Here is a 144,179-nt window from a genome sequence, read left to right on the forward strand (position 1 = left end):
ATGCAGAGTATGTTTCTAATTACTCACATTTTCTAGCCGGGGGCGAGCGCGAGGAAACAGGAAGAGCGTGCTGCACCAGGCTGGGGCCGCGCAGGAACGATGCAGCCGTTCTGGCTGGTCTGGCTCATGGCGATTTCTGGAGTGTTCCACCAGCGAGGTTCGGACCAGGACCGGCGGAAACGACGAGCACTGGCCATACCGGCCATGACGATGCCGTAGTGGTTCCGCAGCGAGACTCGGGCTGTGATAGCCCGGAACAGCTTGCCTACGCAGCGCTGGCGTGAGAGGACGATCCGCAGGCCTGGACGCGGACAGCGACTGCAAGCTCTGAATGACGGTTGACAACCCTGGTCGGCTGGCCGCAGTGCCGGCTCTCGAAGACGGACAACTGAAGTATAGCAAACCGATTTGCTCTCTTCTCGTTGTGTTGTGTCACTCCCTGGGAGACGAGCGAAGCACATGCCGATCGGACCACGATTATTTTAGAGCGACCGCACAAGCGGTGCAGAAAACTGAAACTGGTGTCCATACGACAACTCTAGATTATGCTTTCCGGCTGGCTATGCTGTATAACAAAAACTTTCTAGCTGACAGCCGCCCGGAAATTTTTCTTCTGTAAAGCTATACATTCAGGCTGCAATTGTTCACTGAAGATCACGCTACAAGTGTCTCAGCAGATCGAATAATGCGAAATCCTCGAATCGCAATGCAGCAGGCACAAAAAGAAACAAAGAAATATCATTACCTTTTCTCGTGACTTGCTCCCATGACCATTTTTTCTTCATCCTTTACGAGCTGGTGGGCCAAATCGCCCGGAGTACGCAGACGCCGCCGACGATTCCCATCACTTCTGGCAACGCGAAAGTTTTCCTTTCGTTCTTAATTTTTTAACCCTATAAGGCACAGTATAGATACATACACACACACACACACACGTATATATATATATATAAATATATATATATATATGTAATAGTTTTTTGGTAACCAAAGCAATACTCAGGCGAAATGTTTAACGCATCTTAGGAAGTACATTTTCTGGTTTCGGTTTCGCGGTCTAGAGTATTCGAAGCGAGGGGTTTTCAGACACGTCGCTCTGACGGCTCCGATGTGCATGGCGGCGCCCAGGACGCGTATCGTCCACGCCGTGCTACGCACTTGGACCTGCTGTTACAAAGGTGAGCAGTACTTTTCCCTGAAATATCTTAATTTTGCATTTTTAGAAGTTCTGTAGTCCGTAGCGCACACCTATTTTACCCTGAAACGTATAAAAGTCGGGGGAAAAAGTACATACTCGATATGTGTATTGTGTAAGTGAGGAGTCGCATAGTAGCTCTGGGATTTCAGTGGTGTTCTCTTCGGTGCTTAGATTTGGCAGTGTTTCGGTAGCTTTAAACCGATAAATGTTTAGCCAGGTAACTAGATTGGGCGATAGTTTAGGGGCGGGCGTTCAGTCTGAATTTTACATACCGATGCACGAGGAATCAGCTGTAATTGTCGGAAGAAAGCTTCCTGTTCGGCGTGGTTCAGTTCATTCCTGTGTTGACCCGTTTACTGATAGAATTTGACCCGGTGCTCTTTTCTTTTAGGTTTCGTATTCTACTGCTGCCCGATGAAAATTTCATCAGAATATTTCTATCAGACACAAAGTCGCGATCGTCCCTGTGTGCTTTTGATTCCGGAAAGTGGTACAGTGTCCGATGCGGGATCTAGTGATAGTGAAGTGAGTGACGGTGACGAGAAAAACATGCCAACGAAGCGCCTAACAACAGAACTTCCAAGCGATAACGAAACTGAGGGCGGAACGCCCGCCTTCCTAGTTCTAACAGCGTCGAGAAAGAAACAAAAGCCATTGCAACAAGCTTTCGAGTGGGGAAAGAAAGACCGGTGTTTTGTGAAGCCTGCGGAACCCGTGTTTACAGCCTCTGATGATTTCAAAAGCCCACTGAAATATTTTCAAGTTTTTATTTACGAAGAGCTACTGACGATGATTGTTGACGAGACAAGCCTCTATTGTCTGCGTCAGGTTGGAGCGTATGGTTAAACTGTTCTTACACTGTGTCAGCATGCTTGCGCAAAGTACGTATTAATCAAACTGAATCGCAGCATCGCCCCTTGAATTAAGGACCCCATAAAATCAAATCTGGTGTTTGAGCTTCATACATATTATTTAATTTGACAATAAAACATGTTTTCATTGAACTTTAGATGTATATCCGTAATGTATGCACACAAGAGGCACCCTGGTGTGCATGTCAGGCCAGATTAGTGTGACGTGATGTGCACAGTAAACTGGTCTGGTGTGGCGTAGCGTGCACATCATGCCATTCTAGTGTTCTGTGGTGTGCACATCGGACCAGCCTATTGTGTTTTAATGTGCACATCAGACCACACAAGGATTGTGTGATGGTCACACCAAACCAGCTTAGCGTGTTCTGGCTGGCACACTAGAACACGTCAGGCTGGATTGATGTATGCACCAGAACACACCAGGCCAGTCTGACGCTTACAACAGAAAACACTAGGACACACCAAATCGGTATTGTGTTTTTTTTCAATAGGGGTAGGAGAAGCATATGTGCATAACACTCATTATTCACAAGAAACTTTGTCAACATCCAAAATGACCCATGGAGAAAATTATGCGAGGAATTTTTTCTGCCACGTTGGCCGAGTCACCTCTCGTGGCCAATATTTCATTGCAACTTTAATTGTAGTGAGCAACTATAGGGTATATTACAAACAAAGTGGAATTTGTTTTTGTACGAAACTACAACACACAAAACGGCACTCTAATACACTATGCTGAGGTACCTCTGAACAAATTCCGGGGTTTCGTGGTGCCTCCTTCAGATACCTGATGTTGAACATGGAATATGTGCCCCAAGGAGTGAGCAAACTGTGACTTTCAATTAGTCTCAAGCACCAGCGGCATGTCGACAGAGAGTGCAATGTGTAGAAGGCGATCTAGAAGTGTGCAGCCAAGATGAAAAAGCAATATATAAAGATATCGAAATAAGATCACATCAAAAAGGCTTCCTTGTAGTGAAACAATCTACAATCTAGGCACAGTAATGAGTCAACCAACGTAGAGCCGCGATTCTCTTTGCGTTGATTGAGGTTAAACATGGCCAACGAAAAAATAAAGAAACGTGTTCTTTTACACTATTTTCTCTGCGCAGCCGATAGCAGGGCAGTTGGGCGGCGTCAAAAAACGTTTAATCAGTCGCTAGCGTTTCTCAACTTCATTCGGCGTCAGTCGGCGCCACACATCAGTGGTCGGCACTCATGGTCTAACCGGGAGGAAAAGAGTACGAGCTCAGGGCCGAGCGTCGGTCGCGACTGTCCTAAAGAGTAGCTCCGGTAACACCTCGGCGACTCGTCAGCTTCAAACAACGCCTCTTCGAACGAGCCCGCGAATCCAATGCATCGAACGGTCGCTGCAGAAAGCACGCCGGAAAGAAGGGGGCTGCATGCTGAATATCCGAAAGAGACGCGGCGCTCCTTTCTACGTCTTTTTTCTATGTCTATTTCCCACATGAGATAACAAGATAGCAAAGCTAGACCAGTGTGGACATCGGATGACGTTACATCGGAGTACACGCAGTCGAAATGATGCCTGCCAAATAGCACAGGTAGAGGCTTTCAACAAGGGACATGTGCGTTCGAATAAGCTGTAATTTCAAAACTTCATGTCTCCTTTACGTTACTCGATGTTTATTTCGATCCGTGTATTCAAAAGCACTCAATGCTGCAAGTAATAAAGTCGTGCATTCGTACAGTTGGGAGCAAAAGTTTGCGGGGCAAGGGAGCGCGTGCCGAAATGCATCGCCACCCCGCCGCATTAGAAAGCCGCGCTTTGCGCATGCGCGCCCTCTGTGCTGGTAGTGATGTCTCTTTCCCTCGTTTCTGTCCGACTTCCTCCTGATAACCGGAGTCGGCACCAGGGGTGCAAGTAGCCGTGTCGCTGGCTGTCGTGCCTCGCGTCCGCTTCAAATGCCTCTGACGCCGCTCTGGGTAACGGAGCGCTTGGTTGGTTTCCCCCCTTTCCCCTCCCCCCGCAGCGCGGGTCACTCGTCAGATAACATTTCGTGTCGTGCTTGGCTGCGGGGTGAGCAACTTTTTTTTTTCTAATTTCTTGCTATCCACGTTTTTCAGGGGCGAGTCATGAGATGTGCACTCAATGCACCCCTCTTTCCGATGTTCGACGGCAATGATCCCAGCTTGTCTATAGACCCTTTCCGAAATTCAGTCTGGCCACTTTGATCACTATCATCATCTGTGGAACGGCATCTGTGCCATACCAATGGCGGCCTTCTAGTGACTGATAAAGGAAGACGTTGAAGATGCTCCTAAGCGGATATTGCGAGGCCTGTACATTCGGGGGGTCAGCACGACGCGACGTGGGAATGGAATACAGGAGCTAGCTACGTAAGCGTTTATTTCTAATAACTCAGATTCATCTAATCTGTGGGCGGCTCGCAATCGGCTTTAAAGCACTTTGGTGTATAGAACTTTCTCGAGGCATCCGAGTGGGTTGAAGCTTTGTTTTGAATCCAGGTTCTTGGTCACCATCGAACTGAAAGTGATCGAGAAAGAACTCACACTGGACAATTCCTCGCGTGCCGTTGAATTGCGAAAGTGACGGTGCCGATACAAGTTCATTTCCGCCATTGATATGGCAAGACCTAAACTGCTTTACAAACCACCAGATGGCACTGAATTTCGGAAAGGGTCTATTGGCTGGTGATATGCAATAAAGCCTATATTAACCAACTCATCTTAGTAGTGCTCTGTATTCGGCAAAAATACGGTCTAGAATTCCGCTGAGCGAAAAAAGGTTCATCGCTAGGCTCTGCGCAGAAGGGGTGTCGCACCTTGAAATCTGTCACCGTGCTGGTAGATCCAAAACAGCAGTCAGCCGCATTATTAAGGCTTTTCAGGACACAGAGGGCAGGAATTATGATGCCGATCGTTCTGTCCGGCCAAGGAAGACCGACGAAGAAGAACGGCTAATTGTAGCCGCGGCAGTAGCCAACCCTTCCTTGAGCGCACGAGAAGTTCGGGACGAACTACAGCTGACTATCTTTCGGTACATGATAAGGCGTCGCCTCAAGGAAGCGGGATTGCACAACTCCGTGGCTGAACAGCCTCCGCCTACGCTGCCTATCTAACCGATAGGCAGCGTAGGCGGAGACTTGAATTTGCCCTAACTTTAGAACAGTGGACTGTGGACGATTGTTCTCAAGTCATCTTTACCGAGGAGTCCATGTTCTCCACCCTGTGGGACCAGCAGCGACGTGTTTGGCGGTCCCTTCTATGCAGGTATGGATGAGTAATCACATTGTTCAGTGAAAAAAATTCTTAAAGGGTTAATCCGTCTGCGTTATGAGCTACACAAACTATCTTTACTCCTCTCAACTGCAATGATGCAGGTCGCAATTCCACACAGTTATTGTGGCACGCTTTAATGTTGCCGCCCCGATTCTCCACGAGTTCGGCAGGTTTATATTCTCCACCATAAAACATCTTATATTATAAAAGTTGGAACTCAAAATTTTTACATAATAAGAAGCGATACGTAACGATTAAAATAAAAATAACTTTTGTGGTAATAGGAAACCCTAACTCGCCACAAGTTGCGGGCTTGCATTTTTACTCCGCTTTCGCAACACTTTTTGTATAGATATCTGACGGAGTTCACACAAAGGGTGCTATCGAGTGGCCGCCGTGCTGTGTGCGTCTGGGGTGCCACCAGCAAGAACGATCTTGGACCCCCTGTGCGGATTGATGGGCGTTTCAACGCCTCTGCTTATTGCGACATGATCGAAGAGACTCTGCTGCCCTACGCCCTGAACGGGCCATTTACGGATGGCGTCTACCTGTTGGAGCACGACGGTAGCCCCATACACACGGCGCGCAAGGTGGACGAACTCATGGAAGCTCGCCGCGTGCGTCAGCTGCAGTGGCACCAAACGGGGCAGATATGAACCCCTTAGAAAATATATGGGGGCTTATGAAAAAACAACTTTCATCACCAAATCTTTGCAGCGCCACGGCAGACGCGTTACGGCAAGGGATCAACCAAGAGTGCCAAACGCTCCAGGCCCATCCCGAGACAGTGGCTGTGCTGTACAAATCTATGGCACAATGGTTAGCACAAGTGATTGCCGTCGACGGTAATTTCAGTTTACACTGATGATTCCGCACTAATGCCAACCCGTTTGGCATACGTAAATGATTTTTCTTCATAATTTTTATTCATTTTAGGCGGACAGAGGACTCGCAATTTATTTTCTTTGTCGTCTACTTGTGTCGTGTTCCTGCTTATTAATCATCTTCGCACAGCTCGGTACTGCATCATTCACAATGAGCTAACCTGAGAAGATGAAGCCTCTAGAAATAGACGCCCTGTTGATAATGGTCTATAATAAAACACAAAGGAGAGCGAAGCTGGCAGGAAGATCACGAAGGGGGAGCTTCTGGTAAACGTCAAAACGGCGTGCCCACGTATCACTAATAGGCCTAGCTTCTTCAGAGGCCCTGAAGGAGCTATGTCTCCTACTGAAAGGTCGGCACGCCGTTCTGACGTTAACCTGAAGCTCCCCCTTCACACTGGTCTCCAACGCATTCCCTACAAATTGCATGGTACGCCCGTGAATATCGTGGACAGCAAAACGTTTGCACTGGTATTTCGATCTATCGATCAAACCGTCATATGCAGAGTGTTGTTTTATGAGGAATGCAGCGGACGCTAACTCCAGTTCCAGCCTTCCAGGCGCACGACGCCGCGTCCAAAACGTCGCAACGTCTTCGCTTTGCGCCATTTGTTGTATTTTTCCTTTTTTTAAATTGTTGCAGCTCACGGCGCAGGTGTTCGTTAGCATAACCGTGGCTGGCGAAACTCCGCTATGCCGTATACGTGGAAATTAGAGTTAGCTTAAAAAAGAATGCAATTCTGCGTGACGTATCAACTGTTGCTCTGTTCGCAGAAAAGCCCGACGCGAAACTATCTGAAAAGCAACCCACGCGGCGACGGCGGCGGCGGCGGTGGGAAGCATGCACGCGGGTTTTGTCACAAAGCGCGGCGGCTGAGGCGGCTGAAGCACACGCGCAACATGGCAGCCAGCTAACCGCTACCTTGCGCGCCTGGGGCCGACTCCTCTTATCAGGGGTGCTTCGGAAAGAAACGAACGAAAGAGACATGATTGTGGCACGAAAGGCGCGCGTGCGCAAAGCGCGGGTGCTTTACAAAGCGGCGCGCCGTCGCACTACAGTGTACTAGAATACTTGGGTAGTGTTGGGACCGGAGCGGCTCGGCAACGGGAACGCGTCAAGGCGCGTGTATTGACAGTTCGTGGCGGCGCTGTAGTCGAGTTATCCGGAACAAATCGCGCAGCCCGCCTTTTTTTTTCACTTTGAGCGGTGCACATGTCGGTAACACGATTTTATACACTCCGTTTCACCTTATGTTGTACCGCAGCGAAGCCTAAAAGCGCGAGCTCATAGCGTTGGCAGCTGCCCTTGGTGCACGAGAGCTTGTGCCTCCGGGATGTGCCCTTGAGCAAGAAGCTCGCGCTTGTAGCCTTTCCTGCAGTACAACTCAGGGTGAAACAGAGTATAGTTCCGTGTGTTTTTGACTCCGAGCGGTGCGCGTGTCGGGACCACGATTTCATAGTTCCGTGTGTTCGATCGTGATATGTTTTGAATCTTGTGTTTTGATTTTGCCGATGGGGAACGCGTAAAGCGTGTTCCACATTCAGCGCTTTCGGCCCTAGAGCGGCGCGATTTCTGCCGTCGCGGCGCTCAGGCCAGCACCAGCGGTTGAGCGGCACGAGCACCGCGACGGCAGAAATCGCGCCGCTCTAGGGCCAAAATCTCTGCATGTGAAACACGCTTAAAGCTTAGTTCACATGCAGCGGTTTTGGCCCTAGAGCGGCGCGATTTCTGCCGTCGCGGCGCTCTGTCCAGCACTAGCGGTTAAGCGATTTTGGCCCTAAAGTGGCGCGATTTCTGCCGTCGCGACGCTCGTGCCACTCAATTGCTAGTGCTGGCCAGAGCGCCGCGACGGCAGAAATCGCGCCGCTCTAGGGCCAAAACCGCTGCATGTGAACTAGGCTTTAAAGCGGGTTTCACATGCAGCGATTTTGGCCCTAAATCGGCGCGATTTCTGCCGTCGCGGCGCTCGTGCCGCAGAATTGCTGGTGCTGGCCAGAGCGCCGCGACGGCAGAAATCGCGCCGCTCTAGGGCCAAAACCGCTGCATGTGAACTAGGCTTAAGGGTAGTGCCGAAATGCCGTCGGCGAAACAGCGACCGAACTCTTGCTCTGCACCTGGTTGCAAAACAGGCCTCATCCGAGTGAAAGAAGTGAAAACGGTGTCCCTTTTCGGCGTTCCAAAGGACAAAGCCAAAAGAGATCTTCGGGAGAAGAATCTGCAGCGATCGGACTAGTGTCTTGAAGAAACAAGCGCTGTCTGCGAGCTTCACTTCGAGCCCCGCTTCACCCTTCGAGACTACGTCCACATCATCGGCGGAAAGGAACTGAGGATCCCTCGTGGACACCCAGCGCTTACGCCAGACGCGGAATTGACTCTGCTGCCAAGTGTACCCCAGGACCTGAGTGATGAGCAGCTGTCGGTTAAATGTGTTGTTATGAGCGTGTGGGTTTCAGAGTGTTCACCCTCAAGAGGATAATGCGCTGCATATTGTAACCATGTATGCGCTGCACATTGTAACCATTATTTCAATGCCGGGCTGTAAACTATTACAACTTTTTGCTGGCCTGATCCACGTGTGCTCATGTTTTCTGCTCAAAATAGTGTGAAGTAGTTGCTTGTTTTCTCTGAATCTTATAAAGCATTACTTATTCAGCCCGCGTTGTCTCAGTTTTTGGACTTAAATTTATTGTTAAAACGGGTGATAAAAATTGTCACGGCTTATAAGCCACTTCTTACATGTGAACGAAGGATGGTCCTCGGATGGTCGTGGCACCCATGAAGATATAAAAAATTCTCAGCCCTTCGCGACCTTCAATTGGGTGGTTCGTCGCTTAAATGAACACAAGAATTGGTCACAAGTGAAGCCAGCTGATTAAGATCAAGAAGAAGAACACGGGCAGAAAAGAAGACAGAGAAGTTAAGCTGGGGTATTAAAAACATACTAAAACAATGTCGGATATCAGTATGTGCCGTTTCGTTCCATTATAAAATAAGACAGGAAAAAAAACTGCTTCCGAGTTTCAGATATCTCTTTCAAATATCTCATGTTCGGCCCTTGCGACCAAGGAAATGGGCATTTCATTTAAAATGCTCACCATCCGACAAACCGAAAGCCGCAGCTAATTCACGCTGAAACAACTTGCAATCTGCTACTTTAAAGTCGCAATTATTTTTATATAAAGGAAGGGTAATGTAGCTTGTACCGTCCCATACATTGAAGCATAATGTTGCTAACGATCGTGCCGCAGCGTAATGGATGCCACGGTACGACCGCTGGCAGGTCGTAGCTGTATCAGAACTCCTATGTGCACTCCACCAAAGCGGCACCAAAGATTCTTATTTTCCCGCGTGCAGGCGCGCATGCGCACACCTTTTGGATAACGCGCCGGTGTCGACACCTGTCGCGATCAATACCACGCCCTTCAGGCGATCCCCTCCGGTCCCCAACACTACCCAAGTGTTCTAGTACACTGTACTCGCACGGTGCGGCGATGCATTTCGGCACGCGCTCCCGTGTCCCGCAAAATTTTGCTCCCGACTGTACCTTTCGAAGCGATTGTAAAAGCGTATGAGTTGGTTTCGCTTGAAGCCCACGAGCAAAAAGCGCGACGAATTGTAATCCGTCGGTCGTGACAGATCGCGCGACCGACGCCCGCCCGCTGCGCAGTGCGCATGCTCGGCGGCTCGGCCAGGCTTGGCGGCTCTCTTGGCCGCTCTGCTACTGTAGCTCGGCAGCTCGGCTACAGCTCAGGCTCGCTCCCTCCGAACTGCCTCCGGAGCGCGAGCTGGCGCGCGCGCGGGTTGACGATGAGAACTTATCCTCTCATAAAACGAGACTTTAACCTATCGTTTGATAGCTCGAATGCGCGTATTTTTAACGTCGTTTTTTTTATACAGTGTGTGAATATCGCGAAACAGGTGCGAAAATTGATGGGTGAAATGTGCTCGCATGTTCCCGTGGATTTTGTGTACGACGTAGAATCACCCATAAAGGTGGGTCAATATCGATAAATGTGCGCATAAGAAGCAACTATATGCAAGTGACCCGTCAAACATATTCAGCCTCATTATTTCATAGTGCGAACCGACATTGTCACGTATCACGTTCGATTTGGGTTCCAACACGGATAGTTTCTTGTTGTATTGCTATGTTGTGTCGCAACACCGAATTGCATTGCGGTACGTTGGGTTTATCGTTTGGCGATCAACTTTTGTTGCATTGCAATAACTACAATAAACATTTGTTGAAAAACGATCACTCCAATATGCACGTCGTTATTCAGCTTTCTCATTGAAAGGTAGGTCGCGGGTATTCCAGCTAGTTATTCTAAATGATTTGGTCTTTGTCTAGCATTTTAAGCGCGCGAGGCTGTGTGTGTACCGTGTGCCGTACCAACAGCCGTACGTACTTGCGCTTTCGAACAATGATGATGTGTTTGCTAGGCTGAACGTTTGTGTTCTGTGTATATCCCCGTCCAATATCGTTCTCTCTCGTATTGCCATATGTTAACTCCTGCGGTTTTACGATATCATTTCCGCGATATGGTATGCGTTGGCATACGGATATCCGCATGTTGCTTCACGAAAGCTGAATGTCGTGTTACGTTTCCTTTTAGTCCGCGGTATTTGCCGACGTAATTCATGTTGGTAGCTTGGTATCCGTTCTGAGACATTTGCACGTCATATCATGTTCTATTCTCCTTTGGGCCTGGGATCAACGACCGATATTTATATTCCGTATGGCCCTACAGTATGTCCATGCCGGTCACCGATATGCACGCGATGTCGTATTCTATTCCAATAACCGCTCATTATATCGGGATTCTGTGTTCCGATATCGTGTTGTATACCAATAACCGCAAGTTCTATCGGCATATTCTGCTCCAATATTCTGTTTTATTCTAATAACCGCATAATATATAGGGATACTGTGCTCCAATATGAGGTCAGATTGTGGGAATTGGGTGAATTGGATAACAATAGGTTTGTATTGGCTTCCATCATGTTCATTGGAATACAATATTCCAATAATCCGAGCTCATATTGTCCTTTATCAATAGGGAGGCTATAACTGGAAAAATATTTTTTTTTCAGTATTCGAGACCGGTTTTTAAAGGCTGAATAATTAACTAACAACTAGAATAATCTTGATATCGAGACATCAAAATATCTTTCAAAAACATATCTTTAATTTGAAATTTGCTTTATAATTTCAAGATACATAGAAAGAAAGGTATAAACCATCCTATCGGCACCAAAATGTCAAGGACGGTGGGGTTGCACCTTGAGCTTCGCATTCACGCTCGAAGGTCACGGGAGGCCGAAGTACTATCCAAGGTAGGAAGCTCGCATCGGAACTGGGATGACGAAAATACCTCCTTGCAGTTTTCATTCCGTTGGTTACTATTTGGAGTCCGAGAGAGGAGGAAAGGGGAAGAAGAGGCGAGGTAAAGGGGAGGGGGGGGGGGGGGGGGTCACAGTGTTCTACGAAGCTCTGACCCCACTGCTTTTCCTGGGTCAGCAGCAGACGACGTATCGGGCGTGACTTCCCTGTTCATTCAAATGCGTCTGGTATTTCCTATACTTCGTTTGGTAATTTCAATACGGAGCGCAAGTTCGTCTGCTTCTTGCACAGGGGTTGCGATGATGTGAACGCGCCGAGCTCTTCCCGAATGATTGAAAAAAAAAATTGTGGTTCGACCTCAAGGCATCTGGCATCTAGGCGTACCCACTATCCTTTCAATCGAAGCCAATCAGAGATCGGCGTCGTTCTAACGTCACCGCAACTCCTGCGCCAGGAGCAGACGACTTGCTGTCCGCATACTTCATTTCACTTTAAAGGGATGCTAGACCGAAAATCTAATTTCAGAAAACAATGCAGAATCGATTGGCGGGACGCTACAAATCCCAATACGTCACTCATAAAGCGGTATCTCCAGCGGATCGTCGTATTTTTTTAAAAAAAGAACGCGCTCGCACAAGGCCGAAAAGACGCGTGATCTTGCGATTCTCATTTCCTCCTCTTTTCAATTTGACTCCTCGAAGGCGGGGGGAGGAAGGGGGGGAGCGAGGCCGTTTCTCCTCCTCCTCAACGCTTGTGTGATAAAATAACGTCAACATTCTCCCTCATTCGCTCCTCTATTTTCCAGCAATACTGCCATGCGCTCGAGATATGGCTCTATGAGTGACCTTTCGTGGTTTATGGCGCCCTGTTGAACAGTTCTGCAGGCTTATTTTGTAAAATATAAATTTTGGTTGAGCATCCCTTTAAGTCAACACGCAACCGACAATATGACCCCATGAAACCGATGAAACTGCGTGAGAAGTGCACCATCGTGGTTATTTCATGTTGGCGTACGTCTTCTACCATCGCTAAACGAAACATTATTTAAAAGTACCCATGTGACTTGCACTTCTGATGCTGCTTGGTTGGTCCAAAAACGTCGTAGCGTCGGCTGCGTCTAGACCTAAGCTGAAAAAATATATAGCCGAAATAGACGGCGTATCCTTCAAATAATTTCTTCGGCCCTTTCTCGCACACTGAGCCCGGATGGGCAACAACCTGGTGAATTTCCGACAGCCGGCTGAACATCGATTGCGTTGCGTAGAAGACAACGCCTGCGTTCGGCCTACACCTAGAAATGGCTGTCTTACCTGTACTACCGCTCCGAAAAGCCACCGACTCGTTAGTAGCGACGGTACAGTCTTATTGGAAAGGTAGAGGAAATCTCAAAAGGATACATTGTTTTTGTTGAATAACTACCGTTTGCGTTTTAACCAACCAGGAAATAGCGTCGATACGCCGCCTGCTCCGGACAAAGGAGCGGCAAGGAGGGGGGAAGGGGGGGGGGGGGGTAGCTTTGTCGCACAATATACCACTTCCTCCCACCGTGCCTCTTCTCCTCTTCTCCTTCACTTTCACTCCGCAAACATTCCGACAGCGTGAAAGAATTAGAAACCGCAGGGGGACACCTATGGGACGCCGGCCTTCTTTTTTTAAGCGGTTGCCCGGTCACTACGGAAGAGAAACGGCAAGCACTGCCCAAATTTCGCAATCATAGCGGCCTAACTTGGCCCTGATAAGCTTTCAATCTAAGGCGCTAGTTAGTGCCAAGATTTTTGTTTTAGCGTCGTAATGAGTTTTCTCTTGTTTTCCAGATACTTGGCAAAATGCCAGATATGATCAAAGAATCGCATGTATACACGGAGCAACCCGTATTGAAGTCTAAATCTTAAACCTGTTACGGATTTTTTTCAAACTTATCCAGGTGAAAACCGAAGAACAAGAATCGCGCCAGCCGGTTTTGCTCGGCAGACACTGCCGTACGGTGTCGAGGGTACTTTCGTATTTCTGCGCATACGCTACTCCGCTGGAGTCCTGGGCGTGCAGAGCACGATACAGCATGATTCGCCTCAAGTGCGGGCGGTTGCCTCCCGTGAACTAAATTGGTGGTGGTGTCACGGATGTGCCGAACGCGTGATGAGATCCGTCTAGTGCATAATTGTTTCCTCAATGTTGTGGGTCATGGAGTTTTAAAACGCAGCTCTTAGGCGCCCGTTTCCGGCTTGAGCGGCGTCGCCGTCGACGTAACCGGGGCGACGTTGCGGTATGGTGACATTTCGGCACCGTGCCGAAACGACCAAGCGGGGTCACGTGACGTCAGGGGGGTCGTGTGACCCCTCTGAGGGGGTCCTAGGGGGGTCATGAGTTCTCAGGGGGTCCACGTGACCCCCGAGAGGTCACCAGGGTCACGCGACGTCACGAGGGTCATGTGACTTCGAGGTTACGCCTACGGCGACGGCGTCACCGACGCCGGTCGGAGGGAGGGGTAGCAGGAATGATGGAGGTGAAGAGGAGAGAGGAGAATTATACCCTCACCTCAGTTCTCTTCCCTCCTTCTCCTCAAGAGCTGCGCTCTGATTCGGCATTACAGGGAGTTATAAACGGCTTTCAATTTAGAGCGCAGCCCTTAGGCGCCCGTTTCCGGCTTCAGCGGCGTCGCCGTCGCCGTTGCCGTCGCCGTCGGCGTAACCGCGCGGTGCCCATTATGGGTAAATTAAATTTTCCCGAAGGAACCCAAGGTCTTCCCGAAGGACCTCAGGTTCCTTCGGGAGGACCTCGGAGGACCTCGGGTTCCTTCGGCAGAACCTCCGCAGGACCTCGGGTACCTTCGGTGACCTCGCCCTATTGGAAAGACCAGTTCAGACTGGTACCAGTTTCAAACTTAGTTATTGCTCCAGTTTGAACAGTTTCATAATGGTTGAACTGGTCACACTGGTTCACTGGTCATGGCGGTTGAACTGGACACACTGGTTGACTGGTCATGATGGTTGAACTGCTCATGGTGGTTGAACTGCTCACCAAATACCAGTTTGACCAGTCCAAAAACCAGTCTGACCAGTTAGATTTTCAAACTGGTCTTTCCAATAGGGCTTGGGGAGAGGGGTCACGTGACCCCCCTGAGGTCACGTGGCCCCCCGAGGTCACATGAACCCCCACCCCCGAGGCGCATGACCCTCAGTACCCTTCCCTCCTCCTCCTCAAGAGCTGCGCTCTAATTCGGCGTCACAGGGATTGGCTTTCATTTTCTTTATCTGGGGTTTTCTCTATGTTTCTGTCCTTCTTATCCGTGCGGAAGAGAAGCCCCTCCATTTTTTCTGTCATGCTTTGTAAGGGGGCGCGCAGGCGTAGAGTACCGTGAGGGGTAGGGTAGCATTTGCTCGGGCTGCACTAGAGCTACTAAAGGAGCTGCGCTGTGAGTATCGGCACTCCCTTCTTCGACATTGTTGTGGGCTCCGGCATTTTGGTACTTGCGCAGAGCAGACGCAACTGCCAATCGTCATGCTTCAAAAGTTCGACTTTCTCAGCATTATATTGGATGTTAGGAAGCTCATTTAATATTGCTTTGCTTTGTGGCTAACTTTTTTAAACTTTTTGTGGACGACGGAAAAGAGTTTACGGTGATTTCAGATAAAGCTTCAGATAAATGACAATAATGATTTTAAGCCACAATATGGCCGAGTGTTGTTACCCCGAAGCGTAGGTTATTTAGTGGCACTAGTCTACGCCATTCCCGCCACAGAAACAACCACCTGCACAGTGCTTCCGAGGGCCTCCACACACGACACTCGTTTCCTGCGAACTACATCGGCTGTGATTTTGCTGTGCAGCGTGGAGGCATTTTCGCGATACTCGATATTTTTTTCGCGCGTCTGGCAACTTTACATATTATACTTTGCGGGACACCGGCGGTGGCATCAGGATCGCCTAACTTGTTCTGGCCTGCGCATGTTATCGGCTTGATGAACATTTCGGTACCGTATTCTCAAAAGAGCCTAACATTTTTATCGCTATCGTCCCTATACAAATGGTTTTGATTCCACGCTCATTGTGGCATTTACCCTTTCACTGACATGGTCTTTTAGCAGGACGTAGTTTGTTGTCGTTTGTAGCTAATGTGCCTGATCTATATTGAAAAAACAACGCGAAAAACACACGGACAAGAAGAGAACACACAGGAAGAGGCTATGACTATCAGCTATCTATACTGAAAACTTACATGAAATTTGACGCGAGGACTTCTTCTCCTTTTCCCTCTTCCACCAGTTATTCGTCATTTAGCGCGCTCCATTATAAATCACATGAAATTAAAACACATCACCACATTAATGCACACCAGCACAGGTATGTCATCGCGTCTTCGAACTCCTTTCTTTGATCTTCAATCTCGATCTTCAATTCAATGGTCAACCCACGTCCACGAAAACTATCTCACTGTCCACTAGGTTAACGGATGGTTGGCTGACTTACCCGGGTTTTCGTTTTGCTGTATGGTAAGCTTCTACTAACTCCATCCCTTGATTTTAGACTATTTTATTATTTAGGACTCGCTAATTAAAATGCCGCGATTGGCACCGGTGATGATAAGCAACACACTTTTGATTGCCATACTTCTTGGCACGTTTGAAATTATGTCACAAACAACATATGTTAGAGCTTGAAAAGTATGTGGTAAAATATTTTAATTGTAATATTTTTATTAATAAGAATTGCGGAAATGTATGCTCTCTTTTAATGCCACGATCACAAAAATACGCAATTTTAACATAATAACCTTCAAGAAAGGTAGCTTTTTTCTTCTAGGGTAGGAACAACTTTGATATTATTATCAAGATAAGCATACAGTCAAACATTGAATGTAATATAACGTTATATGTGCCATGGATTGTTTAAAAAAAATACAAACACTTCGGCTGTCTGACTTGGATTCCGTCCTTGGGTTTTTGCAGTGAGAATAGCGTTTCTTAATTTATATGTTTTGTGAAAATATTCTCCAATCCTTACCAGTTTCGATATTCGTAAAATTCGAAATAATTTTGCTATTCTTGTGCTGTTAATAAAATTAAATCAATTAATGATCTAGATACCCCAAAGCTTATTCAAAGGCACGAGGTTCATTATTTCACATCACAAACGTCTCGGCGAAAAACGGCAGAATGGACACACACAAATCAGCACAGATTTTTTTAAACAAATTCATTATTCTATGTTACCTCTGAGGTAACATAGATTATAGTTTAAGGTAACATAGATTGTTCTTCAGTGTCCCTTTAAAAACCATGTACTTAAAGGGGCACTGCACTCTGCAAAATATTTTGAATTGCCTAGATTGGATACGTATGTCACAAACTAAAATCTCCGCGAACAACTTTTGAGCTGAGTAATTACGTTCTGAGATACATCTTGAGTTACGAAAGAGTCCGAAATTAGCATCTAAACCGAGAAGTGAATTCCAAAGAAGAGGTTAGTTCTGGCTTCGATCCAGAATTAAAACATGTCTCATGTCGTAAATATTTCTCTAAACATCGTTATTGCTTTCAGTATAAAGACGTGAGCTAGGCTCACAAGAACCTGGCTTCCTTGTATAAACAGGAATGATTGGTGTTCCTCAGTGAATTCAGCACGATGCCTGTAACGGGATTATAATCTAAATATCCGCGTCTTGCCACTGCTAGCTTTGCGCCTGCTTCGCGAGTGGTAACTTTAATGCGTCCCCGAGTTTCCCAGGAGTCTCAGGTTGTTCTAAAATTGACTGATACAGTGGTTTTTGATTACGCTCAGTAAGTTTTTAATTGGAGGCATAGGTGTATTTTAACTTATTAAGAAGAATTAACGAATTTTTATTTATTAGCCGACTTATCACAAATAATAACCACCCACGTACTGTCCCCCTGGTTGTATAACTCACTTGCACAAACCGCATAGGTAGAGGCTTCAAGGCCTATTTTATACAAATCTTTAAATATAAAAAAATAACTGCCTGTATATATATATATATTAAAGCGCAGCTCTTAGGAGCTCGTCCCTGTGCTTTGCGGCGTTGGGGTTGCCGTCGCCGTCGGCGTAAACGGAGTAGGAGAGGAGGAGGAGAAGGAGGAGGGACTCCTCCGTACCCTGGCCTCCTCCTGGTCCGTACCCTCCCATTTTCCCCCTTACATAAATAATGTTGTAATAAATAAATCATTTAAATATATCTATATATTTATGTAAATATAACCTACAAATAATATATATATATTTATATATATACATATAAATATTTCTGCCACTAAGTATAGAGCACGGTATATCGCAAGATCAAAATACCTCAAGAACTGCGCTTTAATTTCGTGATTACTTAGATTTGTAAACGTGTCCCTTTTTTAAGTTATGAATTGACACGTTTTAGTTTTTGACTATACAGGTATGAATAAGCGCCATATCTCAAGAACCATTATGTTCATTCAGGACCTGAGCATAATTACCTTATCTCCTTTTACGGTTCCACGTAAATACTTATGAGACAAACGAAAAAAAAAACGCCAAAATACTAATGGCTTGGTGCCTAAAAGTCCTGGAAAGAGTATGTGAGGAGTAACGTAACTACGTTACACGCTACTCGAAATAAATAACGTCAGTAGGTTACCCGTTGGTGCATGAAAGAGTGGCGAGTATGTTACTATGTCAACCGGTAACGCCGTGACTTGTAACGCGTCACCGCCAACCCTGTGTCCTATACACTCCGTGCGGGAACTATGGGGGGCGCTTTGAAAAACGCGCGTAGCGCCGCTAACGGAGGAGCTGGCGTTCGACAGTGAGGCGCGTTCGGCAGCCTGCGGCGCCTTTTCGCATGCCAAGCTGTGGCGGCGGAAGCGCGCACGGACGGAACTTTTGCTTTTTGAGACGATACGTTGAGGGTGACATTGCATGAGTGTCGGAGCAGACCTAAGAAGGGCATTTAGCTGTTCTCCACTTCTTATATATTGAGTTTGAGTCGTTATTAGGGATACTTTCTCTAGTTGCGGCCAAACAAGGAGTTGGAGCAATTTTCTGAAAAGCAAGACGGCCGCCACCATAATTGCTCTGAGTGGGAAATTTATTTCGCTCGTCGATGTAAACGTAGGACTGCTGGAACGATGATATTTCGAGGCGAGTGAGATGTTAACCAAGTTTGTGCACGAAGTGTGCCAAGTTTCAATAAGACAACAGGTGTGAAAGTTAAGCGCCGTTCACACTCTTACGACCGAGTAAGGCTGAGAGAGACCAGACCCGTTTTTAAGCCTCTTGCGATCTCTTAGGACCTCAGATGTCCCAAAAGGCTTAAAAACCGGTCTGGTCTCTCTCTGTCTTACTGGGTGGCAAGAGTGTGAACGGCACTTTATGTTTCTAACGAATAAAGAAATAAAGCTGTACGGGATATCCAATAGCGGGACCCCAAAAAGTTGTGTTGTAACCGGGCTGTGCGAAGTGCAGATTTGGGCGCACAAGTGCTTGGACTTGACAGTAAAATGACACAGCACTTATAATACCAAAAATAGGAGGCATAGGAAAACCAGGTGGAAATTCGGTTCGGGCGGCGTAACTCAATGGGAGCCGGTTTTGACCATGAAATGGCTGTCAAGAGAATACCACTCGTCATGCGAGGTGGAGACTTTATGGGTAGGAAAGGACTAGTGGAGTGTACTTAGAATGGAAACAACTTTACGCAAGGTGGTTCCAAAGCCGAGAAAACAAAGTTGTCGGTCAACACATGGTTCGGCCGTCAAAGGCTTTTGCAGTCAGCTGTTGTGTAGTAACCTGTTGTGCGAGGTGCTGATATTCGGCACAACGGTACTTTGACATGACCGTAACTTGACACAACACTTTTTATACCAACAAGAGGTGGCACAACGAAACCAGGTGGAAATTTAGTTTGGGCGGCGTAATTAAATGGGAACCGGTTTTTAGCGTCAAAGGCTGTCAAGAGAATACCACTCATCGCGGGAGGTGCACACTTTACAGGTAGAAAGGGACCAGTGGACGGTACTCCAGATCGAACAACTTTGCGATAGGTGGCTGTAAAGCCAAGTATAAAAATTGTCTACAAGACTCGGGGTATCAGCGTTTCCACATCCGAAAGGACGCTGATTAAAAAAGAAAGCACCCCACATAAACTTCCATACCCAAACGTCCATTGTCCTGTAATTCCAAGTTTCATTGTAGTTTTCCTTAGATTCATATTTGCAATTTTTTTTACCGTCCGAATCGTTCTTCATGAAGTACAGGCTGTTTGCCACACTGGTCCGGAAATATCATAGACACGTACGATGGGGACGAAACGTCTTTGGAGGGCATTCCTCCAACGAAATTGGCACTGCATACCCGCGAGTGTGGGATGACATTTCAGTTCATCCCATCGGCGCTAACACATGGTACAAAAAAAAAGAAAAAAAACGCAGAGCGCAAAGCGGCAGTGCAGAATGTGTCAGCCGTGTCGACACAGTGGCATGATCGGGAGACCAAGTTTCTCGCGTCGTACGGCACGGGTTCATCGTTGTCGCTGTTCCACAAAACATCGGCGACGTGAAAAACTGTGAAACTTTGGCCCCGCGATATACGACGCATAACTATTGAAGTAGCGGCAGCACTTCATGCTGTGAACCCAGCGCAACCGCACCGCTCCGACTTGAATGCATAGTTGCATACTAACGTACGCTGCGTGGGTCCGGTTTCATTTTCTCTGGCGTTCTCACTGCGTACCTTCGGTAACGGCCGCGCGGCGGCGCGCCAGTCGCGTCGCACGGAGTGTATACTCGCACACACTATCGGGTATCTCAAATAGCGGCCAGGCTTTTTGAATCTAACGCGAAATTAGGTTTCTTAACCTATCGCCCTACGATTGCGTGGAGGGTTGCCCACAGGTCGTGCCTTTTTTCTGTAAAAATTGCGAAGAGTGAACTTACCCGGGGAAAAAGTACAAAACATAAAAGGACAGGACTTAACTCCTATCGAAACCCAGCAAAGCCACCGGTTTTCAATCTATAAGGCGCCGTATTATCTCAAGTCCGGTGACTTCGCTGCGTTTCCATAGGGGTTAAACCTCTTTTTTTTTTTACTTTTTCCTCAAATAAGAACGCTATTTGCAAATTTTATAGAAAGAATGCACGACCTGTGGGCAACGCTCCACTCCATTGTAGGGCGATAGGTTAAGAAACCGAATTTCGCGGTCCATTTAAAGAGCCTGGCCGCTATTTGAGACATCCGGTGATTCAAGAAACCGCGATAAAATTAAAAAAAAAGGAAATACCGTATTAACGGACTATAGTATTTAATCGGTGCAAAGTCCGTACGGGCGAAATTGGGGTCAAAATTATTGTATTTGCCTATATAGTCCGTACCAGGCGCATAATCCGCACCCGGTGCTTAGTCTGCACCTGGTGCTTAGTCGACGCGAAAATCTGCGAATAGACGGCATACCATTAAAAATGCCTGCTTTCCTGCCCCACAAAAATGCCTATAATATAAAAAAATCATAATTAGCATACTCTTTAATTCACAAAATCCGTCTCGTCTCGTCCTAATCAACGATATTGAAAAACAAAAATCCTCTTTAGTCGGGGCGCGTAGATAGCCCGCACAGCCTACAATTTCTACTTTTAAACATGCCTAGTCCGCCGACTATAGCCCAGAAAACAGTGTTGTACGCAACGGCGTTACAAGGAACGACGTTCCTGGAACGCGTTCCTTTTAGGAGCAAGGATGGAACGCCGCCGTTCCATTTTTCGTCGGTGGAACTGGAACGGGAACTCGTCACATTTTTGCTGGAATGAAAAAAGGAACGGTGTTGCCTTTTTTTTTTATTCGTACAGGGGGGTATTTTTTTTTTTATTTTACTCCGAAGAGAGAAATTCTGAAAAGTATGAAAACAATATAATTACTGAGACCAGGGTCTCTTTAACTTTTTTGTTACTTATCTTGGGGTTTATATTGTTGGGTTTTCGCTTGGTAACAGTTCGGCGCAGGAGAGCTAGTGGACACTGACTCTTTTTTTCAGGGCTCAAGACTGCGGTACAAAAAGCAAAAGTTTTAGTCTAGGAAAAGTTGCAAAAAGGGGGACGTCTTAAACTCAGCTACTTTCTTTGCTTATACATATGCTCATTCACCTAGTAACCTAAGGCCGACTACAGCCATCACTGAACTTCCACTAAGAAACCTACAGTTACGACAAAAGAAATTGTTACCAGACATAGAACGCACTCTTGTAACCCGAACATTGGTCACTTAAATGATACACAAAAACTAGCCTTTATTCCCTCGCCCCTTGTTCCGCCCCTTCTAACTGAAACAACGAATTTAAGCTTTAAAAATAAAGACCTGTAGGTTCCAAGAAAGGCCTTCCAAAATCCTTACCTTCTTCTTCACTTGCTCGTCTTGTGGAAAACATCATCGAGAAGCAACTGTTGTTAAGTTCGAACAAGGGACTTCGTTAGATTGAAACGTGTGAGGCTGTTGTAAAACAACCATGCAATGTGGGGAAACAGTACATTTGGCTCGTCTGATTCGCCCCCCACAAACATGAATATGGTTAAAAGGTAAGATTTTTCAAGGGGAATATATCAACAAATGAAACCTTGTTTCCACTTGTTTTCTTCTCCTGGGGCACACACTTGGAGAAGGAGTTTGCGAAAAATCCGACGGCGTGATTGGCCGACGCCGCACTTGCCCTTGGCGGCGGCCAATCAGAGTCGCCTGATTTCTCGACCACTTTTTCGCCAAGTGACCAGATTAGGTCCCCCGGTGTCCTTCCATCGCGGCAATCATATTCCTATGTTGCCATTTAATGGGATAAAAAAACACTTTGACTTAATTAAATATGACAATCAGCAAAATAAACATGTAACGTATATGCAACGATACTTTCCATTTTTCCAGCTGTTACAGAAACGAGTTACGTTTCCACAGTTGGAACTTGTAACGGTAACGCGTTCCAAAAAAACAGAAGGAACGAGGAACGAGGTTTCGTTCCTTTTTTTGAGGAACGTGTACAGCACTGCCCGGAAAACACGGTACCAAAAAAGCTTGGCAGGGACACTTGATGTTAGATTACTAACTAAGGCCAAGATATACGTGGTATATATGCAAGCTGTAGTGACCAAAAGACATGTCTAAGTCGCCAACACGAAGTACGGCGCTAGTACATTTCCTTTACAAAAATACACACAAACAAAACTTCTAGTCTAAATCACTCGTTCTTGTTGCTTTATTTCCGTTTACCACTTCTTTTTTTTCTGCCTTTTCTTGGTTTTTTTTGTTGTTTTTTACGAATTTGCGTTTACTGCTTTGGCCTTTAACTACCACGGAGAAAGAAATAAGAAGTGACAGAGGTCCTTCGTTGCGCAATCAACCTCTTAGCGAGATCTGTCCATGCACTCTCCGAGATCCGTGAAGGCTTGCTCGAGGGCGTCCTTGAACTTGGAAATGTTCTTCTCGGGAAATGATTTGCCGCAACTCAGGCCGAAAGTGAAAGAATCTGGTCGGATGTTGTACGTGACCATGTAGACATCAGGAAGTGGAGGATCGTCCAAAGTAGTGCCGTCGCATTGAAGATTCACCTTGGTGAAAAGTGGAGAAAGCAGACAGGCTGGTCGAGTCACGCGTTTTCAAAACCTGGCCAGATAGAGATCTACAAAACCAATTCCCGAATGCATATTTGGAGAAGCTTGTGAAGTAAGTTAACGGGCGAGCTGCGTCACTTTGGCGCGTTTTCCTGTACCTCGCACCGCCTGAATTTACGGAGCGAGAAAGGGCACGAGGTTAAGGTAAACGTACCTCAATTATTTACGCGCCAGCCTTTACCAAGCTCCCAGGTTTGGTTACCGGATATGCGTAAGCAAATCCGTGAGTCGAATAAAGCCTTGCGCGTGAAGTACTGAGGCGCGTTTACCTAAGCTTTGGCCCCTCCCCGTTTTTTTTTTTTTTTTTTTTTTGTAAACCATGCAATGTCACGTCCATGATGGCGCGACGGAGTACGAAAATTGGCTTGTTGACTTACTGCACAAGGCTTAGAGCGCAGCTCTTGGGGCATCCGCTCCCGCATGTACTGTCGTCAGCGTAACCGTGCCGATGTCAATTTCCCCACCAAATTTGTCGGGAAAAAGTGCGTCACGTATCCTCAACACTAATTAAGACTCCGGGTTAAATTTACCGGGAAAACTATGTCACCTAATTTTGTGTGAAGCAAACTCTAGAGAAATTCAGTTTCTCCGGAACATTTACCGGAAGAATTGGAGCGACATGACCTCAACACCAATTAAGTGTCCCCGTGAAATAAAGCGGTAAGAGGCGTCGCCGTCGGTGTAACCGCGGCCCCAATCAGGGCCTCTCGCCGCCCTCAAACAGGGCCCCCACTATACTATACTCTCTTTCTCTATACCCTTTCTTTCTTTTTTCGAATACGCTTCCCAGATTTGCAGCACACCGCTCACGGTGCGGTGCGGGTGGCAAATGCTAGGGAGTGCAGATCATTCGTCGTCTTGGCCTATTCAGGGTCGCATCTGGCGACTTCGGAGGATGTTCAAGCTGAACGGTCCCTTTTTGTTCATGGGCGTTGTCGTAGAATGGCAAGAACCAAACGCGACGCCGCAGGAGGAGTCTTTTATAATACCTTTGTAACATGAGGGCGTTTTCCCCGCGTCTCATCCGCGTCGCCTTTTTCCTGCGTCGTGGCGCGTCGCCTAAAGGGGTATCCAAACAGGACACTACAAAACGCACGACTCCGACAAATCGTGAAAATTGAAGCGGACGCTCCTATAGAAGCGTTCGCTTCAATTTTCACGATTTGTCGGAGCCGTGCGTTTTGTAGTGTCCTGTTTGGACACCCCTTAAGGTGACCGGCAACAAACCGACGCGCGTGAGGCACCGATGTCTGTGTCGTCAATATCTCGGTGCGTCGTCGCCGGAAGTGGCTTCCCAGGAAGATACCTATAAGCTCCTTGCACTGACGTCACATCGCATACTTTTGAACACCAAGTAAAAGGAGGAAAGGGAAGCTGCTTTTGTAAGAATTTTGAGTGACAGGTTAATATTCTATAATCTTCTGGGAGGAGAATAGCGATGCCTATGTAAATCCGGGAGGCACAGAGGAGGAAACTGATAAGAGGGGAGCTCCCTCTTCCCCTCTTCTCTGGTGGTCATCAGAAATGACGTCATCTGCAAGCCACGTATACGTGCCCTGCACATGATGTCATTTCCGATGCCCTCCAGAGAAAAGGGGAAGAAAGATGTTTCTTGTTTCCCTTTTTTGATGCTTCCCCTTTTTTCAGCTTCCTTCTTTGCGCCTCCCGGATAAGCACAGGCGTCGCTACTCCCCCCCCCCCCCCAGAACATTATAGAAGATTAACCTCTCACTCAAAATTCTTACAAAAACAACTTCCCTCTACTTCTTTTACATGGTGTTGAAAAGTATGCAATGTGACGTCAGTGCAAGGAGCCTATTAGAATCGCACGTGACGCCCAGGCGCGCCCTCTCCCACATCCGAATCAGTCATCTCGCAGAAGATGCAGCAAGGTACAAAAGCCTTACAGCAGCTGTGCATGGGCGCCGCCATAATCGACCTTCACTTTTTGTTTACCAGTATTTTTTTTTTACTTCACTCTTTCATTATTGCAGCAGGATATATTAATGTCATTTAAGATTGTAGTATGTTCCCCTCACCAGCATTTACCTTTCTGGAGGCTCGTCAGCGCCCACTTCAGTGGCTCCGCATGTCGATAAGACAAAAGAAGTTCAGCAATGGCTGCTGTAATCTGGCGCTTGCGTAAACATCTATACAATTGTTTCAGTATAAATAGTTCATTTTCCTGAGCGTGAAATCAAAACACGAAATATTTAACCTCTAAATATCGTTCTTTGTTCGGAACTGATATCCTGTAACTAGGTGATGTTCGATTGTTGCTCGATGTTTTAGGGCTACTCGACCAGGCGATACTGCGCGGCCCTAGACCGACGTGGGCGCCGATTAAGTGCGTGAAAAACGCTCGCATAAAGTAGGATCAGCCTATTCGTAAAGAACTTCTCGTAAATTTTATTTCTTGTATTATGGTGGGCATATCACATTAATTACACAAACACTTCTGCAGACGTGTTCGAAGCCTGCACATCTGTGAAGAAAACATGCTTCGGACAAACTTGAGGAATGTCAGCGGATGATGTCGTCATCATGTGAGCATTGAACAACGTGCATATTCTTTGGTGGAACATCATAGTGGCTGTGGCTCACGATGAACGCGATTTTATAGCTCGGAATGTTCTTTCCCAAAGACCCCTTAATCCCCGTTCCTAGCGGGGTTAGGTATTTCCCTAATGTAATTACCTGGGATCATTGACGTTACGTGACTTGGCGTAACGTGGCTTATAGGCCAATTCAGATTTCCGGCTAAATTTAGTGGAAAAAATTACATCCTATGACATAAGTATAAATTTAGTTATTTCGCGAAAGTTAATGGCTAAACAACCCGCTAATAGCTTTTAAACAAATCTAAAGGATCGCTTCTTGCGTACTGCATTCTTTGCCTTTTAAGGGTCCTCTCTGTTAACGTGTGTCAAGACTTAAAATAGCTGATGCACGCGTCGCGCGTCGCGGTATTGTTCACAGTCCTACTGACAAGTCGGGATATTTGTTTAAGTGTGCCAAACTGGCTAATTAAAACAATTTGTTTATCAAACATTTTACTATGTTAATTTGTGTGCAAACACCCTAATACAGAAGTTAGAGAGCTAGTTGAGAACGACCACATCATGCCGTTCTATAACGGTTATTCACAAGGGGTGAAATTCCTCCTTTTGCTCTCCGCGATGGGCATTACGCGATAGTTCAACATCAAGATTTTGCGCCGAGCTCAAGTAGACATCCCAGGCGGGTGGGGGAGCATTTTGCTCGAAGCTGCACAAACGCATTCCGCCTTGGCGTGCGACCTCTTTGCAATTGGCGGTGGTTTGCTCGCGTGTAGAGCAACTTTAGAGATTTTGCGCAGTGAGATGCCGGCGGTGTCATCGGGGTCGCCAAACTTGTGGTGGCTTCCGCTGCTGCGCTCGAAAGAATACTCGATATTGATCAATGCCTTCCTCAAGTCGCTCGCCGTACAACTGTTTTTTTTTTATTCTACGTCCTTTGAGTTTCCTTTACCGATTGAAGAAACATCTTTCTTTTAGCAGGAAGCAGTTCATCGTTTCCTGCCTGTTGGAGCCCTGCTGCCATAATCGCCTATGGCCGATTCATATACACCTCCACTTCTTTATTTTCGACAGCGACCATCGTTAGTGCAAAAGCGATTTTTATAAGGCATTTCTCGTTTCCAATTAACACATACGAATCATACAAGATATGTAAGAGCATCTGGAAATTACATAAGAACTATATAAGAAACTGATAAGAAAATTCTCACAAGTTCCTTACATGGTTCTTATATGTTCTATATATTATATAGTTCTTCTATAGTTCTTATAGGTTTCTTATGTTTTATTATATATCTTTTATGATTCATATGTGTTTATTGGACATAGATATTTATAATACAAATGAGATTTTTTAATTGGGGCCGAGCCCTGTTTTCGAGAGTGCGACCCCCAAATGCGTCTGATAACACTGATATTCCTCTGGGCTCCTGCCGATCGTGTAAATGACGTAGTCGAAGATTGAGTCCCGCTGGCTTTGCGGATCACTTTGCGGATCACGGATCACGGGTGCCTCGCCGAAAGCACACTATAAAAAAACGACGTGAAAAATACGTGCACCTGCGCCATCAAACGATACGCTGCAGCCTCGTTTTTTAGATGAGTCTCCATTGTCATCCCCCGCGCAGGTTAGCTCGCCAGCTGCGCAGAGAGCGTGCGCCGTAGCCGCGCATGTGCAGTACATTTGAATTTTTGTTTTTACCTTTGTCGAGTTGCCAGCAGTTTAAGGCGGAAATAACAAGAAGCAGCGACCGAAAGAAAGAAATTGAAAACTGCTCTCGCCGAGAGCCTATTATGGGGCGCTAGGAAGCCACAGGGTATAATTAAAACGCTTCTAAAGGTGAAGTATTGAATAAATATTGAAATATTAAAATATTGAAACATAAAAGCTAAATTTAATAAATAATGGCTAAAATATACACTTGGAGGATTTAAACCAGAAGAAAACTTTCCGTAAATTTGAAATTTTCACTTCCGACCACTCGACCAGCACCCCGATCTTATTTCAAGGTTTTTTATAGATGTATGTGGATCTCTTTCTCAGCTGTCGGCTGCGAGAAAGATTGCCTTATTTTCATTTACTTGACTATTTCCACCAAATATGACAAGGGACCTAAAATAGAACCTTATTTGACGGCCGATACACACTGCTTGCATCGCGGCGAACTAGCCTGGCTTGATGGGCTTACATTATGTTTCGTTACCTGTAGAGAATTCTGTTGTCGCTCACCAAAAGAAAAATAACTATGACTGAGTCTGACTTTTCCTGGTGTGCAGGTATCCTTGGCAGTAAACTCTGCTAAATGAGGATAAATATATAAAATTTTCTTTTAGCGTGATGCATTGTTTTTACCAAGATGAGCCCCGCTATTTGACTCAGGTGAAACAGAAAATAAGCCACCCCTCTGGGTTTACTTTCATTTCTCACAAACCCTATTTCCTGCTTTTTGTGGTCTTATACCTGGCTTTTGTGTGCCTATCCGGACAAAGCATGTGTTAGACTAAGACTGGGTTCTTTCGGATATGTACATGTATTCTTCGCAGCAAATGGCTGCCACTCAGGAACATGAGTTTGTTCTCAGGCACCAAGAGCAAGTATTTTCAAGGTGAAATATTTCCCGTCTAAATAAGTTTTGTGTCCCATTCCTCTTGGATGCCATTTCCTATGTGTAGTAGTCTTGCATAAGTCTTGCTGTCTCTCTTCGGCAAAAGAACACACGAGTTCGTCTAAGAACGGGTTCTTTTTGATACATGCAGCTCTTGGTGGCGAGCACCAGCCAATCAAGGCCAAAAAATTGACCCTTGCCACTCACGGCAAGTATTTTCAAGGTGAGTGATTGATGCCTATCTGGGTTGTGTGTTTCATTACTCGCAGACACTCTATTTCCTTTCTGTATAGTGGTCCTGCGTCAGGATTTTGTGTCTCTGTCCGGCCAGACCATCTGTATTAGACTAAGACTGTTCTTTTTTATCTGCAGGTAATCTTGGCAGCAGGTGGCTGCCAGTCAGTACCACGAGTTTGTTCTCGGCCACCAAGAGCAAGTATTTTCAACGCGAGATATTGTACGCCTATATGGGTTTTGAGTTCCATTCTTCTTGGATGCCACTTCCCAATGGGTAGGGGTCTTGCATTAGTATTTGGGTGCATCTCTCATGCAAAAACGCCCGAGTTCAACTAATACCTAATTCACACGGCAGTATAATGGTATCTTTGGCAAAGGTACTTGTAGTAAAGCGAGCAGCAGATCGTAATCACACGGCGCATAAAAGTCCCTTTCGCTAAGGGAGGTCGTGTGTTAACGCAGCTCGCCAAGCTCCCTTTACAGATACAGGGGGTACTCTCAGATCAAGAAACCCAAAATAAAAATCGAAAATATATAAATATGTCTTGTTTAATGTATTATAACGAATTGACTAAATATAAGTAGTAAATTATGAAATGATTGTTAACACAAATTTAATGAAATAATACATTAACGAGGAACGCATACTCCAGCTTGCAGGTAGCAGCGGCGGCACGTGGAATACAATGAATGCTACGAATGCCAACGCGATGAACCACTTGCGAGCTTTTCTTCGAGGTTGTAGACGAGTCGAGAGATTCTCCCACCGAGAACTTTTATCCTCATCGTTGTCCATTCCTTTCGATGGCGTGACTGGCGTAACCATGAGACTCCGACGTGGTTCGTTTCCGCCGGGCACTAGTTAGCTACTTCAGTGAGAACTCTCCGGGAAAATGGAGCTGCTAAACAGAAAAAGGGCGCCCACCTAGCAATCGAAACTCGTAAACGAAGATGATTTGGGGCTAGTGTGGCCAAACGGGTCGGACGTTTTAAAGCACGACTCATTAGGTGCGCCCTTAGACTTAGCGAAAAATAAAATAAAACGACGCAAAAGCAATCGTGAATAATATTTACATTTTAAATGTGATATTTCACACACAATAATCAAAAGCTGCGCCTCAAACCGATTACGAAGAATAATTGTTTATCACATGCTCATTTCGCGGTTTAGCATTAATGCAATCGACATCAATTCAAAGTACTCCGTTTATTTATCGTGTGATTCAGAACGGCGTTTACTACCGGTACGTTCAGCTAAAGGATCTAACCTAAAGGTACCTTTATGGTGCCGTGCGCATTGGGTATAAGACTGGGTTCTTTCAGATACATTAAGGTCGTCGCAGCAAGCACCAGCCAATCCAGGGCAGAAGTCTTTTCTTTGCTGTTCATGGCAAGTGTTTTAAGGTGAGTTATTGATGCCTATCTGGCTTGTGTGTTTGATTCCTCACAGAAAGTGTATTTCCTCTTTTTATAGTGGTCTTCTGTCAGGCTTTTGGGTGTCTGTACGGCAAAGCATCGGTGTTAGACTGAGACTGAGTTAATCGTAACACCTTAAGGGTGAAATCAGACTAAGTGCGGGTTTCTGATATGCGCAGGTACCTACAACAGAAGGCTGCCGCTGAACAATAGGTAGTTTGCTTTTCCAGCCAAAGTGTTGTTCCTTGAACAAGGTGAGCTAGTCTCTAGGTGAACCCTGCGTGCTCCTCATTTACGAATGAACGACATTAAGTCACAAACTTATTTGAAATATCTGATAAAAGTAGTGACTATTTTCTAAATACGTCGTTAGGCCGCAACACAGTGATATTCATTATATCCGAAGTACAGTTGCTAGTTAACAGTCGCGCACATGCGCAGCTTAATTTACAAATGGCGACTGTGCTCGAGGAATGTACGCTAGAAGAACATCATGCTGTTGTGCGTTTTTTTTTTTTGGTGGTCAAAAGGACTTCTTGCAAAATATGTCTACAAGAAAATGTCTCCTGTTTACAGTGAGAAGTCTTTATCGCGTAAAGTGGTGCACAAACCGGTTGAGAAATTCTCCCAAGGGCGGTCGGTGTTGTTGACGAGAAGCAAACTGGTCGTTCTGTTAAGGTTGTGACAGAAGCAACAGTGCAACGGGTAGAAGAAGTGATTTGAGTCGACAGGAGAGTAACAATAGACAATCTAGCAACTGTAATTGGCTGTTTTCATGGTTTAGCCCACACCATAATGTGTGACCGTCTTTTAACTTCCAGAAAGTGGGCTCACGGTGGGTGTCCAAACAGCTGACAGAGGAATATAGAAAGAATCAAATGGGTCTGCCCATGCAACATCTTTTTTTTGGTATGCCAAAAAAATGCATGAATGTTACTTGGAATGAATCCTGTGTCCATTACTACCAACCCGAAACTAAGCATGCTTCAATGCAATACCCTCAGCTGGAAGGTTATACTTAGTATTGGGATCCTAACAGAAAGTTGCTGCACATCTTCTGAAACGAGCTGAAACTGAATGCTGGGCCATACCGTGAAGTTCTGTTAAAGCGTCGGGCAATCAATTGCAAAAAAAAAACAAAAAAAAAAACGTGCAGGTCTATTTACTGCAGGATTCTTGCGCTATCCCCACAAGGCCAGGCCTCATGCAACCCTATTAACCCGGGAGACAATTGATAAATTTGGGTGTCAACTTCTTGAAGCCCTGACTTGGCCCCAAACGACTATAACTTGTTTGGTACGCTAACACCTCTCCTTGGCGGCAAAAGCTTCGCGACAGATGATGCAGAATGTGAGGTACGCACGTGACTTCTAAGCAGCCCAAAAAATTTAGTGCGAGAGGTTTTTGTGGCACTGGTAAAGAGATGGGATAAGCCTGTCAATGTCGGGGGAATATATGCCGAGAAATAAAGGAAGATTTTTAATCGGAAATCCATACCATTTTTTTCTAAATAGCCTTTTGTGACTTACTGGCTTCCCCTCGCATATTGTGTGTATGTGCGGACTTTGGTTGCACTTTTGAGTACTCTTAAAAGAACCCGTGGTTATGCATACATCTTTCTCCTCCCTGTGTAGGCAACATCTCTATTGTCCCATGGTGGCGAAAAACGAGCTGCAGACGTATTTTAATATATAATAAAGTGGCGAGATAAATTAACCCTTGTTTTTCTCACCCTCTAAGCTTGTTTAAGGAAAAAGCTGCAAAGCCAGAGATTAATTTGAAGATATGTTAATAAACAAATAATTAATCACAGTACTTTACAACTTCTACGCAAAGCAATAAGTCATGAAATGTAATCTATGTATTCAGAGGATTCGCTAGGCTCGTGCGAAGACTTCTGTGTTAAGAGTTTTTTTTTATTTTCATATATGTTGTGAGGATGCACCACTTATAGATGTTAATGTGTTCCAGCCAAGGTCCTGTGGCGCTCTGGAAAACTGCCAGAACAATCATCTCCATAAGCCACCGAGAGCTGTTCCCGGCAGTGAATTCCATGGGAGAATCTGTAAGTGACTGCTGTATTGCTGTATGCTATCTCACTCATTCTAAAGCCCCTGTGCTTGGTATCTGCATATTTCAACCCAGAAGTGTAAGCTGCCTAAAAGCGCACGAAACAATTTGTCAACAGTCAATTGTTGCGCTGTACTTAACATGATCAGTTTTATGTCTTGCATGAAGATTGTTCTATGACTGATGTGTGCAGAGCTCTGTTCAGTGCTTTATACCCCGTGCTTCGAGCCAGATTTTTCTCCGATATATCAAGGATGCTGATGTTACATTACTGGCTACAGTTGCACAGAAGCATTAGTAACTAAAAATTGTTGAGCAGCAAAGTACCAGTTACTTTCAGACTGTCTCGACAAAAACAAAGAATTTGTTATGTTTATCGTGTTTTCAGAAATCCCACTCGAAAGAAATGCTTCGGCATTGTGTCTGGCAGGGTACGGACCAAAAATGTTATTTGCCTGTCAAAGAAGCTTTGGAACTTGTGAATCTTAGCTATTTTTCAGTTCTGGAGATGTGAAATGTGTTAGAGTACCTAGTATGTTTGAAGGCACATAAAGTCCCTAACTCATTTTGCATATCTGCTGCTTGTGAAGCAGAATACTTTCCTGGGTTCAACAGTTGCAAGAGTTCTTCCGCGGCAAATAATATTTCTTGGTTACAGTGCTCTCCCGAAGAGAATATGAGTGACTATTTCTTTGATCATGATAGAATGGCCCGTTCCCTTTGAAAATAGGCTTTCGTTTTCTTCACGAAAGCCGATATTTCCAGGAAGCTCGTTACTCAAGTGTGACGTTGTTTTCACGAGTGTGCTCGTTAATTGAAAAAAACGTAAAGCGTTAAATTGATGCCTTTTTTTACGTATTTTCAGAAAACTACGGAACGTTATTTTAAGGGAAAGTTCGGGTTAATAAAGCTGCCAAGTAATTCATCGTTTTTTTTTTTTTCACGAAAGATGTTTACAATGAATTTCTTGCGTAAATACCCCTAGTAGGTAGCCTTTGCGTGTCTCATTTCTTTAAGCTTTCAGAAAGCTTAAAAATCTTGTTAAATATTAAAAAAAATCATTTCACGTTACTACCTGCAAGCGAACTGCAATTACAAAGCCTTCATGAACATGGACCTTTTTTTTAATGTTGCGCCGTTATTTTTAATTGTTTAAACCAAGAAACAATTATACACACAAAAAAAAACTATTCTTATGGAAACAATTAAACCGCATGTTTTACAACACTTTCTACAACTTTTATAGTGGAGAGTTTGTGCGCACATATTATTTTTGAATAAGGTACCTAATTGGTTTGCGTTAATAAGCGAATTCGGCAAATCGCAAAAAAAAGAGCTTCACTTGCTCAATAGGACTGTGAACAATATCTCGTTAATTTGACACGTACCAGATATTTGGTTTTAAGTCTTGGCACAGGTTAGCTGAAACCCTCTCGAGAACTTTGTAACAAATAATGGCTACTACCAACCTTTCTTATTATTTATGACATAGGTAAGATACGAAAAGGCGACAAAAACGCATTTTGCAACAATCATAGCATACCTGGCTGGCTATCACATGAGGGCGCCAGAAAACCCGGTTTTTAAAGAAAGGATGAATCGGGATACCGTCTTCGAGGCCAATGCTGATCAAGCTATACATCATCCGAGTCACGGCGAGGCCTTCCGCTGCCTGTGCAGAAGACACAACCGAAAACAGTTAGTTAGGCCTTTCAAGTAAGGCAAGCAAACGTGGTGTAGAGAATATACTCTTTTGGCGGTATTTAAAAATTTTCATTGACGAGAAATGTTACCTTCCTCTTAGTACGTGTCTCTAGCATGCGCCCTTTTTTTTCGGAGTGGTAGAAAGCCAGTATGTCAACCAAACGCAACCTGCCCAAGTACACCACGAATGTGAGCATGTACTGTGCATATTCAGAACCGCCCGTCTTGGGAAGTGATTTGACACGTTTTAAATTTATCACTTCAACCATGTAAAAAAACAAATCGTGCACCTTCGGGAAGAGGATACACCGGAACAACAACATTAAAGGCGTTTTACACAATTAGGCTGAGAGTTCTTATAAAGTACTGACAACAATTGTTTTGCCAACGCGTGAGACACCTGAAACATGCGAGTGCTTTACAGAGAAGATTCGAGTCGCACATAGCGCTGTGGCTCCTTCGAGAACGGCTCAATAAAAAAAAACGCGCCGAAGGAGTGAGGAATACAAACGAAATAAACAATTGGAGCTGTTTCCAGCTCATGGACAAAAAAGGAAGCACTTAAACTGTCTCAATTCGCCGAGACAAAGTAAGCAGGACTAATCATGACCTCCTGTATACCCACAAATCCTGACAGTTGGACGACGGAGCCATCAAGTCCCTGGTCGCAGATTTAGCGCGCCAGTATCTGATAGCACAGAGCATAAAGGGGTCATTTCTCGGAGAACCTGGATATCAGCGCACAGCTTTTGCAGCGGCGAGGACCGGAAACACACTTCCGCGTCCTTGTGTGTCGCCGCTGCGTCTCGCGGCAGCGGCAAGACGCTGCGTTTTGGCACCTCGCCGCAGCGGGGCGCCAGTCACGTGGCTCTCCTCTCATTCGTTGTCTGCTGCTCCACCTTTTTCATTTCGGCAGCCAATTCTCGTGGCGATCTTCCAGGCTTTATCAGTATATAGGAGGATATGGACTAATCTATGCCCTGTTCACTTTTAAGCTCAGACAGCACCTCTGCAGCTGAAGCTACAAGCGCGAACTAGCCCACTCTCCTGGATTTGATACATGCGTTTCCAGTGCGAGTGCTCGTGCTGCGCAAAAACGCCTCAACACAGTGACCTCAAGCTTTTGGTTATCTGACATTGGTTCCGGTCTTAGCTTACGGGTGAACGGAGTATAGGTCTTTTCACATAACGTCAACCCGCCATTTTGTTTATTAGATGTCAGCGTGATGAAAGTTATACGCTTTTGTGAGCTAACAATTTGAGAGTGTGATGTAAATATTGGGAGTGCTTGAATCTGCACGCGCCAGACTGCTCATAACAACAAAATGGTGGACGAAATTACGCCAGTGAAGACACCCTATCGCACTTGCTTTCTTTCTCTGGTTATCTGTCGCTCTCTTAGGCAGTAATCCGCTGTGACAACCCACCCCCAAAACTCCCCTCTGTCTTTCCATTATCTCGTTGTTACTCACCATTCCTCGCTGTAGCTCTCTATGCGCAATAGACCAATCGCACAAGCAAGTCTCGTTACGCAACAAGTGACCACTTGTATCGTGAGAACGGTAGTCTTTCTGCACGCGCGACTACCTTGCTGCGGGTCCGCACGAGCGGAGCACGAGAGGGCAAGGGCCTCTGTTCACTAACGTTGTTCACTGTTCATATTCGTCTGCTTCCTGTGAACTTCTATTCGAGCGGCGTCACGAATCCGTGGAACGCTTAGTGAGATTGGTCTATTCATGGTGTAATACGTAAAGGGTACATGAACGAAAACAGAGAGAGAACTGTACAAGGCGCAACGTGACTTTCAACTGAATGTATCTTTTTATGAAATACTTTTAAAAACATATAAACGGCAGACTTGGCAAAACTCAAAGATATGATCTCAGTGTACTCCCCTCCTCCTCATACACCAGCGGCATTGGTTTTTCGGATATTAGAAATTTTTATGGGACAAGGTCAAAAAGGGTGCGCTTACAGAAGAGTTGTCGTGGTGGGCCTCATTCAGGAAGGCTTCGTAGATATCTCTTCCTGATTATGTACCATCAAAACCACCCTTGTGTAACCGCGCTCTCTTTGTCCTTGTCTGATTATCAATTCTAATATCTGAAAAACCAATGACGCTGGTATTTCAGGGGGGGAGGGGGATGAGCTATGTGGAGCCAAGTTCGTCTGCTTCTTGCACATATGGTTGTGGTGGCGTCAAAAAGCCGAGCTATGATTGGCTCGATTGGAAGGATAGGACTTTGAAGATGGGGGTCCTGCCGGGCACTGTTTGTACATTAAAAGGCCTCAAGGTAGGCTAGCATTGAGATATATCCACTATCCTTCCAATCAGAGCCAATCAGAACGTGCCGTTGTGGCGTCCATGCAACCGGTGGACAAAAAGCGGACGAAGTTGCTTTCCGCATTCATCCCTTTCAAAATACGGCTCTCTGTTGGCAGCAGTGGAATCCCTGCACAATGTCGGAGGTTGCATACGCGTGTAAGCAACGCCCCTCAGCAGTCCCGCAGCCGAGTTAATCTATTTGCATTTACTCAAGCCCACCCCTTGCTTAGAGGAGAAATCAGCATGTACTTGATTAAATTCCCGCCTCATTAACCTGACCTCTCCGTTTGTACGACATTGACTTTAGGGTGAAAGACGGAACAAACAACCATTTGAATGAGTATCTGCGAAAGAATTGGAAATCAGCGTATTTTGTTCAGTTATGGTCTACAGCGCAAACAAACAATTCGCACTAAAACACGAACACAAGTGAAAATAAATCAGTCACGGAGCGCTGGCTATCAACTCAGTGTTGTATTTTGACATCTACGCAGATTGAACATCTACCACACCTCGGTATTTTCTTTTTGTTGCTAGGTAAAACGATTATTTCCTGGATAAGGTTATGAAAGGATGGGTAACATATGTTTTCGGCTAGCTTCACAATGTTCTCAGGCTCAATAATTTCTCGCGTGAGCTGTTTAAGTTCCTGTTCATAACAGTGCAGTTTTTGTTTTCAGTCTGCTGTGCATTCGTAGTCCCGGCAACAGACGCTTAGATTCCAAAGATTTGGAGTATGAACGTTTTTTTTTATCGTTTAGGTGGTCAGCTACACATCTTCCCGTTCTTTTGTAATCGGACTTGTTTTTTTTTTTTGTTTTTTTGTTTTGGGGGGGGGGGGGGAGTATTTCTCAAGAAATGTAACGAAATACATTTCACCCTGATTGCATCGCGATATAAAGAAGTATTCCAAATGCATTTCGGTACAGGAATACAGATACTGGTCGAAACAATGTATCGCGATACAGCAATACAGATACGAAATGGATTTCTGAAATGCTATTTTGATACATTTGTATCACGATACTGCCCAACCCTGTGTGAGATGTTATTAATTTGAAGTATAACCGCTGCAATTGTCAATCTGTTTTTTGACTTGCCTGCTGTATACTCACCCTTCTTGATTCTAAGATGGTTTTCAGCTACAGAGGTTAAAATGTGCGTGAACACCTCACGCACATTTTAACCTCTGTAGCTGAAAACCACCTTATTTTTCCCCTACATATTTGTCTCGAATCTCACGTTTGACGCATGCGGGCAGGACTTTTAGATCGAGTTTTTGAAGCATAGGTTTTTATGCCCCTTCTTAGCAACTATGAATGTGCCGATTGAATTGAAGGATTGACTTTTTTTCTTGCATTATATGTCCAGAAAACAGTCAGGGGTCGAGGAATCTTTCCGATCCACTGCCTGGAAGCTTGTGAATTATCTCTAACTGGTATAAACATATTTTAAAACTGATGAGAACGTCAGACACAATGCTTAGGAGGTCCCTTGCCCTGATGTCTACGAGTATTTTATTGAATCAATGTAGCGGTACGGCTGTACGGTTTCACCACTTTTTAACTGTGTAGGTACTCTCATGAATAGCGAGATATATGTCACAAAGAACTGTTGCAATGCATGATCCAATGCATACTCTCTTTTTTGCAGGTAGATGTTATCATCCCACGTAGCTAAAGTAGATTTTCTATAAAGAGTAAGCAATTGAAAAAAATGACTTCAGTGGTCCTGAAGCAATTTAGGAGGCGATAGCACCAAAAGAATAAATGCAGTATTCGATACATGCTGAAGGATGTTCTTGAGGCAATGCAGAGTATAAATTTTCAACGTAAATTGAAGTCTTGAAAGTGGTCGTCACAACGCCTTTTTAAGAGATGTATTGCCCCGTTTGAGTATTTGTAGCAAGAAGGGATCATGCATTGTGAGACCTGTAGTCTTTTTGTGAAACTAACGGTATGTATTTTTGCCAGGTATACTTTTTCCAATAGGATCCCTCCTAGGCGACAGCCAAATTTGCGTTCCTTTGCGCTGAAAAATATTTATAAACTAAAATTCTTGCTTTTCTCAATGTAGGGGCAAAGATTCTTTAAGTGCAGCGCTTGCTTTAACCTTCTGTCATCGCGTTTCGTTTTTGCTAATAAAATGTCGGTGTGGACTTGATTAACAGAGTCAATAGCTGTTGGAGCTTTTGTTCTCAACACATCTTTGGTTATGACAACCAAACCTCTAATTCTTGTCGGAAAGCATTAGATATAAGGGTTTTCTTTCAAGTAACTATTCACCATTAGAATAGGCAGGGATGTTTGAAGGTGCATATAAAAAAAATATGTCTACGCCTTCAGATGTGCATCTATCACACTCTGATTGGGAGGCTTGTCTCAACACTTGCCTTAGAAGAACCAGTATTTCTGATGCCGACTGTCTATCGTAAGGCAAGTGTCGAGACGAGCTTTCAAATCGGAATGGGACAGATGCACATCTGAAAGTTTAGTCATCCTACCTACATATAAATCTCCAGAACGTCCTCTGCCCATTAAAAAGGTGGATACTTACTTGACGAAAACGAAACCGTATATCTAGTACCGGCACACAAAGAATGAGGTTTGGTGGTCAAACTCAAAGATTTGTTCCGAACAAAATTGTAAGACCTATTGGCACGTTTTTACCAGTCAGAACGATATTTCATGAGCCGAGGTAAAACGTGATGCAAGGAGATTATGCCAAGTACGCGACTTAGAGAATATTTTCTCCTACATTCTGAAAGGCAAGAAGCTTAGTTTAGAAATATTTTCAGCTCTAAGACACACAATGTTAGCTATCGCTTAAGATTGATCGTACGGGAAAAGATTACCTGGCAAAATTCCGTGGTATTATTTTTACACAAAAAATGAACTACATACCATTCCGTAGTTTAATTCTGAAAAAAAAACTCAAACGAAGACATGCGTTTTTCTTTCAAAAAGCACTGTAACGAACAGGTTCAAACCTTCACAGTTTACATCGAGGACATACAATGCATTGCCTCAGGTACGGCTCTTAGTATGTGTCCAAGATGTATTGATCGTTTTGGTGCTGCCGCCTTCCGAAATGGCTCAGGAATTTCAAGCTATTTTTGGTATTGCCTGGCGCATTTATAAAATGTGCCTGCGCTACGTGGGCTGATGGTAGATACCTTCAAAAAAGAGAGTATTGGGTCATGCATGGCACCAAATCTTAGTGACATATATCTCGCACGTCCAGACAGAATTCAACACAAGTGTCTAGAGAGTTCAGAAGTAGTGAAACTGTACCGCTACGTTGATAACTTTTAATACTCTTCGCCATCAACGAAACCTGCTTAACAACCATTCTGTCTAACGTTCTCACCCTTTTTAAAAGTTGTTTAGATCAGTTGGAACTAACTCACGAGCTTCCAGAGAGAGGATCTGAAAAATCCTCTCTCTGGCATTAGGCTGTTCGTCCAGTCCAGTCGCAAACTGCTCCGATTATATCACCCTGCATAGGGATGTAACACAAATGAACACTTGGTGCGATAATGGCTTATGTCTCTTAACTACGAGAGGTGCAAACTTGCACCATTCACGCGAAAAAAAATCTAGTTTTTCTTACGCATACTCACTTGATGGCGTTTCAATTGGCTCTACTCCCTCATACAAGTACCTTGGATTCAACATATCGACATCATCACTGCTAATGCTTCATTAACTCTCAGCTACTTAAAGCGGAATCTAAAATCAGGACCTTCTCACCTAAAGCAACTAGCGCACACTACATTCGTCCGCTCAAAGCTCGAGTATGCCTCATCCATCTGGCATCCGTCACAAGCTTACCTCGCCGACAGTCTGGAAGGAGTTTAAAATTGTGCAGCCCAATTCGTTTCATCACCATACTCCCGCGACACCAGTGTGACGCAGCTTAAACTTAATCTCGAGCTTCCACTGCTCTCTGACCGCAGAATAATTTCTCGATTATGTCTCTAACATAAATTTTACCACACCAGTACCAACATATCTGACTCCATGATATCACCTCCTGATTGCATCTCGTCACGCCTGAATCCGAGCCGTTGCATCAAAAGCCCAGCAGGCCAAACGCTCGCCTTTAATATGTCGTTTCTTCCTCATGCTACGTCTATCTGGAACTCCCATCTTGAAAAAATCATCCGTATTACTGACCCATCCCCTTTTCGCCAATCAGAGACTCCACATATCCAAGAAAGTTTAACAAGAGGTAAATGCATTACTGGGACTACTAATTTTACTGATTTTTTATTTTTTATTTTTGTGTCTATATGTTTTTTACTACCCCCCCCCCTGCTTTCTCCCTTATGTAACGCCCCACGTGCTCTTAAGGCGAAATAAATGAAATAAAATAGAATTCCTAGAACAACGGCTTGTGTTGGCCCACCATATTTATTGGTTATTTAAGCTAAAATGACGGACGCCACCTTTTCATTTCAATTCGACTAACTGAAATTCAACAAAGCGAGGTATAGTAAACATTTACTTAAAAACTCTATTAACAGGTCCTTCCCGCATTCAGTCAAAGTAAGCTTTGAGGCACAAATATCTAGCCAACTAAGTGGGATACCGAACCCAACTATCGATCTCTGTGACTGAAAACCTGCTTAACAAAATCAAGAAAAGGTACAACAGGAAATTCAAGAAACAGAATTGAAAGCCCAGCAGTCATGCATTACGTTCATAACACGCTCACAAAATCTCAAGAATATAGGAATCCGTGTAAACTTTGATGTAGTGTTTTCAGCCTCCAACAAACTCTTTAGCTGATGCAAAAAAAAATCTATTCTACCCAAATTTATAATGCAGGCCGCACTAAAAAGCATTCCACTCCTGACTTCCCGCGCACAGGAGGGTGTGTTTATAATCCCATCCTACGTGGCAAACAATACATAGAGCAAACTCAAAAAATCTCTAAATGAGTGCTCAAGAGCCAACAAAAGCATGAAAGAAGCAAATTCCGGACGGTTAGGCATATAAACCAGGGACTGCGGATACTCGGAGGATTTTAAATAAAAACTGATATGATATAAGTCCAAACTTTTAGCAGCTCACGCGAGAAATTACTGACGCTGAGAACATTGTGAATCTAGACGAAACGTGTGTTAGCAAGCTCTCTATAAGTTTCTCCGAGGAAAAGTTGTTTTCCTTAGTAGCAGAGAGAAAATATAGAAATGTGGTAGATGTGAAAGGAGTGTAAAAGAATTCTACATAAAACACTCACTCGATACTCAGCGCTGAATGAGTGGGGTCTTTTTGCTGGTGTGCACGCACCAGTGTGAAATATTTCTTGTGAGCTGGTAATCATAATTACGAACAGCCAACTCACCCAATCCTCGGATTTAAGAAAAGCTAGTTTACGTTGGTAGTCCGTTAAGATAAAATTACGAGCCTCAGACTCCTTCACAGGTTGACAAAAAGCCAACTAGAGGTTATGTTCGAACATAAATAAATGATTTCATTGAAACATTTGGAAACCCAAGGTGCCATTTATTAATATCGTAAAAAAAAGCAACAGAGCAGTGTCGGGGGTAACTGTTTTCGATGGCTCCAGTTTTAAAACTGCCATAAGAATGACACTATTTTACTATTTAATTAACAGTTTATTATTTGCACTCTTAGAATTCGTTGCTGCTTTTGTTTTTGCTTGATATATGTCACCAACTCCCCTGTACAATCTCCACGCGCCTCTGAGGCTATGTGGAGAAAGAAAAATAAACTTTTTTAAAACAGCAGAAGAGATCGCTAAGGGGCACCTCACCATTTATATTAATGGAGTTAGCACACAAACAACAAACAAAAAAAAGACACGCGGAAGACACTTAAGACTGCTTACGTGTAGGAATGCAAAAGTATTTCTACATGCAGTGCTCTCCTACAAGCACTGCGTCACGTCTCCCTTTTTCGCACGTTGGTGACATCACGCTCCCCCTCTGCGCAGGCGCAGCGCCCCCGCCGGCTCCATTGTTTCCGTGACGAGGCATCTGCGTTGCTGTGCTTTTCTTTGTGTTTTATGTCTCAGGCGCGTCCGACTAGACCTTGAGCGCCCCCGCCGGCTTCGGTGGCGAAGCATCGGCGTTGCTGTGCTTTTCCTTGTGTTTTGTTTCTGAGGCGCGTCCGCTTTGACCTTGAGTGAGTGGCGCGTGTCTATGACGTATTTTTAGAGCCATCTCTGGAGCAAAACACCGATACCGCCTTTCGCGTAACGGGACATCTAAGGCTTTCGTTTTTAAATTTTTGAGAAAAAGCACATCCTTCCGAAATTTTCAAAAAAGATGCCCGGTAACATATGGTTACAACACCCTTCTGCTTTAGCCGGCGCAAAGCACCGGCGGAGCATCGGGTGTTGTAATCGCAGTTATAGAAACGATCTGTTAAAACTCTCTATTAGCTTCATTCAAAAAGAACGCCCGCTATACTTGCACCATACCTTAAGCAAAAAGGTGGATGCATGGTTTGACACAAGTTAGCCATTGCAAAACTCTATGAACACCGCGGATGAGATGTTGTGTTACATAAAATGATTTTTAAAGGGTCCATGGCACTAAAGTTACGTAGTTTTCGCCACTGAGAGTTGTTTATCCGCTTAAACAACAGCGCTTACAAACTTACAAAAACGGCGTCTTGTTTGCATCTTTCCACGGCTTTCCTCAAGCTCTGCTCTTTTTCTTCCCTGCTTGACAAGGGGCTGTCGAAGATCTTGCAGAAGGAGAGGCTCTCTTCCGTGGAGGCGTGAAACGAATCAACTCTGCCGTGGAGGAATTGGCGAGTTGAAGCCGCTCCTAACACCATGACTGGGCTGCCAATACACCTGGTTACAAATAGACCGACTTACACTTTCTTTATGAACACGAATTCCAAACAAGCAGTTAAGTGAGGAGTGAATCAACAGAATTTATAAAGTTCAGATAAAAAGAACAGTGGTTAGATCTTTTATACCGTTATATGTGTAATCACTTTAAAGAAACACCTGCGTCATCGTTTCCGTATTCCGTCTGGCATTACCAAGTACCCCGTCTGTTGTGCGACAGAATGTAAATTAGTAGACGTTTTCGTTCAAAATAAATTAGTCTTTTTTTTTCGGTATTCTGCAAGCGATAATGGATGTAATATGTATACAAAAAAAAATACAGAAATTATCCGGTGATGTAAAGAGTTCCCCTCTTTACATCACCGGATAATTTCTGTATTTTTTTTTTGTATACATATTACATCCACTATCGCTTGCAGAATACCGAAAAAAAAGACTAATTTATTTTGAACGAAAACGTCTACTAATTTACATTCTGTCGCGGCAGTCTCGAAATATAAAAATAATATTAGCAGAAGGTAAAGTACCGTGCTCAAAGGAACGAGATGCACCAGTGGAGCTTGTGAGTAAAAGTGAGAGAAGTGTTGAAAACAAAGAAAGCCTGGAACACGGAGAGTGTGGCTTCGCGAATACACAGTTACACCTGAGATCCCGGGAGTACCTTAGATTCGCGGAGTAGCGAGGACATGCACTCGCCTGGTCTACTTCGTTGTCGTTGAGCACTGTACATTGTGATATTCATGAGCACCCAGGAACACTAGATAAGTTGATAGAGTTGAGACCAGAAGTCTAACTTCCGTTTAATGAGTTGAGGGCAGAATATAGAATGTGTCATGGGGAGTTTAAATCCGAAAGGCATTTAAGCTAGTCAGAATCAAACACTTTGCTAATACTACGCGACACATTACAGCTTAGAGGGGCCGTGCAACGAGATTTGGTGTTAATGTTGGCACATCGTTAGTTTCGCCCCATGTCGCAGTACAAGAAACGTCTTACAATTTGCGAGCGAGAACAAAATTGGTTTTTGTGTATGGCTCGTCAAAATTTTAGGCGCTGGAGATAATCAGCCATCTGACTTTAGTCCTCTCATCCACAGGCGCAGGAACTCCGCACTTACGAAGAATGTTTGTATATTGTTTTGTTCGCGTCCATAATTCTTCTTGCCTTATTGAATGTCCGTATGTGGGGCCCACCAGGAATTCTTACATGTTATTAAATACTATTCAAAAAACCTTTTAAGGGTCGTAGATATTCGTCAAAGTTTTCTAAAAGGCCCGACGTGTCGTTCAATATGTTCTAAATGGTGTAAGGGACCCGTCATAGTGTTTTGAGATGCCTGTGGGGTCTGTCCCAGACTTTTCCGTGAAAGCACGGCACCCATCAATATCATTTTATGGGTATGCGGTTGAGATCAGGATGTATGCGTCGGAGAGCAGTGTAGTATTTTTTTTTAATTATTTCGGTTGCCAATTTTGTGAAAGTGCTTCACTTTCGGTATGTTCGAAATTAACTTTGGGATGACGGTGGCGCCTACGAAACTGTTACCGACGAGGGTAGTCGCACAGTCGTGTTGATATAATTCATAGTGACACTAATTGGCGCAGGACAAAACACAAGTCTCTCTGCGTTGGGCGTTCGATCAGCTCGTTGTCATCACGCTCGACGTAACGGCGTGCGTGACACAAACACACAACCAAAAGAAGCACTCGCTCAGCGCCAACTTACAACACTTGGTTTGCAAGTTCATATGCAATGCATATGTCGGTTTCGTTTTGTTGTTGTCTGTTTTGCTATTTTTAGGCGGGTAAGCCGTATCATAACCTCAACTTCGCCTCAGAACATATCACCCCACACAGCAAACAGCGCGAAGGACGATTACAATGAGCGCCGCTAATTCGCACGCGAACACTGGCAGGTGGCGCAAGTCATCTCCCAGTATCTAGCGCAGAGACCATGCGTACTCTACACACCCCAATGGCAGCTCATAGAGTCATTACAATGAACGCTAGAGGCTTAGCTGGCGCTAGTGTCTACGGGACTTCCGGTAGCAAATCGAAGCCGACAACAAGTAGTCTACTTTCCCAGTCTTCCTGTGTATTCTTATGGGAAAGCATACATGATGGTTTTCTCTTCGCCATTGCATAATACAAATCCGCGTAGTTTCTTTAAAGGTAACGGCACCGTGTAGCTTTGTTCACATCATAAAGTGTAATTTATTGAGTTGATGTGTTTTTATAGATGTTTAAGTTAATAAAAATTGAGGCCCAGGTCTATGTTGTACAGCGCGATATGTCAATACAAGCTAAGAATACAATAAAAAAATGAAAGCCGTTTACAACTCCCTGTAATGCCGAATTAAGAGCGCAGCTCTTGAGGAGGAGGAGGGAAGGTTCACGTGTTCGCGGGGGAAGGGGGGGGGGGTCAGGTGACCTGGGAAGGGGGGGGGGGGCTTCGTGACCTGAGGTCACGTCACCTTGGTGGGGTCACATGACCCCCTCCCCAAGGTCACGTGGGGGTCACGGGACGTTGGGGGAGTCACGTGTCCACGGGGGTCACGTGAACCATCAGAGAAATTTTTCTGCTTGATGTAGCGGGGAATTTTTTCCGCTGAATTTAGCGGGGAAATTTTTTCCGCTAGATTTAGCGGGAAATTTTTTCGCTAGATTTAGCGGGGAAATATTTCCGAAAATTTAGCGGGGAAAATTTCCCGCTAAATTTAGCGGGGAAATATTTGCGCTAGATTTAGCGGGGAAATCTTTCCGCGAGATTTAGCGGGAAATATTTTTCCGCTAGATTTAGCGGGATAATTTTTTCGCTAGATTTAGCGGGGAAATGTTTCCGTTAGATTTAGCGGGCAAATTTTTCCGGTAGATTTAGCGGGAAAATTTTTCCGCTAGATTTAGCGGGGAAATTTACCTACGATGCACCGCGCGGTTACGCCGACTGCGACGCCGACGCCGCTCAAACCGGGAACGGGCGCCTAAGAGCTGCGCTCTAAAAAATGAAAGCCGTTTACAACTCCCTGTAACGCCGAATTGGAGCGCAGCTCCTGAAGAGGAGGAGGGAAGTGTACTGAGGGTCACGGGTTCTCGGGGGGGTCACGTGACCTCGAGGAGGGGGGCACGTGACATGGGGGCGTGGTCACGTGACCCCCCAACTCCCCCCGAGGTCACGTGACCTTGGGGAGGGGGTCACGTGGCTTGGAGACAAGTGAATTCAAAGGGGGTCACGTGACTCCCAGGTCACATGACCCCCCAGATAAATTTCCTGCTATATTTAGCGGGGAAATTTTTCTGCTAGATTTGGCGGCAAAATTTTTCCGCTAGATTTCGCGGGTAAATTTTCCTTCTAGATTTAACGGGTAAATTTTTCCACTAGATTTAGCGGGGAAATTTTTCCGCTAGATATAGCGGGGAAATTTTTCCGCTAGATTTAGCGGGGAAGTTTTCCCACTAGATTAAGCGGAACAATTTCTCTGCTAAAATTAGCGGGGAAATTTTCCCGCTAGATTTAGCGGGTAAATTTTTCCGTTTGATTTAGCGGGGAAATTTTTCCGCTAGATTTAGCGGGGAATTTCCCCATACTGCACCGCGCGGTTACGCCGACGGCGACGCCCCTCAAGCCGGAAACGGGCGCCTAAGAGCTGCGCTCTAAAAAGTAAAAGCCTTTACAACTCCCTGTAAAGCCGAGTTAGAGCGCGGCTCTTGAGGAGGAGGAGGAGGAAAGGGTACTGTGGGTCACGTACGTGCTCTCGGGGGCGGGGGGAGGGCTCACGTGACCTCGGGGGAGGGGAGGGGGGCATCACTTGACTCCCCAGGTCACGTGATCTTAAGAGAAATTGTTCCGCTAGATTTAGCGGCGAAATTTTTCCTCTAAATCTAGCGGGGAAATACTTCCACTAGATTTAGCGGGAACATGTTTCCGCTAGATTTAGTGCGGAAATTATTTCGCTAGATTTAGAGGGGAAATTTTCCGCCAGATTTAGAGGGGAACTTTTTCCGCTAGATTTAGTGGGAAAATATTTTTTGTCAAATTTAGCGGGGAAGTTTTTTCGCTAGATCTAGCGGGAAACTTTTTCCGCTAGATTTAGCGGGGAAATTTTTTTTGCTAGATTTAGCGAGGAAATTTGTCCGCTAGATTTAGCGGGGAAATATTTCCTCTAGATTTAGCGGGTAAATTTTTCCATTAGATTTAGCTGGAAATTTTTCCGCTAGATTAAGTGGGTAAATTTTACCGCTAAATTTAGCGAAGAATTTTTCCACGCGGTTACACCGACGGCGACGACGACGTTGACGCCGACGGCGACGCCGCTCAATCCGGAAACGGGCGCCTAAGAGCTGCGCTCTAGAAATAAAAGATGTTTACAATTGTCTGTAGCGCCGAATGGGAGCGCAGCTCTTGAGGAGGAGAAGTTGAGGGTATGCGCCTCCTCCTTCCCCACTAAATTTAGCGGGAATGTTGCCAATGTTAGATGCGTGCACGTCACGTGACGTCACATGTGACGTTTACGTCACGTGTTTCGCATAATGACATCATACGTGGTTTCACGAGGGTAACGTTTTGACGTTACCATCGTGACCGTCACGGGAGTTACCCTCACGAGGGTAACCCTCACTGGGATTACCAACCCTCACGAGAGTTACCCTTACGAGGGTAACCGTCGTAAGACTCACGGGGGTAACCCTCACGAGGGTTACCGTTACAGGGGTAACCCTCACGGGGTTACCCTCACGAGGGTAACCTCTGTGAGGGTAGCCCCCGTGAGAATTACGCTGGTGAGGGTTCGCTCATAGGGGTTACCCTCGTGGGGGTATCCCTCTTGGGGGTTACCCCAGTGAGGGTAACCCTTACGGGGGCTTCACGTGACGTCATGAGGGCTACCCTCACGAGGGTAACCGTCCTGACGTCACGCGTGACGTTGCACGTCCTATAATGCAACGCTAGGCAGTTGTGTTGCATACGAGAAACGTTCTAGCGTCACAAACGTTTAGCGTTACACTTAATTTCCAGACACCAGACGTCTACGTTCACGCAGCCCTGCATCAGACAGTTTAACGCGTACAATGTGTCAACATGATAGTTGTTCCAACGATGAAGCGATCCAGCCGCTGAGCGGGCTGATAATCCTGGCGATTTTCAAACGCCTTCTATTCTTGTGAGCTCCTCCCACACAATGTGCACAGGTGGTCGAACTCCTCCTACCCTACCTCACTGCTCCTCGCCTACCCCTCTGGTCACATGACCTGCCGTTATCCAATCAGCGTCGAGAACCACACTCCTCCCTCCCCACCAGTCAACCAATCAGTGTCGAGCCTCCCGGCCACGTTTTATCTGGGCCTCACAAAATGCCGAACACCTTGACAAAGAGCGTTTCACGTTAATAGCACCTCAAATCACGGGAATTCCTGCTTCCGGTGCTCACACCATTCGGTCGCACGATCATCGGCTCCTGTATATTTAGGCAGAAAAGAATGCTACAATGCTGTATACCGTGCCACCTTTTGCACTTCTGTAAACTGTGGGGGGTAGATGCCCAGTCAGGCAGAAATGCCTTTCGAGACTACCTCCCTACCGGGCTTGGCCTGTGAAAATCCCAATAAACTTTCACTTTCACTTTCACTTTCACACTGGAGCATCGACAACGGCCCTTGCCGGCCGTAGCTTTTTTGTCTTCTACAAATGAAGAGTCAAAATTCTTGCTAAGACGGTGGAATTGACCACAGACTTTTTAATGCGACTGGTGTAGCAGTTAACTGGAACAAATGCTGCGGTTTCTGGCACAGCTTCTAGGCGAGGACGCCTTCGACTTTTAAGGGCGTAAGCTGAACCTTTGTGCTAGCCAGCTACCTCGGCACGCCACTAAGCTCGTTCCGTAACAGCTGGGTGTACTGGTCGGATATTGCTGCCGACCTGGGTCGGCGTGCTTCGAGACGCAAGCACAGCGATCTGTCTATCTTCACCCGAGCAACAGTGTGTCATGTTTTTCTAAGGGCAAAGCTGTGGAATGTGTTACAAATACTTCACTGCGATTGCATGAGTACTCACAAATTTCCCCGCTTATTTGCAACCTCTATTTTGCGTTCCGGCTGGGAGCCTATGCGCCGAGATAGTCTGTTTCGTCATGCTTCCCAAAATGGGCTTGGGCTCTCGAACCTGTTTGTTAGGCAAATTGTATCATGTATTATGCTCTTGCGCGATCAGAAGCATACGCTTATACGCTCTTTTATTCAAAGAGTTCCGGCGCTTTATATCCCATTGTTCTTGGTTACCTCATAATGTCATGGCGAAATGAAGGTTGTAGGTTTTCTGAAAGAGATCGTGGACTGTGTGAGTTTTCTAAAAACACGATTTTCGCGCGAGTACCTTTTAGGTGTTAATAAGAAAGCACTCACGTGGGACCTTCTTTACTGTCTCTCCCCGCCCTCCCGACCCTCCCCCTCTATATAAACGTGTACAAGAAGGTTAATGTTGAAAACCTACTTGTGCGCGTAAAGATGTGCGTGGTCGCCGCTGCAAAAGTTTATCTTTTTCAAATTACACAGCGACACCCTCCGCGTCAAAGTAAGGTTCAAAGAAAAGGGCATATTCGCACCATGAAGCAAAAAGCCAGAGAACGCGCAGCATGTGTTAATTTCGGCTGAGATGTGATATTTTTCTCGAACATTCTCCAGCGTACATTAAAAAATGAACGTTTTATATCAACGCCCACATACGATACGATTTTGAATGTGGAGTCAATTGAGGTCTCCAACGAGATGTTTATGTTGACTGGGTTACTAAACAAAACGCGGATCTCTTTTCGTCCTCCCGATTAAGATGCAAAAATAAATGCATGTGCATTTTCGTATACCTATGGAACAAGCTCAGAGTGTGTATTAAGCGGATGAAAATGTACTCGAATGGTGTAGTATTTTCGAAGCTCTCCTCCAAGTTCGAGGATTTCAGTTCTTGGACCCAAAATATCTGGTGGGCGTTTTATCGAGTAACTGAAAGCTCTCCAAAGTGCGTAACCTTGATTAACTTCTACTTCAATAAAGAAAAGAAAAAAAAAAAGAAGCGATGTGTCGTGACGTACTGGGTAGACATGCGCTTAATAACCTAGAAGGTCTTGGTTCAACTTCTGCCTAGTGCAAATGCGTTTTTGTGCGATTGCAGGTTTCGAGTCTCTCCGCCACGATTCTATCTATGCTTCACTTTTATCTGGACTTCAAGGAATGTGGACATCTAGCCAAAAACGTATAGGAGGGCACTTAAAACTGCTTGCGAAAGCATTCCTACACGTAGCGCATTCCTCCCCCCCCCCCCCCCCCCCCCCCCCCCAGGCAGAGCGCCCATCTTCATTTTCCACACGGCGCACCGGAGATGAAATCACGCTCCCCCGCTGCGCAACCGCAGCGCCCCCTTCGGCTCCAGTGACGAACCATCTGCGCTGCTGTGCTTTTGTTTCTGTTTTATTTCTGAGGCGCGTCCACTTTGACTTGAGCGGCGCGTGCTTGATGACATATTCATGTGACCTAAAGTCTCTTGAGGGTGCTTTTTACAAGTAACGACAATTATTATGAATGACAAATCACACTTCGCTGGAGCAAACTGGCATTTGTTCCAGAGAAGTGCGACTCTAAAACCTGCACCGTCACGCAGTAGGTGCTTCAAAGGATGTCGCTACTTGTAGGAAGCTCTTATCTAGTATCTTTGATGTGGCCATCTTTCGTGCACAACAGCGCCGCCTTTTCTCGTAATTGGAGATATAAGGTATTCGCGTTAATAATGTTTTGCGGTAAATCCGCGCGAAACATAGAGAGAAACACGCGGCGCATCGGTTGGCCCAGCACGAAACGGCGTCGGCTCTTTTTGTGACGTCGCAGCCAACATCATTTTTTCTTCGTCTCAGCTTAAGTCCAAACATAGCCGATGGTACCAGCTAATAGAACCATCAAGGAGCATCAAAAGTGCAAGTTAATACGCCTTTTCTGTCTACCACTGGTTCAGCGATGATAGAACGCGTACAGAAACAGGACGAACACCATGACGGTACGCTGTTGACGCTGTTTGATTTACCCTATCAGCTCGGACTGTCGTCTGCGTCTGAAATAAAGCACCCTGATAGAGGTGTTTGATAAAAGTACCGTCCACCATTGCTGTGTATACGCGCAAACCAACGTGCCAGGAGCAGGTGCTCCACCGCCATTTGCTTCCAAGGGCCGTTCATTTCAGCGCTCCTCCATCATTTACCTCCAAGGACCACTCGAGGCACAGACCTAATGCACTGGCGTATTTGACGCTGCTTGCAAGACAAACGCAAACACATAGGCGGGTGTTTAGGCTGGAATTCAAGGGATTGTCCTGTAAAGTGTTTTCCTTCAGAAAATAATTCAATTCAAATATGTCATTGCTTTGGGGAATATCGTCCGCACATTATCCACAATTTTTATTCTCCTCCGCGCAAGTAATTAAAATTTTAACAGAACACGACTGCTCAGATTGCGCTCGCAAAACACGCAATTTTTACTTTGGCAGCAGCGAAAAGCTCTGAGTTAACATCATCCACAGAAATTCATGACAACTCTTGACTTCTGTCTCGGCTAAATACATTTGTTCTTAAAAAGGCAAAAGTTGCTCTATTGATGGAAGCTCAAATCTTCGGCGATAATCTTTGTACGCATCATCGGCCTTGTTAACCAATCCGGAAATATATTAACGCCTCCGCCTCTGACGTTACCGTGTCTCATGTGACATCACGACACAAAGAGCCATGCATTCCTGCGAGATTTGGCGTGAATGCTCGTACTGATGTTCATAATTCATTTAACAAATATAGGGGCGTATTTTAATCAAATGAATATCGTATCTAACGATATTCACGATCTTTCAACATGATCAGCGCAAAAACGTAGTAAGTTTGGTATATCACCGGACAATCCATTAAGCTGAAACGAAATATACAGACAAGGGCGAAACTTTTGGAGGCGTGACGTCACCAACGTCACAAGAAGTAGGCAATTGTGAATGTTGGACATCTCTTGTGGCTTCCCATTTTTTCACGCTTTTGGGAGAGTGGTGATGTAGTGACATATGCAAGATGCTTCAACAGTGAGTAAACTACCATTTTAACTTCACTCATTTGTTTAATTTTGTGTTTTTAGCATTCAAAATCATAACATATAATTTAATTAAAATTTCGAAAGGTCCAAGGTTCAGTAACAGAGCGAACGGAACTGCCACGTATTGATCGAAGGTTGTGGCATCGGGCGGTAGCATTTCAACCGAATGCGCTGAAACGCATTCTGTCGTAAACAGTCACAAATGGCATAAAAACAGTTAGTGTGCTCACGGTTATATTCAAAAGCAAGTGTGTCAACCAGAATTTATAGGTAAGCTGCCGAATTAAGGGTATCTCTTGATTCTAAATGTGAAGCGGTTATTTCGGGATTTTTTTTTTATTCGATCTATTGTTCTGCAGTGTCAATTTTTATGTCGAGGAGAAGATCGGTGCTTATCGAGGATTATGTTGAAGAAATTGGAACTGGAGCATAAGATTTCTCAATTCTTAGAGAACATGCCCATGTTCCAAATACGATAAGAGAAGGGACGTAGCGATAAGAGAAGGAAACAAGATAACGGGTATGATTCCGAAGAAACCAGATACTTGATGTGTTTCAGGAAACATATAACCCCGAATGGAACCTGCACCTGAATCGCAGAATTCCAAGCTTAACTGAAAGAAATGACTACCCACTGTTTTATTTTGTGTTAAGGTGGAACACATCCCACACCGAGACTGTTTCTTTTTTTTTTAATTACACCCCTAAACATATTTCCTTATCGTATCGGTACCGGGACATGTAGAGGTGAGAGAACCTTACGCTTCCGTTCTTCAACACAGTTACCGATAAACATACCTAATTACCTTGATACAAAAAACAGAAAAGTTGTTTAAAAAACTAGGTTATAAAAACACACCAAATACGAAAAAGATGAACGCCGTCAATGCGTAACCCTCATTTCCATCAAAACGCGTTACGCGTGCAAGGAATCGTCTTCTTACCTGAAGGCCGCCAGTTGAACTGCCATCTGCGTGTAGCCGTCTGGACTCATGTTGCACGACTGAATGAACTTTTTTCCATAGTTTGAAAATTGATAGAAGAGCCTTTCAGTACCGCCGGCATATCTGTGGTGTTAATTGTCAATATTATGGATTACAGCATTCTAATCGGTAATCGCAGTTCGTTACACTTTTTTTTCTCTCTTCCTTTTAAAGTAGCATTTTTCGCGAAGTGATGCTGAAGAATCTCTGACAAATTTCAAAGATAAAATCAGGGCGAGGGAACAAAAGAAATATAAAATTTTAATTTCAACATATATTTACAGAAATCAAACTTGACCCTTCTGGACCTAGCCATAGAGGTGGCTTGCACGTCACGTCAGACCGTCCTTTTTTCTGATGACCGCATGCGCATTTGTTAATGCAGCGGAAGCTCGCGCCCTTTCCCTCTTATATCCGGCCAAGTGACGTCAGTGCAAGCTATGTATACCTACGACCTACTTGCAGACTCCTGTATGCTCGCAATAAATATAACAGGTTAAATTAAATCTGTTCAGTGAACTTCGGCGGCTGGAAAATCAAATTTTGGCAAGTAATACTGCCGTCTTATTGTGTATAATTATACCAAGGGTGGCCAGTGTTTTGTGCGTTGTAAAAAAAAAAAACGAAATAAATTAGTGCCTGCAATCAGACAACTCAATCTCTCTCAAAATATGCATTTGGGTAGCGCATTTTACCTTCTGAAATTTCAAGACCTAGTTCTCTTTCTGTAAGAAATCTCATTAGAACACTTCCGTAGTCAAATCTGGACGTGATCTAAGACCATAAATTAGCCATGTATGTAACTTACGGCGGCATATCCTGAAAGGCGCACCTAGCAGTCAACAAAGTGCGTCGAATGTTCGCTTCGCCTACGAAGAAATAGTGCAAAAAAATTCACCAATTTGACTGTCAAGTTTGTTAGTCTTATTCTGTCTTTTAGAAAACCAGAAAAACTCCGTGAAAAAGTTCCAACGGTAAAATCCACAATCCAGCTGCAAATTTGGTGAAGGTTAAAACTTTCTATGCGCAGCCGCCGATGTTTTCAGTTCATTTTACAATGTAAAAAAACACTGTCGCCACTGTTTACATGCGTTGGGTGATCTTCAGCATCTTTGAGATATAAAAATTCGTGATAATGCCCCTAGTGTGTTGAGGTGTGCGAGTGTAATGGCCAACTTCGTTGTTGCAATAACGCAGTTAAAATGCTTAAAAGGAAAACATCTTTTTAAAATAATCTCTGTTTACGCCTGACACTCCTAGTGAGTGTTCCTGCAGGATCTATCGCAGGCCAAAAAGTGAACCGTCCATCAATACCTTGATGTCTAATATCTGATTTTAGGTTGGTCTTACAGATGGTATACTGACCTTGCATGTGACGATTTTGCTTTCTCTATGTCGTGCAGCGTATCGGGTCCAAGAACAAATTTCAGTTTTTGTGGAGCTGCTTCCGCGTCGTCCTTAGACGCTTCAAAGCTCCCGGCCTTCTGGCTGCAATATTCATCATTTATGTTAACGACACACTTTAAGTACACGTTCAGATAAAGACAATGAAATGCCGAGCACTTCAAGCACCAGTGCCAACCAACGTATATATATATATATATATGTATATATATATATATATATATAGAGAGAGAGAGAGAGAGATAGAGATAAAGTAAGGTAAATATAAAAACAATGAACCGGGAAAAGTAAATAAGTGAAAGATGCGTACTGTCGGAGTTACTAATTCGAAGTTTATTACGACGTTTCGAGCGGGGACCGCTCTTCATCATATATATATATATATATATATATATATATATATATATATATATATATATATATATATATATATATATATATATATATATATATATACTGTCACGAATGACAAGTGGCGAGGCGATAATACCTAAATGTTTATTGGGGTGAACTTGTGCCCAAAAATAAAAAGGGGAACAGAATACAGCAGAGCGTCGCAGACGTCGAAGTCGGCGTGACAGCAGAGTCGAACGCTGGGGCGAAACTGACTCTGCTCACCTTGTGGATTCCCTTACGTACCCTCGTGGGCTTCTGGATTCTTCGCCGTAGAACTTTCGGCGCGTAGGACATTCGGAACTCGACCAGACGAGAATGTTCTCAAACCTACTAGAAGGCCAAGTTGAAAGAATAAATAAAATGAGTCTTCTAACTGGAACCGAACCTACACCTTCAGCGCGACAGTCAAGCGCGTTAACCACTCGGCCACGCACGCGCTTGCTCACCAACGCGTGTGGCATTACCCCCCCCCCCCCACACCCCCTTTAAAAGCGCATCGTCTGGGTGCGACGTGCCGGAAAAAAAAGGCAAACCAAAAAATAATGGCAAACTACGTAGACTTGTTCAAGATAATCCTATCGAGCGCATTACAAAACACAACTCATAGTCCTATCGATCGTAGTACGGCTTGAGGCGCACGACGTGAAAGACTGCCGGTCGTAGAGGGCGGCGTGATGAAGTCCGTGTTCCGTCGGGCATCACCTCGTAGTTCAGATCCCCGAATCAGCGGAGCACTTTGTAGGGTCCAAAGAAGCGCTTCAGGAGTTTTTCGCTGAGAACCCGGCGGCGAATCGGTGTCCAGACCCACACCCTGTCTCCGGGCTGGAAGTGGACGTCCCGACAACGAAGGTTGTAGAGGCCCGCATCGACGCGTTGCTGGTCTTGAATCAGGAGTTGGGCGAGCTGACGGCCTTCTTCGGCCCGTTGAGCAACCACCTGGGCGTCGTCGCTCCCATTGTCAGATGACTAATGGGGCAGCATGGCGTCTAGCATGGTCGTTACCATCCAGTCATGTACCAGCTGGAAAGGGTTGAATTCAGTGGTCCCTTGAACCGCCGTATTGTAGGCGAACGTGACGTAGGGCAACACCTCGTCCCACGTCTTGTGCTCTACGTCGACGTACATAGAGATAATGTCGGCGATTGTCTTGTTGAGTCGCTCCGTCAGCCCGTTGGTCTGCAGGTGGTACGCAGTGGTACTACGATGGCTGGTGTGACTGAGCCGGAGGATTTCTTGGGTCATCTGTGCCATGAACGATGATGCGCGATCTGTAATCAGAACTTCGGGAGCGCCGTGCCAGAGGACGATGGACTCGATCAAAAACTTGCCGACTTACACAGCACTCCCCGAAAAAAGGGCTTTCGTTTCTGCGTGCCGAGTGATATAATCTGTGGCGACAATTATCCAGCAGCGGTTTCCCAACTTTGACGGCAGAAAAGGGCCAAGCAAATCCATTCCAATCTGCTGGAACGGTGCGCTCTTGGAAGCAATCGGCTGCAGGGGACCTGCCGTCTTAGTCGGCGGTTTCTTACGTGGCTGGCACTCGTGGCACGATCGGGTGTAGAGGTGGACGGCTTTGGGGAGCTTTGGCCAGTAATACTTTTCTCGAATGCGGGCCAGTGTTCGGTTGTAATCGCGGTGTACAAACGTCGGGTCGTCGTTACATGCTTGAAAGATCTTCTCCCGAAGGTCGATCGCGGTTACCAGCAAACACGGTGTGTTGTTATCCCCGAAGTTCTCTTTGTAGAGTACACCTTGTCGAATGGCGAAGGTCGGCAGTACTCGTGAGAAGACACGTGGCATGGTACTTCCGCCCCCTTCCAGGTGCTCGATTAATGCGCGCAGCTCAGGATCGTCCCGTTGACGTCGGGGCATGTCGTCGGTGTTCACTGCTCCTACGAAGCACTCGTCGTCATTGTCGTCGCTGCAGCCGGAAGGGGTTTCGGCGGGGGCTCTGGACAGGCAGTTAGCGTCGCTGTGCTTGCAGCCTGACTTGTAGACCAAAGTCATGTTGAACTCTTGTAGTCGGAGACTGCATCGAGCGAGGCGTTCTGACGAGTTCTTGTGGTTCGCAAGCCAGGAAAGGGAGTGGTGGTCCGCAACTACGCGGAACAGGCTCCCGTGGTACGTTCGAAACTTTGCGGTTGCCTAAACGACCGCAAGGCATTCTTTCTCAGTCGTGGAGTAATTTTTCTCCTCCTTGGACAGAGTCCTATTTGTGTAGACGATGACTCGCTCGATGCTTTCTTGTTCTTGGACCAGTACTGCACCCAGTCCCGCGTTACTTCCATCCGTGTGAATCTCGGTTTCCGTATCTTGATCGAAATGTCCAAGCACAGGAGTAGTCTGGAGTTGTCGTGTCAGCTCGTCGAATGCCTGCTGCAACTCCTTGGCCCATTCGAACTTCTCGGCGTCCTTCGTGAGTTGTGTGAGAGGTGCGGAAATTTTAGCGAAATCCCTAACGAAGCGTCGATAGTAGGCGCAAAGTCCAAGGTATCTTCGCACGGTCTTCTTGTCTGTCGGCGCTGGAAATGCCGCGACGGAGCGAGCCTTCTTGGGGTCTGGGCGGACGCCTTTGGCGTCCGCCAAGAACCACGTGGCCTAAGAACTTCAGTTCGTCCTAGGGGAACCGGCACTTTGACGGCTTGAGTGTGAGTTTGGCGGTCTGAATGGCTTGGAGAACAGCTAGGAGTCGTCGCAAGTGTTAGTCGAAGTCACTTGAAAACACTACGACGTCGTCAAGGCAGACGAGAGAGCCCTGCCACTTCAACCCTGGCAGCACCGTGTCCATGACACGCTGGAAAGTTACCGGCGCCCTGCATAGGCCGAAAGTCATCACCTTGAACTCGTACAGGCCAGGCGTGACGAAAGCTGTCTTCTCTCGGTCCCGTTCATCGACTTCGATCTACCAGTAGCCGCTCTTCAGGTTCATCGTTGAAAAGATTCGAGAGTGGCGCAGCCCGTCTAGCGCGTCATCGATTCGGGGGAGTGAATAGACGTCTTTCTTCGTTACCGCGTTCAGCTGCCGGTAGTCCATGCAGAATCTAAATAGTTCCGTCCTTCTTCTTACCCAGCACGACTTGAGAGGCCCATGGACGGCTTGAAGGCTGGATTATGTCGTCGTTCAGCATTTCTTCCACTTGCTGTTGGATGACCTCCCGTTCTTTTATGGAGACTCGGTACGAAGATCGGTGCACAGGGACTGCATCGTACTCGGTGACAATGCGGCGCTTCGCAATGATCGATTGGCGCACCTTTGACGAGGTCGCGAAGCAGTCGCTGTATTCGGCGAGGAGGTCACTCAGCTGCCGTAGTTTCGGGCCTGGAACCTTGGGGTCAATGTCAAGCTGCGCATGCGGCGTAATGTCTTGCTGAGGTGGAGATGATTCTTCAGCAATCGCGGCGATTTCGGCGGAGTTCCGAAGTTCCTCGACGTGGCCACAGCGGCACCTTTTGTGAGGTATTCCGTCTCTTGTCGGACGTTTGTCACGCGGACCATAGTGCAACCATCGTGAAGAACAGTCACTCCTCTTGCGACGCTTATTCTTCTTCCTAGGAGCAATTGAAGGTTGCCTTCCAGAACAACTTCGCCGCAGGTAGCTGCATCAGCCACGACGGGTACGACAACACTTGATAGCGGCGGAATGTTCACGTGGTCACCAGCGAGTCGGACGATGGCTGACGCTGTTTGGGGTTTCTCTGAAGGTGGAACAGGCGTCCGCATTTTCAATCTGTTTTTACCAAGGCCGATCAAGGCGGCGTATTCGCACAAAAAAGTCCATGCCGAGATTGACATCCCTGGCACAGTCTTGTAGAATGACGAACTTCACAGGGCGCGTCTCGCCGTGGATCCTGCCGCGAGCGGTGCATCTCCCCACTGGTGTGATGAGATGCCCTCCGGGGGTTCGTATTTGAGGTCCATCCCACGACGCTGTCACTTTTCGCAGGCGGCGAGAGAGCCTCCCACTCAAGGCTGAGTAGTCTGCCCCGGTGTTCACGAGTGCCGATGCGTCGAGGACACCAATAATAACGTTTAGGCTGTTAGAAACCGTTGCAGGGGCGTCGGTGCGATGCGGGGCGTCGGGAGAGTGAGAGCGCTCTGGCGTTCTCGGAGGCTGTTTGCTTCCGTCTTTTTCAGCAACGTCGCATCCAGGCGTTGCCGCACTTAGTTTTCCCGGCGACGCTGGGGAGATAGGCTCTCTCGGCGGGGTCATTGCACTGGGGACGCTGCACCTCGTGGCGATGGGGAGCGGGCTTCACGGCGGAGAGACGACACTGGAAAGGCGAGCGTCGGAATTACTCCTGGATGTCGCGAGGGCGTTCGTCGTACCTTGGGCGCGAGTCGCTCGGGTGGCACCCACGCAGCACCAGTTGTCTGTAGGGGCATCGACGGTAAATGTGGCCGGATTCACCGCAGTGAGAGCACAACGGGCGTCGATCGGCCGTCCTCCACAAGTCGGTCTTTCGTGGCGCTGCTTGTTCTGGTTGGTCGTGCGCCCGATCTTCCAGGCGTTGGGAAAGCGGCGGCGCTGGAGGTTCACGTCGGGGTGGTGCCGTGACCTGGAGGTGAGCTTGCGGCGGTCGTCGGGCCATGGTGGCGTAGGTCAGTGTCGGTTCTTCGGGTGCTGCCACGGTGACAGGGGCATCTGGTAGAGACGAACGTTGAACCTCGTTTCGGACGACCTCGGCAGTAGAGATTGAGGCCGGGTGTTAAGCAGTCGGCAGAAGCTTCTTAAGATCCGTTCAGACGATGACGCGGATGATGTCGCGAAGGCCGGGGACGCTAGGGCTGATGTCGTAGCCCGATGCAGAAGCAGCAGCGACGCTCGAGTGCCGATGGTAGTGGCTGGCTCTTGCGAGGAGGGCACGTTCCATGTTCGTGGCCTCCGTGACGACGTCTTCGACAGTGGAGGGTGGGTTCCGAAGAAGACCACCGAAGATGTCATCCTTGACACCTCGCATTAAGATCCGCAGCTTCTTTCTGTCGGTGGCTTCAGGGTCAGGGCGAGCGACCAGGCCCAAAACATCCCCGACAAAACTGGTAATAGTCTCGTTTGATCCCTGTGTCCTCATTCGAAAAAGGTCCTTAACCTTCTCCCGTCGATATTAGTAGGCGAATTTTCGCCTCAGCGCATCCTTGAAGGTGATCAACGAGATCAAGGAAGACTCGCGATTCTCGAACCAGTGCCTGGCCGTCCCTTCGAGCGCAAAGTAAAGACTCTGCTGGCGCTGTTCTTCCGTCCATCGGTGTTGCTGGGCCACTCACTCGTACTGCTGTAGACAGTCCTCAATGTCTTTATAAGGCTCACCGTGGAAGGGCGCGGGCGTACGGGCAGCGCGGGTGGACAACTGCGGGTGGAGTGGTCATCATCGCGGGTTTTTTTCTTGATGTCTACGGCAGGGGTCCGAGTTCCGAGGGCAGGCCTTGGTTACGGCGACTTGACCGGGCCTTGGTCTGGTCTTCTGCGAAGGGTACCCTCCCGGGGCTGAGCACGTCACTTGGCCGGCGTGTTTTCGAAGGGTTACGGTCTACAGGCATAGAATGCAAATACCCCGCACCCCACCAAAATGTCGCGGATGACAAGTGATGAGGCGATAATAACTAAATTTCTAATGGGGCGAACTTGTGCCCAAAAATTAAAAAAAAATTAAACAGAATACAGCCGAGCGTCGCTGGTGTTGAAGTCGGCGTGACAGCAGAGTCGAACGCTGAGGCGAAACTGACTCCGCTCGCCTTGCGGAATCCCTTATGCACCCTCGTGGGTTCCTGGATCGCTCGGCGTAGAACTTTCGGTGTGTAGAACATTCGGAACTCGACCAGACGAGAATGTTCTCGAACTTATTAGAAGGCCAAGTTGAAAGAATAAATAAAATGGCACTCCGCTAAATGAAATCGAACCTACACCTTCCGCGCGACAGCCAAGCGCAGTAATCACTCAGCCACGCACGCGCTTGCTCGCCAACGCGCGTGACAATATATATATATATATATAGACGATTGCAAGCTGGGCGACTGGCCGCCGCCATGTCTCTGCTCGAGCAGGCACGCCCGTGCGATTACGAGCTTGCGAAAGCTACGTTCACCCGCGCGTTGCACGTGCTTGCACGCATGGAGCACCACTTGTGGCGCCATGCTTGCAATTGTCTATATATGACCTAAATCGGGCCTTATATCAGCAACGGTTGTCGTCTCCCAATTAAAGCGAATTAGAAACTAAAGAGTACACAGAGAGCTGGTCAGAAATTGAGTCCGCCGAAACCAGTGGCCGGGATGGTCTAATCGGTTAAGGCGTCGCCCCGGACAGGCGAATGTTGCGGGCTCCATCAACGCTCCTCGCCCAATTTTTCGCCAACACTCTTTCCCTTTCCCTAACTTCAATGCAATAAATTCAATAATCACCTTCTCCTCTCTTCATCCACAGTATATATATATATATACATATATATATATATATATATATATATATATATATATATATATATATATATATATATATATATATATATATATATATATATATATATATATATATATATATACAGGGTGTTTTTTTTATTCTTACACATTTGTTTAAAAAAAACAGTGAAAGCTACACTAATGCGGTTTGTGCAGGTTGGTTATACGGCCAGGCGGGCAGTAGGTGGGTGGCTAGTCTTTGCGATAAGTCGGCTAATTAATTAAAATTTGTTAATTAACTTTTTAATTACTCAATATAAACATATGGTTTCAATTAGAAACTTGCTGAGCACCATCGAAAACCCCTAAATCAACTATTTTTAGCAGGATATAACGCCGGGGCAGCGTTTTACGGCGTTCTGTAAAAACGCTTCATTTGGACGCGTTTCTAAATTTCGGTTTCTCATCGGAGCGCATCTACGCGCCCGCGATCCTGCTCCCCGGTGGTCGCGGCGCGAAGCCACCTCCTCGCCTCCCACGTAGAACGGAGGGAAGTAGGGCGCACGTGTGTTGCGCGTCTCAGCCACTGGGGAGCAGGACCGCGGGCGCAAAGATGCGCTTCGATAAGAAACCGAAATCTAAAAACGCGTCCAAATCGAGCGTTTTTACAGAACGCCGTAAAATGCTGCCCCGGCGTTATATCCTTCCAAGAATAGTTGATTTAGTGGTTTTCGATGATGCTCTACAAATTTCTAATTGGAACCATACGTCTATTTTCAATAATTAAAACGTTAATTAACGAATTTAATTAATTAGCCAACTTATCGCAAAGATTAGCCACTCACATAATGTCCGCCTGGCCGTATAACCCACCTGCACAAACCGCATTAGTGTAGCTTTCTCGGCATTTTTAAAGAATTGTGTGAGTATAAAAAAAACACCCTGTATATATATATAAAATAAATAATTTATTAGTTAGTTCATTAATTATTTAGTTAATTGTTCACAAAATATGTAGATGTTTTCATCTCAAATTATGAAGGCAAAAAGGGTCGAATTTTTAATTTCTCTACAAAAGATATATGTTATAGGGTTGCCTCTGAAAACGCAGTAGCCACAAGGCCCAAGTTCGTCGGATTTTTGGTTCTCGACTGGCGAATTTTAAAAGGCCGCGGCGGGATGCAGTGTTTTTCACATCCGTCATGGGTCGGATGTTTCGCTCGATCTCCCGCCGTGAATTTTCAGTCCACATTATATTAACGTCTTGGAGCGCTCTGTGAGGACAGGTAAAAAGCTCTAATACTATAAAATAATTTTAGGCGTTTTGCTTTTTTTTTTCTTTAAAAATGTCAAAACTCCCCACGGTTAATTGTTCCCAAAATTTGACAATTAAATACTGGCAATCTACTAGGAGGGTATCTATACTTTTTATGTCTATGGAGAGCCCGAAACACGTTCTTTGTATTGCCGTGAGTGCAGCTGGCCAAGAAGGCAGCGCGCTCGTGGTCTGGGATTCCACTTCCGGACGCGATAGCGAGCGGACGTGATATGAATCGCTCTCCGTCATCGGGGGCGGCCGAGCCCGGCCGGGGTGATAATGGTGTTACGCTTTTGCCAAAGGACTATAGGCTTCAACTGCCTCCGCTGCCGACCGGGGAGACGGCGAAACTCAGTGTTGTACTTCACGCTGACCTTGAAGGACGCCCCTACCGGATTGAGGATTTTAGGCAGCCGTTACACCAGGTAGGCATTCTGTCGGACGTGGCAGGCCTGGGAGCCTACCAGAGGAGTCACGTCTGGCTGCTCAAGTTGCGCACGCCGGAGGCAAAGGCGAAACTGCTGGAGGCCGGAAGTCTGCAGGTAAAGAACAAGCTGTGCCACGTCGTCGACCCCAGCCGAAGGGAGCTGCGTATAAAGCTCCACTGGGTGACCTTTGACGTCCCGGTGGACTCGGTGCGACGGGCCTTCGAGCCGTACGGGTCTGTCAAGGATATCACTCGAGAGACCTGGAAGGTTGAAGGCTTTGTGGACGTCGAGTCTACAACGCTGGCCGTGCGGATGACGTTGAACGAAGGCATACCGTTGGACAGCCTCCCACACCAGCTTCGGATTGGCGGAGGCACGGTCCTGGCCGTTGTCCCCGGACGCGCACCGATATGCCTGCGCTGCCGGCGCACTGGCCATATACGTCGAGACTGCAGAGCACCTCGGTGCTCGCAGTGCCGGGCCTTCGGGCATGAAACCAGGGACTGCGTCAAGACGTACGCCCGTGTCACCGGCAGCAACACCGACACGGTAGCATCCGAGCTGGTGATGGACGAGGACGAGGCTGAGATGGCAGCCGCACCGTCGACTTCACTGGCTCAGCAACCACGCAACGAGGCGGCAGCGGCCAGCTCAATACCAGGACCTGTGGCACCGGAGCTTCCGCACGGGGCACCGAGAGAAGAGGTGGACACCGAGGCGAGCCAAGACGTTGTGCCCGATCAAGCCACGGAGACTTCTAGCACCCCGGCGGGACCCGCGCAACGAGAAGACACCGTAGTTTCTAAGGACGACGATAAGAACAACGATATGGACGTAGTGACGGGGAGCGCGAAACGGGCGCTGGAGGACCCACCTTCAGGCCGGGGGGAGACTCAGCTGAGGCGCCTAGAACGCGAGTGGTGTGGCAAGGTAGGACGTTTCAAGACCCAGTCTGTGCCTTTAACGCGTAACAAGGAACAGAAGCAGTAAGTCTTTTCGGCACGCCACTGACTGACCTTGTAAGTTCTATGTTCTCCAACGGGCTTCCACCTAAAGCTTATGCTTGAAAGACCCCTATGTGTGGGCACTATAAATGTGCGGGGCCTATGTTCCAGACGCAGGCAATGTCAGCTGAGCCGCCTGTTTGCCGATAAAAACCTCGACATTGTCGCAGTACAAGAATCAAAGATAGAAAGTGCAGACCGGACGGAAAGCATGGTGCGGATTTTCGGGTCTCAGTACAATGTGTGCGTTAGCCACGCAGTTGGGATGTCCGGAGGATGTTTGGTGTTCCTTAAAAAGTGTATTGGAAAGGTTGAACAAGTTATCAGTTGTGAGTCGGGTAGGATGGTACTTTGTGATTTTTCTTATTGTAGTTTCACCTTTCGCGCTGTGTGTATTTATGCTCCTAACCGGGCTGAAGAAAGACGGTTTTTTTTTAAAAGTATTACGAAGTATATTCAAACAGATCGCCTAGTCATTTTGTTGGGGGATTTTAACTGCGTTTGCGCCCCAGAGGACAGATCGAATGGAGCACGATATAGAGACGTCAGTTCTGAATACTTGTGCGATATGATACAGCGGTGTGAACTGGAAGACGCCGCTCACTTTTCATCAAGTGCAAGGAGCCTACAGTTTACACACTTCCTAGGAGCAAGCCACGCGCGTTTAGACAGGGCCTACGTTTCCCCCGAACTTATCACGATAAGCAAAAATTACGCAGTGGATCACGTGTCTTTTAGCGATCACTGCCTCGTTTCTTTTATGTTGTCCTCTTCCCCGGACGCTAACAAGAAATTCAGTTGGGAATTGTGGAAATTTAATACTAAGTTATTAGAGGACGATATCTTCGTAGGTAATGTTCGGGAAAATCTCTGCTTTTTGACTCCCGCAGAGGATGGTATCGGCGCAAAATGGGAATGTTTTAAACAAGAGATAAAAATGAGTGCCATCGAAAGATCTAGTTTTTTAAAACACGAGGAAACGGAATACATAAGACAGCTAAGCTGCCTGCTACAAGAGTTAACGCGCCAAGAATGTCGTTCACCAGGTCTTTTTTCAGAAGACATAATCAAGTTGAAAAAACAACTCGAGGCTCTTGATACCGAACGCTATAAGGGAGCCATGGTGCGATCGCGTTTGAAACGGTTATCGCTTGGCGAGATACCAACGAAACGAGCTTTGGGAATGGAAAAGAAGTACGCGCGAGGAAATGAAATAACCGAAATCTTGTATCAAGGAGTTCTGTCTAGTGATAGAACAACCGTGGAACGCGCGTTTGTCGAATATTATCAGGAGCTTTTCAGTTATCGCACGCCGAAGTTGACGGAGTTTGAAAGGCTTTATCTGCCGTTAATGACGAGGCTAGACGAAGACCTTAAAGAAAGACTAGAACAGCCAATAGTTTTGGGCGAAGTTGAAAAAGCGATAGACCATTTGCAGCCCGGAAAATCGCCTGGACCGGATGGTCTGGGAGCGGAATTTTATAAATCCTTCAAAGACCAAATTGCACCTTTATTGCTTTGTGTGTTTAGTGAAGCGTACCGTCTTAAAGCTTTGCCTCCGTCCTTTCTGTGTACCCATACGATTTTAATTCCCAAGTGTGAAGATCACGTGAAACTCCGCCAAGTAGGGTCCTTTCGTCCTATAACACTGACCAACGTTGATTACAAAATTTTAATGAAGGTGTTGTCGGAACGACTACAAAGCGTTATAAGTATTATAGTCGGTCCGTATCAAACATGTGGTATCAAGGGGAGAAGTATAGTCACGAATGTACATGTTGCGCGTTCCATCTTAGAATGTTGTGATGCGATGGACCGAAGGGTCGCAGTGGTACAGATAGACCTCGAGAAAGCTTTTGATCGGGTGTCCCACGATATTATTTTTTCTATTTTGAAGCATGTGAATTTAGGATCAGTTTTGTGTGATGGCGTGCGCATGGCATACCGTAACTGCGCCACCAGTTTAGTTATCAACAAGAGTGTTAGCGAACGGATTCGCCTTTTTTCATCAGTGCGGCAAGGTTGCCCACTTTCGCCGTTGCTTTTTTGTATCTTCTTGGAGCCTTTTTGGTTAAGTGTTATACGCGATAGTTATGTGAAAGGGTTTTGTTTGCAAGCTAGCGAAGTTCGTCTGCTGTCATACGCGGATGGCGTAGCTATTTTTTGTACCCACAAGGAAAGTGTGAAAAGAGCCATTGATCTAACTAGGGTGTTTTGTGAACACACGTGTAGTTCAGTGAACTGGCACAAGTGTACCGGTTTTTGGCACGGCGACTGGCCGTCAACGCCAATGGTGTTTGAACGCATTGTCTGGTCTGCCACGCCCGTGCGTTGTCTTGGCGTGCCTTTGGAACACTACCGAAACAATGACGAGTACTGGCGCGAAGAAACAGAAGCCATGCGCTCAAAGGCGACCAAGTGGGGGGGAAACTGTTTGTCTATGTTTGCTCGGGCCACAGTATGCAATGTTTTTTTTATGGCTAAGCTGTGGTACGTGCTACAGGTGCTGCACTGTTCACGGAATAACATTCAACGTATGCACCGAGTGTTTGCGGTTTTTATATGAAATTCGGTTTGGGAGCGAACTAGTCGAACGAACATTTTCCGCCGAGTCAAAACGGGGGGCCTTGGTCTTTCTCATTTATTCATCAGGCAGCTCGTGAACAGGTTTATTTTCCTTAGGGACCAAAGGGACCCATTTTTACGCACCGTGATTCAAGTGAGGTTACGAGACGTGATGTCTGAGTTTATTGTGGCGTCAAGTGGCTACAGCGGCCTGATTCGAGGGTATTTAAAGGAAGTCATCGACGCATATAGGTTTTTAAGAGCGCGGTTTTCGCTAGAATATTTGTCAGGAGTGCCCCGTAAACGGTTGTCGAGAGATCTGACCGACTCGCTGTTTCTCGTCCCCTTGTACCGATCCTTGTACAGTGCCGCACCAGGACAAGACGTTTTAAAAAGAGTCAAGAGAATGATTGTCCCCGCATGTGCAAAAACGTTTTTCTTTAAACTGCACAGTGAAACGCTCCCTGTCAAAACCTGGTTAGTGTCCAAGGGCATACCAGTAGCATGGTCTGAAAACTGTTTGCTGTGTAAAAAACCCGAGACCTTAGAACATGTATTCCTAGATTGCTGGGATGCGGTCTTTTTTGGGACATCCTTCAAAGAACTTTAAAAAAAAGATCTCCCGTTAACGCCGTATGGCATACGATACTTGTTTGTGGAAGGTGGAGACACTGTTCCCTATGACATGTTTATGCTCATTGCACTGTATAGTCTGTGGCAATGTCGTATGGCGGTACGGCACGCGGATGTTAATGTGCGTCCTGTTCATAGGTATTTCGTTGAAAGCATGTGTTACCTGAAAGAAATTTATAAGGTGGAGCAGCCACTTCCTGACTGGTTGCCACTGGTTGAAAAGCTTGCGACCCTCAAAGATCTCTGACGATTTGTACTCTGTGTTACTTTCCTCATCAGCCAAATTGGCTCATGTTTAAACTTTTTATTGAAGAAGTAAACCTGTAAAAAAAAACAGGCAATAAAGAAAAAAAAAGCGCTCGTGGTCTAACGGTTATCGCGCTTGCTTTCCCGCAGAAGGCCAGGATTCGATTCCTGGCCGCGGCTACACATTTTTGTTGACACTGTAATGTGATGTTCTGGTGAATTAGAGAACCGTCTGGCTGATTCGAGGTTAGAATGTTCTACGCGCCGTACATTCTACGCCGGACGATCCAGAAACCCACGAGGGTACATAAGGGATTCCGCAAGGCGAGCGGAGTCAGTTTCGCCCCAGCGTTCGACTCTGCTCCTACGCCGACTTCGACGCCCGCGACGCTCTGTTATTATCTTTTGTACCCTTTTATTTTTGGCACAAGTTCGCCACATTAACCGTTTATTTATTGCTGTTTATTTCTTGTTTATTGGTCACCACCCGTGACAATATATAGTATAAAATCACTCAGTTGTATAAAATTCCCTTTGCGGTACGTTTACGTTAATGTTATGCGAAAGCCAAAAAAAAAAAAATTAAATCGATTTTAAAAAAAGAAACGAAATATAATCTTATTTTTTATTCTTTCTTAAAATGTAGATGTGATAGTTGTCTACTCGAAAAGCAAGTCGAGAAAGTGTGCATTTTGTTTGTATGTTCTATATTTAAGTCTCAATCTCGGAAAAAGACGTCTTTCTTTTTGCGAGACCTGGGACCCGTGCGTTTCTATGAATTGTGAAATCGTTTCCTTGAATTTTTGTCTATGTTTTGTAATCAATTATAAACGCATTCGGAGGTATTGAAGAGTTATTTATGTTTTGATAAGAGCGGGGAACCACGAGAAACATATCTAATCAAATCAGCAGGGTGAGTAGACCTTCAATATCGAAGAGGCACAGACGTTGTATTGTTTCGATTTATAAAACTTTCCCTGTAAACTAGCATCACTGGCTATTAGCTGCCATATTACTGAGACATAGAAAGTCACCACATTATCGATATATTTTATACAATGCTTTCCAAAACCAAACGCTGGGGTTTGTTCATTGCGCATCACACCGATCACCAGGTAATGGCATTTCACTTCCGTAATACATAAAAGTGAAGACACAGAAACGGTCCCAAACACACGGAGAGATGCTCACGAAGAGGGGTAGGGAATAACAATAAATAAATAAGGATAGTATTACAGAACTCCTATCTTAACGAAAATTGCGTTAAAAAAATAAACAATAAAGGTTCGAGCGGTGGCAAGGCGATATGTCCACACCTGGTGGAGTCAGACAAAGAGGTCGACGACACGTAAAGGTAAAAGAAAAAATCTAAAATTTAATAAAAACGGGAAAAGTCAGCCGCACACGGCAAGAACAAAAACCAACTCCTCCGGGCATTCCCTAAACGGGACACAACCAAACGCGTGCGAACACCCTCTCTATAGCACCGTCAGGCCTCTACGCCATGACGAAATATACCCAACAACTAAACATTGCTAAAAAGCAGTTAGTAAGGAAGTAATAAAGAAATACAAAAAAACGCTCAGCAAAACCGCACTCGAGAAACAAAGTTCAGCGGGGCGAAGAAATACGCACGAAATAAAACGAATGTCTTAACTGACCGACACCGAGTCCTGTCCCACGACACTGAAGCCTGGCAGGATGGCGGCTTCCAGATGATGGACGAATCTATTCTTCACTCTGTTCCGCACAGCCACGACGGCTCCTCGGAACAGTGATTGTGTGGACCAAAGTGAAGAATAGATTCGAGCAGCGATGAGCGAGAAGGTAACCGAGACGTAACATGCTTCGAGATCCATATCGGAAGAGGAGCTTTCGAGCTAGTTAGTGCAGTTAGTCAAACTTTCTCTTTCCCCTTCCCCTTTTGAGAAGAACACGTCAGCGGGCGCTAGCTTTTCATCTCGGGAGAAGACCACTCTTCGCAAACGCAAAGGAGGCTGACTTCGACCCGACTAGTCTCCGTGCAGAATAAACACAAGAATATTTACCAGCACGCTCGTTTTTAATGTTAGTCTCCGGGCTTTGCTGTTTCTAAAAGAGGAAACTTTTTGGTGCTATCGGATCTCCGCGGAGAGAGATAGAGCATGGCCGTTTCAAGGATCGGGCGCTCGAAGCTTGGGCAAATGCGAGGTATCGTTTCACGCGTGCACGGATGGCTGGCTTCAAAACTTCCCCACATCCCTCACGAAACCGCTCCATCTTCGTGTGTGCATCTCCGGGATTTTTGTCATACGTCGCCGGTTTTGGCGCGCACACGGCGTTCTTCTGGCCATCAAAACTGGTGTTGACCGTCGATATCGCAAGGCCGTGGTGTCCTCATCCTCCCAGGCAACAGTTCCTTTGCTTTCGACTGACTGAGAGGTGCACTGGGAGGTGCACGTCCCGAGTGACTTGGGAAACCTAGCAAGGTTGGCAGAGATTGCCGGTCATTTCCTGCTTGCGACCCGCCAACATTTGTCGGCAAACAGACGTCGGGTATGTGTGCGAGGGTCAGTACACGAGACCTCTCTTGCCGAGGCGACGCAAGCGGGCACGACCGGTCGACCGCTCTCTTCGGATTCGCATATTTCAACAAACCTAAAATGTTACTCTGGGCCAAAACTCCTCATGTTTTCAAATGACAGCATTTCGTGTGTTGAAATAAAAATTGGTAGCGTAACTTGTGGTGTTGCAAGCGAGAGATGCTCGGACTTTTTACGTCGCGGTGGAGGAACGCTATTCTGAAACTTCCTATTGTAGCATGCGCTAATGCAAGTGCTAAATTTAGCGCCAGCTTGCGCTAAAATTGCGTACGTTGTATTAAAACTGCCTAATACGAGGGGTGATCAGAAAGTTTCGCAACTCGAATATAACCAAAAGTATGACAGTGATGTCTCTATAATCGTTGGTTAGCTAATCTCTCTAGCCAAACATGCTCGTAGTATCAAGACTTCCGGTTCCGCTTCGGGTCTGCACCAGTCACTTAAACATGGCTTCCTTCCCCGATTTCAAGCTTGAGTACGGGAGTTTGATAAAGCTTTTGGGCAAAGAAGGAAGTTCCACCAAGAAAAGTCATATTAGAATATTGAATGTGTATGGCGATAAATACCCTCCATATGCTAAGTAACTTGGTGGTTAAACGAGTTTAAATGCGGTCTAGTGGGCATGGAAGACGACCCAAGGTCAGGGCGGTCTAGCACTTCAACCGATTTGGATCATTTAGCCCGAGCTGAGAGCCTCATCAAGAAGAATCACCGAATAAAGGGGTCCGAGATTGCTACAGAATTAAACATTTAGTATGGCAGCGCTTTCACAATCATCCATGACGTTTTTTCTATGTCGAAGGTCTCAGCACGATGGGTGCCACGAAACCTCTCTAGACAGGATCGACAACATCGCTTCCATTCGTCAAAGGAGCTTTTGAACATCTATGAAAGCCACCCAGAATATTTTATCGCCCGTCTTGTGACTGGGGATGAGACTTGGCTTTACCAGTGGGACCCCGAAACAAAACAGCAGTCTATGCATTGGAGGCATTCAATGACCCCCCTCCCACCCCGCTCTCCCCCCCCCCCCCCCCGCCCCTTCGAAAAAATTCTAAGACGCAACGCTCACGGAAGAAAGTGATGGCGACCGCAGGGCAAAATAGTGGAAGCCGTTTACAACTCTCTGTAACGCCAAATGAGAGCGCAGCTCTTGAGGAGGAGAAGGGATGGGTACTGGGGGGGGGGTCTCGTGGCGATGACAATGCCGATGATATCACTGACGATGACGATGCGGATACCGATGACGTCATTAGTGACGTCACTGATGACGTCACCAGTGATGATGACGATGACGATGCGGATGCCGGTTACGGCATCAGTGACGTCACTGAAGACGTCATCAGTGATGATGACGATGACGATGCGGATGCAGGTAACGTCGTCAGCGACGTCACATGACGTCACTGATGACGTCTTCAGTGATGATGACGATGACGATGTGGATGTCGGTGACGTCATCAGTGATGATGACGACGACGATGCGGATGCCGGTGACGTCCAGCGACGATGACGTCATCGGGGTCACTTGACCTTGGGGGTCACGTGACCCCCGAGGTCACGTGACCTCGGGGAGGGGGTCACGTGACCTCAAGGGAGTCACGTGACCCCCCCCCCCCCCGAGGTGACGTGACCCCGGGGGGGGGGGCTCGCGCGGTGCATTATGGGACATTTCCCATAATGCATCGCGCGGTTACGCTGACGCCGACGGCGACGCCGCTCAAGCCGGAAAAGGGCGCCTAAGAGCTGCGCTCTAAAACAGTCGAATAGTATTCCAACGTTCTCCGAAAACTGCATGAGGCCATAGCGGGAAAACGACGAGGATTAGTGACAAGAGGCGTCCCCCTCCTGCATGAGAACGCCCCCGTTCACCAGTCTCGCGTTGCCCAGGGTGTCATACGAGATTGTACTTTCGAAGAGCTTGACCACTCACCCTACAGTCCTGATCTGGCCCCTAGTAACTTCTTTTCATTTCAGAATTAAAAAAAAATCTAAAAGAAAGGAGGTTCGATGAGTTGATTGCAGCGCGCTGCCACAGAGCAGTGGCTTGACGAAAACAATGGAAGCGTTTTTTTGTGTGTTTGAGGGTATCAAAAGCCTTGAAGGCAAATGAGAGAAGTGCGTTAGTGTGAGAGAAGATTATGTGAAAAAAAAAATATTTTTTTTGACAAAGCCCTAGTAGCTTTTGTTAAATGCGAGTTGCAAATTTCTGGTCGCCCGTACTATTCGATTAAATCAATATTTTCACACCCCAATACGACTGCGTGCTTCAGATACGTTTGTTCTGTACAATCCAAAAAATCAAGCCACCCTGTTGGTCCTGCCAACAGTGTAGGATGCTTGTATAATGCCACGCTCGTCGGCGAGCGACCGCGTGCGTCGCCGAGTGGTTACCGTGCTTGACAGTCGCGCGGAAAGTCTGGGTTCGATTCCAGTCAGCGGAATGCCCTTTTATTTGTTCTTTCGACATTGCGTTCTAGTGTGTTCGAGAACATTCTCGAGTGATCGAGTTCCAAATGTTCCAGTCGCCGAACAATCTAGGCCGATTGTTCCAGAACCCAACGCGCGTACATAAGGGACTCCGCGTGCTGATCTGCAGTCAGTCTCGCCCCAGCGTTCGACTCTGCTGTTACGCCGACTTCGACGCCCGCGCCGCTCTGTTATTATCTTTTGTACCCTTTTATTTTTTGCACAAGTTCGCCACATTAAACGTTTATTTCTTCCTGTTTATTTATTGGTTTTTTGATCACCACCCGTGACATTTTGGTGGAGGTGCGGGGTACCGCATGCGGTGCAGCGTTCCCCTCCAAGGGCCCGCAGTGCAAGTCCGATTCCCGGCTCGGTGAGAAGACCACTCGTCGCGGAAACTGAAACTCGGACCAGCCGCCGCGCCAAGGTAGAGGATCCTGAGAACGGTTTGCCGCTGGACAAGCTCAAGCCGAAGAAGACGACGATGGCCAACCAGTCCCAGAACTCCGCCGCTCCTGCCGTCGTCTACCTACCCGTCGCTCCTCGGACACCGGCTCCCTTCCACGGCGAAAACCACGAAGACATCGACGACTGGGTCCAACAGTACGAACGAGAGGCCCGTCATAACGGGTGGACACCTGAACAGTGTCTACAGAATGCGTACTTCGCCTTGGAAGCAACCGCCGTGATCTGGTTCGAGAACCACGAAGCTTCGATCACTTCCTGCGAGCAACTCAAGGCTGAGTTGCAAAGAACATTCACGAACCAACAAGGAAAAGACTGCGCGGAAGAGCTTCTTCAAGCGAGGATCTAAGGCCCTAACGAGAGCGTCGTTAGCTTCGTGGAAGACATCCTGCGACTGAGCAGCCGCGTCGATCCTGAAGCATCTGAAGCAAAGAAGCTCAGAGTCTTTATGCGCGGCGTGAAGGAAAACATTTTTGGTGGTCTTGTGCGAAGCCCGCCTACCACAGTCGAAGGCTTCATGACGGAGGCCACCAACATCGAACGTGCCCTTCAAGCACGAGCCGCCCACTATCACCGAGTTCCCGGCATCGTTTCCTTTTCTTCTTCCGGCTGCAACACCACGGACATCCGCGAGATAATCCGGGACGTCGTCCGTGAGGAGATCAAGAAGCTTCTACCTGCCGCCACAAGCCCAGCTTCGCCCTCAATCGCCGAGATTGTCGGGGAAGAAGTCAAGCAAGCGCTGCAGCCTGAGGTTCTCGTCAGCACCGCACCGGAACCACCGACGTTGAGTTATGCCGCAGTGGCCCGACGGCCACCGCCTCCTCGTCGCACCTATGTCGCGCCGCCCCGATGTCAGTCTCCTGCGCCGCAGCACAAACGACGCCACGACGACCAGGTCCAGTATGCCTGCCCGGAGCCTCGCGCATCGCGCAAGACCGACGTGTGGCGAACACCCGACCGACGCCCTCCGTGCTTCCATTGCGGGTTAGCGGACCACACCTATCGCCGATGCCCATACCAACGACTCGGGCTACGCGGGTTCCACCCCAACGACCCGCGCCCCCGTCATGGTGAACGCCCTACTGAAATCGACGAGTACCTGCGACGACCTCAATCCCCCGAGCCTGCGTACCACCGAGAGTTCCGGTCGCCGTCACCGCGGCGTCCAGCTTCGCCGATGCACCGACCACGACGTGAAAGCCTGTCCCCCCTCGCTCCTCGCCGGGGAAACTAGGCGCGGCAACCCCTGGAGGTGGAGTTGCCGAAGACGACCGACGCCAAGATCCTCTACGAACGTCGGGGGCCCCCACTCGAACGCTACCAGAGACCAAAACGGCGCCCCTGCAGTGGTGTCCAATAACCTAAACGTCGTCATCGACGGCCACGACGCATCAGCACTCGTGGACACCGGAGCAGACAACTCAGTCTTGAGTGGAAGGCTGTCCCGCCGCCTTCGAAAAGTCACGACGCCGTGGGATGGACCTCAAAATACGAACCGCCGGAGGGCACCTCATCACACCAATCGGGAGATGCATTGCTCGCGTCGAGATCCGCGGTGAGACGTGCCCTGTGGAGTTCGTCGTTCTACAAGACTGTTCCACAGACGCTATTCTCGGCATGGACTTTCTGTGTGAATACGGCGCCGTCATCGACCTTGGTGAGAACAGATTGACGCTGCGCAAGCCTGTTCCGTTTTCAGAGAAATCTCGAAAAGAGTCAACCGCCGTCCGAGTTGCTGCCGACCACGTGAATCTACCGCCGCGATCAAGTGTTGTCGTACCCGTAGTGGTCGATGCAGCTACCTGCGGCGAAGTTGTTCTTGAAGGCAACCTTCAATTACTCCTAGGAAGAGGAATAGGCGTCGCAAGAGGAGTGGCTGAACTTCAAGATGGGCGCACCGTGGTCTTCGTGACGAACTTTCGACAAGTAGCGCAACACCTCACGAAAGGTACCGCTATAAGCCATGTCGAAGAAATTCGGAACTCCGCCGAAATCGCCGCGATTGCTAAAGAATCATTCCCACCTCAGCAACACATTACGCCACCAGCGCAGCTCGACATTGACCCCGAGCTTCCAGGCCCGAAACGACGGCAGCTAAGTGACCTCCTCTACGAATACAGTGACTGCTTCGCGACGTCGTTGAGGGTGCGCGAAACCGCCGTTGCGAAACACCGCGTCATTACCGAGGGCGACGCGCGCCTTGTGCATCGATCACCGTACAGAGCCTCGGTTAAAGAAAGGGAGGTGATCCAGGAGCAAGTGCAAGAGATGCTGAACGACGACATAATCCAACCTTCAAGCAGTCCGTGGGCCTCTCCAGTTCTACTGGTTAAGAAGAAGGACGGAACGCTTAGGTTCTGCCTGGACTACCGGCAGCTGAACGCAGTGACGAAGAAAGACGTCTATCCACTCCCCCGCATCGACGACACGTTAGACCGGCTGCGCCACTCCCGATACTTTTCATCCATGGACCTGAAGAGCGGCTACTGGCAGATCGAAGTTGACGAACGGGACCGAGAGAAGACAGCTTTCGTCACGCCAGATGGGCTGTACGAGTTCAAGGTGATGCCCTTCGGACTGTGCACGGCTCCAGCAACTTTCCAGCGTGTCATGGACACCATACTGGCAGGACTGAAGTGGGAGAGCAGTCTCGTCTACCTCGATGACGTCGTAGTGTTTTCCAATGACTTCGACGAGCACTTGCGACGACTCCGAGCAGTTCTCCCAGCCATGCGGACCGCCGGACTCACCCTGAAGCCGTCAAAGTGTCGGTTCGCCTATGACGAACTGAAGTTCCTAGGTCACGTGGTTAGTAACGAAGGCGTTCGCCCCGACCCAGAGAAGACTCGCCCCGTCGCAGCATTTCCAGCACCGACAGACAAGAAGGCCGTACGAAGGTTTCTTGGACTATGTACCTACTATCGGCGCTTCATCCGGGATTTTGCAAGGATTTCCGCACCGCTCACAAACCTCACAAAGGACGCCGAGAAGTTCGAATGGGCCGAGGAGCAGCAGCAGGCATTCGACGAGCTGAAGCGACGACTGCAGACTCCTCCTGTTCTAGGACATTTCGACAAAGATGCGGAAACCAAAATTCACACGGACGCAAGTAACGCTGGACTTGGTGCGGTACTGGTTCAGGTGCAAGAAGGCACCGAGCGAGTTATCGCCTACGCAAGTCGGACACTGTCCAAGGCGGAGAAAAATTACTGCACGACTGAGAAAGAATGCATTGCGGTCGTCTGGGCAATCACGAAGTTTCGTCCGTATTTGTACGGGAGCCCGTTTCGTGCAGTCACGGACCACCACTCGCTCTGCTGGCTTGCCAAACTCAAGGACCCGTCAGGACGCCTCGCTCGATGGAGTCTACGACTGCAAGAGTTCAATACGACTGTGGTCTACAAGTCAGGCCGCGGGCACAGCGACGCCGACTGCCTGTCCAGAGCCCCCGTCGAAACACCTTCCGGCAGCAGCAACGACGATGACGACGAGTGCTTCCTAGGTGCAGTGAACACCGACGACATGGCACGACGTCAAGGAGACGATCCTGAGTTGCGTGCGTTAATCGAGCACCTCGAAGGACGAGGGGCTACTGTCCCCCGTGTCTTCTCGAGAGCCCTGCCGACTTTCGTTCTCCGACAAGGTGTACTTTACAAGGAGAACTTTGGAGACAACAACACACCATGGCTGCTGGTAATCCCTACCGACCTTAGAGCTGAGATTTTCCAAGCCTGCCACGACAACCCGACGTCCGGACACCTTGGTTTCAGCCGTACGCTGGGCCGAATTCGTGAAAGGTATTACTGGCCCAAGCTGCCGAAGACCGTTCACTTCTACACACGGTCCTGCCACGAGTGCCAGCGACGCAAGAAACTGCCGACGAAGCCGGCAGGTCTCCTGCATCCGGTCGCTCCCCCGACCGTACCGCTCCAGCAGATCGGAATGGATCTACTTGGTCCTTTCCCACCATCGACGCAAGGAAACAGATGGATTATTGTCGCCACAGATTATCTCACACGGTACGCCGAAACGAAAGCCCTTCCTGCAGGGACTGCTGTGGAAGTCGTCGAGTTCTTTTTCGAGTCCATCGTCCTGCGGCACGGCGCTCCCGAAGTTTTGATCTCAGACCGTGGATCATCGTTCATGGCCCAGCTGACGCAAGAAATCCTTCGTCTCAGCCACACCAGCCATCGGCGCACAACGGCGTACCACCCGCAGACCAATGGGCTGACGGCGAGACTCAACAAGACCATCGCCGACATGATCTCCATGTACGTCGACGTGGAGCACAAGACATGGGACGAGGTGTTGCCGTACGTCACATTTGCCTACAACACGGCCGTGCAAGAGACCACCGGGGTGACACCCTTCCAACAGGGTCATGGTCGCAAAGTAACGACAATGCTGGACGCGATGTTACCCCACGAACCGGCTGTCGACGGAAGCGACGGCGCCCAGGTGGTTGCCCAACGGGCAGAAGAAGTCCGCCACCTCGCCAGACACCGTATTCAAGCCCAACAACGTGTCGACACTGGCCGCTACAACCTTCGTCGTCGGGACGTCCACTTCCAACTTAGAGACAGGGTGTGGGTGTGGACACTGATCCGCCGCCGTGGTCTCAGTGAGAAACTCCTAAAGCGCTACTTCGGGCACTACAAAGTACTTCGTCGACTCGGGGATCTGAACTACGAGGTGATGCCCGACGGAACACGAACTTCATCACGCCGCGCTCCACGACCGGAAGTCGTCCACGTCGTGCGCCTCAAGCCGTACTACGCGCGATAAGACTGCTACCTGTGATCTTGTGCACCGCTTGATAGGATTGCGTTTCGCGAGCCTCCGTATGTTTCCATTTTTTTGTTTGTTTCGCTCTGTTTGTTTCCCTTTTACGTGGCATCGAGACGATGCCTTTTTAAAGGGGGGAGTAATGCCACGCTCGTCGGCGAGCGACCGCGTGCGTGGCCGAGTGGTTACCGTGCTTGACTGCCGCGCGGAAAGTCTGGGTTCGATTCCAGTCAGCAGAATGCTCTTTCATTTGTTCTTTCAACATTGCGTTCGAGTGTGTTCGAGAACATTCTCGTGTGATCGATTTCCAAATGTTCCAGTCGCCGAACAATCTAGGCCGATATTTCCAGAACCCAACGCGCGCACATAAGGGACTCCGCGTGCTGATCTGCAGTCAGTCTCGCCCCAGCGTTCGACTCTGCTGTTACGCCAACTTCGACGCCCGCGACGCTCTGTTATTATCTCTTGTACCCTTTTATTTTCGGCACAAGTTCGCCACATTAAACGTTTATTTCTTCTTGTTTATTTATTGGTTTTTGGTCACCACCCGTGATAATATATAACTGAAGACACTGCTCACGTCGTAGCACCCAGATAAAACCCTCTAGTCCCCTTGGTTGAAATCGACGCCACCCGATGTCTCTTCGATGTGAGGCTAATTGTAGCCTCTCGTGGATCCGATTTTCCATGCTTCTCTATGGGAGAAAGGATAGCTTTTAAATGTTTTCTAAGTGCGCCCCGTCATGGTAAAACGAGGCACTCTTGATATGCGTGCAGCTTATACAGAGCCTCCTTACTAAAATTAGTTTCGTACCTCAACATAAACAAAAACAATTTTATGAACGATTTAGAGCTGATATATCTCTGGCGCGGTGCTTGCGTCGCAGCCAAAGAATACGCGTCTAGCAAAAAGCGCATGTACAGAGGTGCCAGTGCAGCGAGACACATGTTTTTTTCCCCAATCTCGCCCGTCGCGACGCGGTTGGAATAAGCTGGAAAAAGCTACTGGGGCGTGCGCCAATAAGGCTCATCTGTTTGATCCCGTCACAGCGTCCGCAGTGCTACGTACCCTCTCCTATATACACGCTGTTCCAATTAAATGTTTTAAATATTCCTAGAAAAAGGGATAATCAACAAAAATAGTATTTTTTCCGGAAACTATTGCCAGCCACCTTGGAAGTTAAATATCGAAAAAAAGAGACTAGACGCCATGCACTAGGATGCCACACCAGGGTTGCCAATCAACTTGTACAAGGAGATCTCGGATGGTCATCTTTCGAGACGCGTGAAGCCAGCAGCAAACGTGAATATTACGCCCGACTTCGACATATGAAGGAAAACTGCCTGGCGAGGAGGCTTTTCGTATACCTTCATCTGAAAAAAATCGTTTACAACTCCCTGTAACCTGGAATTAGAGCGCAGCTCTTGAAGAGGAGAAGGGGAATTTACGGAGGGGGGGCTATGCCCTCATCCTCTCCTGCTCGGCTCCAATTTCTGGGAAAATTTTCCGCTAAATTTAGCGGAAGATTTTTTCCGCTAAGTTTAGCGCAGAATTTTTTCCGCTAAATTTAGCGGGAAAATAAATTGCTAGATTTAGTGGTGAAACTTCCCCCCTAAATTTAGTGGGAAAAATTTTCAGCTACATATAGCGGAGAAAAGTTCGCGCTAGATCTAGCGGGGAAAATTTCCCGCTAAAGTTAGCGGCAAAATAGTTCCGCTAAATTTGTGGGGAAATATTTACCGCAAAATCTAACGGGGATTCTTTTCCGCTAAATTTAACGGAAATTTTTTTCTGCTAAATTTAACGGGAAATTTTTTTCGATAAACAGCGGGGGAAATCTTTCTCTAGATTTAGCAGGCAAAATTTTCCGCTAAAATTAGCAGGAAAATTTCTCGCTAAATTTAAGGGGAACATTTTCCGATAAATTTAGCGGGAAAATGTTTCAGCTATTTTTAACGGAAAAAATGTTCTGCTAAATTTAACGGGAGATTTTTTTCTGCTAAAGTGAACGGGCAATTTTTCCGCTGAATTATTTTTTCCGCTAAACTTAGCGGGCAAAATCTTTCGCTAGACTTAGCGGGCAAGATTTCTCGCTACATTTAGCAGAAAAAATTTCCTGCTAGATCTAGCGGGAAAAATTTCCCGCGGGAAATGTATCCGCTAAATTTGGCGGGAACATTTTTCTGCTGAAATTAACGGGGAATTTTTTTCCACTAAATTTAACAGGGTATTTTCCCGCTAAATTTAACGGGGAATGTTTTCCGCTAGACTTAGGGGGGGGGGGGAAATCTTTCGCTAGAGTTAGCGGGGAAAATTTCCCGCTCAATTAAGCGGGAAAATTAACCCATCATGCACCGCGTGGTTACTCCGACGGCGACGCCGACGCCGCTCAAGCCGGAAACGGGCGCTAAGTGCTGCGTTCTATAAAAACATGCCAAGTGGCTAAATATTTAACTAAAATTTTCGAATAACCGTTTCTAATTAGCCATAGTAAACTAACGGCTCGAATGAAAAAATTGCTAAGCATCAGCAAAAAACACTGAATTAACTATTTCAAAGATATAAAAGGCAAGGGCAGGATTGTGCAGCGTTCTAAAGAAACGCTCAATTTGGAAGCGTTTTCTAGATTTCGGTTCATTATCGTCGCACATTTTAGTGCCTGCAGTCCTGCTCCCGGGTGGCCGAGGCGCGAAGCCACCGCCTCGCCTCCTCGTAGGATAGAGGGAAGTATGAGGCACGTGTGTTCAGCGTGGCAGCCACCGAAAAGCAGGACTACTGGCGCAAATGTGCGCTCCGAGAGGAAAAAGAAAACGAAAAGCGCGCCAAAATTGTCAGCAATGTCGTCTGTCTTTCCTTTATCTTTACTGTGTTCCTGTATTGCCCTGCTGTTTCAAACCAAGATGCTCAGTAACCAACTAGCCCGATCATATCTTTTATTACGTTAAAATTAAACGTTGTTGTTTTTGTTTTCTAACGCCGGAACATGTTATTCTTTTTTTCTTATATCGTAATAAAATGAGTAGATTCTGGGGCTTTCGATGATGCTTAGCAAGTTTCTAATGTTCAATAACATGTTTATTTTTCTTGTTTATGAATTAGACTAGTAAATTATAGCTAATTGTTTTACCTAATTTGTTCGTTTTCTTGCAATTGTAAATAACCACCATGGCTGGCCTTCAAGAAAGGGTTTATATTTTTCTCAACTTTAAGGGGCGCTGAAGTCGACACTGAGACCGTCATTTTGTTGTGACAAATCAATCTAGACGCTCTAAGCATCCCAACAAACCCAAAATCACAGTCGCACGTAGCTTGTTTCCTCGTTAGAAGTATGTTCAAAGATCGCGACACGCCCTTTTTGGGGAGAGTTTTCTTCCGAGTGACGTGGTCGACGAAGGACGCTTTTTGTCGAGTTGCACGCGACGGCTTCGCCCGCGGAGGAAAAGAGGAGTCTTATGCGAATGTGTACCTATCATACTCTCTTCGAAACAAGTTATAATAAAATCAGTCGGAATCTGCGCGTATGGTAGGGCTTTCATTGGTCCACACAATGCCGTCCGCGAGAAAAAAGAGTCCACATGTTTTTCTATTACGCTAAAATGAATAAGTGGTTTTGTATTATAGGATTGGGTATATGTGGGAACTCACACATATTAAACAATATAAGATCAAAAACGACCTTTTTCAAAAATGACTTCAGTACCCCTCAAACAGGCTGACAAAAGTCAGAAGCCTGAAACACATCCCAAATAGTTTAAGACATTCTACTCTGCTCACTGATTTTAAACGGGGCGCCTACAGCGCAAAATCCTTCCCAAGTGCTAGGATGAGCCGTTGTCGAGGAACTGCGTGCGCATCTGGCTGTTCATCCTGCCGCCCTGCACCGTGGAGGAGGGCTGCCATCGATGCACAAACACACCGAATCGGCCAAGACAGACAAGACGCATGTCTGCGCTGTCTCGACGGGTTTTCACGACGGCAGTTGGCGGCATACTCGTCTTGCGATTCAAATAGGAAAACACCAAAGCGGTGCGCGTCCATCCGTTCCAACTACGCAAAAGGTATCGGGGCCAAAGCCTTTGGATTTTTAGCCAGTTAAATGTATTCCGCATATCCCGTTTCAGCTTAAATTCAGACGCAGCCTAGGCTAAGAGCAAATTGCACCAATCAAACAGCTTCAAAAGTGCACGTCAGTGGACCTTTGTTTATGAATGGTTTTAGCGATGTTAGAACACGTATATCTAAAAAGCGAACACCATGATGGTGCGCTTTGGAAGTTATCTAATCAGTTCCATCAGCTCGTAGCGTGCCGTACGATTACGTTATTAAGTGGAGGTGACAGTGCCAGAAGAATACTTTTAATGGAGAATTCGTGTGGTCAATCGCCGGCGAGACCGAATCGGGGGCATCGGCTGCCAGAAACCCGACAGTGGCGCATCACGTGACCTTTGGCACCCGAACATGAAACGCCAGACGGTGGCAGTTGACTTTGCCGCTTTCCAGCAAGACACCGCTGAGGCTTTCTCCGCGGTCCCGTTACCCATGTCCTCGGGTTCTCCCTCTTCCCTCGTGGGATTGTCCCAACGGCTTGGATCGACTCGAGTATTGGCTGCTGAAGCGACTTCAGATCAGTGTAGTTTTTTCGCTCATCTTTTCTTAGTCACCTCATCTCCCATTTCAAAGGTGACGAAACCGGTTACAGTCTGGCGCCTCCTCGCCCGGCCGTTTGGAGCTCGGGTGTAAAAAGCGCCGGAAAGTTGCCGGTGCTTGCCGGAGAACTACCACCAGAAAGGTCCACGCCTGCCGGAAGCTTACCACGCAAACACTAATGCCGGTGCTCCGGCAACATCAGTTGCCCACGATTTATAACCAAAACTCGCCGTTAGGCGTTTACATTTCAGCAGTATCATTGATTTCGTTATTTTCGCAGTGCTCGTATATGCCACAAGATTTAACGTTCGAACACAATGTATACGATAACTCTCTATGTTTCGTGTCATTCAAAATTTCAAGCGCTGTGGAAAGCTAGTTGACATAAACACGGGCACAAAACTCCGAACCGAATATGCCCGATCACGGCGCCTGCACCGCACTTGCTTGAATCAGCGGGTGACAACGTGCGTATCGATTTACAACGAGCCACGTGACAAAGCACCTTTGGTGCGGATTGATTGGCTCCATCGAATCGGAGCGTCGGTGCGAAAAGGGGTATATATCTAGAAAAGTTCGTTTTCAAATACTACGACGCTTTCGGTGACCCTGCGTAGTTACTCCATCGACGAGACACCTCAACTAATTATTAGATACATTTTTCTCTAGAATAATAGCTTCCGATTAGGCGTAATTATATCGGCAAATAAGTGAAGGCGGAGAGCAATTCGTCCGCTAATTGCGCCGGAGTGGCGGGGACGTCAGAACGACGCCGACATTTGATTGGCTTTGATTGAAGGGATAGTGGGTACACCTCAATGCTGGATGCCTTCAGGACTACCCACTAGTTTGTCGTTCATTCAGCCACTAAGAGCTCGGCGATCTGACATCATCGCAACCCCTGTTCAAAAAGCAGACGGCACTTGCACTGCGCGTGGGAATCTTGAAAGTAGCACTCGATGTCAGCTGAATTCAAACTCACGCGTAATCGTAGCAGTGATTGGTGACTCTAGCCATCACGGTGCCGTCGAAGGCTGTGTGATCGTAGAGAAGTGCAGACCCTCCGTCTTCCCCGACAATCACCTGGATCGAAAAACAAAGAATATAAAACAAGAAGTAATGAGAATGGTATGTTCCTGCGTTCTCCTCAAGCTTAAATCTTAGAAGAACAGAGGGGCGCAGTTATGATGCATGCCCCTGACTCTGTCCTCATTTTTTTAAGATGTCCCGTATTTTGGTCACCGAGAGTGTGAATGATAAGGCGCGTATTAACGCCCGGTCTCCAGGACGCGTTCATTTCCTTCCGTCATGCTTCGACGCCGTGCGAGCTCGGTGCGCACGAGATGCTGAAGCGTCGCCGAAGGTAATGCTCGCTCTTCATGGGGGTTGCACGACTTAAGCTCCTTCCTGCCGTTCTTACCTTGTCAGGGACTCTAGTAAGCCTGAAGTTGTCGTAGCTAATGCGTATCAAATATAGGAAGGTATCGAGGCTCGTCATCCGGGAAATCTAATGTTTTTATATGAAAGAGCAAATTATTTATGCAGTTCACGATACATTTGCTCATTTCTTCCCTCATTTACCTAGCGGTTCGTTGTTCACTGGTAATGTAAGATACATTCCCTAACGCAGCTTCCTCCGTTGCTTATTGAGACATTCAAACTGGTTGGTTCCTTGCTTGGCATTTGCCTGCAGAAATTGCTCTTAAATTTACGCAAAGTGCCAAACTATAACATAACTATCCAGAGACCACAGGACAGTGGACACGGTTAAGGCAAGCAGTTTTGTTGAGTAACGAGCGTCAAACATAAAAGGGCTCATGTCGGTACTATCGCGGTCACACCTGGCTTTAACATCGGAAAGCGCTTTGGTGTAGGCCGCTTTGCGCCTACAAACTGTCAAGTGGTGGTGTGGCCTCCACCTGGAGGACCGAGGCCACCGCCCTGCCCATGCAGGGCGCACTCCCAACCCCGCGCATGCGCGGCGCTGGAAATACCAGGTGGTCACCGGTCACGTGCTATACCCAATTGCGTGCACCGTGATAGCGCTTTACGCCGATGAATATTCCGCTGCATTCGAGCGCAATAGCGGGCTATTCTAGAGGGTCTGTTTCTACGGATTACTACCCGTTGTCCTGCTTACCTGAACCGGCTTGTCCCACCATCGATTGGCTCCATATTCGGCGTTTGGGCCGCCCTTGCATACCTGCCGGGGCCAGGCCACTTCGTAGGGACCCGCGTCTGCCAACCCGCCGTCGAGGCACACCACGAGGGCAGCCATCTTGATCGCTTCCAGAGACGCCGCGTTCTGAGAATCTGCGTCCCAAGGATCGGAAAAAGAATTATGCCATTCTGTGTTTTATGAACTGCAGGGTTCCGCTTTGCAAATTACTTTTTTTTAAGTTTATAATCAGAAGTTTTTTACGTTATTTTTCGCTCTCAGAATTTACAGTCCTCAGGTGTGCGGCACTTATGGCGCTGTGTTTCCCTGGACAAGTTATTTTGTTTTTTCTTAGTCTTATCTCACGTCGGATTGCAGGGGACGCATACCAAACATATATTATACTTTGTGTTGCCTTTAAAAAAACATTGAAAAAAGAAACCACTTTTTTAACATACTAAAAAAGTTACAAATTATACGCTATAAATGTTTCGCTACGCATTTCTTGTTTTATATTAAAATTATTTACAGCGTTAACCTTAATTTCGTTTAAAGATTTGAAAAACCCTCGCCAAAAAACTTCACTACACATCCACACAAAGGGCAGCGTTCTCATTGGCTGCCTACCCTCACCTTACCTCACCTGAGAGCACCTCAGCGATCCTCCTTTCCACTTTTCTGTCTCGAGCGTGATTTCGCATTGCGGAGGAGAAGGAAGAAAAATTCGAGAACGCTGCCGTTGCGTTAATATGGCTATTTGGGCCAGTTGGTTCATGATGGAACATAGGCGCCAAAAAAACAAGGGCAAGAAGAGGCGTAAACACTGGCGCTTCATGATCGAAGATAGGCGCCGAAAAAACAAGGACAGTAAGAGGCATAAACACTGGCGCTTCATGATCGAAGATAGGCGCCGAAAAAACAAGGACAAAAAGAGACGTAAACGCTGGCGCTGTTTACGTCTCTTCTTGTCCTTGTTTTTTCGGCGTCTATCTTCGACGCTGCCGTTGGCATGCCTTGGCAGCTTTAGCAGGCGCGTTTGAAGCTGCAAATTAGAACGAGTCTAGCGCTGTAAATAATGTTACATTAAAAAACAAAATCTGGAGCCCATACACTTCACGTGAAGATGGAAGACCAGCGAAGCTGTTATCTTTACGAGAGCTATATATGACATCTACACAATTTACATAGCATTGCAATGAAGACAGGTCCACGACTTTGTTGTTTAATTGTCTTTATTCAATTCTTAGTGACTAAAGTGATCATCGCCTAATGTTTATTTATGGGCAAGTGCTAAACCCGACTTACCGAGGCGCACCTCGAGGATAGTTTTTTTTTGTGATATGGCCCAAATCTTTTTATCAGCATCGCGGAAACAAAAGAAAAGAAGGTTAGATCGGCGCGTTCTGCATTCAGCCTCGTCACGGCACACTCTTTGCTGAGATAAGTCGGTAGACCGTAGATGATAACAAGGAATCAGGACCACAATACCTAATGATGCCAAGGAAGGCTGACTCACGAGGGTTTCCCCCTTTTTTTCTATTTGTCACTACCAATCCGAACGAAGGTGAGCCGTTTAGACGGGATTTATTTTGTTAACATCCATGGAGTCATTTCTTTCAGATCGCTGCACATAGCAACTTCGCTGTAAAATATTTTATTTTTTTGGCAAAACATCTAGTTACGCGACAGCTTAACTTTAGAAATAAACGTAGAAAGGTCAGGAAAACAGAGATCAGCTGTATAGCTAACAACTTAAGCCTGTAAAAATATTTATTTTGTATAATTTGTAATTTTCCGAGTCGGTTTAACGAGATGTTTCTTTTATCAGTGTCCTTTTGAGTGCAGACACAGCCGACGCCACGAGCTGATGGGATCAATCAGACACGGTCCAAAGTGCACCCTCGTGGTGTTCCTCATGTTTCTGCGTCGTGTTCTCGGATTGGTAAACTAACCATAAACGAAAAAAAAAAAGACAGCTAATCGCGCTTTTGATGTTGCTCAATTGACCCCCTACCTCGTCGCGTCGGCTGCGTACGGACTTAAGCAGAAACCATGTATAAACTCTCTTTCACGTTAAAGGACCCATGAAACGAATTTTGGGCTGGAGTAAATCAATTTATATTGGGATTTTACTAATAGCACATCGTTCAGTGGGCCAAAAGAACAAAGGTAGAAAGTCAGAAGCCTGACTTTCGCTACGAAAATTTGCAAAATATAGCGGACTACTTCGTACCTCCTTCCCTTCGTAAACTCTCCGCCTTTTCACTGTGATACATCCGCGGACCCCGCAGCGCGTCATCGGGCTACTAGCCACCATAACCGGGCCCCCGCAGCGCGTCACCAGGGCCCAAGCGCACGTCACACGACACCGGACCTCACTTAATCCCTTTACCCCTATGCTGACATTGCGGTGGAAGCTACGCGTTTGCCGGACCAATCAGCCGCCTCCCTTTCATCACCTGACCTCATTCTCTGCGGGTCGGTATGCGCGAGAGAGCGTGATCACGTGGAAAATGTGTGGCTGGCCCAACGAGCACGTAGCTTCCACAGCACAGTCAGCTTCGGGGTGAACGGGGTGGGGAAAGCAACTAGTCGGAATTTTGAGCGACGGGCTAATCTTCTAGGGGGACAATAGCTGTGATCGGCTACACAAGCGAGATTCCCAGCAAGAAGGGACTCCCCCCTTTCCGACCTCTTGAACTGTTTGGTACAATGCGCGATTTATGAGTTGAGGAGGAAAGCTAAACAGAAAAAAGTTGAAAAAGCGTTTCATTACTCCTTTAAGTCTTACTGGCAGTCAGCGCCACGATCGAGTGAAGAAGTCAAAGCAAATCCAAAAGTGTAACGTCATAGTGCTCGCTGTCTTTATGAGTTTCCTTTGGCCGGCTGAACTAATCCCACACAGTGAATACGGCATGATCCTGCAATATATTTTTTTTCTGTTTTTCTGCATGATTGATTTGTGCATGATTGACCCCACGCACAAAGAAGAAAGCGAGTGACGACGCAATTTGGACGCTCTTTCATGTAATCCATCTGATTGTAGATTCGGCCCTGTTCTGACGTAATGTGAAACGAAGAATAGACTTACATGCTCCTAATGAATCATGTCGTTTTGAACCTATACACCAACTCATGTTTACAAACAAACCGGAGCGCCCCTAGCGGACGTCACCGGCGCCGCGCATGCGCCGTGGATGGTGGGCAAGAAGTCCGCCGTCGCCCATAAACAGACCATTGAATTTCCTTGTTGTCGGCGTCGGTGGGAGTCCCCGTGCTCTTTTTCGCGTTGGAATTGCTGTTTCTACGTCCTCCTAACATTGTCTGACTACTTGAGCGGCTTCACCAAAACTATCGAGGCAAAACTTTGCGTGGATAATGTGACGTGCGGCGATTCATTTCACGTGGACGCCGCAGAATGGACGCTAAAGCCTGACTCCCACGTCGAGATTCTGCTCGCTATTTTCAGTCGCGACGTCGCTCGGACTGCAAAAGCGTGGACCGTAGCTGAGATGGTGAACATCGATACTGAAAACCTCAAGTAGAATCGGGCAATACAAGTCGGTGATGGCCACTGGTAACAATGATCAACAACTTCTTGTATCTGTTTACACTTAGCCGACTTACCCCAACCAACCTTCAAAAATGTTTTGAGGCCTGCACTTAGTTCTTGTCGCAATTACCTGGTCAACGTTTGGTTTACGAGCCGCTGTCGTTTGAACGAACTAACGACAAAAAGCAGCCAAGTTTGAAAGAGCAGACGACAGTTCGAACGCACGCGCAATGGAGTACGGGCGACAAGCACCGCGTCCCGCGTCAACAAACCATTCGAATGTCACGTTGTCGGCGTCTGTGTGAGTCTGCATACTCTTCTTCGCGTTGGAGTTGTCGATTCTACGTCCTCATCGCAATGTCTTACCACTTCAATCGCCTGAGCGAAATGATCGAGGTTCGTTACGCCGCTAAACTTTCCGTAAGTAATTTGACGTGCTGCGATTCATTCGCATGAACGCTGCAGAATGGACGCCAAAACCATGATGAGATTCTTGTACCTATTTTCGGTCGCGACGTCGCTCGTGCTGCAAAAGTGTAAAAGGTAGCGGCGATGATCGACATCGATACTGAAAATCGGAAGCGGGAACAGACAAAGCGTAACAAGTAGGTGATGGCCACCGGTACCAATAATTAACATGTATCTACTGTTTACACCGAGCCTACTTAAGTCTTTTGAGGCCTGCAATTACTTCTTATTGCAATCACCGGGTCAAACTTTGGTCTACGGGCCGCTTTTGTTTGAACGAGCAGACGACAAAAAGCAGACAACTTTGAAAGAGCAGACGAAAGTTCGAACGATCAGGCGGCCGTGTGAATTTGAAGACGCACTGAATCCGTGGGTGGTCCGGAAAACTTGGGGGTTTTCTCTCGGTCATGTTGGAACAAAGCAAATACATCTGGCGACTACAAATTGTGGCCCGCACACGCAATCGTAGTTCGACAGCGTCAGGTTTGCCCTTTTCACGGCTGCTATCCACGTTCTCGGACGAACGGAGAGTGCAAAAACACATGAAAACTGATCTTCAAACCTTCCCAGACTCTCTTGGTAAAGCCCCCATCGCAGCATTTTGACGAAAAGGCATGTTTTTTGTCTCGTTTCTTCCAAAGGAACACAGGAATGCATGTCTGGCACGGCGACTTCTGCCCACCGCCCGAGACCGGAAGTGCGTCCGGCGCGCCAACACCGCGGCGTGACGTAGGAGAGTTGAGTTGGTGTATAGACTGGGTTGAGAAACAAAAACAACAATAACTTTAGAGTAAAGAAAAAGAAATCGCAGGATGCGAACGTCACGGGGTTCCAACGATATTATAAGGGACTTTTAGCAAGTGGTTACCGGTGTTCCACGTACCGCGCTGCCGGAGCCTTTGAAGCACGGTTTTAAGCAGGCGACCGCGGTGAAGGTGTCACCCGGGCGCGCGCTTAAAAGCATATATCAAAGGCTCCGGTAGAGCGGTACGCGGAACACGCTAACGGTTCGCTCAAAATTCCTGTTAACTACTACTACGATCCGATCGAGTAGCGGCATAAGTGGGTCGTCGCTGCTCTCGTCGATTTTATACGTTTGCTATCACCAGCCTGCATCAATCAGGCAAAAAAAAAAAAAAAACAAGATCCGGAGTCTTTACGCAAATCGTTTGAATTAATTCATGCTTCCATAAGAACAGAATTTAAAGCCACCCGCGCGATAGGGCCCTTCAAATTATAAATAAACAAATGTATCAACAACTATTTTTGTATTGTTCAATTTATCGGGATAAAGAAGTCCCCTTTTAAGTTTTGCCTGACAACATACACAGACCCTATTGGTGTAGCTTTCACTGATGTGCCCCGGGTCTATCAGTACTGTCAAGACACCTCAATTTATTCAGGAGAGTGTGTGAGGGTCTGGCTTCAATGCCACATTTACATGAGTTCTGCTTCTTCCCAGGGTGCGTATTATGCCTTTAGTGATTCTTATTGTTCCTGCGTCGTAAGTCGTCCTGTGTGGTAGTGGAAGTAGTCGACGTGAGGGTCCATTTAAAACCCATTGATAAAATTCACACTCCTTTCATTGGAGTTTCTTTTATGCACCGTCAGCCATTGTTGCGCGAACGCACAACACACGTAGGTTGAGGGGATGCTGGGAAGTCATTCTCTTCTTAGAGCTGCTCGATGCGCTGGCAATATGCTTTGGAATATGTGGTGCTACTTGCAAAACAAGCACAAACACATCAATGCATTATAGGCTTTCTTCAAGCCCCTTGACAGAATAGACACTCTCCAGAAAATTCCCACGAGACGTCGCAACTGAGTTAAGGGCTTGAATTGAGCTAGTTTTTACATGCTTCGTACTGGTCAACATGAATTAGAGTAGAGAAACGAAGAAAGTAGGAGAGAAGACACAAGCTGGACAATCGACTTGCTTTAGCAAAGAAACTGCCGTCTTTCTTTTTTATGCATTCACGTTCTGTTCAAAGGTCGTATCAATATACAAATTATTATAAACACAAAAAAATTTGATCAAATTTCAAAACACCATTTTGTTGCAAAATTGCTACACATAACACACTTTTGTCACAACCGACCGAAAACCAAGCTTTGAGTCAAGTGGCACTGGCACACTTCAGATAGATTTTTTTTAGCATGGAAAACGATGGACGGGAAGCTAACACACTGATCCGCGTGGACTTCAAGAGCCACTGCCTCGAGAATCTCATGAGCAAAGGTGTTGTTGATTGTTGTAAGTATTGCCATGTTTCCCGACATTGCAGTGCATTCACACGCTGTGTACTGCGCTGACAAATGTCCTGCTTCCATTCCCTTCCAAGACGCTGCGTCCTCCCTGGTTCTGACAATGTTGTATCTGCCTTTTTGTGCGATATATTACTTGCCGCAGGATAGGGTAATTTAATAGATGTCCTCCATCGTGCATGGACCACATTTTCTCTGGTGGGCGTGTCAGATGTGCTTTGAACATTTTCTTTGTTGGACTTTCTGCACATGGCAACCCTTTTGGTTGGCGCAGATGTAACGACTTGAAAGTACTGTTTTTTGCGACTTTTTCTCAGGTTGTGTGATATACCATGCATGTGCGGAATGACAGCAATGTTTCGTCGAGATCCTTTCTTTTGTTCAATTCTTGTTTTCTAGCTCTTCATGTTCGTGGAGATGGATTCACAAACGGCTTCCAGTCGGCCGTTTTTGTCGCCCAAATTCCGTAGACAAGTGATTTGTTGATCAAATCTTGGCCCCATTCGATGATGACACGATTTATTTAGGGAAGAGTAGTCTTTTTTCCTACAATATTTTTTAATAGTTTGGGGATGGCTTGATTCAAAGGAAAGAAATCCTTTATCTGACCTGGGTTTTGCGTTACATCAGGGTACAGTTGTCGCGAGTCAGCTTGAAAATAAAAGGTTTTATATACATTATTTACATAACACTGTCACCGACGAATAGTGCTGGACTATCCGTCGGTGATAATATTACTAGATTAGCTCAGTTGTGAAACTGCCGCAGAGGGCGGTACCCCCCTCAACATCCCTTCATTTTGTCATGCCGTCATTTGAAGCGCCATCTAGATTTTTGTTAAAAAGCTGTGTGTTCCATAAAGTACGCTAAAGCGCCAACTCGACGCTCTGCCTCAAAATTATGCATTTCTTGAAATACACCGAAGTCACCAGAGAAGCCGTTTTAAAACGGTGGTGTTGTATGTTGCCTGTGTGTTGCTTTCAGAGTCTGCATACGCATTGGTTCCGTCTTCTGCTTGTGTTTATCAGAACCAACGGTCTCCCCTCGAGTGCTCCGGAAATTTATGACCCAGAGGGGACATTCCACCGAGCCACCCGCGAACGCGAACGGGCAGGCGACCACGGACCCCTGTGTAAACAGCGCCAGCTGCGCCTCGGAGGGGCGGCTTCTGGTCACTCGACACCCTCTACCCTCTTTCCCCTTCTCGCGCGTCTTTCTTCCCGTAACGTTGTTCTGAAATAAACGGTTCTTCTTGAGAGTTGAAAAGGTTGGCTTCGTGTCTGTCTCTCTGGAACAGCGGCTGGCTGATTTTGAACCATCGTGTAATGAAGTTAGCCGGCATTTAGTAACATCTCCTTACTACAACATTTTTGGTGCAGAAACCCGGGAGAAAAGACTGGCAGAGGAGATGAACACAGCGAAAGCAGCCCTCACCGACCGAGTAAAGCGGAAGCGTACATTGGTGCGAGCAGCGACGACCAAGTTTATCAGCGATGTCGCAGCCATGGCGGATACAACGACAGTCGGTTAGCTCCAAACCAAATTTGACCTTCTCGTACTAAAAGAGGAGACTCTCAAAGCACTCGATAGCAAAATTGAGCAAGGGATCGATGACGAGGCCTTGGAAGAGGAGATTACGTGCAGCGAAAGCTACAAGGAGAGAATCAGTGTAGCGAAGACTAAACTGAAAGGCATGCTCCTAGATAAAGGCCCGTCCGAGTGGCAGAGCCTTAACAGGTACACCAACCAACACGGACACCAGACTGAGCGTGACAGTGGAACAGACCAACCCAGCAGTAAAGCTCCCCGAATTGGAGGTATCAAAATTTCAAGGTGAACTCCGGGAATGGCAGGGTTTCTGGAGTCTGTTCGATTCCACTATCAACGCGAACTTGACACTGGCAGAGGTCGACGAATTCAAGTACCTGAACAGCTACCTCACGGGAAAGGGAGCCGTGGCTGTGCAGGGCTTGACCTGACAGCGGAAAACTACGAAGTAGCCCTCGAGCTTCTCATCCATAGATTCGCACAAAAGTATCTTATAATTGAAGATAACTTGGCGAAGTTGATGGCTCTCAGACTTGAGAAAAGTGAGCGAACTCAGAGCATTATTTGACCAAATTGAAACTGGAGTCCGCAGCCTCGAGGCCCTCGGCATCAACGGCAGCACGTATAGAGTGCTGCTCCTTACTGTGCTGCGTAAAGCTATACCAGCCGACATGGGACTTGAGTACAGCCGAAAGATAACCGCGCAATCACCAAACCAAAGGAACGGTCTGCGGGATTTCTTGGATTTCCTAAAATCCGTGGTAAAAAGCCGTGAAAGAATGCAACCAGTAGAGGCAAAGAAAGACCGTCAAACCGGCGAACCTGCATATGACAGAAAGAGAAACTACAGGGCAAGACCTATCTCATCCGCAGCAGCCTTGAATGCCGTGACCGGCGGGGGCGACAGAAGATGCATGTTTTGCGCCTCTGGTGGTCACTACTCGGGCCGGTGCACTGCGCAAATGTCCATTTCTGACAGAAGGAAAATTCTGAAGCGCGAAAACAGATGCTTCCGCTGCTCAAAATATGGCCATAAATCTCGTGACTGCAGAACATCAAAATGGTTAAAATATGGGCGATGCGCGGGGAGACACTTGACGAGCATGGGTGACCCCGACCTGATGAGCACCCGCGGTTCCACGAAAGATGACTCGGCAGTGACGGGTGTAAGAGATATCCACGGACAACAGGTGTTGCAGTTTTCTCTTGGAGTGAGAGACCGTCGCTTTGGAGCAGAGGAGACGCAGGTTCTCCTTCAGACCGCACAGCCATGGGCAGAGGGCCTTGTCATGGTCGTTGCCGAACAGATAGTGAAGAGGAAAAAGAGGACGTAAGGGAAGAAAAAAGAGGATGAGGGGCTCGTGAGAGAGAGCGGCACGCAGGGCTTGGGACTGTCGAAGTCGAATCACAGACCATCCGGGACGAGCACCATCGACCTCCTTCGGGGTTCCCAGGCTCCGAGAGCCGATCGAACATCGGCCGGTACTCGAGCACACAGCAACGACCTCCCTCGGGGTGCCCAGACCCCGAGAGATACGATTGCGCTGCTTCCAAGCGCTCGAGGCGCCGGCCCGTACGAAGTCGACTCAGCTGCGCGGAAGGCAACCGGCGACAACAAACGGAATCTTCAAGCCCCGGACTCCGTCCGACTCGCTGACCACCCGGCTACCAAATTGACTGACTGCTCGACCCGAACGACTGACCGACTGCCCTCCGACACTCTGACCACTCGACCACCTCGCTGACTGCCCGACTGCCTGCTCCCTCAACAAATCAACGACGTCCGCGTTCAAGTAAAACTTTTGTGCACTAATAACTCTAACGTAATTAACTATGTACATATTATTTTTATTCAATCTCCTTTTGTTACCCAGTGAGAGCTTATATAACGAATCCAAATTGTCTCCGTGTGATTACTTAACACCTCTCAATCACAACCGACATGACAGCCTTCAGAGGCGCACTCTCGTCAGGCTCCTCCTCGACGGCGGCAGCCAGCGTACGTTCATCTAACGTGACGTCTCCGAGAAGTTGCAGTTGAAGGTGCTGGGAGAGAAGGAGCTCCGGATCTTCACCTTCGGTGACAACACAGCAGCGAAGCACACGAAGTGTCGACAAGTGGAACTCTGGCTGCGGAGCCAGTGCGATAGAGGCGAAGTGCGCGTGGAGGCGCTGGAAGTTACATGTATCTGTGCGAGTATCACGACTGCTCCGTCGGAACCTGCAGTTGCCCAGATGAGAAAGGAGGGTATGAACATCGGCAACGCTTCGGGAGGGGCTCACACTGAGGATGGAATTAGCCTCCTGATTGGAGACGACTACTACTGGGCCATCGTCACTGGATCCGTTAAGCCTCTGAGTCCTACATTGATGGCAGTAGACACGACCTTCGGATGTACCCTACAAGGCCAGGCGGGAACAACGAGATCAACGGCGATATGTTCCTCAGCTGCCAACGTGATGAGGGTGATCGGGACAGGCGAAATAGAAAAAAGAAATATCTGCTAAACTCCGGTCGTTCAGGGAACTCGAGCACCTCGGCATCAAAGACATCCAAGCCACGACGTGCCACCAAGACGCCGTACTTCAGCGCCACAAAGAAGTCACCAAGTTCGACAACGGTCACTACCAAGTAGCCCTCCCGTGGAAGCCAGCGGCCTAGAAGCTAACAGACAACTTATAATCGGGGACAAGGCGTCTCCGATCGCAGACCAACCGTCTCCGAAATAACGAGCAGTTGATAAAAGAATACGGTGCTTGCATTCGAGACTACGTAGCGAAGGGATACGCCGAACCAGTTGAAGAAAGCAACCCGCCAAAGGGCCCAGTTTAATACATGCCCTACCAAGCAGTCGTACGGCACGAAAATCAGACAACTAAGATGAGAGTGGTCTTTGACGTATCGTCCAGCCTGGCAGATCGGCTCTCGCTAAACGACGTTCTAGAGAGCGGACCCATTTTGAACCCAGAATTGATCGACCTGCTGCTTAGGTTCCGCACTCACAACATCGCCGCAGTCGCCGACATTGAATAGGCGTTTCTTCAGGTGAAGAACGCCTTCTCAATGTCATCCTGTATGCTATGATTGACGGAGAAGAACGTCCGTCAATCATAGCATACAGGATGACGCGCATAGCATTCGGCGTCACGTCCAGCCCATATTGGTTGTCCGCGACAGTGCAACACCACCTGGAGAGCGTACAGGAGCATTACCCGACGACTGCCGCGATCCTGAGAAACAAACTGTACATGGATGACCTGGTCACCTGAGCAGATAGCCTGCAAGAGGTGAGAGTGCACTGCGAAGAAGCGACTGAACTGCTGGGTCAGGCTGGGATGAAGCTCCACAAGTGAATGTCAAACAACCTCGAGCTGGCAGAGACGCTGCGGGGAGACGAGACCAAACGAGTCTATGCCGACCTCGGGCGCACGACAGCTTTAAAGGTCCTAGGAGTCGGTTGGAATCCGGAAACAGACAGCTTCGAGTACCGGATAGACTTTCTGATCAATTTCATCTCCTCAAGAACTGACAGCAAGATGTTCGTGCTTCAGGTGTCAGCAAGGACCCTTGACCCTCTTGGATAGCTCGCGCTCATCACAGCAAGTGTTAAGATCATTTTGTTCTTAGCCCGAGACTGAGGCAGGAAAAGAGGAAAGTTTCGAAGTAGAAGACAAATGAACAGTCGAAGACACGTCTCTAACACGTCTCTAACAAGAGCTGTGTTAGAGACGTGTCTTCGACTGTTCATTTGTCTTCTACTTCGAAACTTTCCTCTTTTCCTGCCTCAGTCTCGGGCTAAGAACAAAATGGTTAACATCCACCAGCTCGCCTGCGCAATCACTACTTTATCGTTAAGATCATGTTTCAAAGGCTGCGGAAGCTCGGGGTCGACTGGGACGACCCCTTACCTGAAGCCCTAAGAGCCGTATGGGACAACTGCTGCAGAGAACTTCCCACACTCGGAAAAGTGTCCGCCCCAAGGACGATCATGAAAAACTTCAGAAGCAACAAGACCAACAAGACGCTGCATGTCTTCTGTGATGCAAGCGCCAAGGCATTCGGCGCCGTGGCGTACGTCACCACAAAGACTGCAGCACGAGAGGTGCTCGTGGCTTTGATTATGGCCAACTCAAGAGTGGCACCGCTTAAGCGCCTATCCCTGCCGAGACGGGAGTTGATGGGTTCCCTGATTGGGGTGCGGTTAAAACGCTACCTCACCAAGACATTGCAGCTGGAGGACATACCAGCCTGCCTCTGGACGAACTCAACGGTGGCGCTGCATTGGATCAAAGGGTCGGCAGACAATGGAAGCCGTTTGTGGCAAATAGTTTGAAGGAGGTGCAGCGGCTGACCGACCCACAGGAATGGAATCACTGCCCTGGGGCCGAGAATCCAGCAAATCTTCTAACCCGAGGCGTTCTACCCTCAAATCCGGTAGAGAGCGCGCTCTGGTGCAACGGAACCAAGTGGCTGCAAAATCCGGAGACGGAGTGGCCTACCATTAACGAGCAGACACCCAGGGCCACTGAATATCAGAAGGAAAGAAAACGAATGGCAGTAATGATGGTGGCGGCACCCCCCACGACACCTCTCCAGCAACTGGAAGAACAGAGCCGGCTAATCAAAGTGCTACGATTGACTGCTTGGATCCGGCACTTTGTGCACAACTGCAAAAATAGGAAGGCAAGAAGAGTAGGCCAGTTAACAGCGGAAGAGTTGACAGACGCTGAACGATACTGGTTGGCCTGCACACAGAAAGGGGCTTATCGAGACGATATCACAGCATTGCGCGCCCGAAAAGAACTGAAAGAAAACTCCGCTGTTTCACGCTTCGGGCCGTACCTCGATGACGACGGTCTGCTTAGGGTTGGAGGGAGACCGCAATTCAGTGACAACAATGAGGAGACGATGCATCCTAGTATACTTCCCTCCGACCATGCGTTCACCGCCCTTCTCATATCAAGGAAACACATTCGACTGTTGCACGCTGGAGTCCGAGACACGCTGGCACAGCTGAGAGAGGTGTACTGGATTGTTAAAGGGCCGCAAGCCGTGAAGAAAACGGTTCACCGGTGATTGGTTTGCCGCAAACAATGTTGCAGGCCCGCATCGGAACCTGTGGCTCCTCTGCCAGCAGACAGGGTAAAAAGGAGTGAGCCCTTCGCTATCACAGGCGTGGACTTCGCGGGACCTATGTTCAGCAGAGATGTCAACGGCTCTAAGAAGGCTTACGTAGCCCTGTTCACCTGCGCCGTCACCCGTGCTGCTCATCTTGAATTGGTGAGCGACCTCTCCGCTGCTGCGTTTCTGTTAGCACTTAAGCGGTTCGTTGCACACAGAGTAATCAGCGCCGTGGTGTACTCCGACAATGCGCTGACATTCAAGCGAGCGGAGAAGGATCTCAAGAATATGTTCCGCGCTATAAAATTGCCCGAGCTGCAGTCATATTTCGCGAACAATGACATTCGTTGGAAGTACATCGTCGAAGGAGCAGCGTGATGGGGAGGATTTTGGAAGCGTCTCGTATGATCAGTGAAGGTGTGCTTGCGCAAAGTGCTGTGTCGCAGCAGTTTGACCTTTGAGGGACTCTCCACCGTCCTCGCCGAGATAGAGGCCGTGCTCAACTCGCGGCCATTGACCTTCCTGTACCCCGAGGCAGGTGAGCCAGAACCACTATTACAGGCTTACTTCCTCGTGGGGCGAAAGCTCACGTGTGTTCCGCCGCATTGCCTATCAGGAGAGGCCCCTACGGGTGCAGCGAGTCGTACCAGGCTGGTGCGGCGCTGGAGGTACCGCAGCGCCGTCGTGGAGGCGTTCTGGGGAAGGTGGCGCCGTGAATATTTGTTGGAGCTGAGATCGACACGCCTCATGAGACCCACCCCCTCAAGCGGCCTCAACGCGACTGACATGTGCCTGCTGAACGAGGACAATCTCCCGCGATACAATGTGGAGAACCTGCTGTATTAAAGAGACATCTAGAGGGAGAGATGACAGGGTGCGGTCCTGCAGACATGCGCTACCCGGGGGAGGCGAACTCAGGCGACCGATTCAGTTGTTATACCCTCTAGAAGTTGGTAAAGATCATCTACCGCAATAGCTCATCCGGGGGAGATTGTTGTATTTTAAGTGTGTTGCTTTCAGAGTCTGCATGCGCATTGGTTCGGTCTTGTGCTTGTGTTTCTCGGAACCAACACTCTCCCCTCGAGTGCTCCGGAAATTTATGACCCAGAGGGGACATTCCACCGAGCCACCCGCGAACGCGAACGGGCAGGAGACCACAGACCCCTGTCTAAACAGCGCCAGCTGCGCCTCGGAGGGGCGGCTTCTGGTCACTCGACACCGTCTACCCTCTTTCCCCTTCACGCGCTTCTTTCTTCCTGTAACGTTGTTCTGAAATAAACAGTTCTTGTTGAGAGTTGAAAAGGTTCGCTTCGTGTCTGTCTCTCTGGAACAGCGGCTGGCTGATTCCGAACCACCATGTAATGAAGTTAGCCGGCATTTAGTAACATCTCTTTACTACAACAGGTGGCGTGTCGAACGACCGGATGCCAGCAGTAGGAGGAAATGGGATAGGGGGGTTACTCTTCGAGGATGCAGCGTTTATGGGCGGTTCCGTAACTGAGCTGCCCTATAGTCGGTGACATGTTACGAGTTCACGCGAAGCTGCTCCCAGCCTTCTCCAGTTTAGCAGAGCGAATGGTGGAGAGAAGGTCGCCTGCCCTGCAGCGTTCCCTCCGATAAGGTGGAGAGGGGGGAGGGGCGTCCCTTAAACTATTAACCTGCCACCGACTAGAGGACTAAAGACGGTTGGTGCTCTATTGAGTTTAAGATGCAGGGCAGTACGCCTATCGGGATCCTGCTAGCGCAAGCTCCCACTAGCCATACAAAGTCCAGCTGCTTCAACTCATTTTTGCATTCTTATGGCGCCGAGAAAAGGCATCAAGCTATCGATCTACGGCCAGTGGTTCAGTTCTCGCTCAGCCGCGTGGTAAATATCACTTGTTACAATTTCTTGTCTCTGATTATGATTACTTATGGTTAATTATGATTAAGTCTGACATCTGCTTGGAAGCTTATGCAATGCCTGATATGGGCCAAGTATGCTTTATGTTATCTGGTTCTGCGTCTAAGGCTCGTTTCCTACACTCGAGCGTGACACTTTTTCGCGTGATATCTAGTCCTTAAACACGTTCTGAGTTAAAATATTTATTGCGCAAAAACTCATGACACTAGCCAAGGACGACAGGCACAAACACGCCTCCGCACAATTGACCTTTCTTTTCTTGAGCGCTTTGATTTGACATGAGAAAAAGTCAAATGTCCGGCTTAATTTATGGGTCTGTCACTTTTATCATGTCTTGGTACGCAGTATAGAAAAGTCCCTATAACGAATAATTTATTCCCTAAGGCCAGTGTTCTGCAATGCAGTTCTTGAGAACTTTAGCAAGGTAGATAATGAAAAAAATGTCATATCTTGTCAGGGCCATATTAGGAAAATATTTCATGAGTGCTTTTGTGAAGAAAGTAAACTGAGAAAATATTTTTTGTAGAGCTTTGGCGTCATCATATTAAACCTTCTAGTTTGCGAATCCTAAACAAAGAATATCTAATAGAATCAAGCAGTGGCCAAAAAACTTGCAAGTTCATATGTTCTTCGCGATTTAGCATGGTTAATCAAGTTACGGACCTACTCATTCGCTCTGCATGTATGCACTAGTCTCTTCCTTGGTTTATTTTTCCACGAGCTAGTTCCATCAGGAACAGCCATAGGCGATGGTTCTCCTCGATCTGTATCAGTTCAGCCGTTTCGTCGCCGAACCTAGCATAAATGAACAACAAACGTAATCAGATGCATCAAACGTGTTCGCAAAAATACCGGCAATTCAGGCTTAAAATAACCTCGTGCTTCTAAACGTAGCCCAGTACCACTGTTGTCATTGCTTGTGGGCTAAATGGGACATATTTTCATCATACAATTTATCAAAGCCACGTATTACAGCAACACATCACCTTGCACGTTGAAAGAGAAACCACCCAGGTTGAAGCAACCTAATGGTGGCAAGTGCGTCACAATCCTCTATCCGCCGGTCAGGCAACTACTCAGTTGAAAATGACGATAACATTGTGTACCCTCCAACGTCCGCATTCTTATGCAATGACTTGCACGTTCCCCGATTACAGTTGTTCCGCCATTGTGCAGTGGTTCCATCATTCTCACAGACGGCACGTGACTTTCGAAAAAAGGGGGGACGGGCAGTTGCATAAAATTGAATATAAGAACAATTTTTATTTGAGAAATTATTCTGCCATAGATTTTTTCACCTAAACTCTAGACGCAGCCACTGCTACGGCCTAATCGGGACAATCAGACAGTGTCAAAAGTGGACCAATATGGTGTTCGTCATTAGAGGCTTGTGCTTTTGACACTGCTTGATTGACCATTATATCGAAGCAGCTCCTGCATTTGAGCTTAAGCTGAAACGAAGTAGTGTGAATAAAATCACACTAGCCTTGGCGCCGACAGATTAAAGGCCGGTTCTCAATTACAGTGGAGCACTTACATAGCGGTGTTCACGTGGCGTCGGCTACTTATTGGCTCCCATGATCAACCGTTTTGACGGTGCGACACAGATATGGTGAACGCTTCCGTGATCATGCGCTTTATGTGTGAACAGGCCTTTACCGTAGTTGAGACGGTCGGTCGCACGTGCATCTCTTCTGGGTTTTTTCTTTGTATCAGGAGGGATGGCTGCTGCAATCTATCGTCGTGGAAACCCATCGAGAAAGCGGAGACAGCCATCTCTGCTGTCTCGGGAAATCCGGTATCTCGGCCCGCCGGTGTCAGCCCTCTCTTTCTTTGCGGAGCTCCACAACGCGACATCGTGGTCAACGCGATGCGCTTGTGTTCTTTCGAACGCGGTGATTCCAAACTCCTCGAGGGAGATTTTGCGCTGTAGGAGTGCTTTCCCTCGCATATAAGCGTAGTAGGATGTATTCTCCTGGTAAAGTGTTTGACTCGACTTGAAACTCACTCTGGCCAAGAGTGGCGTACACCTTCGCCCAGACGTCCCTGTCTTCCGCCGTCAGAATGCCCACGCCGACGTCCTTCTCGGGTGACATCTCCACGACTCGAATGAGCTGGGTGAGGATCCTGCTTTCGTCGTGGGGCACTCCGTGGGCATCGTACGCGTTGAAGGTGAACATCTGCGTGGCACGAAACTCGCACTCAGCTTCCAGGAGCAAAGTACAAGGAGAAATGTGTGGTGTATCGTTTTCCTTTGCATGGATCTGTATGGGCTTCAGAAAGTGAACTGGATTTTTCGGCAAAGCATAATTGAATTATGCTTCTCATATGGCTGAATGTCAATGTAAATTCACGCTTAAAAATTGTACGCGATGCAATTTTTTAACATGACGTTGATTGGATAAAAAAGCAAAACAGGGGAACGAATTTTCGTTGTTGTTTTTTCTTGCTCGGAGGTTTATTTTATAGCATAGTTCGTTTCATTCTAGCCCCGTGAGCGGCCGATGTTATGAGCCGAATAACCAATCAATCAGTAGAAAAGCGCAATGTCATGGCGTGCTCTCTGCGCTTGATAGGACTAGCCGGTGGAGGAGCACACACGGAGAGACGGCAAATACCGGGTGGCCCTATCAACTGCAGAGAGCACGCCATGACGTTGTGCATATTTCGCAGTTTGATTGGCACTTCGCATCATAACATCGGCCACTCTCGGACCTAAGCTGGAACGAAGTATAGCAGAATAAATAGATAGCATTCTCGTCGGCAGTACAACTTATTTTAGTGAATGAACCACTCTGCCAGAAATAAAACTAAGTGTGTTCCTCGCTGAGTAGATGGTTTCACTAAAATAAATACCACATTCGCCCGAACTGTCATTCATTTGTTCGACCACTCTTAGGCAAGGGTGGGAGTTCCCTGATAGATGCAATTTCATTTTGGGTTATATTTTTTTAATGCATGTAACATTATGTTTTTGAACTTGTGCATGTCATCACCACGTCTGTTGTCACTCATTCACATGAACTTTCAGCATTCTGTGGAGTTAGCTATTTTATGCAAATATAAAATCCAGTTTTTATTTTAATTTTTTTACGTACCGGGTTAACCACTGTACACGCAGGGTGCGATACAGTTATCACGAGAAACGCGGTCCTCGGTTCAATTCAAACTTCCGTCCCAGCTAAAAGGCAGTGCAGCGTTTTGGGTTTCTCGGATCCGAAGTTAAATGGGTCTGCAACATTTAGTAAAAACATTAACTTTTTATGTAGCTAAAATAGAGCCGAAGATGAGGAGCAGTCTTTGTAGTCCGGTGCCATCTTGTTGTGAAGTCTCCATGTGCAGTCTCTCTGGGAATCTTGCGCCGTATTAACTTATACCCTCGCGCGTAGGCTTACCTCGCGGTGGGAGGAACCGGTGAAATCGCGAGGCGATAGTGCAACCAAACGAGAGACTAGCATCCACGGTGCGATGGTGAACCGTGAGGTTATTATTCAATGTTATGGAATCTGGATATTGCGCGTAACTGATGCGAGCGTGCGGCAAGTTCCGGTGACGACGCGGCACATGAGTCGGGTATCGCAAACCGATGCTCTCAGGAGTCTATCAAGCCGAGAGGAGAAATGTTCTTTGGGGAGTCGCTGTATGTTGTTGCGCGCGTCACCACAGCAGTTATTGAGATGTCTCGATTCGTGAAATACCCGTCGGTACGTGGGCATCTAGCTTGGCGAATTCCTCTCGTCATTTTTAGGTGCTTGAGGTTGATTAGGGGGGCTTTCTGGCGCAACAGCGACGTGGCCATACTGCGCCAAACTTAAATAGTTATGCAAAGCAAAGGTAGAGTGTTATTTGATGCAGAAATAAAAGTCAGACACTCGGGCAAAAAAAAAATGCAGAGAAGGACCTAATTATCTGTGGTGATTACATACTATAGAAAGTGCATGTTGGAAAACCTAGAACTTTTGGGAAAAACCTGTTTTCTCAAGGATCATAAAAACACGTTCAAAGGAAATGATCGGCTGCTGGCCAAGCACTAGTGCAGGGTGAAATGGAACACAATACATTGCGAATTCCGGAAAACAGTTGAGGTGCTTGAGGAGGGACTTTTCTGGAGCGCTAGTCTACCACTGGGCGTTTGGGATCAATACAGACGTCTTTCACTCGTTGCTATGGAGCAGACAAGACTCCAGATCTGTATCTGGATTGCCCAGATCTCGCTCCGCTGAAAATTGAAGATGCAACCGGAAGTGGATACCTAGGGAGCACGTGACTTCGATTTCGTATCATGTGCTCTGACCTGCGATACGCTAACACCCTCGGCCACAAATAACTTTTTTTTACTGTTCGGCCACTAATCGCCCTGGCGCTAATTGTAATGGAGGATTCAGACAGGGATGCTTTGTGTGGATGAGCGTGACGTCAGCGATCGGCGGAACCAATGGCACTCCCGCCCGGTGTCCAGCATTCACACGATCAAACCGCGGGCAGCCGAGAGGGGTGTCCGTGTTAGCAGACTCATTTAGCGGTGGCATTTTCGAAAAAGAGGTCACGGTGCGCGCTGCCGAGGGTGTAAAAATAGAGGCGTACATCAAGCGGCGATACGCGACTATGGCATCAGTGCTGTTAGATGCATCAAGATCATCTGATGGGTTAGTTGGTAGAACATAATATGAATTAAATAGTGCAACACGACAAGAAACATAAATGCTTCTTGAAGGGATGGATGGAACAAAGAAGACGTAGAACCCCGACCAGTTATGTGAGGAAAGCCGTCAGGACGACATTGATGAATATCGATTACTCCTTCGGGTGTCTCAGACGACACACGCAACAAGACAAGCCACAGGTGTGCCTATCCCTATGCTACCACCAGTACCCGCAGAGCAAAATCTTTAAAGTTTGCCAGAGACGCGAATAAAATACTGCCATTTTCATATAGATTCCACGCCAGGCGGCGACTGCTTGTGCAGCACGAGCAAAAATCGTCCCCATCCCCCGAAATATCTATGTAAGCGCAAATTTGTGCTAAGGTGTGACGCCGTTACAACGTGATGCGCATCCCTGGATGCCAAGGGAGGAATTTCTCCACTCTGCGATTGAATGGTATCAGGGGATTTTTGATCAGATTAGATTACGTAGGTGTAACTGCTGAAGGCACCGGAAATTATAGGTATGGCTTTGTATTCTCTGATTTTCTCCTGTCCTGTGGTGTCACATACCAAACATGCAGTACTAAAACAGTTTGCTTCTCTTTTGTCACGTTGTATAAGGTGAGAGATGGGTGTTCTTTATAGTCAACTGATTTACTCCTTAGTGCTTTGAATTTTCCGATTTCGAAAAGCTGAGACAAAAGCAGATAGAAGCACTTAACCGCTACTTGGCCAAGAGATCGTTAGGCAATAAGAAACATCGTTTTTTTTTTATCACCACAGACATTCGCAGAATCACGCATATCGATGAAAGGACATTCGTGAATATGATCTATCATTTCTAATAAACATAGCACAGTTATTATTTATTTCGTTTTCATTTTGTTTACTTTGAGATCCATTACCTCTTTTAAAGCTCTGGCGGCTGCTTCTTGCGGCATGAAATAGTAAATATACAACGGTGCGCAACATACAACTATTTGAGTGTTTATCACCTTTGGGGCGACGAAGTTATTTTAATCTAGTGCCTCTGTTAAGTGATATCCTTCCGCCTTGGTCATCGTGTGAACGTTAAATACACTTTCTTAAGAATATTACCCCAAGAACAGCCTTTGTTTCATCAACTCTCAACTAAACACTTTTCTAAAGCGATCATACATAAATATTCAACATTTATATTCGCCTTCACCTACTGGCTTATCTGGGATTTTCCAGAGCGATTCCTTTGGTTCGTCCCCAGAGTAATATTCGGCTTATTGCGTGATGAAGACGGCAGATTACCTGACATTGATTGCACCCAATGGAAGTTCAGCGCTCACGCACCTGGCCGTTGTGTATGGCTACCACGTGTTCCCCAGATTTCTCGAGGGGCGTATTGAACTCCATTTTATCGCAGGCTATGGAAGGCGTGCGATAAACACTGAAGATGCGCTGGTATTGCGACATGTCCAAGGGAGTTTTTCCGCTGACATCAGGCTGGAGAAGTTGTCTGTGCGGAAATATGATAAATTATATGAAATCAGATATCGCACATATAAAAAATTTTCAAAACCCCATCTACCGACATTCGTAACACACACGTCTTGGGCAGGAAGCCTCAGATTAGCTCCGAGTCCTTGGTTTACGCTGACGACGCCACTGCGTCTAATAACTGCCCAGAGTAAGTAACCAAACAATGGCTGACTCGGATCATTTGTGCACCAGCTGCTAGGTGGCGCGGACATTTGATAAAGCCTCTATTCTATTACACAGGATTAACGTATATAAAACTGTGTAGTAGTGGACTACTTTACCTTTCAATTAAATGCTTGAAATTCAGCGCTCCTGCTGTGAGTGCAGCTGCCTGTCTGCAAACATATGTCGAACACTATCAGTCTGAAAGTTAAACATTTCCTAGAGAAATTAAGTTATTATAAAAGGTTAAAAATACCTGAGTTGATCTTTTTTCGTGGGAAATTTTTTCCTCGGAAGACTCATTGCCATTGACGTGCTTGACAAAGGAAGTCTAGACTTCAGAAATTTTCCAAGAGCTATTTCTGAAAACTTTAAAACCTCTGTTCAGTCATCCGCGTGATCATCTGTTTGAATTTTAAGTGCAATATTGATTTTAAAAAAACGCGGAGGAAAGTGGCAGTGCTTACCCAATTTGGGTTGCTGGAAGCTCGCTCTGCAAGTAGCTTGTGCAGAAGTTCTCCGTCGCCACCAGGCTTTCCAAAGTCCTGAACAACCTACCAACAGTGTGAGTAGTTTAAGATTGCGTTCTGCACAAAATATATTTGTTAAAAAAAAGACACGGGCACGCGCTTATATCTCTTAGAGGTTTTACATTCGTGTAGCTGGAAAAAATTATAAAAAAAATGACGCCAAAGGGGCATTTCTTTGTATCATTCTCGTGGTTATTTTTATCAAGAGGACCCCCTTCCTCCTACGGTTTACTATCAAGAAATATATGCTGGGAGCATCAGCATGTCCGTGCCAGGATGTATCGAAAAAGCTGGTCGTGACATTTTGCTTTCTTCCTAGATCAGCCAAATCAGCCATCACCCAGGGATATGCCGTACTTCAAGTTGCACGGCTCGAACTGTTCGTTGAAAGATGGTACCTGCCGTAACGACCTCGACTACCATAACTAGGGGCAAGCCGTTCGTTGGAGAGGCTGAAGCACATGGAAGAAGTGCCTGAAGCGAATGAACGCCTCGTTTGTGGCCCGCGATAGCCACCTGCGACTCTCACGGCAGCTCTCGTGTACAGACTTGTAAATTGTTCAGAACCCCCTCTGCACTATCCTGAGAAATGCAGATTGCATGTTACCTAAGGGGTTATTGACAGGTTGTCCTAGCGAGAAATGCCTTTTCCTGTTCACGTCTTTTGCTAGGCGAAATCGCTGGTTTTCCATCCGCTTCCCGTCCGCTTTTGGGTCGTTTTTGCAAGCTGGAAAATCACCCTCCATTAGGCTTCTTGCACGAACAGTTGGAGCGTGCTCATCACGGCGAGCAGACCGTTTCTACTCGCACAATGTTGTGGCTCGTCAAGGCTTCCGTTCTGTTTACGCGTCCCAAACCTTCCGAAACGAAGAAAGGCCAGAAGACGACAGCAGGAAGGTGAGAAGGAAAGCCGTACTACGCGGTATTGTTTGCGTGGTTGGTGTCTTCGGTGAAAATAGACACGCGCACCGAATTTGGAAACCCCTTAAAGGGACACTTATATATATATATATATATATATATAGTGAAACAAGGAGACGGCAGACTCTTTAAATCGACAGGAAAATTCGGTTTCTTAACCTATCGCGCTACGTCTTTCTGCAGCGTTGCCCACAGATGGTGCATTTTTTTTTTTTGTAAAATTTGCAAAAAGCGAACTTACCCGAGGAAAAAGTAAAGAAAGAAAAAGGCTTAGCTCCTATGGAAACGCAGCGAAGCTACCGGTCTGGAAACAACACGGCGCCGTTTCGCACGGGAGACAAAAGATGGCGCAAGCGGTCGCGACGCCAACTGCCGCCAACGAACGAGCAGAAGACGACGAGAGCCGGCGTCTTTAGCAGACAAGGAACTGCAGTTTCTTGCTTTTACCGCGCCTGTCTTTGTTTCTGCGACTGTCGCCGCCTGCGGAACGCGCGCCGCTTTTGAGTTGAAAACATTGTCTGTTAAAGACGCTGGCTCTCAGCGCCGTATGCTCGTTCGTTGGCGGCGTTCGTTGCGCCATCTCTTGTGTCCCGTGCGAAACGGCGCCGTGTTGTTTGAAGACCGGTGGTGTCGCTGCGTTTCCGTAGGAGCTACGCTTTTTTCTTTCTTTACTTATTCCTCAGGTAAGTTCGCTGTTTGCAGATTTTACAAAAAAAAAAAATGCACCATCTGTGGGCAACGCTGCACAAAGTCGTAGCGCGATAGGTTAGGAAACCAAATTTTCCGGTCGATTTAAAGAGCCTGCCGTCTCCTTGAATCACCCGGTATATATCTATATTGTTTGGATCTCAAACACAAAAATATGCCCAGCAAAAGACTATTACAGCACGGCGGGAGCAATAATTTTAAAACGATAATTTTAGATGTCAAGCGTTTTTCTAACCTAGCCGTTAAAATACGATGTGAGAAATTGAGCTTAGTCGAGGCACCTTCGGGCAATGCGCGGACCCGTATATGTCACTGAGGAAGGGAGCGAGATGCAAGATGCTATGCACACACCCTTTCTTTGCAGAAAAGTGCTCTGTTTCCATGAGGCAAACGTTGATTTAAGATAAAGTGAAAGTTATTCCAGCAAGCTCCCGACTTACAGGCCTGTCGCATGTTGGAAGGCGACTGACCCAAACTGATCTGTGCATTCATCGACACAAAACATCAATTTATCGTGGGGTAGTAAATAAAACAAATCAAAGTTGTTTATTCCATACCGCTATCCTGCGGTAAACAATACGTAGGCCAGACGGGCAGATGCCTCAATGATAGGTTAAGAGAGCATTGTTGCAATATGAACGGGGTAGTATCAAGACACTTGAGCATTCATTGTCGTGACTGTGGCTGTGATGCGAAATAAAAATAAAATGTACTGTCACTTGAAGAAGTGCCAATGAGCTGACTAGGGAGGCTATAGTGGCAGAGGCGATTGCGCGCTTAGGGAAAGAGTGTGTTAGCGTGCCGTCGGTTCTTTTGTTGGCTAAAAAATTAGATCTTCTTTCACGACGACAGCATGTGCGATGATTGTGCGGGTTTCAGTGGGGTGTCATGGGCTTTGTGTGATTCCTCTTTCGATCGTGTATATAGGCTGCACCTTGACGATTAAAGCTTGAGTTGTATGTTCAGCGGTTGTTTGTCTATTTCTTCCATCCCGTCTGTTGGCAGTACGTTTTAAAAAATCATGTCTTACCAACACTTCGATTCTGACCACATTTTGCCTCTAAAACAAACAAAACATAAATTATCTCGTTGGTACTGTCATTAAAGATCAATGAGCTATTATCTGTTCCCAATACGTTATTCAAATTTAGACGTATAATTATAAGGTCACGTGTCTGGTAGTCAAAAATATGCAACATGGCAGTGGCTGGGTGGGGGTCATTTTCAGTTGTTAATTTATTGCTCTAAGCCCCTCTACTTTGACGGTGTTGCGCAACAATGACTACCATGTCGTATAATTTTTTTTTTATTTTAACACAGGTTTCATTTGGGGTATTTTTTTAAACAATTTAAATTTATTAATGTCAATTCAAGGCCGCCGAAGAAAGTGCTATTGCATATAAAACGGGCATTACCCACTAAAAACGTTTCTCACGGCACTTGGTCTATTTTGACGGGGCAAAAGCAGCCACCTCTTTGATCGTGATCGGCACTAAAAGCACAAATCAAAATAGGAATCATTTTGTACCTTTCGAAATTCCTCCACCTCTTGTCCCTTTAGAAAGGGCTCCACGAAGTCCATGTATCTGCGAAGCATGTCTTGCAGAGGCACTACGGGTAAGAAGGGCAGTTCTTTCTGTCTGGACATCATGATACCCTCAGGTGTCTCAGGTTTGGCAGCGACAATTTGAGATGAAGGCATCCTGCAAAATGATAATACGCAACCGTGGCGTTTACCTGAAGTACCTTTTGGCTACGCGTCGTTCCTTCCAAAAGTGACTCCGCTATGTAAACCCTCTGCCTTCCTTCATAGGACTGAGATGTTACACGTTCGCCTGTCTCAAGACTAGCCGACAAAATTGACCTCGCATAACGGTTACCTTTGCATGTTACAATCTGTTCTGCCAACGTTGCTTAGACAAGAAGTTAAATACACTCGAACTTTCACGTCGCTACAGCATGACCGAGAGAGGAGAGAAATTGGATGCAACTACGCCGCTAGTGTTCTTTCGGGATTGCTCTCAATTGACGCGTCGTCGTCGGTCTGGTTTCAGATGGTGTAATTTTTTTCTTTTGACATAAAAAAGTAAGTTTACAGGTTCTACACCGTCCCTGTTGCACGCCGCCATCTGAGTGAACGGCACGGCGGAAACCCTCTAATATTCCACATCGCCAGTAACAGCTGAAAGCGTGCGCTTCAAACAGGATGCGCCGCTCTATGTACAGGGTTCCAGCGAGTACACCTACTCAAAACGACTTAATTTTTTAGATAACCTAGTTTTTCACAAGTTTTGCGATTTGAAAGCTATCGTCCAAAAATTGATCAAGCGAATATATTATCATGATTGAAGGTGACCAGAAGACAAGCATTGAACTGAAAATAAAGGTTTAATCGGCGAAGTTGATCCAAACAAAATAAAATACAAGCGTCGGGGCAACAAAAAAGCGTAAGGCAATTTGGCGGCGTAACAGCATACGAAAGCGAGACTGACCCGACAACGTCGCAGGTAGCTTCTTATCTTGAGCGTGTCGGCATCTGGAATGTTCCGCAAAGAAGCTTCGAGCGTCCGGCGCTCGGGGTGAGATGAACATGCACTTTCGAAAACAAGAAACAAGGACGAAATGATAGTTACGCAACGAGCCAGAATGCACACGAATCTTCTAGAAGTGCGTGACTCAGTATTGCTTGCTTGACCCTGCGCGCGAATTTATCCCCCTCCCCCCCCCCCCCCCCCCCCCCCCCCCCTTTAAGAGCCCATAGTCCCGATGCCACGCGAAAGAAAAACAAAAATGGCTAAAAAATGTACGGGGGAGCTAAAATAAAAACGCAGTGTCACAATCTTAACGCGTGTAGAACTGCTTGAGTCAAACAACGTGGACGACTTCGGGTCGTGGCAGGCGGCGTCCAGATGCTCGGGTTATGTCGGGAAGCTCCTTGTATTTCAAGCCCCCACGTCGGCCAATGACCTTCCAGGGTCCAAAGTAGCGCTTTAACAGTTCTCGCTCAGGCCACGGCGGCGAATAGGCGTCTACACCCACACCCTGTCTCCGGGCTGAAACTCCACGTGGCGGCGACGAAGGCTGTACCGCCCAGCATCGATACGTTGTTGGTAATTTATCCGAAGACGGGCTAGCTAGCCTACCTGTTCTGCCTGTTGAGTGACCACCTGGGCGTCGTCGGTGCCGTCGCCCGCCTAGTCGTGGTGGAGCATGGCGTCGAGCATCGCCATCCCTCATCTGCTGTGCACCAGCTGAAAAGGTGTAATCACAGTGGTTTCTCGAACCGTCGGGTTGCACGCAAACGTGACGTAGGGCAACACCTCATCCCACGTCTTGTGTTCCACGTCTCGTTTAGGAGAGATCATAGAGTTCATGTCGGCGATGATCTTGTTTAATCGCTCCGTCAGCCCGTTGGTGTGCGGGTGGACTGCGGGTATTCGGCGGTGGTCGGTATGGCTCAGGCGGGGCATTCCTTGTGTTATTTGCGCCATGAATGATGAGCCTCGGTCCGTAATCAGCACTAAGAGAGCGCCGTGTCGGAAAACGATATACATAAGAAAAAACTTGGCTATTTCCCCTGTGGTTCCGACAGGAGTACTTTCGCTTCGGCGTACCGGGAGAGTTATTCAGTTGCTACGATTATCCAACGCTTTCCTTGCGTCGACGTCACGAACGGTCCAAGTAGATTCATTCCAATCTGCTGGAACAGAGCTGTCGGGGCGCGATCGGCTGCAGGAGGCCTGCCGTCTTCGTCGGCGGTTTTTCCTTGGCACTCGTGGCACGATCGTGTGTAGAGATGGACCGTCTTCGGAAGCCTTGGCCAGTAGTACTTCTCTTTGGATTCTTGCGACAGTCCTGCTATAGCCAAGGTGACCTGATGCCGGGTCGTCGTGGCAGCCTTGGGAAATCTCTTCTCGAATAATAGTAGAGATTATTAGAAGCCACGTCAAGTTACTGACCTCGAACTTCTCTTTTGTGAAGAATGCCTTGCCGGACGGCGAATGTGGGTAGGGCACATGAAAAGGCTCGGAGAATCGTTCCCCCTCATCACTCCAAGTGGTCGATCAGTGCGCGCAGCTCAGGATTGTCCTGTTGGAGCGCTGCCGTGCCGTTAACGCTCACTGCGCCAAGAAAACGATCATCGATTATCATCGTCGTTGTCGTCGTCATCTTTGGCACAGCCGGTAGCTGACTCGACGGGAGTTCTGGACAGGCAGCCGGCGTCGCTGGGTTTTTGGCCTGACTTGTAGAGCATGGTCACGTCTTACTCTAGCATTCGTAACCTCCATTGAGCGAGGCGTCCCGATGGGTCTTTTAGGCTCGCTACCCAGCTCAGCGGGTGGTGGTCGGTGACCACTGGAAAGGACTCCAGTACGACTACGGGCGAACTTTTGTGATGGCCCAGACAACGGCCCACATTTCTTTTATGTCGTCAAGTAATTGCGTTCTGCGTTCGACAGCGTCCGACTAGCGCTTGCGATCACGCGCTCTGCACCCTGATGTTGCTGGACGCGTACCGCTCCGAGTCCTGTATTGCTGGCGTCCGTGAGAATTTCCGTTTCGGCTGATTGGTCGAAATGGCCGAGAATCGGTGGCAACTAGAGTCGTCACTTCAGCTTGTCGAATGCCTGTTGTTGCTCTTCGCCTCATTAGAAGTTCACGTTTTCTTTCGTGAGGTTCGTGGGCGGCGCAGAAAGCCTGTTGAAATCGCGAACGAACCGCATGTAGAACGCGGAGAGTCCAAGGAATATTCAGACGGCCTCCTTGCCGGTGGGCGGTGGAAATGCCGCTAAAAAGCTAGGGTTGCTAGTGTCAGGACGACCACCTTCATTGTTCAGAACGTGACGTAGGAACTTTATTTCGCCATAGTCGAACCGGCACTTCGTCGGCTTGGGGCTGAGTCTGGCGGTCCTGATTGCTTGAAGAGCGTCCTGAAGGCGTCTCGTCAAAGTTAGCCCAGAATTCCATGACGTCGTCGAGGTAAACGAGAGAGCTCTGTCATTTGATTCCTCCCAGTACGGTGTCCATGACACGCTGGAAAGGTGCCGGCGCCCTGCACAATCCAAACGCCATCACCTTGAACTCGTATAGTCCATCCGGCATGACAATGGCAGGCTTGTCTCGGTCTCGTTCATCAACTCCGATTTGCCAGTAGGCAGTCTTGTACACGTTCCTAAAAAAAAGTGATCGATTACAATTACTATTACCCTTGGCTAAAAAGTATTCGATTAGATTACTTGATTACTCGACGGCAAAAGTAATTGCCCAGGTAGCACGCCAGAGGAATGCCCAACTTGGGCAGAGGTCTGGCAAACATAAGGGCCCAACTTTGGCGCAGTTAGGTTTTTGCACCATGGCACTCATCAGTACCAAAGTACGGTGCCTAACTATAGCCTTAGTTGGGCGATCCTAGGGCACGCCAAAGTTTGGCTCTTCTCTGGTACGCCAGAGGAGTGCCAAAGTTGGTGCCATACTTGAGCCATAACTGCCATAGTAAATCCTAATCTGGGAATGCGAGGCATGCCAAGGTTTGGCGTTTCTCTGGTCCGCCAGAGGAGCGCCAAAGTTTGTGCCATACTTCAGCCATAACTGCCAGAGCAACGCCTAATTTCGGTATTTGGGACGTGCCAAGGTTTGGCGTTTCTCTGGTCCGCCAGAGGCGCGCCAAAGTTGGTGCTATACTTCAGCCATAGCTGCCAGAGTAACGCCTAATTTCGGTATTTGGGATGTGCCAACGTTTGGCTTTTCTCGGGTCCGCCAGAGGAGCGCCAAAGTTGGTGCCAGACTTGAGCCATAACTGCCAGAGCAGCGCCTAACTTCGGTATTTGGGACGTGCGAAGGTTTGGCGTTTCTCTGGTCCGCCAGAGGAGCACCAAAGTTGGTGCCATACTTCAGCCATAGCTTCCAGAGTAACGCCTAATTTCGGTATTTGGGACGTGCCAAAGTTTGGCTTTTCTCGGGTCCGCCAGAGGAGCACCAAAGTTGGTGCCAAACTTCAGCCATAGCTGCCAGAGTAACGCCTAATTTCTGTATTTGGGACGTGCCAAAGTTTGGCTTTTCTCGGGTCCGCCAGAGGAGCGCCAAAGTTGGTGCCATACTTCAGCCTTAGCTGCCAGAGCAACGCCTAATTTCGGTATTTGGGACGTGCCAAGGTTTGGCGTTTCTCTGGTCCGCCAGAGGAGCGCCAAAGTAAGTGCCAGACTTGAGCCATAACTGCCGCAGTAAATCTTAATTTGTCGATTCGGGGCATGCCGAAGTTTGACTTTTCTCTGGCTACCCACTGAAGTGCCAAATAAGTGCCAAAAGTGGCAAACAAAGCCGAGAGGCCAGCCCAAGTTTCGAATATCTCTGGTGTGTCACAGAAGTGCTCTTTCACGCGTCCCAGAAGAGAAATAAATTAAACAAGCGTTGGAAACACGATGGTAAGATGTCATCACCTCCGTTCCCAAGCAGCGCGGCAATACTTTGCAGTATCGTGCCAGTGCCGGCCGAAAGTCGGTTCCAATATCGCTCAACTGTCCAGTTTTGTACCACCGTTTGATACCCGGCGGGTATTGCCGTACAGCTGTTTCGCCCCGACCTAGCGTTCGCGCAATATTGTGCGAAAACTCTACGATGCGTCTGCTTCGTATTGGCCGAACGTCGTGCAAGTATATGTACGTTGCATGTCATTTGTTGCATATCCAATCACTTATACGGAGAAACAAATTTTTTTCGATCGCTCCCAGAAGTTTATTAAACAACTATCATTGCACACAGTGTATTCTCAACATATTTACAAAGGTCACACTTCTCTGTAAAACGAAAAGCAAATTATAAAATACAATTAACACTGTCCTCATGCCAAGCAAAACTCATTACACAAAAACCGCGGAGATTGAGAGGAAAGCAGGACGACTATCAGAATCATGGTTGCAGTGCACTTACTAATAAAAGAGCGATATCCTGTAATCCTTGATAGATGCATAATCCAACTCAGGCACCCCACAAACACATTCGAGGATTCGAGGACTGACGTCTCGTCGTCGGCGAAGAGCAGTTTTTGTCGAAGCGTGTCCAACAAACACATCACAAGTATTCCACGAACTCCGGTGCAAAAAATGGCTGTTACCGAAAAATTGGCATGGACGTATTCCGACCGTTTACGACGAAAAAACACAGTCGCGTCTGCAGCGCACGAAAGCAACAGAACACTGAAGAGCAGTTCGAAAACCGGACCTACGTGGCCCGCTTGTTTCTATAACTAGGCAAACGGCGAAAACGACAGCCCCAGAGATCCCATCAGCGTGACAGAGAAAGTCACGTGAAAAATTTTCGTCCAAACGTTTTTGTCCTACGCGTCCTACGTAGAGAGGTCACGCTGGGTCACGCGTTTCGCTTCACCCTTTTGATTTGCTTAAAGCGGCTGTCGCGCTCGCTGACAGCCACACGAAGACACAAAAGCAGGTGGGGAGGCTTTGCAAAAGGCGAGGTCGAAGGGGAATCAACAACGCATAATAGGAAAGCCAGCCACTTTCTGTGGCTCCTCGCGCCCCGCTTGTCGGCTTTGGCGAAACAACCTCCCCCTCTCTTTTCACAATTTTTTTCTTCTATCACCTTTTATCCCCTTCCCCTCCCCCAATCCAACGATGACCGTTCGGCCCATGGCTGTAACTCCAACGATGGTTTTTCCTCTTTTGCAAGACTTCTCTCTCTCTCTCTCTCTCTGCCGGTGACCTTGTCGCCTTGCCTAGTCTGTCAGCGTTCAGCTTCCATTGAGGGCCTCAGAAAGATAATCTCCTTTCTTGAAAGCGAAATGGACGGTGTGGTTATGTTTTTCGGGCTTGTCGCCATCCGATAAGCCTCATTATTTCTGTCAGACATGTACAAATTACTCAAAAAAGGTATTTAAGTTAAGTTAGTGAGTATCGGCGCCAAAAGTAATTGGAGTAAAGTAGAAATTACGCATTCGTAATAGTAATTGAGTAAACTACTAACTACTGTAAAAAGTAGCGAGTTACTTTGAAGTTACTTTCGAAGTTACTTTTTTATATATTTGTGGTAGCAAAATGAACAGCAGTTTTGATCAATGAAAAACCCTGCGAGCCTAAAATAAATGCAGTCTATTTATGGCTTGCGTTTTCGCCAAAATAGTTTACTCGCTCGCAGAAGCAATTGACTTTCAATGTTCTTGATAGGAGAGTTTTCCCCTTTTCCTTCTAAAGACGTACCCAGCCCAGCTAAATAGACGTTCTGACGACGGGCTAGATGGAACGGCAGCGTTGAATTTGTGAAACAGGCCATGCGGGGTCGGGGAAGCGAGTGTCGGCATCTTAGGAGTCCATGACGAAACTTGTGAGGTTTGCCTCGGGTAGAGGGTCTTTAATAACAAACTTTCCTCCTTTTTTTTTTCTTCGTCAAGTTGAGATTGTTATGACTAGCCCCTCTTCATTCCGACGTCGTTCTGAGAGTAAGCTGGGCGAGTGCACCAGACCGTCAAGGGTTCAAGTCTCGCGCCACGATGATGAGATCATCCGGACGACTGCGCGTCACGTCGTAGTGCTATACTCCGTTTCACCTTCCGTCCGAGCACAGCGGACGGTAGGAGCCATCCCAGCCAATGCGGCGTTGAGGGAGTGTCATGCGACCTTGAGCTCCCTGTGTCGCCCCGCCCCACCGGCAGGTCACGCGATTATCTCCCGGCGCTGGATCGGCTGGGATGGCTCGTGGCGTCCACTGCGCTCGGACTGAAGGCGGAACGGAGTATAGTGCTACGCTACTGAAAAAAAAATTGGGTCCAACAAAAGGATCTCCCAAGGGTAACTCGCAATCCTCGCCGGCGACTACAACATTCTGACTCGCCTGAATAATTTTTAACAAAGAGGAGGTCTCCCAGGCATGGATGGTCGGAAGGACGCGAAGGATTACGTGAACAAGCATCGTCGCTCGTATACAGTTGCAGCTGTAAGCGGGAACGTGCTCCCATGAACGGATTATCCGTACCAGGGTTTGTGCGCGGGAGAGTCCGGCTTTGCAAAGGCGTATGCGCTGACGACAAGGCGCCCAGCTGCGAGGTCATTCCAGTGGCGCCTCCCGTGAAACCTACCGCTTGAATCAGAACTCACTAAAGACAGACAGCACGAAAACAACAATTCTCAGAGTGTCCCCGTCTTTCACGGTTGCAGCTGGAAACGCAGCGCTTGCGTGCATTACCGGATTAGGTCAATACCCGACCAAGGCTTGTTCAGCAAGCATCTCTTCCTAAGTTCGTGCGTGCCGGTGTTATGTTTTGGCTGCTCGTCGCCACCTTGGCCCAAGGACGCCTTTCCTAACAAGGGGGCCCCTTGTTCGAGAATGCCACTTCATCTGCCGGCGTCTTATTCATTTCTGCGCTCAAACTTTCGTGATGGGCAAAATTAGCATTATATAATTTCCAAAGTAGTTAGTAATTTGAGTAGAAGTTACCTGAAAAAAGTAGTTAAATTAAACTACTAATTACCCAAATCAAGTTGTAATTGAAAGTTACCAAGTTACTCGAAAAAGTAGTTAAACTAATGTAGTTTGAGTAGAGTAGTTGAACTACGTCCAAGTCTGAATTTTCTGTCCCCACTCGCTCGCAGTGGCCTCCCATGGCTGTCGTACCGGTGAATTTAGGAGCGCAAAAATACTCCAGAAGCCGGGCCAAGACATGATAAATGTAATAACAAAAAACGGCTTGACATCACAAAAATAACAATTTAATTAAACGTTTCGCCTCCCATGCGGGAGGCATCTTCAGTAGAGCGCAGAGCGAGTGAGAGTCGCAGAAAAAAGTTCGGCTATTTAGGCATAAAGTTTGTGTACACGTCCGGCAGGAGGCCACGGTTCTTGTTTACCAGCGATGAATCACTTCCGCGTTTGTCGTTCTGGATGAACCAAGATTCCAGCAGCTTCCTCAGTCTCCACCTTTTATCCCTCGCCTTGTCAAAGTCAAATTGGTGTCCTGACGTCCAGGCATGGTCGACGAGTTCGGACTTGAAGCGGGCGGCGTTCGTGGAATTGGCGACATCCTGTGCGTGTTCTTTTAGTCTTGTTTTTCTTTTTCGTTCCGTCTCTCCAATGTAGGAAGCGTCACATTCCTTGCACTGCACCTAGTAGATCACGACCCTTTCTGCCTCTGGCGGGGTCGGGTCTTTTGGCTTGGAGATAACATTGGCAATTGTTCTGTAGGGTTTGTATACAGTTCGTACCCCCAACGGCCTAAGGGCGCGTCCCAATGCCTCCGAAACCCCCTTAACGTACGGGATGCACACGACGTCACGTGTTCGTTCGGCTCGATCCGGGCGCCGACGGGACATTTGTTTCTTAACGTGATTGATCAACCGGTCGGGGTAGTTACGTTTCTTCAAAGCCTCCCGCACATGGCTAAGTTCTTGATCGCTAAGTGTTGAGTTAGATGGGACTGTTTCTGAACGATGAAGGCAACGATCTTACAACTGAGCTTTTGTGTTGAGTAGGGTGATGAGAGTGGTAGTCAAGAAAGTTTTGTCTGTCACATGGTTTACCATATACGGATGTCTCTATCTTAAAGAAAGATTCACTAGTTCTATGGACACGTACATAAAAAAACGGCAAGGTACTATCGGTTTCATGTTCGCAGGTGAACTGAATTGAGGGGTGGACACTATTCAAATTGCGGTGAAAATCGGTTACGTTCTCTCTGTTAACTATTACAAAAGTGTCATCGACATAGCGACGGTAGAACTTCACGGGGAAATCAATGCCAGACATTACCTTTTCCTCAACATATATATTCCATGACGAGATTCGAGACGGTTACGGAAACTGGAGTCCCCATAGGGCATCCGCTGACCTGATGAAATATGTCCCCACTAAAACTAAAATTACACTGGTTAAGACAAAAACGCAAAAGGAGTATAACGTCATCAACAAGGAGGGTTGTGCGAGTGGACAACGACTGGTCTGCCAACAACCGGTCACGGGCGACATCAACCACCAGGGTGTTGGGGACATTCGTAAATAATGAAATCACATCAAAGGATACCATAGCCTCGTGCGGTAGCAGGGTCTGAGCGCGTATAAGTTCAACAAAGTCACGGGAATTCCGGACGCTAAACTCATTGTTTCCCGTAAGAGGGCTCAGAATCATAACCAGATATTTGGAAAGGCTGTAAGTGGATGAACCAATAACATATACAATCGGGCGTAGGGGGCAACCCGGTTTGTGAATTTTGGGGAGTCCATACATCTTGGGTGTCGCGGCGTCAAGGGAGAAGAGAGGACGGTATAGGTCGTCACTGATGCGTCCTTTCTTTTTCAGCTCTCGAAGGTGGTCAGCTAACTCTCTTTCGGACTTAGCAGCGGGATCTCTTGATAGCCTCACGAAATAGCGACTGTCATTTATAACTTCATACATCTTCTTCATGTAGTCATCCCTATCAAGCACAACGGTTCCTTTTCCTTTGTCGGCCTTTCAAATCATGATGGAGCTGTCTGACTTCAACTCATTAAGAGCAATGCGTTCTTGTTGATCTAAATTTGACCCGGCCGGTTTCACATTGTTCGAAACACTGACAACGCGGCTTCTCGCGAGATTTACCCCTGTGACATCGTGCACATGTCTGAGTTTCTCTTCAATTTCAATTATGAAGTCAGGTTTTGGAACGTACCGTGGAGCAAGGGCATAGTCCAGTCCTTTGGATAGCAGAAATTGCAAGCCAGGGTTGGTAATAGTAACATAAAATACGTACGGCAGAACTCCCTGCCATAAATAAAATGATTTGGCTAACGCCAATTTAACGCGAAATAGGTGAAAAGAGTTTTGCGATAGGAAGCGTAAACCGAAAAAAAGGAAAAAAAAGAAAGAAAGACTGAAGGAAAGGAGAAATAAAAAAAAATCTGGTGACGTGGCCAAAAAAAAAATTCTGTTCATGTGATTTTTCTTGTTAGGTGACCAAACAAAAAAAAATAAAAAAAAACAAACGAAATAAAAAAAAGAACACGAGAAAAAAAACCAGCCCGGTTTCGAAGCTAGGCCCGCTTGATCGTGAAACTAGCGCGCTGTCCGTTGCGCCAACATAACTTTTTTTTTTCTTTCTTTATTGCAAGTTGCGCCAACATAACTCCGCCTGTAATGCTCACGCATTCTCCCATCATAAAAGAAAGCTTAGTTGCCTTCGTAGTTTTTCATGCATGTGTTATTTTTATTTGTGGCAAGTGTTCACGTCCAGAATGCTTTTAGAGTTTTCGAGCAAAAGGAGTTTTCTTCATGCAAGTCACCTTCTAGAACCAGTAGACCGCACTGGGTCGTCCGGCTAATCAAGCAGCTTTTTTCAAATTCTCTAAAGTGCCCATCCTCGGATCTGAGGTCGCCGTTTGACAAGCTTAACTTTCTTCCACCTTTTAGCCCACGGCAGCTTTGTTCCGTCCCCACTCCCTCTCGAGAAGATGGCTCGCCCCGAGGCTAATCCCATTCTCTAGACGCTCTTTCCACCCAACGATGGCCCTTTCCCTCCCCGTCCCCTAGCTTCGGGAGAGAAGGTTCTTCTCTGTAGAACGTCCCGTTCGTACAGCGGCCTTTAAAGTTCAGATTGTCCTGTCTGTATCGTCCCTTTTGTGTCTCCACTTTTTAATGTTGAAAAAGTATCAACACGGTAAAATAGTACAATTTCCGGGATTTTATTTTCATTCCCCAAGTGTGATGCGGGAGCTGCGCCACGGAGCCCCGGTCGTTTCCGCTCTTTGTTATCGCTAGGATTTGACAGTGCTCAATCACAATGCAAGACACGCACAGAGCCACGCTCGCTTTTGCAATGCGCCGCCTAATAATGATATCTCTTGTGGAAACGTGCGTACATCCGTCTTGCGCAGTGTTAGCTCAATGGCAGCACTTTCTGTAAAGGCGGATTCACACCGGGGATGTAAGCAGTCGAGCGATCCAACTAAATCGCATCGCAAAAAAAAAAAAAAATAAATAAAAGTAATTAGTTGGTCAATTTGGCGTGCGCGATGAGCGAGTCCAACGCCTTCGTTGGCGATTCGCTTCTCAAAAACTCTCGCTCCGAACGCCGTTGGTTGGCTCGGCCTCTCCGCGACTAGAGTGCATCGTAAAAAGTCGGGTCAGCAAGCGACTGCTCAAAACCCGTCACGTTTTGCCCGCGATGGTCGCTTTTGCGATGAACGTTATGGCGCGACTAGATCGCATCGCCGGTGTGAACGCGCCATAATGTCAAACCAGTCTCACGGCGCGCCCCGATATTGGCTTGTCTACCTACGCGCGAGTGCAACCTCTGGCACAATTTATTTGCGTTTGCAAAGCCTGCTCCAGCCGCGTCAAAACATTCAGCCAACCTTTGGACTGCAGAAATCAAGAGACACCAAAAATAGGATAAAGTTGCCAGCCGAATAAAACTTGATTTCTATTTAATTAAGATGAAGACCACCCGCGTACATCAAATATTTCATCAGCCGAACTCCAAGGCAGTAAGCCTAGTTCTGGCACCTGTTTGGCAACTTTGGCCCGCAGCTGCCAGATCACAGCCAAACTATCGGGAAGCGAAGCCTAACTTGGGCTCTCGTTTGGCGACTTGGGCCCAAGGATGCCAGATCTCAACCGAACTACAAGGTAGTAAGCCTAACTCTGGCACATTGGTGGCGATTTTGGCCCGAATGTGCCAGGTGACAGCCGAACTGTCAAAAAGTGAAGCCTAACTTTGGCATAAGTTTGCGATTTTGGCCCGAAAATGCCAAAGCTCTGCCGAACTACAAGGTAGTAAGCCTAACTCTGGCACATCTCTGGCGATTTTGGCCCGAATGTGCCAGGTGACAGCCGAACTGTCAAAAAGTGAAGCCTAACTTTGGCATTAGTTCGGCGATTTTGGCCCAAAAATGCCAAAGCTCTGCCGAACTACAAGGTAGTAAGCCTAACTCTGGCACATCTGTGGCGATTTTGGCCCGAATGTGCCAGGTGATAGCCGAACTATCGAAAAGTGAAGCCTAACTTTGGCATTAGTTTGGCGATTTTGGCCCAAAAATGCCTAAGATCTGCCGAACTACCGGGCAGTAAGCCTAAATCTGGCATTTTTTAGGCGATTTGGGCCCGAAGATGCCAGACGACAGCCGAACTACCCGGCAGCGAAGCCTAAGTTTGGCACTTGTTTGGCGAATTAGGGCCAAGATACCCAGACTGTTGCCAAGGGAGGTCAGGTTTGGCACTACTTTGGCTTCTTCGGGCTTTTTAATGCCCTAAACTGCCAGACGCAAGCCAAGTTTTGGCCCAGAACTCGGTGCTGCCTGGGTGGACATTACTTGAAGAAGTAATCGTTACTTTTCCGATTACTTTATTGTGTGAAGAAACATCTTTAGCGCTCATAACAATGAACTACTTCCAAGCTATATTTCACATTTGCACAAGTATTGAAGAAGAAAAACTGGCTCCCTCTTCGAGGTCGTTGCACCTTCACAATGCGGACACACGCATAGAATTCGTTTGAAGACGTTTAATGATTTGGGCGTTCGCCAGTGTGTGTGTAAGGGGGGGGGGGGAAGCGGAGGGGGTTCTAGATCTTGTTAAGCTTGAGCAAGGGTTGTCGCTCGAAGTTTGCGTCGCTCATTTTATTATTCACATGTGGATGAGCTCGCATGTTATACAAAAGAGCAGCAGCTCCAGAATTTGAAACGGATCATGTGTAGTATCCATTAGCGGAAGAGATCGCCCCGACCACTTTTCAACTCGAAACATTGCTTGTCACAAAGACCACGTAGGGGAAATGGGGAAATATTTCAACTGCCTTTGTTATATTTTCCATCCGCTTTGGCATTCTTCGGTTCTGGTTCTTCTACGGGCTGCGAGTAGGTACCCTAAGCAGGATTCTTTTATTTTTCTATTTCTGTGTGTGTGTGCGTGAGGGGGCTAGTTTGAACGAAGGACTCACAAAGCTACATTCTGCTTCCTCAAACTTCGCCCTGAATGGCCTTTGTCACGCACTGTGGCTTACCTGGGGCTCCCCACTCCCAGTCCCAGCTCGAAAAAGAACAAAAACGGACATTCCACAGAAACCGTACATAGAAAGAAATTGACCTCGTTTCCTACAGCTCCGCAAAAATCTTTCTTTTTTCCGTTCGAAAAAAAAAAGGAAATTTTATTTTTGTCATTTCATAAAAAAAGGTGTGTGCCAAGGGGGGGGGGGGGAGGGGGTCCCGTCGAAAAATTGTAACGGTTACAAGTAATTTTATTACTTCAAAAAGTAATCAGATTACTCTTGTGATTACTGCCTAATAAAAGTAATCAACTGATACAAAATTACACCAAAAAGTAATCGATTACAAGTAATTTGATTACTTGTAATGCGTACGGTACAAGTCTGCCAGTAGCCCATTGACATCATCGCCACTAATGACGTCATCTGTGACGTCACTGATGACGTCACCGGCATCCGCATCGTCATCGTCATCATCACTGATGACGTCGTTAGTGACGTCACCGGCATCCGCATCGTCATCCTCATCATCACTAATCACGTCATCAGTGACGTCACTGATGACGTCACCGGCATCCGCATGTCGTGCGAATGCCGGTGACCTGATCCGCCCGACATGCGGATGACGGATAGTCCATCCGGCGTGACAATGGCAGGCTTCTCTCGGTCCCGTTCATCAACTCCGATTCGCCAGTAACCACTCTTCAGGTCCATCGACTAGAGGTGTCTAAAATGGCGCAGCCGGTCGAGTGTGTCGCCGATGCGGGGGAGCGGATACACGTCTTCCTTCGTGACAGTATTAAGCTGCCGCTACGCTACACAGAATCGTAGCATTCCGTCCTTTTTTTTTCATCAGAACGACTAGAGAGGCCCATGGGCTGCTCGAGGGATGTATCATGTCGTTGTTTCGCATCTCTTAAACTTGCGCATGAATGGCCTTTTTCTTTTAGGAAAACATGGTACGGCGGTCAATGCACACGAAGCGCATCGTCGTTGGTAACGATGCGATGTTTCGCAACTGTTGTTTAGCGCACTTTTGACGTCGTCGCAAAGCACTGTATTCGGCGAGGAGGTCCCTGAGCGTTTCGGGTTATCTTCGAACTGCGGCGGTGGTGCACTGTACTGCTGATATGGGGAGGGCTCATCGGAGATTGCGGCAATTTCGGCGGCGCTCCGGTGTTATTTTACGTGTCCTACAGAGGCACCTTTTGTGAGGTGCTGCGCCTCCTGTCGAAACTTCGTCATAAGTACTACCATGCGCCCATCTTGCAAGACTCTTATGACCCTTTCGATGCCTATTTCTCTCCCGAGGGATAGTTGGACGTCGCCTTCCACAAGAACTTCCCCGTGGGCGATTGCGTCGGTCACGACGGGCACAAGAAAGCTCGAACGCGGTGGCAGGTTGGCGTGGCCCGGAATATTTCGGACGGCGGCTGGCATAGTTTTGGATTCCTCCGGAGGTAGTACGGGCTTTCGCAGCGTCAACCTGTTTGCTCGAAGGTTGATCACGGTGCCGTACTTACATAGAAAGTTTATGCCAAGGGTGACGTCGTTCTCACAGTACTGAATGACAATGAACTTGATTGGACAGGTCTCCCCGTGAATTTGGGCGAGAGCAGTGGACGTTCCAACACGCGTGATGAGTTGTCCTCCGGGGGTGCGTATTTGTGAGTTGTCCCAGGGCATCGTGACTTTCCGATGTAAATCCGAAGTCGGCGAGAGAGCTTCTCACTCAAAACGGAGTAATCTGCTCCGATGTCCACGAGGGCCGACGTGCCCTGGCCGTCGATGACAACGTTGAGGTTGTTGGGCACCGTAGCAAAATCGTCGTTCATATACTTGTCGTCGAAAAAGTGGGCGCCCTCCGACGTCCTTGGAGAATGTTTCCGACGGTCGCCGTCGGCAACTCCACTTTCAGTGATTGTCGCGCTTCGTTTCCCCGACTAGGAGCGACTGGCGACAGGCTCTCAAGTCGGGACCACTGCATCGGCAAAGATGGACGTCGTGGTAAGGGCGACTTGGACCCACGTCGAGGCGCAGGCATCGGAGATGGTGGACGTCGTAGGTAGTCGTCGATCCCCCAAGGCCGCGCACCGTAACGTGCGCGCGGATCGTTGGGATGGAAGCCGCGTAGTCCCAACTGCTTGTAAGGGCAACTGCGGTAGATGTGGTCGGCTTCCCCGAACTGGTAGCACAGCGGGCGTCGGTCGGCCGTTCTCTACTCGTCGGTCTACCTGGATGATAGTTTTTTTGGGCGCACGTAGTGCCGTTCTTCGCGACGTCGGGAGTACTGCGGTGCTGGAGGTTCACCTCGCGGTGGCGCTGTAGCTTGGCGGGGTGCTTGCCGCGGTCGCCTGCCCATGGCAGCGTAGTTCAGCGTAGGTTACTCGAGGACTAGCACATGCACGGGAGTTTCAGGCTGCAAGGCCCGCTGTACCTCGTCGCGCACGATCTCGGCGACTGACTGCGACGCCGGCACAGGGCAGCAGAAAGCAGCTTTCGGCGCTCCTCTCGGACGACGTCCCGGATGATCTCTCCTATGTCCGATGTAGTGGAGCCCAAGCAGCAGCTTGACGAGGCGGATGAAACGACGCCAGGTAGTCGTGGGTAGTAGGAGGCTCGTGCATTGAGAGCACGTTCGATGTGCGTGGCTTCCGTCACGAATTGTTCGACGGTCGACGGTGGGTGGTGTACATGGCCTCCAAAGAAGTTCTCCTTAACGCCGCGCATGAAAACTTCCTGCTTCTTTTCCTCGGTCGCGTGAGGGTCGCCGCGTGCACTCAGACGTAGCGCGTCTTCAACTTAGCTCATGACGGTTTCGTTGGGGCCCTGCATCCTCGTTCGAAGAAGGTCCTCAGCTCCCTCCCGCCTCTGCTGACTGGCGTACGTCCGCCGAAGTTCATCTTTCAGCTGGACCTATGACGTGAGGGAAGAATCATGGCTCTCAAACCAGTGACTCGCAGTTCCCTCTTATAAAAAGTAGAGGTTTTGCAGGCACTGTTAAGCTGTCCATCAGTTGTGGCATGCTACGCGCTCGTAGTGTTGGATCTACTCCTCGACATCCTCGTTGATCTTGCCATGGAAGGGCGTCGGCTTACGATGGGCGACGGGAATGTAAACGACGGGGGAGTCAGAGGCCGGTGTCTCAGTTTCTAGGCCCCCGGGATGTCATTGCTTGCCTCGTTAATTTGTTCCTCGGAGGGTGCGTTAGAGGTCACAATTCCGGGGGTTGATCCTTGGCGCGGCAGCTTCCTCGGGTCTCGGTTGTCCGCATGGAGGGAGTCAACTTATCGAAGGGAGAAGGGGCCGGTCAGGATGGTGACGACCGATGATGATGTTCGTCCGATGTAAGTACCCCCGGGAAGTCAAATAAGAGAAAAAACTAAAAGTTGTTTCATCCCCCTGGACACATTACGACGTTGGTTGGTTTACAATCGCCAGTGTGGCCAGGTTTACTTAAAAAGCAAGTCAACAGTCATTTACATTACGAAACTCCAAAAATTAAAACCCATACTTTAGTCCCCAGTCTAGGAGCCGAATTCACTTGATCTCAAATACCGAATCCCCGAAAATCCTCTCGGAAGCCCTTTTCTATCCTATTAAAGAATATATTTTACCGGAATGTCATTTCCAGTAAAAGTCTATTTTACTGAATTATGGGACTATTTTTACTTCCAGTAAAGCCGTAGTTGACCGGAATGTCGCCGGACTACTTACTGGAATGTCACCGGTTGCTTTACAGAAATGTTACCGGAGTTTTGCCGGAATGCCACTAGGTATTTTACCAGAATGTCACCGGATTTTTACCGGAAGTTTATTTTCCATAAAAATCTATTTTACTGGATTATTGGACTCTTTTCACTTCCAGTGAAGCTAGAATTTACCAGAAGATCACCAGATTGGCCGGAATTTACGGTGTTTTTACTTTTTTTGGACTTTAACGGAACTCACTTAGGAGGAAGGATGTGAACCGTGGTCGGTTATGTTTACCAGATGCTGGACGATTCGGTTACAATTAAAGTGGTTAGTCCACATAGACCTGAAGGTTCTATGCATTTATTTAACAGGGTTGACACCAGTGAAACATTTTGCACAGCTGTAGACTAAAGCAATCAGACCAAATAGGAACAACCAAGTTCTTTGCCGCAAAAGATATCTTTCAAGGTACTCACAATGCCGCTGGGTAAATTCCTAGACGCACGGTAGTTCAACTAATAAAACCGAGCAGGTGCACCACACGGACGCACACATGTATACTGTCACCAGCACGTTTAGTGAAAACTCCGAACGCGCAGAGCGAACATCTGCCGCCGTTGAGAAATCCCGGCCACACTCACGATGCCGTTCCTGATGCCGCCGCCGCGGGTGCACTAGGCGTCAGTAGCACGCTTAGCGAAAACCACGTGAAACGGTCATCCGCAGACGTTGAGAAACCTTGGACACAGTCTTTTTCGCTCGGTGGATGCTTCTGAAGACGAGCGGACAAGGAGGCGTAAAAAAAAGGTAACTGAAAAATATATTCTTTGCATCTGCACACCCAGCTTGCACACCCAGCTGCTTTGGAAGATACAGGTCGCACACATGGAACGAGAAGCCGAGACTGAGCGTTCGTTCCTGCCCGGCCGTTGCTCGTTGACGGACAAAGAAACCGGTTTTCTTAAAAAAAAAAAGTGAGCAAAACGACCTTATCGCATTTTCCCCGCGAACCCAATGCGAAGGAGAGAGGGTCCGTAGGGACTCGTCCTTGCTGCGAGGCACCATAATTACACACCCAGTCCCCGGCTCGTCTTGGCTTCCCACTCCCCTCGCGTCGGCTTCGAGTGAAAGTCGGTAAACAGGGAAGTCACCCGTTTCGGGTAAGATTTCTAAGAAACCCGGGTCGTCTGGTATACGAAAGCGGCTGCCGGTGACATTCCAGTGAAATATGTTTGCCGGCAAATAATTTACCAGAGACTGGTAAACTGGTTTCGGATGAAAACGGGTGAAAGTGCCTACCTTCTTGGATCGTCAGAACAGTTCACCGCACGCACTTCTTGAGGATTGCAACGTCGTCTTGAGCTAAAACTCGCACTCACGAGAATGCCGCTCGAGTGCTCTCGTACCTGCTCTGGCCCAGACTTTTGCCTGCTGCAAATGTCAAGTAGCCGGTGATCGCTGCCCACCTTTTTGGATCGTCAACACAGTTCGCTGCACGCACTTCTTGCACAATTGCAAAGTCGTTTCAAGCTAAAACACGTACTCACGAGAATGCTGCTTCATTGGAGGCCGCCATTACAAACACAGTCCCCCTGCTCGTCTTGGCTTCCTTGACTTTAGCCGTTCCCTTGCGTCGGCTTCCAGTGATGTTCGGTGTCCGGCAAACGAAAGTGGCTTCAGGTAGAATTTCAGCGGCGGAAAATCAAAAGTGGTTCTGGTATAACTTCCAGCGAAAGTGGCTAGGCTGGTTTCTGGTGAAAATGAGTGGAAAGTAACCCGTTGCCACCGACTGTCACGGGAAGTTTTTGCCGGACTGTAACCGTGAGTGACTTCGGTAAAAGGTCAAGCGAAATCTGGTTACTGGAAGTGGCGGCCGGTAATATTTCTACCAAAGACTGGTAACTCTACGCTGCTTTCTGGTTTAATTGACTTTTCCACCGAATGTCACTGGAAGGTTTTGCCGGATTTTTCGATAAGGTAGACTCGTTGGGGCGTCCTATTCCTACAGAGACGGACCAATCACTTCAAATTTGCCCATTGTCATGTGGTACAGCCTTACCCAATGATCAGAGAGCTGTCAACATGACCTCCCCTCCCACACGTCAACGATCAGACCCAAACTCTTTGTAAAGTCACTACAGGCTTTCTTCGCCGTCTGGCTGGCGCCACCAAGCTAAGTTATTTCGTCGATTAAAAGAGAAGTTTCTACAGTAAGCGGTGAAATAAGCCGGATACGAGCACACCCGCTTAAAAGCCACAATTGCAGACAGAAGCCCAAGAGAGGAATTTTTCCGGCACCCCAAACTGAAACCCAATTCGTTTGTTAAAAACCGGAGTCCGACTCGTCTCCACCGAGCCCCGCGGCTGTTCGAAGCGCCCCGCGCGTGGGGGCGGAAGACGCCCAAATATGCAGACAGAAACATAGGCAGATAAAAAAACAATGCCGACGCAACAGTAGAAAGATAGACTTTTCTAAAACAAATCTTGCCTATTTCTAACAAAATCCTTCTTTACTTAACACCTCCCGACCAAGGATGTTGCAAGTACACTTGCTGTTCGCGCAACATCTGTCCCCTTTCCAAGACAGGCGCGTAGCATACAAAAACAAAAACAACAACAAAAGGAGCTATACCCCTCGCGAAAAGACCTGTTGGGCGACAGAGAAAACAAAAAGAAAGCAAAGAAAAACATAGCCCGGTGAGAGCCAAACCCGCACGTTCCAGATTCCACCATGACCAGTATTTATACAAAACCAGAAAAAAAATTAGCTGCGGCGGCAGGCAAGCAAATCCGAAAACGCCAGCAGGAAAACAAAAGTTTGCTTTAGCTAATTTATACTTAAATTTGTTTTCCAGACCTGCACGTTCCGAAGAGCTCGCAAAACCTGCCGCAGGTCCGCGAGCCAACGCTCTCTCTGGTCATGGTGAATCTCGGAAAAAACAGGACAGAGACTCACCCACTGGTGTCTGGCGAAATTCAATTAGCTGCTCCTCCAGTCGCCGCCACCCACTTGCCGCAGTGTTCCCACTTGGCCTGGCGATCGTGCCCGTCGTCTAGAAGCCTCGGTTCCTTTTCCGTTCATTTAGAAGAGAAAAAAAAATCACAACACAAAACAAAAAAAAAAACAAAAAAAACGCACAATTCCCCGGCGCCACAACGACTTTCAGCACATCAGCGACCATCCCGTCTCTCTTCTTGAGGTCTGCCCAAGATATTCTGTCGCCGCTCGCTGGGGATGCTTCCCCGACACGCAGGTGAAGCCACAGGCCGTCCTGTTCTCCGACGTAGTTGACACCAAGGACCACCTGTTAGCTGCCACCACTCCTTTTGGGTAACTGTACCCCCCCCCCCCCCTTCCCCGGGCTTCTCGCGTAGATATTGCCACGGTCCTCACTCCGGAAGGAGCGAGCCTTGTCCGCAGTCCAGCAGACGGAACCCCTCTTTTTTGCGTAACTGTACCCTTCGGGCTTCTCACGTAGATATTGCCTCAGTCCACACTCCGGTAGGAGCAAGCCTTGTCCGCAGTCCAGCAGACGCGACGACTCTTTTGGTTAACTGTACCCCCCGGGCTTCTCACGAAGATATTACCACAGTCCTCACTCCGGTAGGAGCGAGCCTTGTCTGCAGTCCAGCAGACGCAACGACTCGTTTGGCTAAATGTACTCTCCGGGCTTCTCGCGTAGATATTGCCACGGTCCACACTCCGGAAGGAGCGAGACTTGTCCGCCGTCCAGCAGACGGAACCCCTCTTTTGCGTAACTGTACCCTTCGGGCTTCTCACGTAGATATTTCCACAGTCCTCACTCCGGTAGGAGCGAGCCTTGTCCGCAGTCCAGCAGACGCAACGACTACTTTGGTTTACTGTACCCCCGGGCTTCTCACGCAGGTATTGCCACGGTCCTCACTCCGGCAGGAGCGAGCCTTGTCTGCAGTTTAGCAGACGCAACGACTCGTTTGGCTAAATGTACTCCCCGGCCTTCTTACGCAGATATTGCCACGGTCCTCACTCCGGAAGGAGCGAGACTTGTCCGCAGTCCAGCAGACGGAGCCCCTCTTTTGCGTAACTGTACCCTTCGGGCTTCTCACGTAGATATTGCCACAGCCCTTACTCCGGTAGGAGCGAGCCTTGTCCGCAGTCCAGCAGACGCAACGACTCCTTTGGTTAACTGTACCCCCCGGGCTTCTCACGCAGATATTGCCACGGTCCTCACTCCGGCAGGAGCGAGCCCTGTCCGCAGTCCAGCAGACGCAACGACTCCTTTGGCTAACTGTACTCCCCGGCCTTCTTACGCAGATATTGCCACGGTTCTCACTCCGGAAGGAGCGAGCCTTGTCCGCAGTCCAGCAGACGCAGCCCCTCTTTTGCGTAACTGTACCCTTCGGGCTTCTCACGTAGATATTGCCACAGTCCTCACTCCGGTAGGAGCGAGCCTTGTCCGCAGTCCAGCAGACGCAACGACTCCTTTGGCTAACTGTACTCCGTGGGCTTCTCGCGTAAATATTGCCACGGTCCTCACTCCGGCAGGAGCGAGCCTTGTACGCAGTCCAGCAGACGCATCCACTCTTTTGCGTAACTGTACCCTTCGGGCTTCTCACGTAGATATTGCCACAGTCCTCACTCCGGTAGGAGCGAGCCTTGTCCGCAGTCCAGCAGACGCAACGACTCCTTTGGTTAACTGTACCCCCCGGGCTTCCCACGCAGATATTGCCACGGTCCTCACTCCGGCAGGAGCGAGCCTTGTCCGCAGTCCAGCAGACGCAACGACTCCTTTGGCTAACTGTACTCCTCGGGCTTCTTACGCAGATATTGCCACGGTCCGCGCTCCCGCAGGAGCGACTCTTGTCCGCAGTCTAGCAGACGGGACCCTTGTCCGCATTCCAACAGACGCGACCCTTGTCCGCAATCCAGCAGACGAAACACTTCTCGCATAGAGCCCAGGGACGCTCGCCTGCCTCCGTTGATGCCGTCGTTTTCGCTCACCGCCCCTCACAGAAAGTCAGCAGGATCCTGTCGACTGCGCCAGTCAACATTCCGAAGGGAGAGGAGGCCGGTCAGGATGGTGACGACCGATGATGATGTTCGCCCGATGCAAGTCTCCCGGGACGTCGAATAAGAAAAAAAAACTAAAAGTTGTTCGCTTCCGCTGGACACATTACGACGTTGGTTGGTTTACGATGGCCAGTGTGGCCACGTTTATTTTAAAACTAAACGACAAGTCAACGATAATATATAAAACTTCCAAAATTAAAACCAATACTTTAGTCCTCAGTCTCACGAGCCGAATTTGCCTGTTCTCAAAAGCCGAATCCCCGAGAATCCTCTCGGCAGCCCTTTTCTAGACTCGTAGGGGCCTCCTTTCGCTCCAGAGACGGACCAATCACTTCAAATTAGCCCATTGTCACGTGGTACGCTCTTACCCAATGATCAGCGAGCTGTCAACGTGACCCCCCTCCGAGACGTCAAAGGTCAAACCCAAATTCTTTGTAAAGTCACTACATGCTTTATTCGCTGTCTGGCTGGCGCCACCAAGTTATTCCGTCGATTAAAAGCGAAGTTTCTACACTCAGCGGCGAAATTCGCCGGACACAAGCACACCCGCTTAATAGCCACAAGTGCGGAAGGAAGCCAAAGACAGGGGTGTTCCGACGCCCCAAACTGAAACCCAATCCGCTTGTTAGCGACCGGGGTCCGACTCTTCCTCACCGAGTACCGCGGCTGCTCGAAGCCCCCCGCACGTGGGGGCGGAAGAAGCCCAAATATGCAGTCACAAGCATAGGCAGATAAAAAACAATGCCGACGCTACTGTAGAAAGATAGACTTTTCTAAAACAAATCTTACTTATTTCTAACATAATCATTTGTTACTTAACAGGGTGTCTTCTTTAGCCGGCGACTGTTCTTGCGCTGCGAGGCCTCGGAGGAATACGCTTCATGAAATGCGGTAGAGATGCGGTACCCCGTACCTCCACCAGAAAGTTAACGAATGAAGGTGAGGAGAGGACGAAAAGTGAACTGAAAATAAAGGTTTAATCGGCGAACTTGTTGCAAACAAAAAAATAAAAGGCAAGCGCGGAGGCAGCAGAAAAGCGCACGGCAATTTGGCGGCGTAACAGCAACCGAAACTGAGACAGACTCGACAAGTTCGCGAGCCGCTCTTTATCTGGAGCGTGTCGGCATCTGGAATGTTCGGCAAAGGAGCTGGGAGCATTGCGGGTTCGGGCGAGAATTAAGATGCCATCTTAAAACAAAAAGGCTGCTGTGGTACCCTCTTTAAGGTTGTAACCTTGCACACAGGGAAAGCCCTTTTGGAGGTAACGTTACCCCCTTCAACGAGGGTGCAAACTCACTTCCTGGGTTTGGGTACAACATTGCCTCCTTTTGGAGGGAACCTTAGTTCTTTTTGGGGTCTAAAGTGCATCCCTTCAAAGTCAGCTTTTACCTCCTTTAGGGGGAAACTTGAACCCCCTTGAGAGGTAAGACGACATGTTTCTGAGGGCTGCTTTTACCTCCTTTTGGAGGCAACAGCACCTACTTTGGGGAGCTGGTTGTCGCTCCATATAGAGAGAACAGTTGCCCCATTTACGGGGAATAGTACACGCCCCTAGTTTCAACTTTTCCCCTTATGGAGGGTACTATGATCCACCTTGGGGTTAAATACACACGATGAAAAAAAACAGCTCAGAAAACACGGACTACGAAGAACAAACACGACCGGACAGCACTGTCCGGTCGTGTTTGACTTTTAGAAATTCCTGGTCACACGCAGAGAAAATGCCAAGACAACAATAAAATTGCTAGTCTCGCTGCTGGTATCAAGTTCATTAGCTTATTCCGTGATATATTACCATTAATATTTGTGAAGCGCATAAATAATTAGCTCAGAAATTTATATTTGGTATTTTAAGGTAACGTTACGTTTTACAAAAATGTTTATTGAACCTCGTTAAATTAAGAAAAAAAAAACAAAAAAAACATTGATTCTAAAAATGAGGGCTCAACATTTACGTTTACAAATATCAACGACGTTGAGAATTAATCACGCCGGTTTGCCGGTGCCGCCAATGAATGCCTGATCGATTCCTGCTCTGTGAAAAAAAAATAAAAAATAAAAAAAAATCGTACGATATTCCCAAATATTTTATCTTATCCTCAATTTAACGTCGGACGCGACACGCTCAACGACCCCAAAAAGAGAAAACCACCTACCCCCGCCCGCTCTAAAAGCGCATTCACACCGGCGATGTAAGCAGTCGAGTGATGCGACTAGACCGCATCGCAAAATAATTAGATGGTCAAACTGGCCTGCGCGATGAGCGAGTCCAACGCCATGGTCGGCGAGTCTTTCTCGAAAACTGTCGCTCCAAACGCCATTGATTGGCTCAGCCGCTCCGCGCCTTAATCACATCGCACAAAACGTTGGGCCAGCAAGCGACTGCTCAAATTGCGTTACTTTTTGCCCGCGATGGCCGCTTTTGGGATGAAAGTGATCGCACGACTAGATCGCACCGCCGGTGTGAACGCGCCTTAGACGTAGGCGACCCCCGATTCACCAGGCGTCTTGTCGCCCGGCCGCCCGGCTCCAGGCTCGCCGGGTCGCCGCTCTCCCTTTCCTCCACCCGCACACAGATACACCGGGAAAAGCTCCTGAATGCGCCGCTGGTTAGCGTATGTCAATCTTCTAAATATGCGCTAGTGCAAGCGACAGTCATTCTAGTTCTCGCTTTTTATGAACTTCGGTGGTCTAAACCGTGTCTGCATTCGAGCCACACAATAATTTCATCAAACGCTCGACGCCCTCCAACGTGAAGACATGTCCGCCACCCCTTCGTCTAGGGAATACGGGGTCGCCTTCCCGGGGCCGTCATAACCGAAGCCAAGTGTCGTCTGGGCAGAGCATTTTCCTACCTGCATACGGTGCACACGACTTGGATCTTCGACTGAAGTCAATGCAGTGCTCTCGATGACTTCGTAAGAAGAGACTGAGCCGAACAGAACAACAAAGAACGTTTCTGCGCTGGGACGCCTCCGCCGAACGCTCGAGAAGAAAGACCGTTATGACTGGAGGGGAGCGTCGGTGGGGGAAACGCGCTCGGCACCGGGCAGGCGCTCTCCCACGCATCCGCGAAGAATGACGTGTCATCCGAGGAGACGAATTAGCGAACTCGTTTGCGCCTTTCCACAGCCAATCGCAGCGCCCAGGCTCTGGCAGCGCCCAAACAAGTGCACCCTCTGTGAGGTAATATTTACGTCGTCGCTGCTCCTTCGCGCTGAACTTCACCTTGTAGCAACGCATTGCTAGTGTCTGCTGTGGCTGAGAAGGTAATAAGAGGAGCGCTTCCCCCCTCGCCGGGAGGAGGGTGGTAAATGCAGTCTGTTACCCCTTTTTGTACCTTTTTTTTTTTTTTTTTTTTTTTAAGCGTGTGCATTTGCGAGAACAAGAAACAAGAACGAAATAATAAACGTTACGCCCCGAGCAAGAATAAACACAAATCTTCTAGAAGTGCGTGACCCAGCGTTGCTTGCTCGGCCCTACGCGCCGCAATATCATCACATGGTAACAAGTGCAGAGAATATGACTTTAAATCGTAAAAATGAGAACTCTTGTAATGTTTCCAAGAACCGGACTGTGTTGTCAGGCCTCCAAGATGGCAGACGAGCCTTCATCGGGTGTCTTTCGGCTTATATAGGGTTTTTTAATGACGCCACCTTGTTGTAAAATCTTCGTTATGGAAAGATGGTGGAAAAAGTCTCATACACGCGTAAACGTAATATGGGACATCCTATATCAGCCAAAAAGCCGGCTCCAGCATAGTGGATTAAGGCGCAACGATGCAGGATGAACGAACCATACAAGCCTGCCGTTTTACGGGACATTATATACCAGCGTTGTGGTTTATGTCGGAACCATGCAGGCGCACGGAACCACGCAGACGGACTGAAAATAAAAGCATAACGTAGTGTGGGACATTTCACACCAGCAAAAATACAATACCAGCATGGTGGAGCCATATCGCTCCACCAAGCTGGTATCGCCTTTTTATGCGGGGCGATATTTTAAACCTTTAAATATTTCTTTAGAAAGGTTGTCAAAGCTACAATTGTGTGTTTTGTGCAGGTGAGTTGTACGGCCAGAAGTACGTAGTATAGGGGCCTAATCGTAACGATCAGTCGGGTAATTAAATACAGTTTCTTAATTAGCTTCTCAATTAGTGAAAATGCACACATGGTTTCAATTAGAAGCTTGCTGAGAGTCATCGAAAGCCACCATATTCACTCTTCTTCGAAGGATATAACGCAGGAGTAGCGTTTTACGCTTGCTCTAAAATGCTTATTTTGGATGCATTTCCAGCTTTCGGTTTCTTATCGGAGCGCATCTCTGCGCCTACGGTCCTGTTCCCCAGGGGTTTAGGAGCGCAACACACGTGTACCTTGCTTCCCTCCATCCTACGAGCTAGGCGAGGGGGTGGCTTCGCACTGCGTCCACCAGGCGGCAGGATTGCAGGCCCAAAGGTGCGCTCTGATAAGAAACCGAAGTCTGGAAACACGTCCAATTTGAGCATTTTTTAGAGCGAAGGTGTATACATCTATCAGCCAAGGAAATTTTCGTATCGTTGGCCTTGTAAGCAAAAAAAGCTCCCGGCGAACCGTTGAAGGCGAAACAGCATAGCTCCTTTGAAATCAAGCATGCGGCATAAAGCTCAGTATCTGTTTCAATAAAAAAAAAAAACACAAAACCAGCATAAATAAAAGAAGCCTCAAAACCCCATGATGGATGATAAGGCGCGTGTGAACAATAGGAACACTCTGCCACGCGTTCCGGCAAAGATCAGGTTTGAACCTGCTTCGAAAGGGGTTGACGTCATTCGAAGCCTTCGTGTGAAATGCAAACCGCATAATGGATGATAACGGCGCCTGCGAACAATGCGAAGCACATTCTTCTCCCCGCGTGTGGTTTCGTGTTGGCGCTCTCACGGAAAAACAAAAAAAAAGACTTCAGAAGATTGAGGCGAAAAGTACAAACACCGCGTACACAACATAGAGCACGACATTCGTTTCAATAAAGAGTAAGCACCAGACAAGCATCCTAACCATATAATGAATGATAAGAAGCTTTGAAAACAATGCGAAGCACGTAGCGCTCACCGCGGACGTCCCGGCGAAGATTACTGTTGCCAAAGCTGCCGCAGCGACGGCAGCTTGCGACGTGGGGAGTGATGTCACTAAGATAACTGGCGGCTAGTTCGTTGAGCATGCTGTCCTGTCCCCTCCTGCTCTTTTTAGTCCTTTGCGCTTGTCAAACCACCGTCTAGGTGACGTCACTAGCCACTCTAGGTGACGTCACTATATATAAAAGAAAAACCTGCATATACCCCGTTTCACCTTACGTCCGGACGCAGCGGATGCTACGAGCTTTCTTATGCAGTCCCATTCTGTGGACGTGACCCGTGATACGCCTTCAGCGCGTCGCGATGCCCCCTCCTTAAGGTCACGTGACACTCACATAGCCTCCGATTGGATCCGATGGCTCGTAACGTCTGTTGCGCTTAAACGTAAGATGAAACGGAGTGTAGCAACTTATTTCGGTGTTGCTGCAGCACCGCGATGAATAGGCCACGCCTAGTTATGACTTCTGAGGATCAGCGCGAGTATTAGGATCGAGAAAGGAAAAAGAAACGGCAATGCGATCTGCGGCGGCGTACTGCGACAGGTGGCCGCAATTCGTATAGTGCAGTACATTCTTTAAAAAAAAGTAGCACTTCGTCCTTTTTGCGGACTAAATCGATGTCACTGAGAGTGAACCCCCAAAACGGCAAAACCCCGGTTTAGTCCCTTCCTTTTCTTTTAGTCCCTTTCCATTGATCCCTTGAGGTCGAAGTTCTGGTTCGTTAAAAGGAGCGTTTTTGATTCCTACAGCAGGGCACCAAGGGCTAAGTTTAACTCTTCGGAGATTAATTATGCTCCCTTCAACGCCGACGCGTCCATATATGGGGGAGTAACTTTGATCCGTATGAGGATCGACAGTGGTGATTGGAGTTTCACTCCCTTTTTTTTAATTGGCGACTAAATTTCTTCCCTTTGGAGATCAATTTTGACCCTTTTAGAGATTAATTTTGCAGTAATGAGGGAGTAAATGTCGTCCCTTTGGGGATTACTTTTGACCCTTTTAGTGATGAATTTTATAGTAATGAGGAAGTAACGTTCCTCCTTTTGTAGACGAATTTCGACACTTCTAAAGACGAATTTACTAGTAATCAGACCCTTCAGTTGTGAATAGGAGTGAAAGGTTTGCAGCATTGAACAGCTTTCTGTTCAGAAAAGACAGATTGTGTTGTTGTTATTGTTGGATAGGTTTTATTTATATTTAGAAGGGTTACGACGCGACCGGTGTCATGCCTTGTCGCGAAGGGGAAGGGTATAAGGATGCAGGAATGGGAGAGGGGGTGCGAGGGGGGGAGGCGGCGACGGCTTACAGAAGGACGGCCAGACCGGCCGTCCCCACGTAAGCCAAGACTGAGTTGAAGACCCGCCTCTTGACGTCTGTGGGGCCTGTCGGTGCCGTCCGGGCCTCGAACGTCTCTTGTGCTGGTGCACCGAGCTGCGCGAGTGCTATGTCCCTCTCCTTTCGCCTTGCCGGGCACTCCCAGAGCAGGTGGCGCAGGGTGGCGAGATGCGCTGAGGACTGGGTGTTAATAGAATTATCGGGGATTAGCCCGGCGGTTTGATTGGCTTGAGGTGGCGAAGTAGGGGTCGAAGTACACCGGTCGCATATTGCATGTTCTGGCGAACGTAGCCCGAAGCGGGCCAGGCGATACGGTGTCCATGCACAGCCGGTTGTGGTTCGGCGTAGCCGGACCTCGGCCGCCCGCGGGTATCCCCTAGGGATGGAGGTCGCGCACTCAGGCAGCCGGGTGGACAGGCGCCGCATGGTTTTGGTGCGCGGGTGCTGTGATGGTGAAGGGCCTGTGTTAGCGTCGGAGTCAGACGGTGCATCCAAGGGTCGCAGAAGCGGCTGACCGGCCGAGGGGAGAGAAAAGAACGCCCTTGCCAGCCGGTGCGCCGCTTCATTGCCCTCTATGCCCGCGTGGCCAGGAACCCAAACGACCCTGATGTGTGCGGCCGATCCCAGGAGCAACTCGAGTCCCGCTACAGCCGCCCGGATGGAGCAGACCGTTGGAGAGCGAGGGGGGACCGAAGAAAGGCATGCCTTGACCGCTTCCGCAGTGTATGTGTGCACGAGGATCTGGGTGGGAGATAGCCCTCCGGTGGCGGTGTCGCGGAGCGCCAGTTCCGCTCCCAGCAGGATCGCCCGCAGCTCAGCCTCCAGCGAGTGAAGCCACGGTGGAAGCCGGACACCAGTGCTGGATCCCAAGGACAGGCAACAGGCAGCTGCGGCAGCAGATTCGGATTCGGGATCCGCGGCCGCGTCACAGTAGTATCTGCGTACTTCGGGGCCGTCGGCGTTGACGTCACGTTCGTGCGCCGCAGCTTGGAATCGTCGGCGGCCCGGATGGCCGCCTCCAGCATAGGATGGCGTCGGCTTGCCGGAGGTCAGGCATGGCAGAATCCAAGGTGGAGGGGGTGTGGCTGGTGGTGGAACTTCCTCAACGGGTCGCAAGCCCAGCAACCCGAGAATGGATCGTCCCGGTCTGGACCGTGAAAGGCGGATGTGCTGCCCGAGGCATGCCTCGCGTAACAGGTCTCCAATGGTGTTGAGTCCAGCATGGGCCTGCAGCGCGTCAACCCGCGTGAAGTTCTTCAGGCCCGTGACGATACGCATGGCACGCCGATTAAGGACCTCTAGGGCCTCACGATGTTTCCTGGAGATGCTTACGTGCTGTGCCCCGTAAAGCATCTTGGGTTGGATGAGGCTCCTGACAAGCGTGCGTAATGTGTGGGTGTTGGCGTCCCTGTCCTTAGCTGTGGTGCGACGGATAAGGTGCAGCATATGTACTACGGAGGCTTTGGTTTTGCTCAGCCACGTCACAGGTGGGCCGTGCGCGGAAAAGTCGACACCAAGAACACGCAGCACGTTTGTGACGGTGATGACTGTGCCCCCGAACTTTAGTTCGATGCACGGGGTCGCCTCTCGGCGTGCGTTGGTGTTTCCAAACACGGCATACTGCGTCTTATCAGGTGACGGAGTTAGACCGCGTTCTATCAAAAATCCGGCGACGATGTCCAGTGCTTCTTGGGCGGAATCATTTTGAGGGCCAACTGGGCCACCCGTCGTCCAGATTTTGATGTCGTCTGCAGAAATGGTGTGGCGGAATCCTGGGATCTTGTCGAGGCTGTGGCTATAATCTGCCATAACTAGGTTGTAGAGTAGCGGAGAAAGCACCGCGCCTTGTGCGACTCCTAGCTCGAGTGGAGCCGCAGGAGCTTGTGCAACCTGTTTGAAAAGGTATCTCTTTTGAAAAGTTGCACAAAGTGTCTTTTCAGAACAGGGAGGTATTCAATACCGCAGACATTTCACTCCCGTTCACAGCTAAAAGGTGGAAATATTGCAGTACATCTGAAAAGTCGCACATCTTTATTTATATAAAGCAAGCCTGTGTTGTTAAACAAGCATCATCGTGTCCTACCCTAATTTATGGTAATGATGGCTGCGAAGACTGGATATGTGGAAAACACTCGTGGCACTTTCAGGCAGGCTTTAACAGCCAACAGCGCCATTTTACAAAACACGTTGCACCAGCTATCTGGAGAAAGAAATTAGCACTTTGATTTCGGAAATATATTTATTCCAGAACTACACAACACTGAAAATGCAAACAATTGCCCATCACAAGAAAGTATACAAGAAAGTACTGCCATCTCGGCACTGAAGCACTTGCCAAAATTTAACATGTCTGGCATATATAAAGGCGTCTTCAATGGTTCTTAGGGCTGCGGAACGAGCGCCGAAAAATCGGTGCCTGCAGAGTAAAAGATAAGCATTCACTGAATGTGCATGTTATCTGTTGTAATTGTAAGGCATTTCGCGTCCTTTCTGTGAAAAACTGAAACCAACTTGCCAGGGTACAGGGTGGACATGCTTGCAGAGTCAGCAATGCTTGTAAACTATGACGACATTTTATTCTAAGCAAAGCAAGCAGAAGGCGATCTTTCATCTGCTCGTTGTGCCTATCGGGAGTTACAACCATCGATAACTCCTTCATCTGCAGACATGACTGCTATTGACACGGGCCAGTTTTTTTGTCTTATTTTTCATGTCAAGGAAGCTAGGCTTTGAAATTTCTGCAGGAAAAATTCACATCTGGTTAAATCTTAATTGAGCTTTCAACATGCAGGATCTTATTTTTCTGGCTCGTTTCACAGCAATAAACATATTGTAGACACCCTATATATCAATTCAAGAATAAGAAAACTTGGAGAAAAAAAAGCTATCAAGAGACAGTTCTTTTCAATGTGCTTTGTTTACTTGTATAATGAAAATTACTATAACAGACGAAACACCCTAGAAAAAAGCTCCCAATCATAAAATACGAGGCAGTAAAACTACTGGTATATTTATAAATTAAAAAAAAAACCTGCAGGGGTTTTTGACGTTCGGGAATATATCTGCTTAAAACATTACTAGTCTATAGGCTGACCCACGTCACCAGGCTCAATCTAAAATTGACTGTAAACATCGAAGCCTGTACGTCGCAATCAAAACTTTTCGTCAAAAGTGGATTTCACTCGTCCTTCTTTTTTTTTCGTAAAATTGCAAAGCGTAGCTTCCTTCCTGTAAAAAATTGTGCCAAGAAACTTGCCATGGTTTACGGCGGGCGGCGACGCAGACGACCAAGTACAGTAGCGGGGTGTGTTTGGCATTCGTATTGATAGATGGCGGCGGGAGCAGCTTCCGAAGGTGAAGCCGACCAGAGAAAGATAGCAGACGACACGCAGACAAAATCCGTTGGCAGCAAAAGCGCCGTCGTTATGCAGAAGCATTTTTTTACTTTAAGTTTTGCTTTTATATTACGCATAAACCACGGTGGTCGCGAGCCTTCGCGATAAGAAGGTAGCGCCATCTATCAACACAAGCCGCCCGCCGTAGTCCCTGGCAAGTTTCTTGGCCCTATTTGTTATTTTACAAGAAAAAAACGGACCTGTGACTTACACCTTCGACCACAAGTTAAGATTGCTACGTAAAGGCGACGTATCATACAGTCCATTTTAGATCGAGCCTGGTGACTTCGGTCACCTTATATTTATAAATAAAAAAGAAGCAGAACGAAGAAACCTGGCATGAGTATTTGACCTTCAGGAAAATACGCGCTCAAGAAAGTAAAAATAATGTTCCCTTAAATGCGAATGCATTCCTTCAAGCACTACACAAGCACAGAAAAACCTTTTTTTAACAGCATGTGTGGGAAAAAATACTTTTTTTTTGTTTCGTTTTCTTGAAATCAGGCTGGTGAGCAGCCTTGTGCCAGTGCAGCCTAGCTTTGAATGCTTGAGACCTACAAGTCTCTCGAAACAAACAAATGTGTGAGAATATTTAACGAAGTACTGAAGGTCGAAAACCCATGACAGGCGGAAACAAAGTGCCACAGCTTCCAGAGTGCCCTCTGTCTCATAGGCCTGATTTACAAAAATACACAATGCAGCGCTTTGTTGATGTCCTGGACACACTGCGATGGAATAGACTGCGGGCACTTCTTAAACAAAGGTTGGGAATTAAGACAAATTATAAAATCTAAGTCTTTCTAAGAAAAAAGTGGCCTACTCTTACAGCAGATGCAAGTAACTGATGATAGACTAGCTGAAAGAGGTACACTCCATACTCCCTTAACCTACCACCCCAAACCAGTTACCCAAATAATGTTCTTGGCAATCAAAGCTGAATTGGTCATTAGAGCAGCTGGAATATCTTATCCAGGCTAGGTCATAATCGGGTACCTAAACTTCACCACGTGGTTTGACTAGTAAGCCAGGGACTCGTAAGCCAAGGAGCCAAAGAACGCAAAAAATATGGACCATTTCCGGGCAACATTAAGTTTCAGGAGAACTGCGATATAAAAAACTCCGAGATGTCGTTGCCGTATCTGCAAAGACTCTTAAAACGGATGCGGCTAATGCCTTGCATCAAAGCGAGAGATGTATTTCGTTTATAACGAAACACTTAGCCTTGAGGCTCAAAATACAAACGTGAGATTTTTATTTACGTATATTGCTGATCATATTCAGCCTATTTCTCAACACAACGGGTATATTTCAAATTTTGTTGAAATATTTCTTTAAAATACTTCCACAGCACAAAGCACAGACACTTCAGGATTTTTTTGTCCAACCACCGTCTACACTATACTCTGTTTCACCTTAGTCAGGGCGCAGCGGATACTTCGAGCCATCAAAGCAAATCCAAAGCCGAGCGAGTGTTATGTGTCCGTAGAGAGCGGGCGCAGCGACACGGGTTATGTGCTATGTTCAAAGAGCATGATTGGCTGGGATCGCTCTTAGCATCCGCTGCATTCGGAAATAGGGTTAAACAGTAGTACCATGCAGCTAATTCCTACCAGGTGAGAAAAAAGGACCTGATTTGGATTTTCTTATATGCACACACTTAATGAACAAATAATTACCCGCGCTAGTAGATTTTCTTCAAACTAATCTATTCAATTGTGAATAGTGCTGAGTGTCACCGCAATGCAACACAAAATATGAAAGCTGTATTTAAGTATTACATCAGTAACGCCTATTTATATAATTATTTTTAACTGCAGCCGTTCACCAATTGTTTTAATGTCACTCATCACTAGGCAGTCACTCACAATTTAAAATTAATGTGCAGAAGCAGTTGAAATTTCAGATGCCGTAAGGTCACTGTTAGATATGTCAAATTTAATTTTTATAGTTTGCACCCACCTGTCACACGAACTGAGTCGGCACCAATTTGGTTGCAATAGAAAGCTAGCTGGATTGGTACTACCGCTAACAGTCAATAAAGGCTAAATTCTAAAACAGGTACACCTTGTCTCCGATTCTTTAACATCATCTATCCTTTCAACAGTCTGGTAAAAAATGTCTGGCTTTGGCTTGCCTCTGTCAGTTAAGGACTGTCGCTAGGTTTTCTGAGGCAATCTCGAAAAAACGTTGATTGGCGTCAATGCTGGTGATTCGAAGAAACTCAGTAATAATCCGCAATAAAAATGTTTGATCTTTAGTGAACCTATAATTCGGAAACTACCCTCTAGAAAAGCAGAAGGCAAAAAAAAAAGATTTCCATTTTCTTATGAGAAACAGAATCGTAACTGGAATGATGTCAGTGGGATAAAAAAAAAGACTCATGGAGCTTGCTTTTGCCATGGAGGAGATGCCAGTTAATAAGGCCATCCCTATTGAAAATCGCTCCGACGGAACTTCAGGATTTTTTTTAAAGTGTGTGAAGGGGACTTCAGGAATTTCTGAGATGTTTGAAGGGAGCACCGATATTTCCTGGTAAGTTTGTTGGCCTCGTCAGAGACTCTTTTGAAATGTCTGAAGTCCCCTTTACAATACCTTGAAATGTCAGAAAGCCTGTCAAGAACTATTCGAAAGGGGTCGGGAAAACGTTCAGGCTTCTTGAGATGTCTGTGGGGCCACGGCCTAGTTTGAGAAAACACAATTCGCAGAATTAGAACATAGCTACTTCTTTAAGGACAGAACGAGCGGGATGATAGGGATAATTAAT

General features: G+C 47.5%; 1 protein-coding gene and 1 long non-coding RNA gene across 2 annotated transcripts; both read right to left on the bottom strand.

Annotated features, from left to right (window-relative positions):
- Positions 1-22,892: 22,892 nt before the first annotated feature.
- On the bottom strand, positions 22,893-85,230 carry LOC115309644 (carnitine O-acetyltransferase-like). Its single transcript, XM_042288159.1, has 8 exons — positions 85,173-85,230; positions 84,512-84,684; positions 83,354-83,454; positions 54,394-54,516; positions 52,990-53,112; positions 42,746-42,944; positions 33,624-33,752; positions 22,893-23,130 (listed from the first exon to the last, which is right to left on the bottom strand). Exons 1-8 carry the CDS (start codon positions 85,228-85,230, stop codon positions 22,927-22,929), a joined length of 1,110 nt encoding a protein of 369 aa, XP_042144093.1. The 3' UTR covers positions 22,893-22,926.
- A 20,174-nt stretch (positions 85,231-105,404) lies between these two features.
- Positions 105,405-105,987, bottom strand: LOC121834469. The gene is made up of 3 exons (XR_006077235.1): positions 105,965-105,987; positions 105,828-105,881; positions 105,405-105,523 (listed from the first exon to the last, which is right to left on the bottom strand). It is a non-coding gene; the product is annotated as an uncharacterized LOC121834469 (long non-coding RNA).
- Between the last annotated feature and the right edge of the window lie 38,192 nt (positions 105,988-144,179).

Source organism: Ixodes scapularis, unplaced genomic scaffold (genome assembly GCF_016920785.2).
Source record: "Ixodes scapularis isolate PalLabHiFi unplaced genomic scaffold, ASM1692078v2 ptg001212l_1___fragment_1__unscaffolded, whole genome shotgun sequence".
In the NCBI taxonomy this organism is placed as follows: Eukaryota; Metazoa; Arthropoda; class Arachnida; order Ixodida; family Ixodidae; genus Ixodes; species Ixodes scapularis.

Excerpts from the sequence above, each read along its gene's own strand:
- LOC115309644 (XM_042288159.1), bottom strand. The coding sequence starts at position 85,230 with ATGCGAAATCACGCTCGAGACAGAAAAGTGGAAAGGAGGATCGCTGAG. Across the intron at positions 53,113-54,393 it reads GCAAAATCGTCACATGCAAG|ATATGCCGGCGGTACTGAAA; the intron begins GTCAGTATACCA and ends TTAACACCACAG. Across the intron at positions 42,945-52,989 it reads GTTCAACTGGCGGCCTTCAG|GTGTATTGGCAGCCCAGTCA; the intron begins GTAAGAAGACGA and ends ATTTGTAACCAG.